This window comes from Setaria viridis, chromosome 1 (assembly GCF_005286985.2).
Source record: "Setaria viridis chromosome 1, Setaria_viridis_v4.0, whole genome shotgun sequence".
NCBI lineage: Eukaryota > Viridiplantae > Streptophyta > Magnoliopsida > Poales > Poaceae > Setaria > Setaria viridis.
In genome coordinates, this window is record NC_048263.2 from 38,412,474 (window position 1) to 38,547,077 (window position 134,604).

At 46.9% G+C, this 134,604-nt stretch overlaps 20 protein-coding genes and 2 pseudogenes across 30 annotated transcripts in view; 7 read left to right on the forward strand and 15 right to left on the reverse strand.

The window, feature by feature from the left end:
- Window positions 1-1,085: 1,085 nt before the first annotated feature.
- LOC117839311 (protein DCL, chloroplastic) lies at window positions 1,086-5,149 on the reverse strand. Its single transcript, XM_034719617.2, has 3 exons — window positions 4,440-5,149; window positions 1,840-1,954; window positions 1,086-1,403 (listed from the first exon to the last, which is right to left on the reverse strand). The coding sequence occupies exons 1-3, from the start codon at window positions 4,874-4,876 to the stop codon at window positions 1,230-1,232; spliced, it is 726 nt and encodes a 241-aa protein (XP_034575508.1). The 5' UTR covers window positions 4,877-5,149; the 3' UTR covers window positions 1,086-1,229.
- Window positions 5,150-12,443: 7,294 nt separating this feature from the next.
- On the forward strand, window positions 12,444-13,752 carry LOC117839331 (uncharacterized). Its single transcript, XM_034719637.2, has 2 exons — window positions 12,444-13,078; window positions 13,302-13,752. Exons 1-2 carry the CDS (start codon window positions 12,616-12,618, stop codon window positions 13,379-13,381), a joined length of 543 nt encoding a protein of 180 aa, XP_034575528.1. The 5' UTR covers window positions 12,444-12,615; the 3' UTR covers window positions 13,382-13,752.
- A 1,656-nt stretch (window positions 13,753-15,408) lies between these two features.
- On the reverse strand, window positions 15,409-19,757 carry LOC117839322 (bZIP transcription factor 23). Its single transcript, XM_034719627.2, has 4 exons — window positions 18,539-19,757; window positions 17,992-18,063; window positions 17,358-17,387; window positions 15,409-15,988 (listed from the first exon to the last, which is right to left on the reverse strand). Exons 1-4 carry the CDS (start codon window positions 19,418-19,420, stop codon window positions 15,908-15,910), a joined length of 1,065 nt encoding a protein of 354 aa, XP_034575518.1. The 5' UTR covers window positions 19,421-19,757; the 3' UTR covers window positions 15,409-15,907.
- Window positions 19,758-20,702: 945 nt separating this feature from the next.
- LOC117856697 (putative mannan endo-1,4-beta-mannosidase 9) lies at window positions 20,703-22,984 on the reverse strand. Its single transcript, XM_034739072.2, has 4 exons — window positions 22,316-22,984; window positions 21,817-22,011; window positions 21,400-21,731; window positions 20,703-21,317 (listed from the first exon to the last, which is right to left on the reverse strand). The coding sequence occupies exons 1-4, from the start codon at window positions 22,652-22,654 to the stop codon at window positions 20,951-20,953; spliced, it is 1,233 nt and encodes a 410-aa protein (XP_034594963.1). The 5' UTR covers window positions 22,655-22,984; the 3' UTR covers window positions 20,703-20,950.
- Window positions 22,985-23,413: 429 nt separating this feature from the next.
- Window positions 23,414-28,427, reverse strand: LOC117839341 (uncharacterized). 2 transcript variants are annotated; one of them, XM_072295470.1, is made up of 8 exons: window positions 28,245-28,427; window positions 27,641-27,755; window positions 27,468-27,551; window positions 26,593-27,375; window positions 25,149-25,506; window positions 24,299-24,380; window positions 23,926-24,177; window positions 23,414-23,788 (listed from the first exon to the last, which is right to left on the reverse strand). In XM_072295470.1, exons 1-7 carry the CDS (start codon window positions 28,365-28,367, stop codon window positions 23,977-23,979), a joined length of 1,746 nt encoding a protein of 581 aa, XP_072151571.1. In that variant the 5' UTR covers window positions 28,368-28,427; the 3' UTR covers window positions 23,414-23,788; window positions 23,926-23,976. The 2 variants fall into 2 exon arrangements, with proteins under 2 accessions (XP_072151571.1, XP_072151568.1); XM_072295467.1 differs by having other exon boundaries at window positions 27,641-27,758.
- Window positions 28,428-32,689: 4,262 nt separating this feature from the next.
- LOC117839355 (THO complex subunit 5A) lies at window positions 32,690-37,536 on the forward strand. 2 transcript variants are annotated; one of them, XM_034719669.2, is made up of 8 exons: window positions 32,690-32,989; window positions 33,081-33,371; window positions 34,082-34,418; window positions 35,006-35,343; window positions 35,615-35,862; window positions 36,164-36,749; window positions 36,833-36,946; window positions 37,028-37,536. In XM_034719669.2, exons 1-8 carry the CDS (start codon window positions 32,759-32,761, stop codon window positions 37,280-37,282), a joined length of 2,400 nt encoding a protein of 799 aa, XP_034575560.1. In that variant the 5' UTR covers window positions 32,690-32,758; the 3' UTR covers window positions 37,283-37,536. The 2 variants fall into 2 exon arrangements, with proteins under 2 accessions (XP_034575560.1, XP_034575568.1); XM_034719677.2 differs by having other exon boundaries at window positions 35,009-35,343.
- Window positions 37,537-38,234: 698 nt separating this feature from the next.
- On the reverse strand, window positions 38,235-41,742 carry LOC117839370 (triacylglycerol lipase OBL1). Of its 2 annotated transcripts, none has more exons than XM_072295479.1 (5): window positions 41,201-41,742; window positions 40,075-40,268; window positions 39,943-39,976; window positions 39,208-39,818; window positions 38,235-38,796 (listed from the first exon to the last, which is right to left on the reverse strand). In XM_072295479.1, the coding sequence occupies exons 1-5, from the start codon at window positions 41,697-41,699 to the stop codon at window positions 38,542-38,544; spliced, it is 1,593 nt and encodes a 530-aa protein (XP_072151580.1). In that variant the 5' UTR covers window positions 41,700-41,742; the 3' UTR covers window positions 38,235-38,541. The 2 variants fall into 2 exon arrangements, with proteins under 2 accessions (XP_072151580.1, XP_034575579.2); XM_034719688.2 differs by having other exon boundaries at window positions 38,235-38,793; window positions 41,201-41,733.
- A 1,763-nt stretch (window positions 41,743-43,505) lies between these two features.
- LOC117842212 (flavonol synthase 1) lies at window positions 43,506-45,278 on the reverse strand. The gene is made up of 2 exons (XM_034722584.2): window positions 44,323-45,278; window positions 43,506-44,216 (listed from the first exon to the last, which is right to left on the reverse strand). Exons 1-2 carry the CDS (start codon window positions 45,109-45,111, stop codon window positions 44,004-44,006), a joined length of 1,002 nt encoding a protein of 333 aa, XP_034578475.1. The 5' UTR covers window positions 45,112-45,278; the 3' UTR covers window positions 43,506-44,003.
- A 2,916-nt stretch (window positions 45,279-48,194) lies between these two features.
- LOC117839388 (G-type lectin S-receptor-like serine/threonine-protein kinase At5g35370) lies at window positions 48,195-51,374 on the reverse strand. Its single transcript, XM_034719712.2, has one exon. The coding sequence runs from the start codon at window positions 50,992-50,994 to the stop codon at window positions 48,352-48,354; it is 2,643 nt and encodes an 880-aa protein (XP_034575603.1). The 5' UTR covers window positions 50,995-51,374; the 3' UTR covers window positions 48,195-48,351.
- Window positions 51,375-53,588: 2,214 nt separating this feature from the next.
- On the reverse strand, window positions 53,589-57,418 carry LOC117839414 (mitochondrial phosphate carrier protein 3, mitochondrial). The gene is made up of 6 exons (XM_034719744.2): window positions 57,018-57,418; window positions 55,602-55,963; window positions 55,470-55,513; window positions 54,336-54,550; window positions 54,089-54,213; window positions 53,589-53,996 (listed from the first exon to the last, which is right to left on the reverse strand). The coding sequence occupies exons 1-6, from the start codon at window positions 57,312-57,314 to the stop codon at window positions 53,936-53,938; spliced, it is 1,104 nt and encodes a 367-aa protein (XP_034575635.1). The 5' UTR covers window positions 57,315-57,418; the 3' UTR covers window positions 53,589-53,935.
- A 573-nt stretch (window positions 57,419-57,991) lies between these two features.
- LOC117839420 (uncharacterized) lies at window positions 57,992-60,198 on the forward strand. Its single transcript, XM_034719756.2, has 3 exons — window positions 57,992-59,580; window positions 59,812-59,884; window positions 59,969-60,198. Exons 1-2 carry the CDS (start codon window positions 58,059-58,061, stop codon window positions 59,847-59,849), a joined length of 1,560 nt encoding a protein of 519 aa, XP_034575647.2. The 5' UTR covers window positions 57,992-58,058; the 3' UTR covers window positions 59,850-59,884; window positions 59,969-60,198.
- Window positions 60,199-60,507: 309 nt separating this feature from the next.
- Window positions 60,508-65,252, reverse strand: LOC117839398 (uncharacterized). 2 transcript variants are annotated; one of them, XM_034719732.2, is made up of 12 exons: window positions 65,092-65,252; window positions 64,669-64,728; window positions 64,524-64,577; window positions 64,378-64,438; window positions 64,213-64,289; window positions 63,827-63,876; window positions 63,387-63,469; window positions 63,111-63,181; window positions 62,894-63,035; window positions 61,252-61,388; window positions 61,083-61,175; window positions 60,508-60,788 (listed from the first exon to the last, which is right to left on the reverse strand). In XM_034719732.2, the coding sequence occupies exons 1-12, from the start codon at window positions 65,128-65,130 to the stop codon at window positions 60,693-60,695; spliced, it is 963 nt and encodes a 320-aa protein (XP_034575623.1). In that variant the 5' UTR covers window positions 65,131-65,252; the 3' UTR covers window positions 60,508-60,692. The 2 variants fall into 2 exon arrangements, with proteins under 2 accessions (XP_034575623.1, XP_034575615.1); XM_034719724.2 differs by having other exon boundaries at window positions 61,252-61,391.
- An 842-nt stretch (window positions 65,253-66,094) lies between these two features.
- LOC117839430 (uncharacterized) lies at window positions 66,095-67,420 on the reverse strand. The gene has a single exon (XM_034719768.2). It carries the CDS (start codon window positions 67,181-67,183, stop codon window positions 66,467-66,469), a length of 717 nt encoding a protein of 238 aa, XP_034575659.1. The 5' UTR covers window positions 67,184-67,420; the 3' UTR covers window positions 66,095-66,466.
- A 13,938-nt stretch (window positions 67,421-81,358) lies between these two features.
- LOC140221502 (uncharacterized) lies at window positions 81,359-82,251 on the forward strand (annotated as a pseudogene).
- A 5,153-nt stretch (window positions 82,252-87,404) lies between these two features.
- LOC117839468 (uncharacterized) lies at window positions 87,405-88,487 on the forward strand. The gene is made up of 3 exons (XM_034719806.2): window positions 87,405-87,818; window positions 87,943-88,032; window positions 88,194-88,487. Exons 1-3 carry the CDS (start codon window positions 87,582-87,584, stop codon window positions 88,269-88,271), a joined length of 405 nt encoding a protein of 134 aa, XP_034575697.1. The 5' UTR covers window positions 87,405-87,581; the 3' UTR covers window positions 88,272-88,487.
- Window positions 88,488-88,648: 161 nt separating this feature from the next.
- Window positions 88,649-91,107, reverse strand: LOC117839440 (uncharacterized). 2 transcript variants are annotated; one of them, XM_034719779.2, is made up of 5 exons: window positions 90,647-91,105; window positions 90,314-90,420; window positions 89,875-90,243; window positions 89,264-89,762; window positions 88,649-89,024 (listed from the first exon to the last, which is right to left on the reverse strand). In XM_034719779.2, exons 1-4 carry the CDS (start codon window positions 90,864-90,866, stop codon window positions 89,265-89,267), a joined length of 1,194 nt encoding a protein of 397 aa, XP_034575670.1. In that variant the 5' UTR covers window positions 90,867-91,105; the 3' UTR covers window positions 88,649-89,024; window position 89,264. The 2 variants fall into 2 exon arrangements, with proteins under 2 accessions (XP_034575670.1, XP_072151596.1); XM_072295495.1 differs by having other exon boundaries at window positions 88,649-89,762; window positions 90,647-91,107.
- A 541-nt stretch (window positions 91,108-91,648) lies between these two features.
- Window positions 91,649-94,292, reverse strand: LOC117839456 (transmembrane emp24 domain-containing protein p24delta3). The gene is made up of 4 exons (XM_034719796.2): window positions 93,987-94,292; window positions 92,507-92,716; window positions 92,318-92,394; window positions 91,649-91,983 (listed from the first exon to the last, which is right to left on the reverse strand). Exons 1-4 carry the CDS (start codon window positions 94,176-94,178, stop codon window positions 91,839-91,841), a joined length of 624 nt encoding a protein of 207 aa, XP_034575687.1. The 5' UTR covers window positions 94,179-94,292; the 3' UTR covers window positions 91,649-91,838.
- Window positions 94,293-97,993: 3,701 nt separating this feature from the next.
- Window positions 97,994-100,833, reverse strand: LOC117841013 (WAT1-related protein At1g44800). The gene is made up of 5 exons (XM_034721616.2): window positions 100,415-100,833; window positions 99,540-99,602; window positions 98,939-99,455; window positions 98,690-98,841; window positions 97,994-98,555 (listed from the first exon to the last, which is right to left on the reverse strand). The coding sequence occupies exons 1-5, from the start codon at window positions 100,603-100,605 to the stop codon at window positions 98,330-98,332; spliced, it is 1,149 nt and encodes a 382-aa protein (XP_034577507.1). The 5' UTR covers window positions 100,606-100,833; the 3' UTR covers window positions 97,994-98,329.
- Window positions 100,834-111,248: 10,415 nt separating this feature from the next.
- Window positions 111,249-114,049, forward strand: LOC117839486 (soluble inorganic pyrophosphatase 6, chloroplastic). Its single transcript, XM_034719829.2, has 5 exons — window positions 111,249-111,727; window positions 112,677-112,777; window positions 112,874-113,055; window positions 113,572-113,670; window positions 113,752-114,049. The coding sequence occupies exons 1-5, from the start codon at window positions 111,336-111,338 to the stop codon at window positions 113,842-113,844; spliced, it is 867 nt and encodes a 288-aa protein (XP_034575720.1). The 5' UTR covers window positions 111,249-111,335; the 3' UTR covers window positions 113,845-114,049.
- A 2,199-nt stretch (window positions 114,050-116,248) lies between these two features.
- LOC117861937 (uncharacterized) lies at window positions 116,249-118,132 on the reverse strand (annotated as a pseudogene).
- A 240-nt stretch (window positions 118,133-118,372) lies between these two features.
- Window positions 118,373-120,787, reverse strand: LOC117862039 (uncharacterized). Of its 2 annotated transcripts, none has more exons than XM_034745583.2 (2): window positions 119,619-120,787; window positions 118,373-119,090 (listed from the first exon to the last, which is right to left on the reverse strand). In XM_034745583.2, the coding sequence occupies exon 1, from the start codon at window positions 120,521-120,523 to the stop codon at window positions 119,624-119,626; it is 900 nt and encodes a 299-aa protein (XP_034601474.1). In that variant the 5' UTR covers window positions 120,524-120,787; the 3' UTR covers window positions 118,373-119,090; window positions 119,619-119,623. The 2 variants fall into 2 exon arrangements, with proteins under 2 accessions (XP_034601474.1, XP_072151610.1); XM_072295509.1 differs by lacking the exon at window positions 118,373-119,090 and adding an exon at window positions 119,300-119,512 and having other exon boundaries at window positions 119,619-120,786.
- Window positions 120,788-122,578: 1,791 nt separating this feature from the next.
- LOC117839496 (uncharacterized) overlaps window positions 122,579-134,604 on the forward strand; it is a 15,273-nt gene continuing 3,247 nt past the window's right edge. Inside the window, exons 1-17 of one of the 5 annotated variants that reach the window (XM_034719860.2) lie at window positions 122,579-124,110; window positions 125,888-125,973; window positions 126,059-126,427; window positions 126,523-126,606; window positions 126,683-127,135; window positions 127,711-127,777; window positions 129,046-129,241; window positions 129,371-129,474; window positions 129,605-129,817; window positions 130,070-130,323; window positions 130,400-130,606; window positions 130,674-130,904; window positions 130,982-131,035; window positions 131,196-131,261; window positions 131,351-131,488; window positions 131,658-131,711; window positions 134,211-134,270. In XM_034719860.2, coding sequence (XP_034575751.1) covers window positions 122,817-124,110; window positions 125,888-125,973; window positions 126,059-126,427; window positions 126,523-126,606; window positions 126,683-127,135; window positions 127,711-127,777; window positions 129,046-129,241; window positions 129,371-129,474; window positions 129,605-129,817; window positions 130,070-130,323; window positions 130,400-130,606; window positions 130,674-130,904; window positions 130,982-131,035; window positions 131,196-131,261; window positions 131,351-131,488; window positions 131,658-131,711; window positions 134,211-134,270 — 3,930 coding nt within the window. In that variant the 5' untranslated portion in view covers window positions 122,579-122,816. The remainder of the gene's footprint in view (window positions 124,111-125,887; window positions 125,974-126,058; window positions 126,428-126,522; window positions 126,607-126,682; window positions 127,136-127,710; window positions 127,778-129,045; window positions 129,242-129,370; window positions 129,475-129,604; window positions 129,818-130,069; window positions 130,324-130,399; window positions 130,607-130,673; window positions 130,905-130,981; window positions 131,036-131,195; window positions 131,262-131,350; window positions 131,489-131,657; window positions 131,712-134,210; window positions 134,271-134,604) is intronic. The other 4 variants (XM_034719838.2, XM_034719854.2, XM_034719845.2 and 1 more) reach the window with 4 other exon arrangements.

Consider the following 134,604-nt stretch of genomic DNA (forward strand, 5'->3'; position numbering starts at 1 on the left):
GGGAGGGGCTGACTAGAAAAGGCTCGTGTGCTAGCTACGGTAGCTAGCTAACGAACCAATCAGATCGAGGCCACATACACGAACCTGCGATAACTTAAAGAAGTCAGAGACCACCCGATACACCGGCGAGCAAAGCAAAGCGCCCCATGAGCCGCCTAAAGGGTCGGTGTCGCTCGCCGGCGAGACGCCCGCGCACGGGTGCGGCGACAGAGGCGTGTCCTCGCTTCCCTCTCTCCCTGCTCTGGTGTCTGGTCGGACCGAACGGCTTGGGTGTGAGGTCGGGTCGGTCCGTGATGGCTGCTCGCCGACGCCGAGCGGCCAGCAACGGCCGGGATGGCACCGTGGCTTGGGGGAGTCCAGCGGCCACACGCCGCGACCGGGCCTCTTGTCCCTTGATGCGCGTGCAAGGGCGACGACGTGCCCGTCCTTGGCGATGTGCCAGTGCGTGCCGGACAGCGCAGCGGGCGCCTCTTGGGCGACGCCAACCTCCCGAGTCCAGCCAGACCCGGGGGCGCGTCTCGGCCACGAGACCGCGAGAAGCAAACACGCTCGTTTTCGTTGGGATCCTACGGTTCCCTACTACCCTATCTGAAGTTTGGAAGCGCCCTGCTGCTTGTGTTCGGGCGAGAAGCTGCCAGCATGCAATCTGCTGCTGGCCTGCTGCCTTATCGTTCACAAGAGACAAGTTTCGGAACTCATCAGACAGCTTCGATTATATGCCACAAAAACTATGCTTGTCTTTCACAACCTTTTTATTGTTTTGGCTAGATTTTACATCCATCTTACATTTTCCGTAACAGAATATTCTGTCAATTTCATCACCAAAGCGATGGAACAAGCATCTTTTATCATGTTCTAGTTCATTTTGAGAGCCAAAGTTGGCCAAAACTTAGGTTGTCATGTCGGTGGCCTAGATTTCTGACATGGTGTATGCGTTCATTTGACGATTTAAACCAATTTGTGCTCAAACAAAACAACTGCTTCTTTTGTGATCTCATGCCATTCGTACATTAAGCAAACAGAAGCAATAATACAACACACTGCTAAGTGTAACAATAAGCTACGAACTGAATAGAGCGCCAAAATTTCATCTGCAAGTGATCTTTCCTCTTGGAACGGAACACTCCACATGGATTTCAACAAATGCAAAATCGCAGGATGTTAAAGCCATGCGGACAAAATCAATATCACAGAAATATTACACTGAAACAATCATGCGGCCATCTACTTCAGTAATCTTGTCTCCTGCGGAAATGCCTGAGAATGAAACTGTCGGCATACATGGGGTACTTTTGTCGGATGAGACCTTTGACGCACTTCCAGAACGAAAAATCAACTCGCTCACCATCCTTCCTAACTATGAATAAACACCTTGAGTTTTCGAATTCCGGATGCAATCCTACCTGCAAAATGATACTAAACATTAGTTCCCAAACAAGTGAGATGACCAAGAAGGCAACACTAGCCAATACCATTCCATAAAATCAAGCAAAAACTGTCATTTAAATTTCAGAGCTACACTTTATTCAGAGCTAATCAGTCACTAGTATACCATATAAAAGTCAACCAACAAACTCTTCGAATTCCCTCCATAAAAAGATCCCTCCATCTATAATAGAAAAACTCAGGTATTTGTTGCCATCATGTGACTATATTGCCTTAAGTCCTTGACATATCACACATAGTTGACATACGCTGATCGAGAGTGCATGCTCAAAAGTCAAAATTCAACAGCAATAAGGAACATTGAGACGGTTGCGGTTTTTAATTTCTTAACTCTCCATTTATTAAAGATAATATCTAGCCTGATTTACTCTGTTCATGTTTAAGATAACATACCGTGATGTAGTCAATACCGCATCCAATTTTCTTCTCATATTGTGGATGGTACGGAAGCAACCTTTCCAGAATCGCTTTTTCATGTTCAGGACTCAATCGATCACCGCTTTCATACCTGCAACAATTTCTCGAAGTGAATTTTAATAAAATAATAAAGAACAATACACGATTGTAGCACATACTGCAAGTCACAACAACTAGTTCAAGAAGAAAGTTATAATTCCTGACGTTAAAGAAATAAATATAAATGAAATATAATTCAGCCTAACAAAGGCTACACAAAATGTTTTATCCTAAAGCTTTTCTAGTTAGTGCTGTTATAAGATTGGATCTTGCTGATTGTTGGATGACTGGAACCATATGGCATGCCCACTTAGGCTGGTACTATATAGAACTATCATAAAACAAATCAAGTGCTCACTTTCTGTGGTCCATTAGTCAGGAGGAACCATAATAACAAACAACATATGTTTCAAGTAGCAATGTAAATTTCTTGCTTTAGATATAATGATCATAATATACTATATTCCACATGGCAAGGCCATGATAAATTAATTGCATAGTAGAATGGACCAAATTTAACAGAACAGTTTCATGTTCTACACAATGCATTGAGGCTCATTTTTTATGAGAAACTTTGATAGAGTGAAATTAACTGATTTTTGCGAAGTTGCATTTTGTGCAGGATGAAAAAGAAACTAGAAAGCACCCATATGGCACAACACAAGTGGCATGGTCTCTTAGCAATCATCATGACCTAATCAGTTGGCTAAATCATTCCATTAGATGCAGCAAGTGGCTTGATATAATGTAATTGAGTGTTTGTGGAGATGATTTATAGCTGTTACCTGTTAGTAACTAGGAAGATCTCATGGTTTTCAGATAAATGGCAAGGATGGAGAAGAGGAAATGGTGGACCAAAATTAATGTGTATTTTATAGTTCCGATGCTTCCATGACAATTTGTGTTTCAGAAATTATCAGCACATAGCCAGTCACTACAGCCAATTGCCCAAATAACAAAAGAAGGTAATCAAGTAAGACCAGGTGATAAGAAATAGGATGTGCTAAGCGTAGAGATTGTGCGCTTATGAAGAATGGGAGATTAAGAGCCTATTTGGGACTGCTCCACTCAAAAAAAAAATAGCTCCGCTCCACCAACTCCACCTTGTTACAGCTCCACCTCACCAGCTCCAGAAAAATATGGAGTTGCTCAACATGTTTGGCTAACAGCATGACTCCAGCTCTAGAAATTGTAGCATTTGATGGGAATAGTCTCTCTTGCCCCTTGTTGTTGTATGTTCATTATTTTCTTTGTTTAGGCTTTTTTTTATTTTTTCCCACGTTGCTACAGTTATATATGTAATGTTTTTTTCACCGCTTTTAGTGGAGCTTACACCTATACAAAATAAACTAGTTTTCAAAAATATGTATGTGACAAGCTACTCACCAACAATGAAACAAGATATTGTGTATTAGTACTTTTTTTTTTGACTCTCTACACTTATCTTGAAATTTTAGTAAGTAATGGATCCTTGGCATTTCGTGGAATAATCCTGACGGGTACCTCCATTGGCTTGAACCGGCCTGACGCAGCGCTGCCATCTTTGGGCGTCTGCAGAGTTGCTCTTCCTAGCGCATCTCACCTTCTACGCCACTGCTCAAACGTGGAGCTCCTGCACGTAATCACCGCGCTAGGGGTGGCCGCATTGGGTGCCAAACCATGGGGGAGCCAAGGAGTAAGCGTAGTGGCTCGCGGAGGTGTGGTAGCATGCGCTGGATGACAGTATCAAGGGGAATCCACTCTATCTCGGTTTGCACAGCTGGCGGAGGCACAAGTCGGCGAGGGCAACTGGGCAAGGGCGGCAGCGGCAGGATGAGATGCGGCACGAGGGAGGCGAGAGAGAGGGGAAGGGACGACACAGTCGTTCTATTTTTTACTCACAAACCGGTAAGTTGAATTGTGTAAAAAGTGGCATGGTGGGTAATTATCCTACAACTCCTTGTGGATGTTTGAAACGTGATTTTCTGGAGCACCCCTTGAGGAGCACCAAAAAATCTTTGGAGTTGGCCCCTAGGTCCATGTTTTTTTTCTGGAGCTAGTTTTTGGAGTTGGAGGTGTATGGCTTGAAGATTTGGGAGTGGAGCTGAAAAATGTGGAGCGGAGCAGTCCCAAACAGGCACTAAAACTACTACTCCCACCATTCCAAATTGTAGGTCGTTTTGACTTTTCTAGGTTCATAGATATTATACACTATATCTAGATGCATAATAATATCTATGAACCTGAAAAAGCTAAAACGACCTACAATACAATTAGGAACGGAGGGAGTAGTTGCCTTCATCAATAGGAAATAGTTGTTCCTTCAGCACTAAGTCCAATTGGTCCAGTTGTGCCTTCATTAATAGGTGATAATCATTTGCATTGCAGTGCCACGCACGATGGCCGTACGCCATCAATTCGATGAATTGCTTTTGGCTCCGGGAGTACGTGGCGTAAAAATAATCACTATACAGAATTTAGGCTGAATGTAAAGCTTCGTGATGAATTATCGGTGCAAGTCGTCAAAGCAGAGGGTGAGGAGAGGAAAAGTTGCGTACTTGCCGGAGTGGAGGATCATCCGGACGAATCCAACGAGCGGCACGGTGTCCTCGAGGATAAGGTCCTCCCAGTCGACCCACTCCCTCTCCGGCGCCTTCCTCCTGCCCTGAATTCCTTCCTCCTCGGGCGCCTCCTCGTCCTCCACCAGGCCATCCAACGAAGAGCCCGCGTCGCTCTCCCTCTCCCTCTCCTCCTCCTCCGCCGACGTCGTCGTCGCCACATCTGGCCGCCGCAGGATGGCCGCCGGGTCGGCCGGCGCCGCGCCTTGCTCGCGAGCCCTCACCGCCGCCACCGCGCGGCCGTGCCCGCGCCCGCGCCCCCGGCCCAGGAGGACCAGCACGCAGGAGGTCGAGGCGAGGTGAGCGCAGTGGAGGATACGGGGGCGGGCCACGGCCGGCGCGGCCATGGCGTGCGCGCGCGGCGAGGGGAAGTGCATGTGGGCCGAGGGCGGCTGCGGTTCCGTGGGGGGCGGGTCCTGGCGTCACGGCATGGTACGGGCGCCGCGCGCCGTGTCACGGGCCCCGGCCTCCCGCGGCGGGGCGGGCGGCGGAGGTGGAGGGGGAAGGGGGTCGCGTGGCGGTGGCTCGTGGGGGGGTTTTGGGTTGCGCGGCGGGTGGGTGTGGCGCAAGCAGTGGCTGGGAAGTTAGCCGCGGTGCTGCATGGAGGAGTGGATAGGTCTGTGGCTCTGCTCGGTTGCCCCTTGCCCGGGACGGGGACGGGAACGGGAGTGAGCGGTGGCGAGGTCGCAGCGGCGAATGGAGAAGAGAAGGCGGTGAATTTCGCGAGAGATGTGCAGTACATTTCGGCCCAAAGACATCGTGCGAAAAACCAGCCTGTACACCCTTTTTGGGCCAAACTAATCTTTTTGGGCACAGGCATTTGTCAATCGACCGGGAAAAAGGCCCAGGCAGGATTACGACTTTCATCGGCCGGACGCGCGTGTCCGTCTAAAAAAACTGCTGCTCCGGCAGACAGGCACAGCCTCGCATCTCATTAGCTCTGTCCGTCTAATCATGAAAGTTGGGCCCTCGATGACGCGTAGGTCTGGAGCCTTCATCGACGGTTCGACACAGACCGACAGACGCAGGGTACTGTACCACAACCTGAACTCGAAACCAATCCCATGAGAATCTCTCTGTTCACCCTGTGCGTGCAATGATCAGCCCAGGGATTAACAAACCCTACCAGTACTGACAAAACGAAGCATCACGGTACGAGACGATGGTTGGATCATGGATCGGTCTGCGTCGGCCGACCGACAGTCATCGCCACTTGAGACCATAAACCCTTTAAGCAATCAGGCACTAATGCGCAGCATTGTGGCCAATTGGCCATAACAGGAGAGCACTCTGGAACGGACGGGCCTCCAGCGCGGCCGCGCGGGCCATCCTTCCTGCCTGCCCCGTGCGCGGCGGGCAGCGTGCGACCCGTACCGTGGCCAGGTTTTCCGGCGTCCGCGCCGCCCCAACCGCCAGCAGCAGCCAGCTGATCCGGGATGAACACCAACCCGGCGGCCGCCGGCAACCACCGGGTCGTGCTGTGCTGTGGGTCCGACCAGTTTAAATCCATGGGCAGGTGATCGATCGACCGCCTACGTTCTACGGCAGATCGATGCTGTCTCCACAGTAACCTTCAGATTTTCAGATGATGTGCCGGCCGTCACCGTCGCCGTCGCGTTCACGTCGGTGACGACGATACACGTAGCAAAATTCGCATTCCCATCCCATCACCGGACCAAAGCTCCTGTGAATTGTGATGTCTGCATGCGAAATCTCTTGACGGGGAGAGCCCGATAGAAAGAACGAGCCGCCCATGAATCTTTCTCTTCTCCTCGCGTTGCGGCCCTTGACCCGCCGGCGATTGATTCCGTCCATCGAGCGTGCGCCAAACAAAGGTGACCTCAGACGGCAACGAATGGGGGGATATCATCTTTTGCCCGAAGGCACGCGCGCGGGAATGAGGAAGCTTTTGGCACGTCAGCGATCGATCAGCTAGCGCTGCAAAAGGTTGGGGTGGGCGGGGCCGGCCGCCGCCGCCGATTCTTTTTTCTGGCCTTCCACGTCGGAGACGGTGTGGAAGGGCCCCCGATCGTGGTGGCCGTCCACGCACTCACCTTCATGGCTGCATACGATACAATATACAACTGCATCAGATAGAGAGATCACTAGTGTGCTGCTGAAGTCATGTTTCTCCATTGCTACTGTCTTTAAAAAAATCCCATTGATAATCTCTCTCCGGGAGAGTCATGGTGGTGTGAGCGCAGGGAAGGCAACCTCTCGGTACCTTTCCCATTGGCATTGCTGCACGGCACTGGCATAAGAATTGACGATGCATTGCGTCCTGCATCATTGACATGTTCAAACATGCAGGTGGAGGTAGGCCGTAGGCGACTTGGGCTTTGGAGATTTTGACATGTTCAAGCGTTCAGGTCTTGATTGTCTATACGTTCGCCAAAGGAAAAAAAAAAGGGGGTCTTACTAAGATTGTGCCCGTTCCGGCTGGGCGCTGGAGAATTAGCGAGGTGCGTAGTGATAAATCCGGCCCTAATGCATTGACCATTGACGGGCAACGCATCCTTTTTCCGTGTCAGTTCCGCAACCTAGTCAAGTCTTCTGCATCCTGTTTCCGTAAGGCGATGTCGTTGTCCCGTTCCGTATATCTGTCAGAGTCTGCCTTCTTCCAGGAAGATCTGTTATCGTTTCAGGGGAGACGATGAAGACACCTGACGCATTCACTTGTAAAGAAAAAACAATTGCCTTTTTTTTTCGCAAGCTAATTTGCAACAGGTCATCTTGCCACTAGATGGAACTAATAACTAATCTATACTTTGTAAACAGAATAAGATTCTTCTAGAGGAGTTTGAATTAATAAACAGATAAAATCTAGAGCATCTCAGACTCATAATTCAACATATATCCCCAGTAACGGATTATTTAATTTCACAGGCAAAAGCAATCTTTTCTACTGGTTCAGACTGCTAAACCTTCAAGCAATCAGGAAAATACATGTGGACTTGACTGTATATATCTGCAGGGCAGATGGTAGTTCATCTAGACCTAACAACCTCCCAACAGGAAAATAATGATAAGAGCATATGCGTATCTTGGCCTGCCAATGCCATGGGATCGTATTGCTAATTAACACCCACCATTATATTAGACAACGCAATTATTGAAACGTGACGTTGTCGTTCTCATTATATCGCCTTTGATATCGAGCTGCTGGCTGCTTGCTTGGGCAAGGAAACGACGATCGAGCAACAAGACAAGTTGCTAATAGATTTTTATTCATATGTATTGCGCACCAATATACAATAATTTTTTTTATATAGCTTGTTGGAAGTCCATGATGTAAAGGAGTTGGAGACAGTCTTTCCCTGAAGTTAATCGTACAAAATCAAAATCACCATAGAAATTAATTGGTTCCGATCAGATTGTTTTTTGTTTTTTGTTTTTTTGGAGAGGCGATCAGATTGTATTGTATCACGACGGTCGACAGAATCTCGTAATTTGACATAAACATTTTGATCTACCTAGATTGCTGTGAGACACGGGATATTGCTCCTGGTCTGACTTTTTGAAGTATATGCTTATCTTTACCATGGGACTTGCATGGTACTTACAACTCTGATGGATTTCCATTGCTTTTCTGAAGAAGAATTCCTGGAGAGAGTTCCGTTGCTTAGTGCCCATGTTAACCGTCTGGAAGGCTGGGAACTCAAGCAAGCGAGCGAGGCAAGGCATGGCGTGCAATTGATGGCATGTCATTGTCCACGGCACGCTACACAGATCTGATTCACCGATCTACTTCAGGCAAGTTTCGCTTCAGCCTTCAACACTGCACAGCGACATGCCTTGTCTTTCGCAAGCTTTACTTCCAAATCTTGCTGATCGCTTCGTGCGTACTGCTCCAAATAAAAAGATTTTTTTTATTTACTAGGAACGACGCAGAAGTGAGAGAGCTTGAAATTAAGGAACGCATCATTAGCTGATGCGAATCATCGGCGGCGTCGATCAGTCGTAACCCGTGAACGATACTAACTGTGATTCGCAAGCCATGAATCTGGGCGTGTGCAGATACTTTGTCATGCGGTCTGAATCCAACTCCGATCATTTGCCCTCGATCGAAAATCTTCACCGGAAGCCATCACCATCCGCGTGTGTGTGTGTGGTGAATAATCTGGGGATCGACCCGCAGATATTTGTGTGTGATCTTGTCGAGAGATCGCGATTGATGGCGATGCGCGATAACAAGACGATTTAGGTAATCATCATGCGAAGCCTCGGTTGATTGATCGATCCACCTCCACTGAGAACAACTGCAAGCGAGAGAAGCCTCAGCGCGCCTCACATTTTTAGAAAATGGAAATACATCCGGCCTCTGTTAAAAACACACGCAGCCAAGTTCTTACATGTTCTTTAGCTCAACAGCTGATCGTTAAAAAACAAATAAAAAGATGAAGAGTACATAAAAAGAGAATAATTATAAGCAATGTCTAATATTGCTTATCCATCCAGGCTTGACGAAAATCCAAAGCCTCAATTGCTGTGCTTGTCAAACAAACGGTCTCACTTATATCCTCACGCCACGTTAATAAATCGCAGCCAATACATTTCCCTAAAGGTAACCTCAAAGCGACATAGGAAGATCACCCACGAGCAGCCGAGGAACAACAGAGAATGCCGAAACACCAGATGGAGCTCCACGACAACGTCTTCATGAAGAACATGGCGCCAATAGCGCCATATCGTCGGCCCAAGTATTTGGCTAAGTTTACACCCGAAGAATCAAAATATAACCATGTGAGGAGGTGCAAACAAGTCGCCCCTAAGGAGGTAGTGGTATCCGCAGACGTCACAGTGCTTTCACCTTGTCCTCCACCACGCCATGCCAGCAGCAGCCTAAGCAAAAAGTATGAAAAGTACCTCACCGAGCTACTAATGGTGTCGAGCACCCCTGCGACTGCAGACTATCATTATCGAGAGCCATCCGTTGCCGTCGCGACTCACACTCACCACGCAAGGGTAGGGGGTCGGTCACGGCAAGGCCTAGATTCGTGTCAAGGCCGACACTGTGCTATGTCTACCATGATGCCGCCCTGTCGCACATCTGATGATTGATGAGGATCCGGGCACAGAGTGCTCGAACCCATACACTAGCAGGATCGACATATCCATGTGTAGATCCGGAAGGAATCACAGGATCCGACATCGAATATACCAGATTAGATCGCCGGAGGCTTATCACCAAGAGCGCCGCCGCAAATCCACGGCAACAACTGAACTCAGGGATGCGAGGGGAGGGCGCTACGGCGCGGCTGCTTGGGCGCCGCCCAAGTCGCACATGACAAGGCACTGCCATGCGCCGCCAATGCCGCAGCGCCGTCAACGCAGCCCAAATCTGACCGGGACTCATCCCGAGCCGGGACGGAAATGCATCCCCATTGGGCCTCCGTGGCCATGCCCCCGCCACCGCTGGGCTGCTGCTCGCCCGCCGCCGCTGTAGCCACGTCACTCCGCTACAGCGCCACCATAACCGCTGCACCCATCCCCTGCGCAGATCCAGGTGCGAGCCATCAGATTCAGTTTATTTGCCTCGCCGCCGCCATCCTGGCGCTCTAACGGCGGCACGGCTGGGAAGACGCGGTGGGAGGGGGGAGGTGGCGGTGCGATTTGGTCGGTCGCCGCTCCGAGTCACCCGCGCAGGGAGCTCAGCGCGCCTCACGTGATCACGGAGCCTCCGGAAAAAAGCAAGCTGCACTTCACCTTCTCCACTGTCATGTAGTACCGGTAGCAGTTACGGCGCGTCGTTGTCGTCGCCTTTCCGCTCGCGAACTGCTCCATCAATTCCTGCTGCGCCCAATGGGCAAAATTTAAATTTGCTTGGAATTCATGCTCCCGTCGTGGCATATTGTCAATGGCACTGGACCACAAGTGAAACGTTACCATGAGGTTGTTGAATCTTGCATGTTTCTAATCGACGCATATCTCTTTTCACATTTCACAACCAAAAAGAGTCACTAGAGTCCTGTGAACCAAAAACTCAAGAACGTGCAGCTGATTCAAAAAAATGTGCCATTTATAACCGAAATAAGTGTGGAGTGCAAAATTCCTGGGCGTCCTTTTCTCGCTCTCGATCGCCAGCGTCCCCCGTGACCGAAATCAATGCCCCATAATTACCCTGCCTTACCTTCCAATTCGAAAAATCCACCGTTCGATCCCCATGTACCTGGCGTACAGGGCGCGGTTATACGTCGCCGTAGGTAATAAATTTGCGTTTGTCTCCCGCTTTACGATGCGTGCAATTATCATGCAAGAGTTTAGCGGAGAGAGCACGCATGCATGTAAAAAAGATAAAAATGATAACCTAACCCACATGCATGCAAATCTAACTCCTAAATCGAACACCCAAATTAAATTTTAGTTACATCGTTATGTTTATTACGACAAGATCTTCAAAATATGACCCCACTTAATTATGTTTGGATATATTTTTTAAAAAATATTTTTTTAACATATGGATTAATTAGTTCTAACTAATGCGAACAAAAATTGACACCACGAACAAATTACTATTTCCTGCGAATAAAAAATTAAATACGACGAAAAAAAGTACGATGCGAATAAAAATATTGAACATCACGAACATTTGATTGTGTGGGATAAAAAAGTTGAACCATCGTGAATAAATATTTCCACATCATCAAACAACTTAATCTACAAAATCAAACAAATAATTTAGAATAAATCAATCTAAAAATCTAATCACATGCAAACTAGTTATTATTACAAATGAATAATTAAGTTTATATGGTGACCAAATATTATAACATCATGAATAAATTATTTTTACTGTTTAACAATTCAGTACATAAAGCGACCAAATATTATAACATCACGAATAAATTATTTTTACCATCGAACAATTCAATGCATAAAGCGAACAAATATTATAACATTAAGAACAAATAAGTCTATAAATGTGAACAAAATGCATAAACATATGAATAAATAATTTTATATGGCAAACAGTTACATCCACATCACAAATAAATTATTTTGGTACAAGAATAAAAATAAAAATGAAATACAAAAAGAAAATATAAATATAAATTAATAAATAAGAAATATAAGGGTGAAAAATTAAAAATAAAATAAATATAATTTTGTATGTCACTTTTATTTGCATTATACTATTATTGGTACATCTCTTTTATTTGCATCATACAACCTTTCTATTTATAATAGTCACCCTTGTTTAATATTTTATTCGCTGCTTATAACCATTTGTTCACCATGCTATTTTTTGTGCATGAGACAATTATTTATTTTAGGTATTCAAGTATTTATTTGCTATAATCAAAATTAATATTGAGTATTATAAAAATATTTTTTAAAATATTTCATCGAAACATAATCAAGTGATGTTTTATTTTGAAGATCTTGATGTAAAAAACTCATTGGTAGAATCAAAATTTAATTTATAATTTGTTCAGGTTGAAATTTACTTTGCATAGGGATAATATCATCAATTTTTTTTAAAATTTTATATAAATATTTTTATTTTTTCAACACAAAAACTGCCGCATAGAGGTTTTAATTTGATGAGTGGCTACATCATGTAAGTTTTCACTAATCGTAACACTGCGCAAGACTGTTATCTCGGATCAATAATGTGTTTTTTTCTTATCATGAACAGAAACCCAATCTGTCGACCCATAGGACAAGATGGGAAGCATGTTGATGATGTGGGTTCTCTTGAGCTGTTTTCCTTCAGTTGTGCAGCTGTGGGAAGGGAGATCGAGAAATGGCAAGCCCGCTAAAGACAGATAATTGGCGCCGCCCGAAATTTAATTTGATGTAAAAAACTTTGCATGCATGCACTACCATAGTACCACCGTTGGGAAAACCTAAGCGACAGATGGAGAATGCGTCGCGTACGCGACTTATGGTCGCGGCGGACAGGGCAGGTACCGCCGCTATATATACGCGCTCCTTACGTCGGCAGACGTCACGCAGGTGACCGCGCCCGCCCGCCCGCATCCGCTAGCCGGCGCTCAGTCGCGAGGGAGGATAAAAATCCGCCGCGTCCGCCTCCACCCACCGCGAAGCTCGCTTCTCCGAATCCCCCCTTCGCCTTGCGAGGGGGCGGAGGGGGTGTACACAGCCACCGGCCATGGAGAAGGCGGGGCGCCACCACCAGATCATGGCCGGCGGCGGCGGCGGCGGGATGAAGAAGGTGGGGCCGGCCGCGGCGCCCGCGATGGGGCTGCAGAAGCAGAACTCGTGGTCGCCCGACATCGAGCGCGACGAGGCGTGGGAGCGGCGGCGCCGCGGGATGCGCCGCGGGGGATCGGCGCTGCGGCGCGTGCGGAGCGTCACGGACGACGACCTCGACGAGCTCCGCGGCTGCATCGATCTGGGGTTCGGCTTCGAGCCGCCCGCCGCCCGGACCGGTTGCCCGGCGTGCGGCGGAGCCGGGAGGAGCCGGCTCCTCGAGACGCTCCCCGCGCTCGACCTCTACTACGCCGTCCACGGCGGCGGTGGCGGCGGCGCGGAGGGGTGCTCGTGCGGCGCCGCGTCGGAGGTGTCTTCCGAGGAGTCGCCGCTCGGGAGCCCCATGTCCATACTCGCTCCAGGTAATGCCTCCATCCTCCTCCATCGTGCTCGCATCCAATCCGATAGCACAGTACTTTTCCTGTGCCATGTGAGGCTGTTGTAGGGTGGGTAATTTGGTGGCGCTACCGTACATCGATTCATGCGCGATCAGAATTTCGGTTCTCTAATTTCTAGTCCACGAGGCCCGACGTGATTGGATCATTAGAGTTTCGTTTCGATCTCTGACCCCGTTCGTTCATGCAGGCGACACGCCGGAGACGGTGAAGATGCGGCTGAAGCAGTGGGCGCAGGTGGTGGCGCTATCCATGCTGACCCGCCACTGAACAACTCATGGACGGCCATGCCGTCGCCGCCGCTAGCTTGCATTGGGAGGAGAGAGAGAGAAAAAAATCATTCGAGATGCAGAAGAAAGGAATCCCCGCCAGCCTCGGATCAGAAAAAGGAGGAGAAGAAAAGAATTTCTGTTACTAGGGTTTGGTGGGCCGCCGCCTTCCACCCTATCCTATCTTGGACGCCTTGCTAATCAACTTTCTTTCACCGTGATGATGATTCCGTTTCCGTTCATGCTAAGATAAAAATTACGCTTAATTACTTTGGTTAATCCCCCTGCTTCCCCTAATGCATAGTGTTTTCTCATCTGTATGTACATGATTTCTTTCAAGAGGTAGATTAATTTAATTTTCTTCTCGAATAAGTGCTCTTGCCGGCTTGGACCCTGATTATTATTGGTGAATAACTGAATACGCACCTGTCTGTGAAACCGAATGGCTCACAGATCCTTTGTCACTTCCTGTACTTCTGGCCATTTGATGGAATCTGTCAATCCAGTCTGCAGATCAAAAACAGCAGGGATGGAAAGAAATTCCGTGTGGTTGGATCGGTTGGGAAAACTGCCTGGTTGTTGATGCAGCTGCCGCGTCCCCGTGCTGCGCGTTGCAGAGAATTGTTTCTTACGGGTGGGAGGGCAAGGCTGTGCGTCTGGACGAGTGGGAAAAGAGGGAAGGGCGCCTGGAGTTTGGCTGTCCCTTTCCGTCGTTTCGGCTCGGCGAGCTGTCTCTAGCTGTTGCGGCCCTCGTTCCCTTCCAATCTGCGCCATGCCTGCGGCGGCCCATGCCACGTTGAGTCGCCGCCGGCTATCTATACAGGAGGGCAGCTGGGCAGGGGTGTGCCCATGGCAGCATCACGGTAACCACTCACTGGCTAGTAACACAGCTGATTCGTGCTTCGGGTCCGATAACCGCTTCAGCTCTTCTTGAGCCGCATCAGACGCTGTTCAGTGCCGTGCAGCTCGTGGCTCCTGTTAATGGCAGACGCGACGGCACTGATGCTACTTGCAACTGCAAGCAATGCTAATGCTGGGTCTGGGTGGAGTCGACTCTGTTTACGACATTACACTGTCTGGCCTCGGTCCAGCACTGGCCCAATCAGCTAATTAATCAAGGACAGCAAATGTGGTTCGAGCAGTTAAGCCAGCACTTGCTAACGCGGTCCTGAACCTTCGACCCGTTTCAGACGTTTCAGTCTTCGTGTTATTTCTTATTTGGGACTTGGGAGAGGCTGTGCAGCGAGCTTGCAGAGACTGGACGAACGGCAGTTCCCAAGCTTGTCTGTAGCCTGTACTCGACTCGTACGGCGTCCTGCTGCCTGCTTGGTCGTCTTGCCTTGCCGGAACGGAACGCAGCCGGCGTCTTCAGGACTGGATTCCATGAGCAGTCGAGCACCACTGTGAGACGACGCCTTGAGTTCAGGGTCCTGCGGCGCATGCGTTACACGCGGGCCTAGCTGGCGGGATGATCCCACAGATGACTCCGACAGTGCACGTGTCCAGACGGCGGGGTCCTGTTAATTGGATTAGGACGGCCACGACAGCGGAACATGGATGGCTGCGTGTTGCGCTGCTGGCCAGCCGAGCCACCACACGCGCTCCCGGCCAAGAAGACCTACACGAGCTCACAGAGACCATCCACTGATGCCATAGGTTTGTAGCGCCGTCTGATTGAAGGCACTGTGTGACTCGCTGATTCCCTTCTCCAATCGAGCACAACAAACTGACGCGACCGGCGAGCATCACCGACGGTGCCCGAATGGGACTTGCAGAGTTGCTGCAGTTGGGGGCTCCAGCTTTCGCAAGTCACAACACACATCAGAAGGTAACCTTTTCTCGTTGCAACCCCACGCATAGAGTAACATGCAAGGTGAAAGAAGCTTTCAGAAGATACCGTTCCAATTGTTTGGCAACGACCACTCGTTTCCAACCGGAAATTCGGCAGTTGTTAGTTGACAGCACCCATGCTAAGAAAATGTGCTTAATTACATAGTAGGAACCTGGGCCGCCTGTTACACACCTTGCTAACTTGGTCGCAAAATGTGCGCACCAAATCGAACATCTTTAACTGTAAGTACACAGCCGAATAGTTGTTTCAGCAGTGTCCTATAAGTTCTGCACAGCGGACATCTGCAGAAGTTTTACACCATATAAGCAACTTGGTTTTACAAAGCACAGCGCGATGGTTTATGAATACAAATTCGCCGGGTGTAACAGCTAACAAGCTGAAGTAATGATACATGGTGTGGCACCAAACCATAAGCCTAACTGGAGCATGAGCACGCGCTTCTCGGGTCAACAAACTGACCAGACTACATACACTGGAACTCTACACACTGGAACATGTTTTGCGAAGGGCCAAAACCTATGCAGTGAAATTCACAGGCAATCTATCCGCCTACGAGACTGGAGCTCTGAATTAACGGCTATGTCAACACCGGAAACTCTGGCGATTGTGAGTTCATGTGCACCTACTATATACACACCTCCAGATGAGAGTAACTGCTTTATACAGGTCTACAGCCTACCAAGGACCTGTCAGTGTCCTCCGCAGACAAATTCTCTTTGCCGTGGGTCCAACTTGCCGGCTCCTTCTCTCCAGGACCTGCAGAAACCATCAAACGATGGTTATGTTTGAGCAAACAGGACGGTACAGAAATAAAACTATAAGGACCGAGCAATTAATCAAAAAGGTTATAGCTCCATATGACAATATCCGTAGAGCCACAGAGCAGCAATTAGTTATTGCAAATTTGAAAGCAGAACACCAAAAGTTCAAAAGTATTATCCACAAATTCATTAACACCAACAAACAACTTCTCCGAGATAATGAGCTGGCCTAGAGTCCTGAGGTATACAAAAGAATTATAGAAGCTGTACAGAAAGTGAGATATGATGTTCTATTAAGAATTAGTGATTCGGTAATACAGCAAGAGTCTGAATATGTAGGTTCTGTTCAAAATTAATAAATAGTGGTTTAACACACATGAAAAAAGGGTGTTCCCCTAAACAGCCCCATTAAGCTAAAAAAGTTGCAAAGTCTTAGTTTAAGAACTAAAAGGTATCCAATCACCATTAACCTAACTTTTTCCTCCATGAGTTTACAATGATAGGCCAAGGACAAAAACAGCCCATAACAAAATAGAGAAAATAAAACGGGGCACAAATTACACAGGAAGTTAGATAGAGAGCCCTAAATGGCGAATAAGCCCACAATGAAATAAAGTAAATAAAACTAGTCCTCAATTTTCTAGGGTCAACATAAGACTACATACAAACACTTCTTCTGTTAAAATAGTTGGAAGCGCTTGAAGAAATCATTAACAAAACATAGGTAACCTTACAGTACAGCATTAGTTTCAACAGGCAAATTGTAGTATAAAAAAACTTAAACTACTTGGCGAACAACAGCGATAAGTAGTCCAATCAATTCAGAGAATTCTGAAATCATTTAAGCCGCTTAAATACTACTACATATCCCCAGTTGTACGAAAATACAATTAATCACATCCACATTGGCCTTATCATTTCTCCGTTTGCCAACAGCTTTATTTACATATAAGGTATTTCTTAAGTCAAACATATGAGCATGACAGACTGATTGTTTGAAGGCAGAACTCTCTGGAGATCATTAGCTGTCGATCGAAACAAGTCTCATTCCAACAAGTAACCAAAACCACAAGTTTAGAAAACTTTTATTTTTCCTACCAATAATTGTTGAAGTTTCAAACCATGTACTCCAAGTCAAGTAAAGAATCGAGGCAACTGATATAATCATAGAGCTATACTATATTCGTGACATTGATAGGGTTGACTCTAATACTTCATGACAATGAAATCCACATATTATAGAATTATTTTTGTAGAAAATAATTTCCTTCACATCAGCCAAGTTTGTTACTAGTAATACAAAAGATGGATCCATAGCATGTAACCAGAGCAATATTACTTCCTTCAAAATAGAAAGCAATTACCTCATCCTTTTGTTTCTCCAGCATTTCGACCTGCAAATTAGAAATGATGACCAGTTACTTGGAGCGGTATATATAAAGAATGTGATAGCACTATACAAAACAGTCACACAGGATGGTGCAGAGCTCATAAGTTCTAATTTAATAGAAATGCGATTGAAAATAAGCTAAAGCTATTACATACATAAGAATCAGAGAAAAATCATAGCAAGCAGGCAAGCAATTTGGTGGACATGGACTGTAGATGCAAAGATTCTGTTATCATTTCATTTGGTGGACTTTGGCTTTCTTTAGTCAAATTCTCTATCGTGATTACCATTACAAAGACCATCATAAAAAATGATCCATATCGCCTATTGCTAGAAACCAAGTGTGCAGATGGTGATTAACCTAAATAAAAAGAGGATAGGTTGACCTTTTCTTTGAAAACCCAAAGCAAATGATGTACAAGTTTTGATAAAAAGAGAGTGTGCCAATGTACAGAAGGTTTGCTGAAATCCAAGAAGCTTTCAAATTCAATATATAACCTAAAGATACAAATTAAACTGCTTGAGCTTCACTATTTCAGTAGACATATTTTCATAAGTAAAATATAAACGTGATCAACACAATAAGATGCAACAGCACAGGAGCATACCTGCTTTTTCTGTAACTCTTCATTAATCTCTTTAAGTTTTGCTATCTCAGCTTCCAACTCCATCATATATGCCTGATACATATAAGAAAGTACAAATAAATCTACTTAAAATCGCCACAAGTTTTTGAAGCCTCGCAGAAAGAACACTAGATTCACTCAGAAATAGCTTTCACTAGATTGCTACATCCTACATAGCTCTCCAAGATTTCAGCAATTCTTATTAGTATCTAAAAAGTGATGTGTGCAGACATATATATAATTAATAACTCAATATGCTTAGATCAGTATAGTGTAACTACACACACTACTAACGCATATATCCTAGTTTATTTTAAGTTTTTAACCAAATCTGATGCAAAGATCGACATGTTGGTATGGTATACCTTTGTTAACACTGTTCTTGCGAAATACATGACATGTTTAGCCAAAATAGTACTTCGTATATACGTGTTACGCGTGTGACATGTCACTGTGACAGTAAGTAAGCAGGAAACATAATGATTTGATACTGCCAGCACCAACAAGATGCTCACAGTCAGAACTTTACCTGCTTCCTCTGGCGCGACCTCGCGGCGGACTCCCGGTTCTTGATCATCCGCCGCTGCCTCCTCTCAACCACCTTCTCCATAGCTGGAGCTTTCCTTCCCCTCAGACCACCGTTGAAAACGTAAGGCACCGGTGATGGCGACAGAGAGGACAAGTCCCCTCCTTCCATCTTGCCGAACCCGTTGGACGTAACCGGTCTCACCGGCGATACCGCCGGGGGCGCGGCACCATCTCCCTGACCGACAGCCCCTGACACCAATCCAGTCCCGAAAGGCAGTGGAGGCATCAATGGAGCAAACACATTGCTATGGGGAAACAGCATTGGCGGCTGCGGCGGAGGTGGTCGGGGTGGCGCCGCCGCCACCGGCACAGGTGGTACCGGCGGTGGCGCCGTCATGTCCTCGCTCACCACGCCGGCGCGCACGAGGAACTCCTCCAGCGTGATCTCCCCGAGCGTCTGCTGCCGCTGTGCCGGCGAGGGCGGCGCCGCCTCCGCCGGCGCGGCGGAGGGCCCGCCGAAGCACATGATGTCGCGCCAGACCTCGTCGACGGTCTTCTGGCTGAGGGTGCGGGGGAGGGTGAGTGACCCCTGGCGCTGGATGGCCGCCCGCGCGGCGTGGTCCGCGGCGGCCGTGGACGCTGCCGACGCGCTGGCGGCCGCGACGGCGTGCGTCTCCTCCGCCGTCCAGATGCTGCGCAGGAGCTCGTCCATGTTCATGGACCCGAAGTCCTTGCCCGCTCCGCCGAGCGCGGTCTGGAACTCGTCGAACGTGAGCGAGTACACCGACCCCTGCCGCGCCAGCGGCAGCGGCGTCATCGGCGGCAGGTGCTCCGGCTCCGGCTGCTGCTGCTGCCGCCTCCCGCTCCCGCCCGGGAAATCCATCTCCGATCCGCCGTCGCACACCAAATCCACCAACCCCCTCGCAAGCACGCGCCAGGAGGCCGGAGCCGCCAATCGGGAGAGCTCAGAGCAGGGGTTTGGCAGAGCGGAGTGGCTTGGCGACAAGGGATACCCGAATTAGCAAAGGAAAATCCCGCGGATTAGGAGGAATTTGGTGGAGACCTGAGAGGCGAGGTGGAAGACGCGCGTTGGTGGGTGCGGGAAGGGGCGCTGCGCGACCGCGGCGGCGAGGCGAGAGAGGGGAATGGTGGACAGGTGTCGCCCCGGAGGAGCCGTGTGGGGGCGTTTAAAACGCTGCCGGGGACCGAGGCCGCGACGAAATCTCGACGAGTTGGGTGCGCACCGGGTAATAAAGTACTCCACCATCTTCCCCTTTCGCCTCCGCGCACGCCGCGCCCGTACACAGCCCAGCGGCCTCAGATCTCGCGCGCTCGATTCCATGTGCCAAGGAAATCGAATTCCCCGGAAGGGCCCGACATGTCAGTGGCTTGTAGATTTGCTGGGTGCAGCGCGCGGGTGGGATAAGGTTTTCTTATTCCCCGTTCCCGGTTCGTCCGTTGGACAGAAGGTGGGTGTGGTGGTGGGCTCCGCCGCTCCGGAGCGCGCAACGTGGCGGCCTCCGCACGACGCTGACGGCTGGCGACGCGACGGGCCACCCAATGGGGGCGCGCAAGGTGGGAGCATCTGGGCGCGCGCAGACGAAGTGATCGGACGGCCGGATCGGCGCCGGTGACCACCTAACCGGCCACCGGCCATGACGCGACGGCGACGCGAGCCGGGCGACTTCGGTCCACCCCGACCCCGCCGTCGTCTCACCCCCGGCCGGGCTGCTACCGCGTTTCTCTGACGAGCACCACCGCCGAGCACGTCCGGCCCGGCGGCGACTACTGCACAAATGGATCAGGGTCACGTCCACATCTGCGGTGATGTGATCAACCCGGCGCCTGAAGTTTCGTCTAGAACACGGACACACGCGTGTCGTCGCCTCGAGAAAACTGTACGCCCGGATCTGGAGGCTCTGTTCGACGTCGCTGCGTGCTGCCGGCTGCGCCTACATGTTTCTCTTGATGCAACATCTCGTCAAGGAACCATTTTTTAAGCTATCACAGCGCATCAGGCTTCCATCTTCTGCCAAGTGCCAACAAGTAATTTGTGGTTGTAAGCATTTAGGTGAAAAACTTTCTTTGTCGCTTCCCCCTTCTGGGTTTAAACGTCACTTTTATGAGTACTAATCACAAAGCCCAAGCTGCTTTTTTCTACTAAACAACAGAAACGTGTTGGGATTTAGTTAACACAAATTTAGTAGATTTTTAAGTTTCGTTATGTCAACTAAACTACTATCGTGAAAACTGATTGCTACGCTCGGTTGCCTTTCAAGTTTCGTATCATTGCGTTTTGTTTCTTCCTACCAAGATCTGGACCTTAACTAAATTATTGCTGTATATCAATAATTGGCCCTGGCGCGACTCTATGGTTCCCCGTGTACGTACAACGTGGTGGCATGATCAGCCGCTAGGACACCTGGTTGTTGAGGCTGGTGATCCGGGCGCACTCCCGGCTGACGACGGCGGCCGTGGACGGGCTGCGTCCGAGCACGACGTCGTAGCCGTCGGTCCAGCCCTCCATCCCGGCCTCCATCACCTGCCAGAAGAGGCCCCCCGCGAGCGGCCCTCCCCCCCTCGCCGACGCGTAGATCGCGTCGTACACAATGCCGAAGTAGGCGTCCCGCGCGGACACCGTGTAGGCGTTGGACCGCGCCGACCAGCCGAACTCCGCCACCAGCAGCGGCTTCCGCAGCGCCGCCGCGGAGTCGCCGGCGTGCGACGCCATCCACCGCCGCATGAACGCCACCTGATCCTCGTTGCTCGCGCCGGGCAACCTGCGAGCACTCACGGAAGCCGTTCAGCACACGGTTGCCATGCATTCGCGCGCGGGCCATGAGTCATGAGTGCTGAAGTTACCATTGGTCGGGGTAGGAGTGGATGGTGGCGAAGTCGATGCCGGCGATGAGGTTGTTGGAGATGAAATCGGTGCCGACGGAGTAGCCGCCGGGGTTGAACCGCCGCGTCCGGTCGGGCGTCGACTCGCCGTAGAACCCTTCGAGCCCGATCTCCACCATGTGGTTGGGATCCACGGACTTGACGTTGGCGACCATCTCCGCGATCCAGGACTGCAGGGTCTTCCCGGAGAGGTCGCTCCGGCAGCGAGGCTCGTTCATGAGCTCCCACGCGAAGATGGTCGGGTCATCCTTGTACGCCACCCGGGTGAACTTGTTCACTCTGGTGAGGACCGCCTGGTGTGCATATGCGTGCACGTGCACGCAGTTTAGACCGTGATGCAGATGATTACACAAGTGCAGTACGTGGTCGAAGACGGACCTTGACATGGTTCTTGTAGAAGCCCTTGGTCACACTGTTGGTGAAGAAGTCGTCGTCGGAGTTCAGGGAGTGACCCTGGTCCCTTGCCCACTGCACGTACTGCTTCTTTCCGCCGTACACGTCCCAGTTGTTCACCAGGCTCAGGATCAGATGGACACCGCGCTTCTTTGCTTCGGCTATCACGTAGTCCAGACCCTGAGTTTACAAAAAGACACTTCGACGTTATCATTATTGTTGGCAGCTGCTGAAAATGTTCAAACAAGGCCAGAACTGCAAAAACCATCCATCACCCATAGGCGAAAAGTTCAGAAAAAAAGTGCATCATGTCTTACAATGCAATTTTATTTTTTTGCTAGCTATAGGAGATTGGCTGGAGAGTATGCAATTAACTCTCGCGATTATGTTCAGCGATGAGATCATCATAATAAAATGCATCCAAAGGCCTAGATTTTAAGATCAACGAACGACTGAGCTCTTACGGCCGTCCGATACGACATACCCCGAACACCTCCTCATCGTACACGCCTGGCGACACCTGCAGCGCCCGGTAACCCCCGTCGCTGAACGCCCACGTCCGCACCAGCGTGGCGCCGAGGCGGGCCGCCTCCTCCAGCGCCGCCGCCGCCTTGCTCCGGTCGGCCGGGTCCGACGCCATGTACATGAGCCAGTACGCGTTGAAGCCGTTCGAGTAGAACGGCCGCCCGCCGAGCGTGAACCGCGTCCCGTTCGCCCTTGCAAAGGCGGTGCCGCCGGCGGCGGCTTCCACGGTCTCAACGAATGCGGCGGCAGCTAGGGCCAAGATGGCCAAACTCGACAAGATCACCTGTTTGCTCGCCATCTATAGTATGTGTACTACGAAAACTAACAAAACTTTGCAACGAGTAGATGCAATCTATGCAACGATCCCTATTGTTTTCTTGGTAGATGCGTGTGCTAGGTTTTGTGCATGTCAGTGTTTATATAGGGAGAGGCCATGCCGATGCACACATGATCGCAGGTCGCCTCTTCGGGTCCCGTCTTGATGGCGCTAGTACGATGCATGGCATGAAACTAACGGCATGCGTAGTGGACGATGCCTATGGAGAGAAATCGAGAGGCGGCCGGCCGTTTGGTTGGAGGAAGATGAAAGGATGCTCCAATGTCCCATGCACGCTGAATCGTCGTCACAAAGGGAGGTTTTGCAAGGATGTGTAATTGTGTATGCGTGACAAGTGGAGCTGCAGTTACCTGGCACAGGACGCGAACTGCAGGATTTTGGCTCTGAACGAATAAAGCTTTGTGACTCTGCATAAGCTACGAAACCTGAATCGCTTCGCTGTACAAAAGTTTCGCAGCAGCAGAAAACTTGGGTTCTGAACCCTTGAAGTCCCCAGCAATCCATAAATGTATCTTGCGTTCAGATGGTTCGCAGCACACGCCGTTGGTTCAATTGTAAACGCAACTTTGCATTGAAAAAATGAGAGAATTTTCTGAAGGATGAAGCTGTCGGCGCAAATGGACACTGCTTCGACTCTCTGCAGCGAGCCAAAGCCTTGCCTGCGCAGACTAGCTCCAAATCCTCACAAGGGCACAAGGCTCAGAACTAAACCAGACGAGGTAGAGAGCAAGCGCCAACAGCTAACACCTTTCAATACAGTGTCAATGTAAGAGCCCCCATGATTTTGCATTACATACTCAATTCCAGGAAAGATGTACATCAAGCGGAATGAATACCAGCTCAACCTGGCATTTAACTAGCATGAAGCTCAAGAATCGAGCTGCTTCTACTGGGTTTACAGAGGTTGGATTGATGCATGACAGCATGAGTGGTTTTCACTCAATGACTTCGACTTCTGCTGCCCCCACAACGGTGACCACATCCTGCAAATTCTCTTCAACAAATCCATTACCTCCACGGCACGAAGGCCAACTGCTTCTCCCAAATTTGTAGTCAAAAGTCCCATATCTGTTGGTTGACAAGAGCTGTAACGCTCTTGAGAAACACACACTTCTAGTGTTAGCAATTGTTTCAATAAAAAATAATTTCATATATAAAATTCATAAAATATTAAGACTAGGAAACTAGCGGAAGCTTAAATGTTACATTATATGAATGCTGAAGAAACTCACCAAACAGTTCTATATCCATTGCTTCACCCACAGACACAAACTACACCACAACTAGCAAGCACGGTAGGTAAAGCAGCAGCTGAAGGGCTTGCCAGTTTTCACAAAGGAAGATGCCTTCTTTTTTGCCCTCACACCACACTGGTCTTCATTGGAAGAAACTGCACTTCGCATGTCTTCTGCCTTTTTCTGAGCAGAGCGGAGTTTGCCTAAAATTTTGTCCATTGACGATGATCTTTTCTTTTCAAGCTTCATCTGAAGGACAGAGGATTAAATAAAAAACAAGTAAATTTATTATGTAACCTTCAGAAAAAATTAATAAACAGGCGAAAATTGAAACATTTAGCAATTGTATATGTAGGACCACAAACAATACCTCCAACTTCCTAATAGCTGCCTCGGCTTTTGCTTTCTGTAGATTTTCCCAAGCAGTGATCTTAGCTTCCTCCCTTTTGCACCTTAACACAAATAACTAGGTCTCAAAAATCAAAATAGAAGATGTAGCAGTTTTACATCCTTAATTCTGAGCTATATTTATTAATATATACTATCCAAACTAGCATCTTTTATGCAAGAGGACAAACAACCATATTGGAATCCCTATATTTTTTTATTAAAAAAATTCAAAAAGTGGATTTCTAATTTATACATGCTTTCCATTTTTGTGTTACCACATCACGATTCAAAAAAAGCTTAGCCCTTTATAGCCTTGTTCTTCTGATGGAAAGTGGAAAGGGAGTTAACAATTTGGTAGTGCCGGCGTGCCGCTAGCTGTAGAATGAAAATGAGCAACTAGCACTCAAGCAGGCAAGATATTTCAAGTGTCACCTCAGCCCACTATCTGCATTTTATTCCATCTGACCCTGACTTCAAGGTATGTAACTTTCTCTGGACCACTGTTTGCTATGTTTCTTGCTTATTTCACTAATGATACTAGCAGCATATTAGTAGGTCATTATAAGAGTCAAATTGCAGCAGCACTTTGTGTACGTAGTTCTCTCTGAGTTTGAACAGGTATTATAATTTACAGCCATATTAGCTTCACTTGAATATTCGACTGCCTTTCCTAACAACTATGAAAAGTTATAGGACATTGACGGCTTGCAGTATTAACGGTTACAAAATTGAGTATCGAAGCACTATATTCTTTTGCATTAGTCAAATTAAAAGCTAGGCGGTGGTGAAGATTGCTAGAAGAAACCATGGAAACATAAACAATATCTTACTTTGACATGCATCTTTCTCTTTCTTTTTCATCAAAAGATGGAGCTCGTGTCTCAATAGTCTTCTTCCTCCATTCAATAATATTTGTTGACCGCTTATCAGAGCCTCGTGTTACATGCCGCTTGGACCACCGGGTCACAGTTACTTGATCATCTACCTGCACGTCCCTGATTTCAGGTTTAGGTATATGAGTATTTGCTTCTTTTAGCAGATGTCCTGATGGCAGGCTAGAGCAGGAATGCCTCGCTTTTGGAGAAGATGATATGCTATCCTCAGGACTCATCTGTGTAGCAACATCTTTCTTTATGATTGGACTGGAAATCACAGAAGTTGCTTCCTGCTGGCCTTGCAGTTTATCATCTGTGTTCAGGGTGGAAAGAATTAAGATTGATTTTCCTCGATATGAAAAGAAGACTAATCAGTAAATGTGGGCAGAAAAGAACTTAAGCAAGCATAACTGTACTATTTTCATTTTAAACTTTTTCCAGCTAGCTCACCGCATGCAAGACAAAATAACATATATGTTGAATCCTATCAGTTAGTATATGAATAGATTGTTTTTTTTAAAAAAACATGGAAGGAATATTTCGGCTTCCTAGGTTGCAAGCAGTGTCATAAAAGGCGGAATCTGCTGGGTGGGGTGGTCTTATTTTTTTTGAAAAAGTGGCTAAACAACTCTATTAGTTTCATAGGCACAACTGATAGAGACATATCAAAACAGTAGATGATATAATGAAACAGATTTTGGAAACTAATTCTGTTATGTTCAAGATCTCAAGCTCAACTCCTCATAGCAACAACGAGCCAAAATTCCACACAGAGAACATTGAATGTTGAAGTACAATGGATGGACATGTCTGGCAGCTTCAAAGAAGCAGGATTAATAATATCTTGCGGACTAGAAGGTGGATGCTTTCCAGTTTTCCACTCTTGTGTTGCTTCTATTGATTGACAGTTTAATTGACCCACCATACAATACACATGCAATTAAATTATTTTCTTCATCAATGTCTGCGAATGGCCAGATAAAATAAAAAGTAGTAGAAATTTACACAGTGAAGGCTGTAGCAGCACTATATTGTCCATATTTATTTTGAGAAATCCTTAACTAGGTAATGTAAACTACTTTTAAAGTTTGAACTTATAGCTGACCTTTCAACTTTCAAGTTTAAACAAGTGAACTGGCATATCATGATGAACAGTTCCAGCTTCAGTACAAAATAAAACATGTGTAAAGCACATGACAACCAACAATGAATATTGGAATATAAGATTGTACTAGAGAAGCAACTTTACAAGTAGTCAAATCCAAATCAAGCATAGGTTCAATTGCTTGCAAATCCATGGAATGAACTAGAACGAACAAAACAGCAAAAGCAACAACAATCATGAAAAAGAAACAGCTTATAACGAAATGGTACAAGAGGGAAAAAGACTAAATCAAACCTCGTGTGGTTTCTTCTGAGATATTAGCAAAAGCAGAAGCCTCCATAAGTGTTTCTGTCCATGCATGTATGCTTGCAGACCTCAAGATATATGGCTCCTTCTCAGCAGAGTAGGATCTGCTGCTACCATCATCACCAGACCTGCCTCTTCCACTGCTGAAATCACCAATGCGGCCATGCTCAGGTATGAGAACCCCAGCAGAGAAAGGCGAGTGCGCTGCAAAATTAGCTGCTGCAAGAACACCATCAAAGCAGGGAACAAGTGGTGAAACAGCTGCGTAAGCTCCGGGAATGCCAGCTGGGTGGCCAAGTGGGCCGCTCTTCGACTTGGGCCGTCTATGATGTGGAGCTGGTGCAGACATCCTTCCAATCCCATCGCAGGAAACCGGACTCAGGATCCACTTCTCCGCATCCTCCCATTTCGATGGCAGCTTCCTCCCATTGTTAAAAGGAAGCACCACCCCGCTACCCCCATACCTTCTATTGCTACCTGCGCCCAGTGGCACACGCTCTGAACTCCAACCCTTGGAGTACTGCATGTTGCCTGCACAATGCCGATTGTAGTTCGGAGTCCCAGGGCTCGGGAACGTCCCTGTGCCTGTGCCTGATCTGCTCCGGGATGATGCTGTCGAGCTCTTGCTCATTCCTCCCGCATTACCCCCAATCAAACACCTGGGCGAGAGCACTAGAAGCTCAATACCTCCGCCACCATTGAGCTCATGTGAGGCTGGAGGCCGCACCAGCCCAGAACCCTCTGACTTAAGCCACCTCCGCTTCCGGCACTCTGCCAAACAAACAGATTCCACCATGCATCAATAAGCAATCACTTTCACAAGTTAACCTCAAGACAACCAACATTCTATCAAACGAGATTACCCCTTAACGAGTAGGAGAACGAATCATTAATTGCCTCCGCCTCTTCCTCCGACCTGGCCGAGCTCGCACCGTCCGTCCCCTCCTCTGCGCGAGAGAGCGGTTAGAACGCACGGCGACAAGACTGAGGCAACGTGCGAGGACTGGGATTTTTCAGAGGGATGAATGGCACGCACCTGGCGCAGCCGTGCCCCGCGTGGCGAAGCCGCTGCCGCTGCTGGGGAGTGGCAGCAGCGCGGAGGCGGGCGGCGGATCTGGATCGGCCGCGCCGCGTGGACCCACCGGCTGCTGCTGCTGCAGAAAGCGCCAACGGCAGAGTTGTCACGTCACCGCACGGCAGCAAAGACGAATTGAAACGGTGAGCAGTGAGCTAGCGCGGCCGCGGTGGCTTCGCCCCACGACGAGCGGGGCGCGCGATCCGCAGGCCGCCGGAACCGACCAAAAGAGCAATGATAGTAAAGCGACGAGGCGAGGCGAGCGAGGTGCGCGCAGGCAGCTCCGCTTTCGCTTCGCTCCGTTCGAATCCGCTCCGCCTTTTTGGCTTTATGCTTTGCTTAGCCGGGTGGTTTCGACGCCATCGCCAACCTCGGATCCCATGTGGTTTAGGAGAGGAGAGGAGGCGAGCGCGCGTCCGGGATTTTGGATTTGGATCTATTGACTTCTACTGCGCCATCATCTAGTTTAGCTAATAATTAATCCAGACGCGCCACGCCGAGACCATGTGGAGGTTAGTAAGTGTGAACTGGAAATAGGGGAGGGAGGGAGGGAGGGAGATTTTACTGCGGCGCCGGCCGGTCGCCTCCGCCTCGGCGGCGGCGGCTGCTTCTTGCGGCGGCGCTCGGGCGCGCGGTCGTGGCCGGCGGCGGCGGGGAAACCTAGCGCGGGCTCCGGGCGGTGGGGCATGGTCGCGCGCGCGGCCGCATTCCCCGAGGAAGGAGACGATGCCAGTGGGGGGGGGGGGGGGGGGGTGGCGGCAGTGGAGTGGAGCGCCGTGGGGGAGAGAGCGGGATTAAAAATGGCGCGTGGAGGTAGCAGTGAAGGGAAGGGATGCGGCCGCGGGCCTCGATTCCCTCGCAAGCTTTCGCGTGCCCCGTGCCGTGCCCTGCAGTGCGAGCTGCTCAGTTGTGTGTGAACTTGCCGCGGGGTTCGACGGTTACACGAGCTCGGCTGTGAACGCGCGCGCGAAGTCCAGCATGCGCCCGGGCACTGCCGCCTGCCGGTGTCAGCCGTCACGCGGCCTGGCCACCCGAGCCAACAGTTCTCTTCTTCCGCTTGGGATTAACGAACGAACGAACGAATCATGTTTCAACAGAGAACAAACGCTAGCACCTCGCATCCGCACAGAAGAATCGCAGGCACCGTGAGCTGCGACTGACCACCGCACAGGACGGTGTTTCTGGCTGCCGACGACGACGAGTGCCGCAAAGCTTCAACCGGTGCAGTGCAGGGCGATCGAATTTGCGACACAGGGGCCCTCGGCCCCTCTTCGTCGCTGCGGCGACCGCCTTGGGCCCGTCTGGGTGCGGGAACTCGTGGCTACGCCCCCGTAAATTGTCAGCGCTGCTGTTCACGGCACAGACGGAACGGGTCCCCCGGGCCGGGCGTCGAGGAGTTTTTGACTTGGCGCGAATCTTTTTGTCGGAGGTGCCCACCCACACTGACCAGCACCGCTCACACTGACCAGCACGTGGTCGCTGCCCGTTTTCGGGCCCGTTCGTCATCCCCTGCACGAACGGGGACGAGGTGAGCTGGGACTGGTAGCCGGCACCGGAACAGGGGGCCACGGGCTACAGTAGAGTGAGACGCTGTGACTCTGTCTGTGAGAGGCCGGCGTCGCCAGTATTTTCTTTCGTCCGCATGCTTCGAGGTGGCAGTGCCGGGCTCGCCAGGCCAGAGGCAGGTGCGTTGCCGCGCTCGCGTGCTGCCTGGTGCCTGCGATGCGTTGTGCACCATCATTTTTCACTGTGCGCGCGTGTGTCGTGTCTGCAGCTCCCTTTTCCTCTCTGCATCTCCTCGCACCCTTTTCAGTAACAACTTTTTCTTCGTGACCTAGGAGGTGGGAGTAACTTTTTGGTGACATGGACTTTGTACTGAAGCAATCTCAGTTCTCAACTTTTTCAATAACAATATGCTAGTACTACTCCAGGTTTCGCTCTGGTTGCATACTGTGTAGCTCCATCTGCATCATTGTCCTCAACTGTGGTTATCCCTGCATTCTTTTGATTGTATTTCAGTTCTTATACGGATGAGAGGCATCCAGGCGGAACAAGAAAAATGGAGCTCCAAAACTGTAGTAATGATGTATACGGACTAGTAGTTGCATGCGCATGTGGTAACATGGACGCATGATGGGATTAAAGAGGGCAGAAGGAGGTGGTAAACAGCGGAGCCTATGCAACTGAGCGATCATTGCTCCCGTATGGCCCCTGTTCCTTTCAGAGTGGCGAGAAAACAGGCTACACTTCAGCAGCATGTACGACTTTACGAGCGCGCGGTGATTCTTTTAAGAACAAAGTCGCGTAGCAACGCGGTGACCATCGCTACCAGCGTAGTGCTGTAGTGCTTGGTTACTGTATGGTAGGAAGCGAGTACAGTGCACTCGTCGAGCCTTGCTGGCACGTTTCTTTCAGGACCGTCCGTCCATCAGCACGGGCGTTGTACCTGTTCTTGTGTCACGCTGGATTGATGACGGATGGACGGAATGTGATTTGATGCGATAAAATGGGCTAGGCCCGTGCACCCCCAACTCCCAACTTTGATACTATATAAAAAGAAGATTCTCCATCACATCAAACTTGCGGTACATGCATGGAGTACTAAATGTAGATGAAATTAAAAACTAATTGCACAGTTTTGCATAGAGTACTAAATGTAGATGAAATTAAAAACTAATTGCACAGTTTTGTTGTACTTTGCGAGACGAATCTTTTGAGCCTAATTAGTCGATATTTGGACAATAATTCACAAATACAAACAAAACGCTACAGTGTGCTACAGTACTGTAACAGTAATTTGGCACCACCAAACTTTAGCAACTAAACAAGGCGTAGGTACTGAGAGCCTGAGAGCGTGAGAGTACCAAGGGCGTTGCAACCCCGCGCATCTATCTGGTAAAAAATCCCACAATGTTTAGACCCGCCTTCATCATTGCAGTGGAACCCGCCTTCTCTCCCCCAACCGTCTTCCTCGCAGCACCCGCGGCCGCACCACGCCGTTTCCTCTAGGTGCCGTATTTTGGAGAGGATGGTCGCCTGGTGAAGCGCCCCCTTCATGGCTGAGGTAAGGGCGCCCGCCCGCCGGTGTCGGCGGCGCGAGGCAAGCGGTACCGGAGACGGGAGCGAGGGTGAGCCAACGACGACGAGGCTGGGCTCCCAGTTCCGCCTCCTACACCCTGCATCTTCGACGGCGGGAGCGGCAACAACAGGGAAGAGAAGCAGGAGAGAGAAGAACGGAGCTTTTTTTATTCCGTAGGACTCGCTCCCTGGTATGGGAGCTCCTGCGCAATGTATAGGACCGGGGCCGAAGGTATAGGACCGGGTATGGAAGCTCCCGTTGGAGAGGCCCTAAGAGCACGCCGAATAAGGAGACCTCTGCGGGCGTATCGCCAAGCCACGTCTGCAGAAGCTGAGGTGTCGGAGAGAGAAATCTGAAGAGAGAGGGAACTTGTGCGTTGCAGCGCCGAGCTCTACGGTTCCCAACAGAGTGCATGTCCTACGACTTAAATGCTGAGAGGCAACTGCTTCAGTAGGAGAAAATGGGTGGGCAGGAGATAGAAAATAAATTAGTTTTCTAAAGATTGTATAGCCAACTGTTGTATAACTTGTTCGTAGAGTTGTCTATTGGCTGATGTAACTTGGCTAGCCAAGCTTATTATTAAGGGGGTGCGTGGGAATTAGGGGCTAAACTTTAGCCCCTGTCACATCGGATGTTTAGATAGTAATTAGGAGTATTAAATATAGGTTAATAATAAAACTAATTGCACAACTCCTAAGCTAAATCGCGAGACGAATCTATTAAGCCTAGTTAGTTCATGATTTGACAATGTGGTGCTACAGTAACCATTCGCTGACGATGGATTAATTAGGCTTAATAGATTCGTCTCGCGATTTATCCTAGGGGTTCTGCTATTAGTTTTGTAATTAGCTTATGTCTAGTCCTCCTAATTAGCATCCGAATATTCAATGTGACAGGGTTAAAGTTTAGCTCTGATATCCAAACGTCCCCTAACCTTGCTCTAATCACGCATGGACCCCCGTTAGGTACAAACAAGATAAGGATGGTACAGTGTCTTTTCCACATAGCTAGATATAGGATTATACCTTGCAGTGCCAAATCTCAGTCACGTCATTGGATTAAATTGGTACCGCAAATTATTTTCAAGATTTTTTTTGGCGGGTGCATATTTTCAAGATTTGGCGCTGCAAAGTAGCCAGCTTTTGGACGTACAAAGCCCTGGCTAGATTGACAGTTGAAACTGTACAAGAACCCCACGATTACAGTCACGATCTCAGAATAAAGTTATCACACTGAAGCTACACATGAGCACAACTGTTGCTGTAGTAGCATTTTTTTAGAGGAAGCTGCAGTAGTAGCGACCATACAGTTGCCTAGTACAATTGATCTGCAAGCAAATCACAACTTGTAACCAGCAATATTGTGTTTGCGCAAACTACAAATTGTAAGCAAACTCTAGCGCTTTTAAGTTGTAACCTTTGACCCGTTTGCGGTCTTCCTCTTCTTGTTTTAGGGGTGTTTGATACTAGGTGCTAAACTTTAGCAGTGTCATATTGAATGTTCGGATGCTAATTAGGAGAACTAAATATGAGCTAATTATAAAACTAATTGCAGAAACCCCTATGCTAATTCGCGAGACGTATGTATTAAGCCTAATTAATCCATCATTAGCAAAATGGTTACTGTAGCACCACATTGTCAAATTATGGACTTATTAGATTTAATAGATTCGTCTCGTCAATTAGACTCCATCTGTGCAATTAATTTTGTAATTAGCCTATGTTTAATGCTCTTAATTAGCATCAAACTTTCGATGTGACACGTGCTACACTGCAGCAGGGTATCTCTTAAAAATATACGAAAAGAAAACAATGGACCTTGTGGGCTGATATCTTCTCCTTTACGGGCCAAATGCAATACTTCTTCTGATTGCAAACAAGTTGGGCCCAACTGAACGACGTTTGGAGACCTCGAGGGTCACACAAGCCCACAATCCGACTCACTTCCGCTTCTCCCACTTCAGGCCACGGGCGTCGTCTCTCCCCGCGCCGGCCGAATCGATGGCGGCGGCGCCGACGGCGGAAGCCATGGACGTCGAGGCACCGGCTAAGCCGCCGTCCACCGCCTCGGCCACCAAGTCCCGCTCCCCGCACGACCTCCTGGCCGAGACCCGCGCTTCCATCGAGAAGGTCGCCGCCCGGATGCTCGCCATCAAGAGGGACGGCGTCCCCAAGTCAGAGCTCCGGGAGCTCGTCACCCAGATGTCGCTCCTCCTCGTCACGCTCCGCCAAGTACGTAACGTCACGCTCAAAAACCCTAACCCGCATCCCCCCGAACCCTACCTCTAGATCTACGGTGTTAATTTGAGTTTGATCTGCGCAGGTTAACAGGGAGATACTGATGGAGGAGGACAAGGTGAAGGCGGAGACGGAGGCCGCGAAGGCGCCGGTGGACTCCACGACGCTGCAGCTGCACAACCTGTTGTACGAGAAGAACCACTACGTGAAGGCCATTAGGACGTGCCTAGACTTCCAGACGAAGTACCCGGGGATAGAGCTCGTGCCAGAGGAGGAGTTCCAGCGTGCGGCACCGGCGGACATTCGCGACAAGACACTCGCTGCTGACGCGTCACATGACCTCATGCTCAAGCGCCTCAACTTTGAGCTCGTCCAGGTTGTGTATTCTTACTCGTTGCGACCCTTTGGGAACTCTACTTAATACTAAGTTAGTAAGTTATTTTGCTCTGTTCGGTTCAATGTTTGAGGAGCTTACATGTGAACATATTGAAGCAACCCTGATTTGTTGAGCTTTTCGGAAGGCTCTTGGCAATGATTGAAAGAAATAGCTGCATTTCAAGCTAATGGATATTAGTAATTTTTACTCGACTTTGAGCCTAGCACACTTAAATGCTTTTGGAACATTTCAAGCTTATATGGTGATGATGAGTGAGGTTCCACCACCGCTTGGTTTTACTATCATCTGCCAGATTTATTATTGTTTTGGCAGGCTGATTGTATCACATATTTTTTTGAAGAACTGGATTGTACTGCCTTTGAACTTCGTTTAATTTTAAAATCCTAGGAGACCAGGTTACTTCATTCACCTGCTAAGTTTGTATTGGATTTTCACACAACTTCAAAATATCACTCGTAGGATCATAATCATATTTCATATAACCTGTTTCATGAAGTCTTTACATATATTCTTCGTGATTCATATCATCTCCTGTGTATGTTTTCCACTTTTGCTTATCTGCTTGCCCCCATGATTTTAACTCCAGGAGGGTACTCTAATGTCCCGGACATGGTTCTAGCCTGCTATCATTTATGCTGTTTTCAGGATTTTATTTCTGGCTTCTAAAATAAATTTTAACTGTGAACCAGCGGAAAGAGTTGTGCAAGCTACATGAGAAATTGGCACTCCAAAGGAGCAGCTTGCTGGAGACAATTGCTAATCAGAAAAAGTTTCTTTCAAGCCTTCCATCACATTTGAAATCACTGAAGAAAGCATCATTGCCAGTGCAGCAGCAGCTAGGCATGCAACATACCAAGAAACTAAAGCAGCACCATGCTGCTGAGTTGCTTCCAACCCCACTTTATATAGCATACACTCAGTTGTTAGGGCAGAAAGAAGCATTTGGAGAGAATATTGAAGTTGAGATCATGGGAAGCACAAAGGATGCCCAGATATTTGCTCAACAGCAAGCCAAGAAGGAAAATGGTGCGTATGCATTTTCTTGATATATGTTACATCTATGCCTCCTTGTGAAGTTGCAATAAGTCTTTCGTTGCATGTAATTCCATCCCTATTTTTAAATACTGAATCGCTGATGTCCTCGAGAACAAATGGTCTCTGTCGATGTCTCCTGCAAGGCTGCATTCTGTACAAATTCGTTTTTTGAGCTTTTCACAACAGCAAAGAGGCCGGTGTTTTCAGGCATTCAATGAGGCAATGTGCATTTTTTTATTGAAAAATGTAGAGTAAGCAGTTTGTGTTCAGAACCGCCGCATAGCAACCTTTAGCAAGATTTTCTGTAAGGGCACGCTCTTTTAATTATAACACCATACTTGTAGTGCACAATGCTTATTTATTCATCTAAATTTGAGACTAGGCATTGCTGGATTCTCTGTTAGTTTTGAATATAGTATTTTTCACTGTGACAGAGGATTGTTAAAGTTGGTATGCCTTCTCAATGTACAGTATCAAATGTCTGTTCGTTTTGCATATAATCTCTTTTCCCTGTATGGGTAAGGATTGCCAAATTTAGAGATGTTCCTCATGCAGCATGTCTTGTATCTATGTAACAGCAGGCACCTTATCAAATGGTGACAACAACAGAATGGACGATGATGTAATTGATGATGATGAAGTTGCTCAGAGAAGAAGATCAAGATCCAAAAAAAATGTCATGAAGGAAGCTAATAATCCTGCAGTGGCATATCAACTTCATCCACTCAAAATTATTGTCCATGTATATGATACTGAAGATTCTGGTACCAAACGTCGTAAACTCATCACCTTGCGGTTTGAATACTTGGCAAAGCTGAATGTTGTTTGTGTTGGAATTGAAGAGTCTGAGGGCCTGGATAATAATGTCTTGTGCAACCTATTTCCAGATGACACTGGTTTAGAGCTGCCTCACCAGGTATGTAGTTTAAAATTCAAGGCTGGTGATTTTAATTGATATTCACACCTTTCTTATTGGAAGTTTTGATATCCGTTTATGTAGCAACAACAATTGTTTGAGTTGGATGGTCTTGGTCTTTAGTTTATCTGTGGTTGTTAGTTGTAGGAAGGATGAGTAATGTGGGTTTTTTTCCCCATGTTGGCAGTGAAATCTTTTATTACTATGTTTTTACCTTGGTGGCTCTCGTTAATGTTACTGAAAGAGTAACTGTATAATCGATTTTGTTCAGATGGCTAAGATATATGCTGGGGAGCCTCCAAACTTCACTGACAAGAATTCAAGACCATACAAGTGGGCACAGCATCTAGCTGGTATCGATTTTTTGCCAGAAGTCCCTCCATCTGCTGGGGATGATTCTATCAGAGCATTGAGCAGCTCTGATTTGTCATCTGGGCTTGCTCTATACCGTCAGCAGAACCGTGCACAGACTATTTTGCAGAGAATCCGCTCGCGGAAAGTTACACAGATGGCTCTTATGTGAGTCACTGCTCTACAATATTTGCCGCTTGGGACATCAATGACAAAAATCTGGATGTTAGTTCAGGATAGAATGTAATTATTGACAATTTTGGGATAAGGATGCTTTTGCTTCTTGAGACATGGCAATACTTTAATAATCATTGAACGGGCTGAGTTTGTGAAACGTCCCTCTACAGCTTATGTTTTCAATTCATTCTAGTTCTTAGCAACCATCTTTCTGAAATTACTTACGACTGCTAAGCTTTACTTGTTTGATTGGTAGCATCCCTTTGAAGTTTTTGAGTCTATTTGATTACAGGTGGCAACTTGATTATTTGACAAAGCTGAAGTGGCCTCGAATAGACCATAAAAATACACCATGGGCATCGCGCACCCCATTGTGTAGTTTGCATAGTTGGACAATGACAGGTTCTTTTCCTGAGCCATTGTCTCGTTCTAGTTTGATGGTAAGTGGGGCTGCAAGCAGTGTTGACAGTGATCTAGAGAGAAGATCTGTGACAAACTGGGAAGAAACTGAGAGTATCAGGGAGGATGGGGAGCTCCCGGTTGTTGTTCATGCTGAGAACGAGCCAAGAGGTTCTGCAATTTTGCCCTCTGAGATGTCACCTGAGGTTCGGAGCCATTCTAGAGGCTTATCCCTGATATCAAAGAGTGCAACACCATCTAAGCTAAGCATCTCACACAGTTTTGGTAGAAATGAGGATGATCTAGATCTCTTGATGTATAGTGACAGTGAGTTGGAGGACCCGCCCTTCATTCATGAAGAAACTGAAAAAGGTAACCTAGTTATAGATAACTCCTGGGAGGATTATGCTTCCAAGGAGTTCACCATGGTCTTGAGTAAAGCTATGAAGAATGGTCCAAAAGTTATGCTGGAAGCTAAGGTAAACTATGCCATGACTATTTGTTCCAGCCTTAACGCATCTCTCCATACTCTTGATTTCTGATAGTGTAACTTCTATCACAGGTTAAGATAAGCATAGAATATCCTCTTAGGCCTCCCCTTTTCGAATTACGTTTGCTCTCAGAAAAGTCTGAAACTTTAAAGTGGCACAATGACCTCCGTGCAATGGAAACTGAGGTTTGTGCTAATAGATTTTCTAGCATGTCTTATTCAGTGCACTTCTCAGAGTAGAGCTAAGCTTGCTATTATGGCCTGCAGGTAAATCTTCACATCCTTAGAAGCCTACCTTCATCTTGTGAGGATTATATATTGACTCACCAAGTTATGTGCCTCGCTATGCTGTTTGATATGCATTTTGATGAGGATTACGAGAAAAGAAAAGTTACTTCAGTGATTGATGTTGGCCTCTGCAAACCTGTTAGTGGAACCATGCTTACTAGATCAGTTAGGGGAAGAGACCGTAGGCAGACTATTTATTGGAGAGGTGCTGATTGCTCTTCAAGTTATTTGTAGAGTATGGGTAATCTTGGTCTCAGTTGAGCTCAGTTGAGTTGAGCTTTGATTGTCATTGGAGGAAACAGAGTTGGTGATACTGCCCTCTCTGTCCTTTTTTTATTGTTTTGACAGAACTGAGCTTACACAGGTCCCTGGTTATGACTGCTTTCTTGACAACAATAGTTGATATGATTGCCTTCTGCCCATGTAGACTGTCCTTTATGTTACTTATTTTACTATGATATGCGGCTATATGTTATGAATTACCACAAGGATGACTGCATTGGTTTTGTGATATTGAGCTTATCGACATGCTAGAGGCCTTTACAGAATTTTTGCAGTCTTGTTGATACTGGCAACCGTTCAGTCTCCATAACTCATCTTGAACTGTGAACCATACTATATCCTGAATTTTACCCTGAACATTTACAACTACCATCTTGTTGGAAGCTCGCAGCATTTTCTAGCAACAAACAGCTTGGTTAGACCTGTCCATGCAAGCAACCTCAGTTATTGGAATTGCCAGTGCTTGACTGACAGCTGAGGTAATGGCTTACGATATCTATCTGGTCATTCAATCATTCCATTTGGGTAATGCTGCGGGTGTGATAACTTCTTGTTCTGTTAGAAACACTGTAATAGAAAGATAACGTTTGTGGCCTACAAGGATGTAAACGTTTGACTGCATTTTGTGCCCCGGCTGTGGGAACATGTTAGATCTGAATCTTGGTGTAGAATAGGATCTCATATGCAATAACAAGATCATGAAGGTGCACGAGAACGCCATATTTGAAGTGCATTAGAGAATCTGCATGTGCCAGTTATTTGTTCCAACCTTTGGCACGATAGTATACGGCTTCCGGTTGACCGGTTCTTCACATCTGAATTAAGATTCAATATTTTGTCCCTATGCAAATTTTATGGACCAAATTTTGATGAAGCCATAATGTGCGAACCAGGCATGGAAGTATAACCGAGCACCCGGACAACCAAGGCAGTCTGAATTATACTGCTGCATTTCTCCCTTTGCATTCCTGTCCTGTTTTGTTGGCCCATGCTAGCGGCCAGCCCATGTACAACACAAATTGGGCCCAATCAACAGCAAAGAGCTGGCGGCCAGCCTCTGTGCAACACAAATTGGGTCCAATCAACAGCAAGAGCCCAATTTAAAGAGTGTTTTCAGTTTCTTTTTCTTTTATGAAAAGTGTTCAGTTTCTTTTTTTATATTATATGAAAAGTGTGCAGTTTCTATCGAGGGGCAAACAAACCTAGGCACTTTAGCTAAGCGGCCCAAGCGAATGCGCTCCGAGCCTGGTTGAGTTGACGTAATCCCGCGGTGAGTGCGGGGGCAGCCCCGGCAGCAGGAGGCCGGCGACCCTGGCGAGCCGCATCAGCCACCCCTCGGCGTAGTCCGGCCCGGCGACGTAGCCGATGAGGAAGCTCCGGACGAGCTCCCACGCCGCGTTCACCACCTTGGGCGCCACCGTCAGCAGCGAGAAGTAGTTCTTGTTTGGCTCCTCTCGCGTCACCTGCTTTCCATTGGATCCACGGCATAAAGAAGCATAGTCAGTTCAGTGGCCGTAGAATAATATCGCCTGGCCGGTTTTGGAAGCTTGGGAGGCTCTCTAGGGTTAGTCTAGTTTCTACTATTTGGATCATGGATGCATGGTGCCCACAAGGAGCTTCTCTTGGGATCAAATTCTTGCTTCCAAGTCTTGCTTTGCTTGCCTTGAAAGTTTAACCTACTGCCAATCATATGATTTTTTCTCTATGGATATATATATTCTTCCTTTTTTAAGAAATTAATGGAAAAATTGCTGTAAAAAATCCTTCTTTTCCAAAATGTTTTTAAAACCAATTCAGCTTTTAAGTCCGAGCCTATAAACTAGAAACAGTAGGTTAAGGAAGAACAAAAAAAAACTAATCCAAAGTGTTAGACCGACCCGTCCTTGGTAGAGGCTGTCGAAGTAGAGGCAGGTCCCGAAGTGCCTGAACTGAAGCGCGGAGTCGTCGTACGGCACCCTCGGCACGATGTCGTTGCAGTACACGAACCTGAAGTACCTGCTGGGCTGGTCCAGGTACCTGGCCATGAACCTCCCGAGACTCTCGTCCCCGACGCGAGGCTGCCCGAACGTGTACACCCCCTCCAGCCGGGCCAGCACGCCCTCCTCCCGGTGCAGCGCCAGGACGGCCGGGAACAGCACGGCGAGCGCGCCGCCGAGGCTGTGCCCGGCCACGGCGAACCTGGCGCCGGCGTTCTCGGACAGGAAGCTCCGCAGCGTCTCGCGGATCGCGTAGTAGGCGAACGGCTTCTGGGCGTCTTGGTTGTCGAGGTGCTCCGGCCACCCGCCGTGCCTCTGCAGGCCGAGCGCCTTCATGAAGCCGCCGTGGACCTTGCCGACGCCGGGGATCTCGTACCACGAGAAGTCCACGTCCGCGCACCACTGCTCCGTGTCGAACGGCCTCGTGCCGCTGAACGCCACCACGGCGAGGCTCGCGTCGGCCGCCCTGTCGGCGAACACGAACGCCTGGGTGGTGTAGTCCCCTCGGAAATCTGCAGAAAAAAAAAAAGAAGCACACATGCATGGAGATTAAGAAGAAACAGCCATGCATTCATGCGAAGCTACTATACAATCAGCAACTGACGATGTGCACGAGTGCTGATCCATGGTTCTTACCATTCCAGCAGTTGTAGAACGCCGAGAATTTCATCTGAAGAAATACAAAAGATAAAGGAATTGGTCAGAAAACCTTTTGTGATCTGTGCATACGCAAGATTTATTAGGACTTAGCTGAAACTAAAGTTTCACCTTCCAATGTTTCTCAACAACATTTTTTATGACGACCTCACTCTCGTAGGCTAGCTTGGCAGCCATGATCGACAGAGCAGCGTGGTAGTTGCTATCCCCATGCTTAATCTCCTTGTCTAATTCTATTCTTGTGTCGAGTAGTCCTACGCAGGAGCGGTAGTTGGGGGATGATCTGTCCGGAAATTTCAACTTTCCTGCCAAAAAGTTGGAAATAGCAATTAGCATCTGTTCGACTTTAATTCTAGTAGTAGAATCAGTTTAGTATAGTACATTCTGCTTTAAGAACAGAAGAAAAGGACAAAGAGGATAAGATGGGCAGCATATTTCAGAGTAAACTATGACAAGTCTTTCATGTCTCAATCTAAAAATAGACATGGATAATGACATGACAGGCCTATATTTGACCACTTATTTTATAACACTCAACTTATCTGATTTTTGGGAAATTGTCAATTCATTATCTCAGATAGTGAATTGATTAGTGCTTGTCCCTAGCAGCAAGCAAATGACAACATTATTCAGCTTAGTTACTTAACACATTGGGGAAGAGAAACTTATAGTATGATTTAGCGCTAAGTACGGAAAAAAGTATTTGAATTTGTCTATAAAACGCAATACGCGTAAGCTTTGAGCTTGGGTCGATTGGCTTCCCTTCGTAAGCCCCAAAATTATCAGAACTAAAAAACTTAAAGTATTCAGCAATGAGATAAAATTGACATCATGGCGTACTATTTGATCAGAAACAAATCGAAGAATTCAGCTAAAGGGCCACAAATGCAGTATTGTTAATCCGACGTCGATATAGCACTTTGGTAGCACGACATTCATATCTTGTCTAGGTCAACAAAACTGGTGAGTCCATGAATAATTGGAAGTGGAAATGCTTCACATATCTGTACAACAGCATCATGTATAACTAATTTCGATTACTTAATAATAAGGCTATTATCAAGTGTTTTACATTATGTAATCTCACCGTTGTAACGCGGTTGAATTGAAAATATATGCAACTGATCGAATTCTAGTTCTAGTGTTCCTCGCGAAAAAAAGGAATGAAAATACGATGAAACTTGAGAGCTTTCGATCGATTCATCCTCGGTTGGAACTGGACACAAAGTGCAAGTACCTTGCAGAGCTCTGACGACGAGCACGAGGAGGCCGCCGCCATTCTCGTCGAGGAGGTTCATCCAGTACTCCGTCACGCGCCCGAGCAGGGCCACCGGCTTCTTCGCCCACAGCAGCAGCACCTGCGCTGCCAGCGAGACGAACACCGCCCACCGCCGCCGCCAGTCGTCGATCTCGGTGCCGGCGGGGCAGTCGACGGCCGCGTTCTCGGACACCTTGCACGACCAGACGAGGTGGGCGAGGTCGTAGAACCCGCCTCTGTCCGGCCGCAGCACCATGAAGTCGCTGTAGAAGCCGCCATCGGCGGCGGCGGCCATGCTTGAGATCGACCAAGAGCCAAGAAGCAAGATAGAGCAACGGCAATGGCAGGTATACGTTGTGACACCTAACAGCAGGTCAACAGCGAATTGAGCATCGAAGCATAGGAACGACCGGACGAGCATATATAGATGGGTAGATGGCTGATGACGTGTCATTTCATCAGGAGAAAGACTGGCCATCGCCAACTAGCAGGTAGGCGAGAAATGAATACTACGGACGGAGTACTAAGTACTAACCCTGTCAAATGTAAAAATGGCCGCTTTAAAAAAACACCTAAAAGAATGTGGATCAGTGCACTAGCACAGAGATCAGAGGTAACTCTATCTAAGTCTGAAGATGGAAGCACAAATGTAGACCAATTTTCAGCGTACAAGTTACTCACTCACTTATTGGTGGTCTGACACTCTGGACCTACATATGCATTGCCATGACGCTTTCAGAATCCCATGCATCGAACATTTAACTGCACAATTGGGTTATCTGTTTAGTGCGTAATACGAACAATTTGTGTCTACTATGTAACAGGACCTTTGGTGCACTGTCCGTGCAGACGACCAGTGACCGAACAAAACTTTTTAACCTCCTTCTTAACACAACGATGCGCAGCTCCCGTGTATATTTGAGAGAGAGAGAAAAAAGACGAAGGAGAAAACGTGTTCTCGGTATGGCTGTGTTCACCTGATCAATCAAAGTTCCTCGTGTAGTGCTTGTTAAGCTCGCGAGGTGATGGCGAGAGGCTGCACTGCGAATTTAATGAGCTTGCAAAGTCAGATGTTTAAGCTTTTGTTTATTGAAAAAAAATCATGAAAGCTGATTATTATGATATGAGAAATAAGATGGAAGGATCTATGCATGTATATTGCGCCACAAGCCCACAAGCAAGCCGGCAATGGCGTGGAAAGGGTTATGCGTCGAAGCTATCCCTGCATCCATATACGTAGCACTGCAGCAGTAGGACCTCCAGCTCGCTTCATCGGGGCGGTTTCTTCCGTCTCCGTCGCTCCATCGGAATAGTGGGTGGTGACGACCGGTGGTTGTTCCCTGACAGTTACGTAGGGGATTGAGTGGGGGATCGATGCAGTGCAAGTGGTGGTGGGGCTTTGGACGCAGGCGTATATGGATGGCATTCTTTCTTTTCGCGTCGAGAGGCAGCCGCCGGAAGCAACACAAACGGGCAGTGTGGTCGAACCCGAGACGCAGGGCCTGAATGGGAAAAACACTGAGTGGATCCATGGTCGATGATAGATCTTCATATGGTGCGTGATCGCAACGGCGCTCTAATGGGCAACCAGCTGGCGACCATGGACACATTGGCATGTCGTCCTCCAGCAAGCGCACATTCTTGGTCCTCGACTGAAATCGTCAGGAACCTAACTAAAATAGTACAGATAGTGATCCACTTTAGGCTCCCCGAATGTGCCGTTGAACCTTCAACGGCAGCATGCTGATGTTGTGCTCATCCAATCACTAGCTGCCGTGGGTGCATTGCTGCAGCCCGTCCCTCCCAGGTGCAGCTAATACATGAAGGAATCACAACCGTTGACTTGCGTGTGTTTATTTGGAGGGGGAAAAAGCTCACAAATGACAATGGGAAAAAAGAAAGACGGAAGTAGTATGCAAGATCGGCCCGGTCAAATTCCAAACGACCAAAACCCCATCTGCATTCCAACACACAAATGTAGTAAAGGGGCCCATGCATTACAATTACTGAAGCCAAACCAGGCCGGCCCATATACCACAGTTTACTTCAGCTGCTAACAAGGCCGGGCCACATTATTACAAGATAGTAGAGCAGCCCACAATTGGTGGCCCAATCCAAAGCAAAAGGATAATTGTGCGTGGCCATGTGATTGAAATGACGACAGCTAGTACAACGACAGAGAAACGTGCACCGTGGCGTACCAAGGTAATAAATAGCTAATAGCGGGTTGGTAGCGGATTAACATCGAGGTAGCGGATTGCGAATAGCGGGCGATAAGTTCCAATAGCGGCACCTAATAATCTCACATAATTTTAATTATATATATATCATGAATAATAAGTATAAATAGATATTTAATTGCATACAAACAACTGATGTTTCACCTGCTTAAATTAAGAGTGTAAGAAGGCAAAGGTCTATGAGGATTAGGAGGAGCTCGAGTCGAGTATGTGAATCGGTGGCACCGGCAAACAGTGGTGGCGGTGGGCAACCAACACGGGTGGTGACGGCATGTTCTGGATGGCGAGGCCGAATGGCCGATGGGGGTCCATTGGTGGGCTGGGCTATTAGGGGTTTTTTTCCACGCTATTGCGGCCTGCTACCACCGCTATTACGGCCCGCTATAGCGCAATTATGGCCGCAAAGTTCCAAACCGCAACAGCCCGACCGCTACCTAGTAGCGATAGCGGCAATAGGCCGCTACCGCTATTGCGGCCGCTATTTAGTACTTTGGGCGCACGCCACAACACCCGCGTCAACGAGCATGTCGTGACCCCGTCAGTTACATGGGGAGCTTGTTGATCTTGCAGTGCTGGTACTCCTTGAACTTCTTCGCCTTGTACCTGGCCGGGTTCTCGCCGGTGACCAGCCGCGGGTGCGGCCCGACGGCGAGCTCCCCCGGCGGCTCCACGAACACCGGCCACGACATCCGCGTCTTCTCCTTGTTCACCGTCGTACGGTGCAGCACCGCCTTGTACGCTCCATTGCTGAAAATCTGTTGGGTGCATAGTCGACGAGACATAAAGATAAGGCAAGGACGATAATGTTCCTTATCAGTTTGTAAGAATGAATTTCTGCACACCAAGGCGTGGAAAACGTGCCTCGATCTGGTCGCCGATGTGGACGATGAGCGCGTCCGGCACGTACTCGACGTCGTACCAGTGGCCGTTCCGGAAGACCTGGAGCCCCTGCACGTCGTTGGGCACGAGCACGGTGAGCGTGGACATGTCGGTGTGCGGCGCGACGCCGAGCGTGAGCTCCGGCTGCGGGCACGGCGGGTAGTAGTTGATCTTCTGGAGGAACACGGTGCCGCCGCCGCCGAACGCCTCGGCCATGGCGCCCTCCTCGAGCCCCAGCCCCAGGGAGAGGTGCCCGAACAGCTCGCGCGCCAGCCGCTGCATGTGGAGGCAGTACGCCTCGTTTGCCTCCCTGTACCCGGCAAGGCTCCGGGGCCAGGCGCCGTGATCGACCTTCTCCGGCGGCGCGACGACGTGGAAGAAGAAGTCGTTCCAGGTCTTCTTGCCCTCGAGGTCCCTCTGTAGCTTGGTGCCGTAGCCCTCGATCTTCCCCGAGGCCGGGTCCATGGCGTAGCGCTCCTTCTCCTCCCGCGGGAGCGCGAAGAAGGCCCGCCCGACGCGCTGCAGCTCGGCGACCACCGGAGGGGGAACGCCGTGGTTCACCACCTGGAAGAGGCCCCACTCCCGCGCCGCGCCCGCGATGCGCGCGCCGCACCCGGGCTCCGACATGTCGATCACCGGCGCGTGCGGTGCGGGGCCGCCGCGGAACGTGGTGGCGGCCGGATGCTCGTGCTCCGACCGCACGAACTCCGGCGGCAGCGCGCCTACTAGCGACGCCGCCAGCTCCTGCACGCTCTGATGCGTTTCTCCCATCGATCTCAGGAAGCAGCAGGCTTGGGTCCCCTGCTCCTGCACGCACGCTGGTGGCTGAGAGCACCGAGCAGCAGAAATACATGCATGGTCACGGGCAGTGCGTGTGGTTGTGTGAGTGCCACGCGCGGTGGCTCTGTTGAGTGTGAGTACGGATGGCACGGAAGCTTGGGAACCGGAAAAATCTGAGCTACCCCCAATTCCAACTTTAGTACTATGCAAAAAGAAAATTTCCCATCACATCAAACTTGTGATACATGTATGAAGTACTAAATGTAGATGAAATTAAAAACTAATTGCACAGTTTTGTTGTACTTTACGAGACGAATCGCTACAATGTACTACAGTATTATAACAGTAATTTGGCACCTCCAAAACTTTAGCAACAAGGCCCGAGAAGAATGGGCACCGGCGCGTCGCGGATCGCGTGTTTTTTACCTACCTACCAGAAACTCGTTTTTCTGTTTCGTATACTGCGCGCATTTCGAGCTAGCCAGCTTGGTCTGAATTCGCCGTGATCTGTTCGTGTTTCCGACTTGTGCGTGGGAGTCTCCCGAACAAGCCACAAGCCTCTGTGCTCCCTCGCGTACTGTGTGGCTGCGAAAGGGACTTGATCACTAGTTATGCAGTTGGCCGGGGCCGTCTGGAGCAGAGGAATTGAGTGCTGAGTGTGCGCGGTTCGCGTGGTAGGACGGGCAGCCAGCAGCTGATCACATCGGTGGGTGCCCTATCGAGGTTCCGATGTTCCGTCCCATAAAAAAAGTAACTATTCCATCCGCCCCGACAAGACTCCTTTACAACTTTGTCTTCGAGTCCGAGGGACTATTGCTGTCGAATTTATAAATTTAGATTAGACTGCATAACTCTGTTCCGTCCCATAAAAAACGTAACTATTCCATCCGCCCCGACAAGACTATCCTTTACAACTTTGTCACTGCATAACTCGGAGCAGGACTGCAGGAGGCAGAAATAAAAAATCAGCCCATCACAACAAAATTGTTTTGGTACTTATTTTAAATACCTATAGCAATCCCTACCATTTTTTTAGCCTCATTTTATATTTATTATAGGATCAAATAGTACGGAGAAATTTTGATATTTGACATCCAATCCGCGCGTCTCACTTCTTCTAACTCTTAATTCGTATGACTTTAGAAATATAACCCTAGGTCTACGAAGTCACCTAGGAATCCTAGGTGGACACTCTAAACAAAGAGAAATCCAAAAAATTCTCTCAAAAAAGTAAAACATCTACCATTAATTCGGTGCTCAAATAATCATAGTCATTGGATCTATTATATTTTTAAAAATTACCCACCTCTGCCATTATAAAAATAGCCTAAAATAACCTCTTAAATTTATATCTAAATTATCCACCTCTGTCATTATATAAAATAAACTAAAGTAACCCTAACCTTTATCTAAATTACCCACTTATGCTATTATAAAAAATAATTTAAAATAACCATCTAAATTTGCATCAAAATTGCCCACCACTACTATTATAAAAAATACTTTAAATACCCCTTAGATTAGCTTTCTAATTAGCAGTAGATGCTATTATTAAAATTTAAATCCAAATCACCTTCATAAAAAATATACCCAGAGGTACATGAATATATAATTTTAAATTATCTATTGCTTACACTGTTAGTATACAAAATAATAACTAATGTATATACACATGTTGGTCACCATTTACAAATATATAGAGAAAGTGATGATAATATAGATTTCTATGTTAAGATATAGTTTAAAATTAGGATCCATTAAATAAATTTAAGCATGTCCGTGCAATAAAAAGTGAAAAAAAAAGATTATAAATATGGATGTAAACATTCTAGAGTAATTAGAAACTAAAGTCTATCACCGCCGCCGCCAACGCCTTCTGCTGTCGATGCTGCTTACCACGACTTCGTCCATCCCCTTCCCCCTCTCAGCTCTGCCAATTTTGCCCACCCCGCCGTTGATTCTGCTCACCCCGCCGTCGATTTCGCCCACCCTACCACCGATTCGGTTGCTGTTGGACGCCTGGATCTCTTCTTTCCCACAGTCCCCATGCCTCAACCCTCACCTACAGCCGACGACAGTGGCGGGGATGACGCGCACAAAGTGCTCGACGTCATGCTCTAATGCTCAGGCCGGTGCTCGGAAACCGGTACTTGTGGACGACACTGGTTCGATGCGGTGCCAGAGGAGGTGGTCGCAAGGGCCCCTCTCGCCCTCGCCAGAGCAAAGCTCGCCGGCAACAAAGACCTCACGGACCATCTAGAATTCGCAGAGGCAAGGATGTCTATTCACTAGGTCTGGAAAAAGATAAGGAAAAAGAAATGAAATGAAATAGAGAAAATGGGAAGAAATCCCCAAATAGAAAGAATTTGTAGGCAGAAGGTTACATTTTGAAAGGCGTGCAGATTAAGGGTTATAAGAAGTGATGTGTGCGGATTCGATGTCAAATATCAAAATTTCTTAATAGTACGTGCCTGCGCTATGTAAGATTAGACGTCCAATCTTATTTAGACATATGCCGGAATACATCACATGGGTATTTGAGTATGTGTGTAAGTATGTGTATACATTCAATCTTGTAATTAGAGGATAGAGGAAAAAATAACTGATGGAGCAGGAGGAAAAAAAAGTTTATTACGAACCTTCTCTTTGTGGATCCTACCTCTGTCTCACAAAAAGATAATCCCTACAATTTACCAAATGACAGGTGCACATGGGTATGCTCAAAGGGTCGTGTGTGTGCATTTGCACAATTGCGCTATTATTATGTGCGTTCTAAAAAAGATTTTTATTGTAGGCATTGGTCAGGGCCCAGGGCATAAGAAATTAATACTCACTTCGTTCCAAATTATAAGTCACTTCAATTCGTTAAATATATTTTAACAATATATCTATTCGGTTTCTTAAATTTTTATGATCTTCTCTATAATTTTGATTAAATATAAAATAATTTAACTCTCAAAGTGTATATGAGGACGATTCTGACAGACAATGGAAGGAGGAGGAACCTTCGAGGCTTGAGCGTACAACATAGCCTGATTTGGACCAGTGAAGAAACCACCACCAAACGCAATGCAAATGCAACAAAATCGCGTCATATGGACCGGCAGGGTACCTCGTAGATACACAGATAAATTCCTCTGTTCTTCTCTACCAAGGAACAAAATCATAAGTACTCGTAATGGATTGTACACTCTAACTCTAGAATCAAACAATTTCGCGCCCGTTCTTTCGCTATCTCGGCCCGGAGAGCTGAGTCGACGACATGTACGATGGCCACCCGCTCATCGTCGTCAACGTCGTCGTCCCCGATCGGTCCCCGGGGGACGCCCCCATATGCTTGAGGTTCATGTCGCTGCCTCCGCCGTCCACCGGCCCAGAGAACCCTCGGCCGTAGAACCGGAGGAACCCGAGCAAGTCCACCCGCGGCTCCCGCAGCTCCATGGTGCCCTCGAGCATCCCGGCCACGACGGCCATGCTCGGCCGCAGGGTCGGGTCCTCGTGGAGGCAGCACAGCGCCACCCTGACCACCCTCTCCACCTCCTTGGCCACCACCCGCCCCTGCAGCCGCGGGTCGGCCAGCTCCGCGTACTCCCCGGCCTCGTGCCCCTCCAGCGCCGCCAGCGGGAAGTAGTCGCTCCTCGCGCCGCGCGACGAGCTGCCCGACGAGTCGTTGGAGGCCTCGCCGCCGCTGACGTGCTCGCTGCGGTTCTTGCGGCCGCGCACCAGCTCCAGGAGCACCATCCCGAAGCTGTACACGTCGGTGCGGTCGGTGATGGCGGCGTTGCTGAGCCACTCCGGCGCGAGGTACCCGCGGGTGCCCCGCATCGTCGTGAAGAGCCCCGACTGCTCCGGCGTGAGGAGCTTCGCGAGCCCGAAGTCGGCGATCTTCACCTGGCCGCCTTCCGCGAGCAGGATGTTCTCCGGCTTCACGTCGCAGTGGATGATCCTCTGGTCGCAGCCGAAGTGGAGGTACGCGAGCCCCCTCGCCGCCCCGACGGCGACGTCCATCCTCTCCTTCCACTCCAGCAGAGGGCCGGCAGGCCGGAACAGCGATCGGTCGAGGGAGCCCCGGTTCATGTACTCGTAGACCAGGAGGCGGCGCTGGCCCTCGGTGCAGAAGCCCCGGAGGCGCACGAGGTTGATGTGGTGGATGTTACCGATGACGGCGATCTCGGTGCAGAACTCGCGCTTGCCCTGCATCCCGACGCCCTCGATCTTCTTCACGGCCACCTGCGAGCCGTCTGGGAGCTCGCCTTTGTACACGGAGCCGAACCCGCCGGCGCCGATCTTGATGCGGAAGCCGTTGGTCATGTCCTCGATCTCGTCGTGCGTGAACCTGGTCGGGAGGCCGGGGATGACGATGTCGTCGCTGTCGTCGTCGATGTCCCGCACGAGGTGCGCCGAATCCGACGGCGAGCGCTGCCGCCGGAGCTGCAGGTCCCTGGAACGCGACGAGCGCCGCCGCCCTTCTTTACGCCACAACGTGATTACGATGGCGCAAATGACGACGATGAGCACGAACGCGACGATTGTTGGGAGGAGTATGGCGATGAGGTTGCTGTTTGAAGAGCTGTCCGATGACCTCGATTGCTGCAAGCTCTGGACCTTGATGTACCCGAGCTTGTCGGAGTCGGAGCCATTGATGGAGTTTGCGCTCATGAAGGACCCGAGCTGGTGCGTCACCAGGTAGCAGGACAAGGAGGAGTCGTCGTAGAAGTAACCGAGGCAAGAGCAGTTGCTGGTGCAGAGAGCCTGGCACGAAGAAATGTTGTCGCCGGCCAAGGTCGGCGGCGCGAGCTTGTTGGCGTAGTACGCGACGCCATTGCCAAGGCTGAGATACGAGACCGGCAGGCTGCTAGCGTCGCCAGCGCCGCCGCACGAGGCGACGGAGAGCGGAGCGGAGCCGTCGGACGGCGCGCAGCCGCCGTCGTGCGACGCCGCGAACATGGGTGGGCACGTGCAGCCCTTGGGCGTGCAGAGCCCGAGCGGGCCACAGGAGAGTGGCAGAGCACACCCGTCGCTCGGCGCCGCGAACCCGCCGTCCATCGGCGCCGTCGACGAGTTCGCCGACGCGAAGCTTGAGATCTGCAGCTTCCCATCGTACCCAAGCTTAACAATTCGCAGCTCGGCCGCCGGCAACGAAACCTGGATGATGACCCCGCCGTCCGCCGCGAGGAGGTACAGCCCGGTGCCGTTCACGGCCATGTACGCGACGGTGCCACCTCGGTCCATGGTGGAGCTGCCGTCATTGGAGAGCCGCCAGTACATGGATCCCATCCACGTTAGCACCACGTCGGCCGCCGTCACGTTGAGCTGGTAGGCCCCCTCCGACAGGTCGGACTCCGACGCGGCGGACGCCAGGAACGCCCCGGCGGGGAGCCTCTGCGACGACACGATGGTGTCCGTGGGGCGGTCGAACGACTGCCAGAGCGTGGCGTTCCTGGCGTCGAGCAGCGCGAGGTTGCCGCGGTCGTCGAGCCGGAGCGCGGCGACGGGCGCCCCGAGCGGCGGCGTGGACCAGATGGCGGTGCCGTTGGGGTCCTCGACGGAGAGCCCGGCCGCCGTGAGCTGCAGCGGCGCGGCGCGGTCGGTGATGGGCGCGGCGCGGTTGGCGACCCAGACGCAGGTCTTGGACGGCGCGTGGAGCACGGCGAGGTAGAACCGATCCTGCTGGCCCCCCGGGTTGTGCACCACGGCGTGGAACGCGCCGCTCCGGGACGCGAGGAACACGCCGAAGGTGTCGATGAAGAGCAGGTACGACGCCGAGAAGTCCGGCGCGAGCACCTCCGTGGCGACCTTGCCGCCTCGCCCCCGGAGCGGGGCGACGCCGAGGATGAGCAGGACGGCGACGAGGAGGGGGAGACGCGTCGGCATCGGGGGTGCGCCCGCGGAGCGGCGGGGTCATGGCATTGGGGCCGAGCGCGCGGCGGTGGGGGAGGCGTGCGTGACGATGGCATGGCGGGCTGGGGGAGGCTGGGTTTGTGGCCCGGGAGTTGACTCGACCGCCATTGGCCGCGGTGGGATCTGGGTGTGCTGGACATAAAAAATAATGCAAGGCGACGACGACTTGCGGCAATGCGGCTGGTGCTGGCGTGCCGCGTCGTCGGCGTGCGGGCGCAGATGCAGCTGCCGCCGCCTGTTTCGTCTCCGCGGAATAAATTTGGAGGGAGCCCGCGGGTTTGAACGTCGTGCGCGAATCGGCGGCAGATGAGATTGTTTATGGTGTTTGAGCTTGGTGTCCTACCAGGAGCCAGCAGCACAGCAAGGCTTCTTCATCTAAGGAAACCGTCCTGGAAACGGCGGAAGGGCTCATCAACGGCTAGTCCATTGATCGAGCGCCTTTTCAGGGATCGAAACAACAGAACGCTGTCTTGGTATATTCTGAATGAATCTGACCCTCTGTACACTAATTTTTTTTCCCATCCAGGAAACCAAAATGATGAACATCGAGAGTGTAGTTAGCCTTGCTGCTTTAGCAAAGGAATGGATCGCTAAACATTGTCCGTTGGAAATGAAGTAAAATGACAGCAGCCGTGCTAATCGTGTTTGATTTACTATTCGCTTTAAACTTTTCTAATATATATTATGTCTAGATACGTAGCAAATGCTATGTATCTAGAAAAGCTAAAACGAATTGTAATTTAGGACTGAGGGAGCAGTATCATTTGAGGACATGTGCTGGATCTTTGGTTGGCGCATTGCCCAGCTCCACGCGTTTACAACCTTGCAGAGGCAACCAGCAAATCTGAAAATGCTAGTGCTCGCGCGGAGGGAGCCATGATGCCTTCCTGATTCATGCGGCCTCTCCTGGCGCGCCGGCCGGCCGACCGCCCACGGCTATTTGTTTACCCAGCACGCCCGATTCCGCGCGCCCACCCCTCCCAGATCTCGCGGAGATGATGCGGAGCTCACATGACGAGCCGCGCCCCCGCCGGTCGGCGATTGGCGTGCGTGCAAGTGGGCGTAAAACTAAACCCGGGCTCACTGACTGAACCTGTACTTTGCTGATGTTTCGGGTGTCAATGCACATCAAGCATGGAGAGTTGGAGACAAGTACAGCCAGGAAAGAGCAGGCAATAGGAAACGCACTGCCGGGCTCGCTCCCAGAGCTTCTCATGTCAATTTTCTCAAGCATATGTTTGTGGCTTGGAGCCCAAAGATGTAGGCCACTGTGGCACTGCCCAGTTCGTACCGTCGCCTCATCACAAACATGAACTCGTAGACTAGTTAAACAATGACCACTTCTGGAACGCTGATGCACTCGCCGGGGACACGGCGATGCCTCCTTTTTTTTTTTTTTGTTTGGCTTCTGAGTTCTGAGACTTGTTTTTGTTATCTCCTTGCAAAGTTGCAGTATTGTATTTTAGAAGCATCTTGATGCATTTAAATTTTAGGAATAAATTATGCAACATATATATTGTGCGATAATCGGGATGCTTGATGAGTTGAGCTGGTTATTCCGTCTCCACGCGGTTAGATGCGTGCATCTGGAGCGGAGCGGCAGATGCTTGCACGGGCAGCGGAGTGAGCTGGGCGGTGGCGTGTGCAGCTCCGGCGGCAGGTTCAAGTCGGTGGAAGCCTGTCAGCATCGCTTCTGAGCATGCTTCGGGCCAACAGCAAGTAACCGGGCCTCGCAAGTCGTCACGGCTCAGGAAGGAGAATCCACGTTTCCTCAGCCCAAATTGGGAGTAGGCGTGCGTGAGTTTGACGGTGTCTTTGGTGATAATGTTCGCTTCAGGTTATAAGCCGGCTGAAAAGTTGAAACAGCTGATTTGTTGTGAGAGGAAAACACCGTTTGGTAGCTGATAAGCCAACTGAATAAGCTGAAGCGAACAGGCTCATGACTTTTTACTACAATTATACAAGTTGCAGAAAACTAATGTAGCTTCTGATTTGACCTTCCCGATCGCCGGCTTCATGCTGGCAAGAAAGCCAACCAAACCATGCCAGGATGTCAGCATCAAGTCTGGAGTTGCAAAAGGAGCAGTGGTCAGACGTTAGGGGCTTGCACATGATGAAAAGGTAACATCACTACATCAGCTTGCCACAAACCCCAGAGGTAAATAATTCAGATTTGGATGGCTGCTCCAAAACTAGACTTCGGGACAGAACAAACAAATTGAGGAATCATTACGAGCAAATCACGAACCGCTTGTGGACGAGAGACACAACGTTCCATCGCAAAATATTTGAAATAGTTCAGGCAAACACTCAAGACAACCTGAACCCGCTGTACACCAGGCAGGCCACAGCTGACGAATAGTTCGAGCAGAGGCAACAATGCGCATAACCGAACCCAAACACTCTTTGACAACGGGTGCATGTAAAGTGCAGTGATCTGTTTGATAGAATGTTGAGAGATGAAAGTCGTACAAGGAGACGAGGCAGAATGTTCAATTCGGGAAAAAATGTAAATCTTGAACCAATGATGCAAAGTCGAAAAAAGAGGAGCAAACGAAGAGTTGTAGTTGAAAACAAGGGTAACCGATTACTCTACCATGATATGGCAGAATGAGCATCAAATTAGGTGCATGCTTCCAGAAAACTCCATGATGCGACTTGTGAGCATTCCTCGGTACAGGAGGTAAACAAAATCTTCGCTCTAACAGCCTTGCTGTCCTACAAATTATTATGCATCGAGCATAAACTTTTCCCGGGGCAAAAAAGACCTATTTCACCTGTTTAATGAGTTCCTCTCATCAAAAGGATGACGGACAAATCATCCGTTAAGAAAAAAACAAAAGATTTGGGACTAGCTCTTGAGTGACTGATACAATTCCATCCACCAAATACGATCTCAGGGAGTACTGAAAAATCAAGCGCTGGCTTTCGATTCAGCCTCTGCTGGGGCAGGAGTAACACCACCAGTTGTTGGGCTGAAAGAGGAAACAAAATAAACCATTAATTGGTGATCTATCAAAAGAATTTGGCTGCTGCAGCGTTCATCGGGAAAGCAGAAGATACTCACAGTCCAACCATGACTTTGAAAGCATCATAAATTCCCCACTGAGCACCAGTAAGGGTACCGATCATGACAATACGAAGAGGAAGTCCTCTGGTGAAAAGACCCCAGAGACCAATCTTCTTAACAGCCTGCAAGAATACAGCAACAACATATAGTCAAACAGCAGCTAGCAACTACATACAGTCAACCAACAACTAGTAAGTGCAACAAGAAGATAAAAGGTTAGAGGCAAAAGCTTGAATATGCTTACATCACCCACTGTAGCACCCTTGGCATTGTTTAGGAAAGACACAAGGTTGTCAGCCGGGTGAGAAACAATAGCACAGAAGACACCAGCAATGTAGCCACCAGCAAAGCTGATACCCAACTGGGTCGTCTTGCTGCACTCAGACTTGGGAACAGGCACGGCATGCTTGTAGATAAGCTCAACAATGGTCTCAAAGGAAGCAAACTTCATCATGGTATCTGCATGCATCATATAAGAATTCAACTTTCGAATACAGCTTATAAGTGGAAATGACAGCTTATATAAGAACAAAGCATGTAACACAACTGAGAATGAAGACAATCATTAACAAGAAACAGGGCATTAGAGTTCCACACCGCGCAGTAAAGGTTTAAAGTTACACTGATTTCTACTAAGATGAAATTCCTGGACAGTCCAAGATATGGTGAGATGATGAGATTCCTGGTGTAAAATATCGACAGACGTCCAATGCTTTTTTTAATTGGTGTCCTGAAATTCTGAATCCCTAAATAAAATGTATGGAGCAATTTAGGAAGCACCTGACATGAGTGTAGAAAACACCCCCACTAAAGCTCATAGAACATGATAGACAACAACAGCATCCAAAGCTTTTTAATAAATCGACATCATGCTTTCTAAATCAAAATGGAAATCCCAACAAATTTTTGCAAACAATTTTACAGCTGAAACTTAAAGATTCAAAACTGGAACAGACAGTATGGGTTGACTTCTTATTGGGCCACGTTCAACAGATAAATTGACTATTCAACTTATTGGGCCACGTTCAACAGATAAATTGACTATTCAATATATTTTAGTTCCAATATACAGTACAATACATGCATTTTTGACAAAATATGTTTTGATGTCACTGATTTTAGAGAAAGGGGAACTCTAGTGAGAATCACTAAAATGATGGAGAAACTCTATAAAGTGCTACAGAATACATAATGGTAGGGAATTATTATAAAGCTGAAACGTTTGGTGTAACCACAGAGACATTAAAAAAAAGGCTCCCACGCAAACGAATAGTTCTTGAGCATTTCCAAGTGATCCACAACTTTGCAACAGCCATTTACTACAAATGAAGTAAAAAAATGGACCTATGTACCAAGATGATAACAGATATGAACTTACAAGGAATCTGACGACCCCAGAGAGGAACAATTCCCTTGTAGAGCCTAAAATTATTAAGCAGTAAGAGCTGTTAACATGAAAGACCAGAAAACGAGCGTAAAATCATGATGATGAGTCAGCACGTTTTCTTACCCGAGAGCACCCTCAGACCGGACAAATTTGGGGAGCCCATCACTCAACCCACGAGCAAATCCAGGCTGTGTCTGCACACGTACCTTCACAGCTTCGAAGGGGCAGAGAGCCACATCAGCAATTACCTCAGCAGAAGCAGAACCTGCGAGGTAGATTAGAGTCTTGTACTTGTGGGCATACTCAGGCCCTGCAATATCTGAGTAGTACTTCTTGAAGAACTCATAGAAGCCAAACTTGCAAGCCCCCTGAGCACTGTAACCAAGCAAGGTAGGCACCCATCCCCTGAAAAAGCCCCTAGCCCCTTGCTCCTTTAACAGGATACCAAATCCAGATGAGATGCTCTTGTATTTCGCTGGATCGATCTGCAAAATAAAACCAAAACTTGTTATGTTGAAAATCCAGTTCAAGCATGACATCAATTGCTGCTCCCACAATCAGTCGGTCAATGACTCACTGTACTGATAATCTAACTAACTATCTCCAGCTATTCATTAAATGTCATAGTAGAGAAACATAGAAAATCAAACCCCACTAAACAGAGAGCAAAGTTTCACGGTAGCAAAACCAGATAGTTAGCTAGGCATGGTTGTTTCTCCAGATGTCAGTGTCATTGCTATTTGAATTGCTTACCCTACTGGACAAAAATTACAAAAAAAACACAAATGAAAAGTGTTCGCAAGTTTAGACTGATATAATTGAAATAAACCTATTGAATAAAACAAGCCAATTAGCCAACTGCCACAATTCACAACTAGGGTTCATTTGGTTCCAAACCTGATCTTGCATAAACCAAATTGATAACCATTGAACAACAAATTCATTGATAACTGCAATTAAATGAATTCAGTGGAGAGACATGTATAAAATTACAAATTTATTAGTAACAGAAATGCTGAAAGCTGTGCTCTTAGAGAACTAGCATATACTAGTCACCAATTCCAGCACAGAGTAAACAAAGAGCACCTTGTGTTGGAACAAACAAAGAGCATGTCAAGACAAAACAAAGCAAAAGGTGTGGATGTTAATAACACCAGCTGTTCACAGGGGTAAAGCACAGTGATCAAACTCACAGGGCTAGCCACAACTTCACAAATCGGCCTGAAGCAACTAATAAATTGAAACGGGAGCCTACTGTAACCGTCATACACTCAACAGCTACTCATCTAGCAAGCAGCACTATTCATAAGTTCCTACACGACCTAAACAAAGCGCAATGCAAAGCTTCATAGGTATGGTGACTTAGGAAGTGGCAGATTTACGCATCGACCATGAAGCGCGTAAAAATGGAGATCAGAAGCCCACAACTACCAAGTCCCGCACTAAGCCGACCAAACACCGCCAGATCCGCGCGAGATTCCCCCGAAATGGCGCCCCGGAAGCACCGAGCCCACAGATCTAGATCGCTGCCCCGCTCACCTGCATGTTGCACTTGACGAGGTCGAGCGGCGTGACGGCCATGTGGGTGAGCCCGCAACTGGCGATCCCTCCGGCGGTGCAGGCGGCGTAGAACGCCGGCGAGTAGAGCTCGATCTTCTCGTTGGGCGCCTGGATCGAGAACGGCGCGCCGCCGCCGCCAGCTCCAGCAGCCGCGGCCGGCGCCGGGGCGGAGGCGGCGAAGGAGCGCGCGGGGGAGGAGGCGGCGAAGGAGCGCGCCGAGGAGGCGTAGAGGAAGCTCGGGAGGAGCGACTCGCGGGAGCGGTCGGAGAGCGCCATCGCCGCCGAGAGATTCGGAAGATTCGTCCCTCTCGTGGGGCTTGGAGGGGGGGCGGGGGCTGGTGGTGCTTTCCGAGAGCTCTCGCGGTCGCGTGGATTCGACGAGGAGGCGAATATGAAGGGGGGATTTCCAACTTGCTAGGGCATCGACATCTTCGATCGTCCTCTGAGAGTGGGCCCACGGACTGGGAGAGGTCCTAGCTTTTCGGTTGGTGGCGCCGTTTGTGCCTGGAGTGGGCTAGTTTTGCGCCTAAAACGTGTTAAACACTTCTTGCTCTATTGCGTAGTACCGTTCAAAAGGAGGCATAAACACTTTGGAGCATGTTAAATTTTCGTTTCATAGCGTAAACTTCGTTTCCTTTTGATTTTTTTATGAAGATCGAATGTTGGAAGTGCCTTTTCTCATTGGCTTTCTGTCGTTGTAAATGCATTTCATCGTTCTATGTGCACTAGCATGTAACCGTTTAAAGTTTTAATTTAAACCCATTCCCACATTTATATGTTGGTGGTGAAACGGTCGGTGCCTACTCATCTCGTGCCCGTGAGCTGTGACGACTTCCTTCCGGGAAGGAGACTGGTGGCTAGAATATGCAGATGAATATTCTGCCGGGGGCACTCTTGTCCCGCCCGCCCATTTGACCTTGTACTCCGTAGAATTGTATCGCGGCCGAGTGGAAGAAGGAAGGGGGCGGGGCCAGATGTGCCCCTGCGGCCCTGTGGCCTTCCCAGAGACGGGGCCGCCCGATGTTATGGTCAGATCCCCGGCCAATTTCTAAACACGACGAGGAGGCGCCGAGCGAGGATTTGGTCAGAAAAATTCACAAAAAAAGCTTTTGGGTGACGAATTGGCGGCAACCACCAACTGGCGGCGCACGTTTGGGCCCAGACTGGGCTGACCAGTGCGCGTGTCTGCTTATCTGGCCAGGCCCATCACACGCTCCTGGCAGCTGTTTTTTGCTTCCCTCCCACGCGCGCCCAAGTACACCCAAGCCAACCGTCCACAGTTTACTTCCGCCCTCGCGCCATCTCCATCGCCTCCTGGCCGGCAAGCAACTCGCGCTTTGGCACCACGCACAAGTCACCGTCGCCGAACACCACACGCCCCCCCTCTACGAGCTCACCTCCCCTACCCTCACTTCACCTCTCTGCAGAATCGCTTTCACCCCCCCGCAAAGCCATCCTTTCCCACCCGTGCCTCAATTTCCAAGTCCCAATCCCAATCAATCAAAAACCCCCCGCGCGCGTTGCCTTAAAACCAGCGCCGTCTCATGCAAAACTCCGAAGCGATCTTCCGAGAGCTACAGCTACCTGATCGATCAGGCGTTCAATCGACCCCCGACGCAAGGAAACCACGCCATGTCGACGACGGCGCCCGCGCACTACGGCGGCGCGCGGCACCGGACGTGCCGCATGTACTGGTGCTACCAGTGCGGCCGCGCGCTCCGCATCATCTCCTACCCGTCCACCGACGTCTTCTGCCCGCGATGCTTCGGCCGCTTCCTCCACGAGATCGACGCGCCGCCGCGCCCCGCTTTCCCGCCGCCGCCGCCGCACTTCCTCCCGAACCCGTTCCACCCGCAGCACCAGTACGACGGCCGCCCGCGACGCTGGGTCATATACGGCGGGGAGCCGACAACAACTGTACCAGGCCGCGCGTTCCGGCAGCCTGCGCTGTCGCCTGCACCGGTGCCGCCTCGGCGGCGCGTGCCCTCCCCTCCGCCGCCGCCGCCGGTGCCGCGGCGGCCGTCCACGCCCCCGGCCATCGACCCGGGGAACTACTTCACGGGTCCCAACCTGAACAACCTCATCGAGGAGATCACCCAGAACGACCGCCCGGGCCCTGCGCCGGCGCCGTCATCGGCCATCGACTCGCTCCCGACGGTGCGGATCACAGCGGCGCACCTGTCGGACGGCCCGCAGTGCCCCGTGTGCAAGGAGGACTTCGAGCTCGGGGAGGCCGCGCGGCAGCTGCCGTGCAAGCACGCGTACCACTCCGACTGCATCGTGCCGTGGCTCCGCCTCCACAACTCCTGCCCGGTCTGCAGGTACCAGCTGCCCGGCGCAGGCGGGGGGTCCAACGGCGGCGGCCAGGCCGCGCCTCGCGGCGGCAACAGGAACAGGGAGCAGCGGGACAGAGAGCCCCCGACGATGGTGAGGTGGGGCCCGTTCTCGTGGCTGTGGCCGCCGCGCGGGCTGGACGACCCCGACGACGACGCGTGGGAGCACGGGCGCCGCCGCAGGCAGCACGACGTGGCCGACGCCGGTGGTAATGATATGACGGCCCTCCAGTCTTTCGTTCTCGTCGCAACCTGTGTTTTCCTCTTCTCCTTCTTCGCCTGAGCCAAATCAAAAGCTCAAAACGTCTTCCATGGACGTTGTACTACGAAGGCATAACATAACGGAGGAACACGCAAAGCTAATTGTGTGAAAAAATCTATTTGTGTTAATCAACTTTGCCATGTTCTAAGCTGTTTTCTCATCTCGCATTTGCTTTCAGCATTCTACGCTTGGTGGCGCTCTCTGTTTCTCATCTAACTGCTACCGTGGCGTGGAGACGCTATCGTATCCCAGTTAAGTGATCTGATCAGGTTCTTATCCTACTTCAGAAATGCGGCCGTGCTATGCTAGCAACCTAATAGCAATTTGAATTGCAGGTTAACCCTGGAGCTGTTCTGCCAGTTCAATGTGAATTGTGGAAGTCTGCTGTGGAGATGTAGACAGAAAGGAGCCCGCTGTAAAAGGCTTGTAATTTACGCATAGTTAAAGGAGCATGCCAAATTCAAGGCAGGCTCAGTGAATGGTGTGTCATGGTAACTTTAAGGTGTTTGGTTGGCAAAATGTAATGCAATCGGATTACGGATGCTAATGAATTACATTATAGCTATTTGTTTACATCCATCAGTAATTGGTTAACACTGCAATCAAATCCCATCCCACCACTATACAAGCCTGTTACCACCCCTTCCCCTCTGTAATCAGAAAACATATTATCTGATTGCGTTACCACAGTTGAACCAAACAAAGAATGTAATCGTCCATTCCGTAGTTTAAAACTGCAATCCCCTTCCATTTACGTTCACGTACCAAACACCATCTAATTTCTAAAAATGCAGCAGACATTCTATGTGATGTGATTGATGCTGGCAAAGTTGCAGAACTTGTAAACTCATGTTCCATGTAACATTGCACGGTATGGTGAAATTTTTTTCTCATTGATCTCTCAATTTCTCATAAAGAAATTGAGCAGATAATAAAAAAAATACATGGGAGTTTGGATGTCATAAGGAGCATCATACATAACAGGTTGATTTCATTCAATAGTCAATAGCATATAAAAATGTAAATCAGATTCCCGTCTCTTGTATCAAACTATCAAATTTAGTTTCGAGAGGGTCGGGCGTTTAAAACATGGTTCAACATGCTTTCGGAACCAGCGTGAAACCCTGAGGTGTATGATGCATTCTTCAGACTCGTCTGCAAGGAAAACATCCAGGTTAGTTATGCTTAGCAACATTTAATGCAAAGGGGCTGCATGTTAGAAAAAAATGTCCTCTTCTGTTATTACTAGTGGATCTAGAAGTAAACCTAAAATAAAACTGCACATATATCACCAAACGTCAGCTTTATATTATTGTATCGGACCAAAATTGTTCACAATTATGTGTTGAAATGGATAATGATGCTTAATTTTACATTTCCCCTCTTGCCATGGGCCAGTCATGTACGGAAAATTGAGGTCTTCCAAAAAACAGCAGTAGAGAAACTAACCGTTATACTCTCCAAATCTGGGGCAGCCCGTCCCCTAATGCCATCTATGATCGAGGAAAGCTCTTCCTTCTTAACATCCAATTTCTTCAATGCCTGTGCAGCACTACTATCAACAAAACGTGCAGACTACTACAAATGAAGGCTATCATAGATAAGCTCACTGGCTTACCTCAGACAACAACAATGGGGAGATGATGTCAAACACATCATTTACAAATTTGTCAACACTGGTAGCGTTGGTAGGTTTATCTACTTTGTTCTGCGATGTTTCTGGGCCCTTGCTCTGAACTTTAGGCTTAACCTTCACTTCTGATCATGGACAAATTGTCATGCTTGACTATTGAAATTTAAGAGATCATATAAGCTAAGTAAAAGTTACAAATGAAATTCATATGTATATAAGCATACACCGAACAATAAGCAACAAACTGTTGCAAACTCCTTGCAATATGATGGTTATGAGCCAAGGACAAAGAATAGAAACTAATATATTCTTTCTTCAGAAGCAAAAATCATTCCAGAAAGTATCCTCACATGTAATTAAACAATTCGTAACAACATTCCCAGTAAATAACGTACATCAAGTACTACAAGAGATACGCACATTCCCCCATGATCACAACTGGTCACTTCAATGGCTTACTAGTGGATAGTAAATTGTTGGTGGGGTTTGGATTGTATAGAGGTGGGTATGGGTCTGCTATGAGGTCTTTTCCAAATCTCCTGTTTGGCATGTATGGGTTTTGGAATCTGATCCATAGCACCCTTCCTAAAATGACAAGCATTTCTATGCTTGCTAACTGCTAACGGACATTTTTTGCAGTTCTGCAGTAGCCCATTCGTAAGTCATAACCCACCCATTCCACCAGGAATGGATCAGTCAGAAAAGAAGCTCTCATTTGTTATTCCCAAAGCCTCCTCTATTACCCAAACCCCATTCCCAAACAGTGGATTGAATCTAACCCCGTTTCTCCTAATCCAAATGGCACCTTATGTGAATGGGAATCACTAAAATTATCTCATGACAGCAGCTACATGATTCATTATGGGGGCGTTTGGTTCCCTTTGCTTATTTTTAGCACGTGTCACATCGAATGTTGAGATACTAATTAGAAGTATTAAACGTAGACTATTTACAAAACCCATTATATAAGTGGAGGCTAAACGGCGAGATGAATCTATTAAGCCTAATTAATCTATCATTAGCAAATGTTTACTGTAGCAACACATTGTCAAATCATGAACTAATTAGGCTTAATAGATTCGTCTCGCCGTTTAGCCTCCACTTATGTAATAGGTTTCGTAAATATTCTACGTTTAATACTCCTAATTAGTATCTAAACATTCGATGTGATGGGTGCTAAAAATAAGCACACGTAACCAAACCAGGCCTATTTTTGCTGGCAGACAGTGTGTGGACCAAAGATAACAAACTTACTCATATTAGTTTGCTCTAATAGCAGTGATAAACATATAGTGCAGATTCCCCAACAAGATATGTTAGCACTACCATGAATTTTACGGGGTGTTAGCGGACATCATAACATATGTTACATCATGAATTTTCATCATTATTTAGGTAGATTAGCACATCTAACCATAAATTAGTCCATGAAACACAAAATTGTATGAAAACAATGATGACAAATTCAGAATATATTTTTTTACATTATGATGTTCACTATCACCCTACAAAACTTTGACTTAAAACTCCACTTGTGCATGGAGAAAAAAAATCTTGTTTAGGGGTAAATTGGGCCGATTGATATAGTTGTGGGAGTAAATAAGTACGGCATGCATGGATAACTGACCTGTCTCTTTGGGCACATTATTTTGATGAGGAACATTAGTAGGTGTAGTGTTCTCAACTGGTTGTTCTGAGGAATTTGGGATACCAGATGGAATCAGATGTGCTAAATCAGGAGGACTATCCTTACCCACAGCTGGTGTATCCTGCATCACAGCAGTGGTATCAATATATCTCTCCAATTAAAAAATGAAAGCATACCTAGGCAATCTAACTGTTACCTCTAAGTTCACATATGCCGGTTGTTTCCCAATGGAGATGAGAAACTTGTCCAGATTGCTTGAGCTAAGAGCTGATATGAAGTAAATTAGAAATTAAAGATCAAACTTAAGGATATATAACATTATCCAGGTCAGGGTATATCGTTTGTGCAACTACACAGAAGCATCATGGGTGGCTAACATACAGTTTGCATTGATATCAGTAGCTACGAATTATCAGTAGTTAAAGTAATGGAATACCATAAGCAAAAGAAGCATTGATATTCTGAACCATACCAATTGTCACATCATTTGTCAGTGGATGGAAGTAGCAGCTCTGTTTAGACTTGAAACCTTGATCAAGTAATAGTGAAACGGTACTGCCCACAAAAACACAATTGTATGACTCAGTAAAATGGATTACTTAAAAAGGCAACAGGAAAAAAAACAAGACACTACTTCAGAGTACATGATTATAGAGTGCTATGAAGCAGAAGTAATTTAGATGCGGAAAAAAAACATTTTGGAAAGAAACACTCAAACAGTCCATCTTTCAACAGTAATAGATTTTATCAGGCTGTCAGAAATATGACTCAAATAGATGGGCCAGACTTCCACAACTATCATATCACAGTTGGAACAACATTATGGTTGGTAACAGCTTTCCATCAATCAAGGGTATCATGATTGATAAAGATAAGAGACAGACAATCACACACTCAAAGCAAGACTCGTACCTTGCAGACTCATTTATTAATGCAAAGGGGGTAACACACCCTAAGGGCACCTGGACATAATAAAAAAACAGATTAGCAAGTCGTTTAAGGAAACAGTAAAAAACTGAGCTATTCAATTAAATTCCTAGCGGAGCCTGGATGCAACATTAAGAGTACAACATTGGTAAAGATGGAGATCCCTACAGAAAAACAGAAGAGGTCCTGACCCAACAAATCGATAGCAGCAAACTTATTGGAATGATTTTCAGTGAACCTGGTAAACTGAAGGACACTACTTATGCCCCGTTATGCTCATGAATTATCAAACCTAAAGATGCACCATGTTGTTTTGGCTTTGTTGCTCGTATGATTAACTGAAAGTTCTAAACAGCATATAAGTGGCTGACCTGAAGTACTTGTAGAAGATTTTCCTCAGGAGCCATTCGCAGACCGCCTTTTCCCAAACCAAGACGTTGGGAAAGAACTAGAAGTTGAAGGGAAACAAAACTAATTAGTACAACAAATGACCAAATAAGCAACAGTAATATGTAATCATCGGCGAAGCTACCTACTTTTCATGTCGACTTTGGTGCCAGCGAGGGCAGAAACAACATATAACCGATGCTTCTTGTCCTGCAACTCATAATTCAGAAAACATTAATGCATGGCGACATGTGCATCAGTTAGAACTGTATGCCATCAGTTGCAACAAGCATACCTTCAAGAGCAAATTTTTACTCAGAGCACCTCCTAAATGGCCAACATGTTTCGCCTGGCAAAACCAAATAAGAAGTCGATTAGCACTCACGATGGTTTATCGGAAACCATAGTAGAACAAAGTATGGACTCCTTGGTTCACTGACCTGTTCCTCCACTGTCAACACAACAGGGTGATCATAGCATGTGAAGTCAATCTTGAGCTCCTGCAGAAGGCAATGGCAACAGATCAAAACCTATGCTAGGAAGCAAAGTGTTTTCAGGTTGCAGCATCAGGAGGCAGTCATTTGGTATAACTGCACTATTCCCACTTCGATTTATGCATATTTGGGGATAAACCCTTGTATAACACCGCACAACTAAATTAAATTTTGATGTAACCACACCTTTTAGCGTTGGTTTTATGGTTAAGCTAATTCCCAACAAAATCAAGCTCGACGGAAGTATCTCGATGATGGTAGAGCCAGGGGCACTGGCCAAAAGTGCCGATTTGATAGATCTCCGTGGCCAGGGCCCTACGCGAGAAAACAATCCGAGAAGGCTGTGAGCAATAGAAGGATGGTACCGACCTGGAGGCGCGCGAGGAGCTGGTCCTTCGTGTACCCCATGGCTGGCGACGGCGACGGCGGCGGCGGGCGGGTAGGGGGAGGCCGACTGCTAGTGCTCTGCTTACTGCTCGAGATGCGGATGCGGCGGATGCGCGAGACAGGCCTGTCAACGAGCCGAGACTCTGGGCCTCTTGGGCCATGGAGCCTTGGGCTTAGGCTTGGGATTTGGTGGGTGTGTTGGGTTTGATGATCACGAATTGGACCAGGATATGACGTGCTTTTCAACGTCATCGAGCCTTGCCGAGAAGTTCGAGCTCGGCTCGCGAGCCAAGAGTTAGGCTTCAGCTCGGCTCGAATTTCAATCGAGGTGATGTCGAATCGGGTGTATGACGAAGAGTCGAGTTCGAGCAGCTCGTGTTCGCTAACCGGCCCGATTCAAACTGTTGGTTTTGCCTTTCCTTGAAAGCCACGTTTTTCTTCTTTCAAATCTTGTGATAGTTAGCAGTACAAAGTGAATTCTATGTCCCTTTTGTTTTTGTACTGGAATTCGCTCTTGCTTGCTTGCTGGATCTCACTGTTTTGACATGAGTATGTGTAGTCGCACTTCACAGCAACAGTTACTCCCTTTGTTGATTTCCTCATCATTTAAATCTAGTGACAGCGGTTGTAATTGCAATTTGCAAACGCATGTTGAAATTTCAAAGCACTGCAGAAGCAACGCAGCCTGGATTTTCATAGCACAGCAGAAGCCTGATCTTGATTTCTTCCTTTTTTAAATCAGAATTCTAGCTAGTAACAAATCCTGCTCCTTTCCTTTCTTTACCTCAGGGGACAAATCTCTTTTAACTGTGGCAGTAGCTTAATAGCATCCAAGGTTCGGTTTAAGAGAATGAGGTACTGTCACTGTATGTTAGTATAAGCACAAAATAAGGGCCCATAAGTCATATGGCCCACACAAAATTTTCAGTCGCAAGGATCCCAGAAATCCTGCATCTACTGGATAACAATGCTTTGGACACAAGTATGAGGACATCATCATAATTCATTACTTGCACTTGCAGAAACACAGATTCTACACATAGCATGGCATGCAACTGAGAGGAGGTTTGACTGCATGGAAAGCTGCCTTAAAACATGTAGCTCCATGAGAGCCCCCCAACATTGCACAATTAGCCTAGCACTAGTAGTACAATAATTTACTTCTAGTAGTAGTAGTATATATGAATCAAATAATCCTTAATCGTATATATATAGTGCTTATTGTACCGTGACCAATTCTTGATCACCGTAGGTTGCGGTAGTGATTAATCAGTCAGTTTTGAGTTGATAATAAATGATGATGATCACTTGAGGCGACTCGACCGCCGAGCGGACGTTTGGTGGAGGAGCTGATTGATCAGTTGACGGAGGAGAAGCTCCAGAGGTTGATCTCACCTTCCTCCTCCCACTCGTTGGCCGCGTCCGTCGCCATGGGCGCTGGCGCGAAGAAGGAGCTGCATGGGTCCATCATGGCGTACTCCATGCACTTGGGCGACTGGAAGAAGGCCTCGATGTCCGCGAGCGCGGCGAGGTCCGCGTCCCCGGTCATGTCGATGTCGTCGTGCGCCATCTCGTAGTACTGGCCGGTGTTCCCGGTCTCCGGGGAGCTCGCGCCCGACGACGCGTCGCCGTAGCTGCACGGCGGGGTGGTAGCGTTGATGGCCGCGGCGCCAGAGTAGTAGGGGGCGCCGGCGCCGGGCTGCAGCGGACTGCAGCCGGCATTGGCGGCCGCGGCGGCGGCGACGCGCTGGATGGACTTGGGCGACATGGCGGCGGCGGGGATGTGGAAGGGGAGTGGCACGGGGAAGTTGAGGTCGGCAGCGGAGCCCTTGAGGCAGAGCAGCGCGGCGTCGTAGGCGCGCGCGGCGGCCTCGGCGGTGGAGTAGGAGCCGAGCCATATCCGCGTCTTCTGGTTGGGCGCCCGGATCTCCGACACCCACGAGCCCCAGCTCCGCATCCGCACGCCCTTGTACTGCCGCTTCCCGGCGCCCTGCTGCCTCGCCGCCGCCGCCGCCGCATTGCCGGCGGCGCCGTCGACCGCCGCGTCCTGCAGCTGCGCGCCGCCCTTCACCATGTCGTAGCGAACCTGACCCCCTGTCTTCTGATGCTCTGGCTGCTAGCAAAGTTTGATGCGTGATGTCGACGGTTGGGAGTGCAAGAGCTCGATCGAGGAATGCAACAAGAGAGCAAGCGTCGGAGTGGGCTAGCTGGGGTAGTAGGTGTGTGTGTGGCTACCGGCTGGTGCGGAGCGCAGCGTCCGATGGCTTATTTATAGGACGCGGCCGCATCAGACTGTGCGTAGATTATTTGTCTCGCCTCATTTAGCTGTGCGTGTGATGAACATTTTTATAGCGATTTTGTTCACATCACGCTTGATATTTCCCGTGTTTCTTTTTTGGCCCAATACAGCATCGATATTCGATCGTACTTCGTCAGTACCACCAATCCACCGGTCTGCAATAATTCAGAGAGGAAAATACTAGGATATGGAGGGGAGGAGCGAAGGATCCTACACACTGAAACGGATCATTCCGACGTACGCAGCATGTCAGCGGCTCGCGAGGACAGGTTGTACGCTTCAAGTTTACTCAAGTGTGGATAAGCCATTGAGCAGCAGCCGCCATCAGCATGCATGCCGCATACATGATATACATGATAAGTATGATTAGTGTGTTGGCGTGCCGTGCAGTGGCTTGCATGCTCGATCGATCGTCACCAGGGAGAATAACAATCGATCGGTCATCATTATGTGCTGCACAGACGTACAAACTAGACTGGCCTGGTCATTTTACCGGTTTTTTTGCGGTTGGTGTAATGGTGCTAGACCAACGTTCGTGCATACAGATAGATGAGCTCGAGCCTTCGTCTTCTGTCTGCGTTTACCATGTCTTTTTCTGAAGCTTGTATACACTGCTGCCTTGACAACAATTTACCGCTCGACACATAGAGTCACTTATACCTACCACTACTAGTCAAACACTAAGTAGGTCACATCTCGTCACGCTAATCATGTATTCGTAACCTGTTCACATCAACAAGCACGCTCGATTGGCTAGCCACGCCACATTGTCGCCGTCCGTGTACACGGCCAGGCCAGCTAGCGATACCCAAGACAACAGGAGGAAAAAGTCTTAACACACTTTAGATTTTAGCTAGGTAACACACACATCTACCAGTCCAATCACCCAGCAAAGTCCTACTTAACCATGTGCTAAATTACTTTCCCACTGTGAACAGCCGACGGGTTGACCACGCACAGGGACGCACTGTGCACCGCCCATCCCACCACCCCCCTTCGTCCCACACGAAGGCACGTATGCGTTGCGCCCCCACCAGTATTCAACAAAACAATGGCACGCCAGGCAGAGGTCCCACCGATCTCGAGCGTACGTCGGTGTCCCCGGCCGTACGGCACTAGCGCGATCGCCAGGCCGCAGGAGCACCGGCTGGCAGTCTCTGGCACGCGCCCGGACCAGTGTCCCCGTCCCCGACCCGAAATTCTGGCAGCCATGGCCCGCGCGGCCGCGAACGAGCCGAGCTGCGTGTGCGCCGCTGCGCGCGTGCACAGTAGTGAGAAACCACGCGCGCGCCTCGAACACGTTGCCAGGTGGAGAGCGTACCAGGGTGCCGCTGCTACCGGCCACTAACATGCGCGGCGCCTTCGCGCGCAGCTTCGTCGCACGGTGGGGGGACGCGACGGCGACCCGATCGCTCCGTTGGATATAGCGGGAGCCGGAGCCGGGAGCCGCCGTGCCGAGGCGGATGGCGTTGCGTCGCGTGCGGCGTCAGCAGAGTGGGGAGTCCTGGCCTGGCGCAACAACCAACCAGCCAAACGGCGCGTACGGAGGTGGGGGTGGGTTCCGCTAGCGTTTTGGCTTTGGTCAGTGGCGCGCGGCAGGGGAAGGGCGGGGAGCTGCAGCTGCTAGCTGGAGCCGCACTGGCCTCCGACCGCAAACCGCGTGGAGGTGATGCGGAGGGGGTGACCGCCTGACGGGGACAGGTGATGGATGAGAGGGATATGGCCTCGGGATCGATCAGCTACCATGTCCTGCCTCCTGTGGCGGGCGGGCGCGACCGGGCATGGAAACGAAATGATGGGTGGATGCTGTGGTGGGGGATTCCGCTCCGGGATAGCGATGGGTGCTTCCTTTCCATGCTTTGGTCGCGCTGACGTAGCTCGGCGTAGGACTCTACTCGATCTGCTCGGGCAATCCATCTGTACTTGATCGGCTGGCACTGGCAAGCCGTGCGATCGATTGTACGACGTGACACTGATCGGGGCATCGGGCACATGTTTACCGTACTGTCTGAGCTACAAATACTTAAGCGTATGCGTTGTGGACTTGGGCCAGTGTACCCACGGAAGAAGGAATGACAAAAATGTGCCGGAGCCCGGAGACAAGTGACGGTGGGCGGGGGCATCGTGCCAGCGCAAGCCTTGGTTCATGGTAGCTGCTTCAAAAGTTCAGCCTGTATGAACGCAAAGCCATCCCTCGTCGTTCGACGCCACGCATGGTTTGAGCGCATGTACACGTGGGCACTCAGCGAGCGTATATTTGGTAGCAACTAGCAAGCAAGCTTCGCTAAGTAGCGTTCTCACATTCACAAACGCCATGCTTTCTCACCTTGGGATTCAAACACATCAATCGTTAAAATTGTCCGGCTCCTGTTGATGAACACAGACAGGTAGCTTTCATGATCAGTTTTCACGTACTGATGCAATGCAGGGAACAACGAACAATGAATTATCTGAGCTCCCAGTCCCGCATTGAACATCACTGCATCAGCTAGGCGACTGAACGATCGACACCCATTAGCTGCATGCCTGCAGCATCGCAATGCGAAATAATGCTATCCTAACCAAGGCCCTGACGGTCCAGATGGATTAGCAGTCTGTATTGTTCCACGCGGTGATGCCAGGCATTCAGCCAGTGCTACAGACACCCGTACACTAAACATGGAGTACTATAAACAAGTGGCCATTTTAGTCCAGATCGAAAAGCGTGGTTAATTGGCCGGCCAGTCCAACTCCGGGTCCCCGGCATGCCGCCGCCGCCGCCGCCGCCCGGTTCCAGGCCACAGGCCGCCAGCTGCTGCCCTCCGGATCCGAGCCCCACCGCGTGCTCGATCTTGACTTGGGGCGTCCTCTCCTCTGTCCTCTCCATGCCCTCCCTCCCTTTCCGTTCCTCCGTACACAAACACACACACTCCACGGACCACGGCCATGCACTCCATGCCATCATACCCTCGGCCCTGCTCGGTCCGACCGCCATGCTGCTGCGGTCGTCGCCACTGAAACTGAACCGAACCTAGCTAGGAGGCTTGGCTAGCAGCAGCAGCCACACAGAGCACACAGAAAATCTCTGCGTGCTCAGGCCCCATCTAGCTGGTGGTCTCCGTGTGCCCATGTCATGTGATTGGTCTAAGAAGGAAGCTACCACTGCTACTAGTAGTAAAACAAAATGGATTCCCCATGACCTGTTCAGGATGAGCTTGTTTATGCGACGCAAACGGCCGGTGAGAAGACGATCGATCCTCCCAGGAAGGAAGATACCTTGCGGCTCGGCTCTGTGTACTTGTTTAATCGGGGGCGATGTTCTGGTGCAATGCATTCATTGGGCTGGCTGGGGTTCTGTTGGCCCAGGGGGCAGGATGCCGGAGTATACGAGTATCTAATTACCGACCAGGACATTAATCGGTCAAAGTAGGATGCATAGGGCTGTGGCCTTTTTCTTTCTTGGCTTGCATGATGATGGAGTGAAGAAAAGGATGGGTAAAATGGCGTCCAGACGTGATGCGAGTAGTGCAGTCTCCCAGTCAAGTCGTCAGTGAATGGTGGTGCTTGTTTATAGAGCTAGCTTTTCGCATGATGCGATGTTTGATAAAGGTTTACAACTAGAAATGTGGTTAGAAAGCTAAACATTACGATTAGATGAGTGTTTAGCATTGCTACTGATCTTCGTTTTGGCTTGCAAATTTTTCCTTTATGGCAGCCAATGATAAACAGCCTTGTGCCCTTTTTCGATGCAGCAGTTGGTGAAATTTCCTTCTTTATTACAATTGGCAAGAATTCTTTATTTTCTGCAATTCACAATCTACTCCTACTCTACAACAGGTATGCCTTCTGAAAGGAATCCCAACTATGAGAGCACATGGTAATGTGGTAAACGAACCAACCTGCACTCATCACTTTCTAGATGACTATCCTCGTGTCAATAAAAGGACGAGTTGTCATGTATCGGTGTTACCCTGGGATCGAGCACATTGTGTGAAAGGCACAACCTGCCGACGAGTATCCCTCGGCATATCAAACTGAGTGCTACAGCTTTCAACTATCAAGGAAAAGGTGCAGTGAACATGCTGTTTATGATGACCTCATGATCCAGCCTGACCATGACTATTCCCTAGTAGTTTAGTGCCGGTAATGTTCGACTACCTGTTTGCCACGATACACACATAAAAGAAAGATGACATATATATATGCTAACAAGAGAGATTGAGAGAGAGAGAGAGAAGACGGTCTTCTGTAAGTGCGATGGAGAACCTGAAATCCAGGAGGGTCAAAAGGCCAGGAAGGCAAGCTAGCGACCAAAACCCCGCCCCATTTTTCAAACAGAATTAACATCATATCCCGATCAGATTCAGATACTATACTCGATCGCTAGCACCACATTAAATTTGACAACATTGCTTTCAGATCTTTTCCCTTATCTCGCTACATGCAGCGGCAGACGTCCGCCTCAGACAGGTGTCCCGCGACGAAGAGCGAGGGAGGAACAGGTCTCCGAGAGGTCATCGATCGATCAGCAAACTACTCATAAATAAGCGCGCGCAAGCCAACGGATCAGCTGCCGTCAGAGGCCCACGCGCGACGCGGTTTAACAGCCTAGCCCGCAGAAGAAAAATTCCCTCCGATGTGATGCGATCGCTTCACGATCGAGCCATCCATCCATCCATCCATCAGCTCGTGTTTTTCTTTTCCGGGGGCTCGTCGGATGGATCGTCAAAGTGGATGGAAATGGACAGCGGGAGTGGTTAACCCCTTGCAGCAGCCGTATCTTTCAGGCCTCGCCGGCAAGGAGCTGGCCTGCATTAGGAGCAGGGGACAGCGGATGGGCGAGGGAAGCTTCCGGTTACGTGCAAGCCTGCGAGATGATTCGCGTCTTGCCTTTTGGGCGATTGGTTTTTCTATTGTGCATGTGAGGGGGAGGGTGTTAACCTGGCTAGCTGAAGGGCAGAGAATTCTGCCGGCTGGAGAACTTGCAGGGTATCGGTTACCTACTTGCTTGCCTAACAGTTGGGATTCCGGGAGCGTGGTGTTGCGTTTTTGTAGCTCGGTTTTAGGTTTTCAGATCTCCTGCCCAACTTTGTGCAGTTACTGTTTTCTGCTGTAGATGGGTTAGTACTTGATGTCAGGATGCTTTGAAAGTTCTATTCAGTTCTTCAGAAAAAGATGGCAACTCTTCTTGCACCAGAAAAGGAGGGCCATCTTATAACTGTCTTGCACCAGATTTCTTCTACTTGTTTGTGCGTGCTGTCTGGCCAATGGTCAGGGGTAACTTTTGCCAAAGAGGACCAGATGTTTTGCCGGAGTCAAGACTCACTTGATCATGGTTTACGACATCCATCTAGATCCAGAATCTGGGACATAAGAATTTCGGTTATTTTGTACTTTTAAACCTAAGATCCACATCAACCGACAACAGCATGCGAGACCATTTCAAAAGTTTTAGACTTGAACCAGGCTACGTTGCAAGGAGAATTGAGAATAAAGAAGGAATGTGCTGCAAAGTTATAGGAATTAGCGACAGCTATACTGCAAAAACTTCTTACATAATAATGAGATTCCAACTACTACATACTTTATATGATAGTGTTCACAACAATCACACGAGTGATCTGCCTTTTACAGTCACTGATAGTGTTTACTAATAACGTGGTCATGACAGTAAGTGAAAAAAGACGATACATTTTTCCTCTAAAATATCTTGTTTACTAATATCTTTTCTTAAATATCTTGCTTAGAGGTTAAGTCAGCCTATCTATACAAAGAGAGTAGATATATATCAATCAAACAAGCAAATAAGATAAATCAATATATTATCACATTCTCTTTCTTTCATCTTTGCTCTTGTGATGTGGCTGCCACCATCCAGCGAGGTCGTGTTGCTTCAGTTTAGGTCATCTAAATTCATGTTCGTAACAGTTACTCGTCGTGTATATATATATATATCAAAATTTTATCCCAAAAATGGTAGAAAGACTTTACTAAAATGTTTGTTTTGCTTGTTCCAAAATTTTGGTAGAAAGTGGTATAATAGGCCCATTAGAGTTATAGGTGGAGATAAGATTAAATATGTTGCTTAGAGGTTAAGTCAGTCTGTCTATTTATATAAATAGAGTGTATAGATTATGAGTGATCTTTGTATAAGCAAACATGAAACAAAAACATGAAACAAAAGAAATAAAAGAAACGGCAACCTGATGTATATGTGTTTAAGGTGCTAAAACTGCATGCCAAACTGCTGCATGGCTGCTCCTGCCAGGGTGCTTGCCTGTTTCAATGCCTTTAAATAGAATGCATTAACAGAAAACGCATCACCAAATTTACAGAAACATATCATCATCACAACTAAAGAGTTTTTTGAAAGTAGATAAACTATAACTTGGATCGTTCATCAGATGCGGTTCTCAGACCAATTGTTCATCATGCCTGACAATAAGTGCCATAAAAACCATTGCATGCCCATCCATACACCTATTACACACATGGTCATGGATGATGATATCTCAGGTTGATGTAGAACTGATGATACCCTCAGGTAGTGAATTACGTGATCCATTCAACTTGTGATTGATTAAGTATCAGAGAATCTTACACCTAAGATTCCTAAGATTTTTCTTGTTCAACTCACAAAACGCCATCTTACGAGTATCTGGATTATAATGCTTCAAGAACATCATCGCAAAGAACCTGCTGTCATTACTGTCTTGACGAGGGAGACCAGTTATAATTGGCATGCTCCAACTTGAGAAGTCGAACTTGCTCTGTGTGATCTTCAAAATAGCTTCACCCAGCCTCGTCCTTATTTTAGAGGCTACTGGTGTGTGCCATTTTTGCTTATCTTTCAGCACTGTCGACCCGGAGTCCAACACATCGATTTGTCCATAACTTTTGTTGACAATGTATACTGTCCAGTATGAATTATGGCAGACGGGCAAGAGAATCTATGCAAAAAAATAACCATGATACTGTGTAAGAATTCAACTACATGTCTATCTTTCAAAAGTATATGTCTGGCTTTCGAAATATGCAACAACAATATAAGCAAAATACTTAGATGTCTGGCTTTCAAAATTTGCTCAGCATTGTATTGTTGTTTCAGTTCTTCAACAATTGAATTAATATTGTAATCTTCCTTCTTAAGCAACAGCAATTCCTATGATGAGAAGATAAAAGCAATATTATAAGTGCACAGAAAAAAAGATCAATGAGGATAAAAACACATTATAAGTGCACACAAAATTTTCACTTACAGAAATTTTAGGATACAGGAAGATCCTGTAACCCACAATATCTGGTCCATGATAACTTTCATCATCAATGAGACAGCTTACATACATCGACATCACCGTGTCTTCACAGAAACATCTCGTTCCAAGAATCGGTCACTACTTTGTTATGAAGACTCATGAAAACAACACTTGTGTTGGAAATGGAAATAAATTATTATCAGTGCAAGTTTCAAGAACTACTGAACTAAAAGCAACATCTACAAGTAAAGAATGTACCTCGTGTATTCTTCATTGTCAATTATCTTTTCCCAAAGTTGCAATTCCAATTGTTCATCAACCAGATTTTGGGTCCAAGTATCTTCTTTATGGAAAGGGGAGACCAATAAGCGGTCTCTTTGGACTACCAACTCTTTCCTTGCGTTAGCTTTCAATGCCTCTTTGACATTTCTTCCGTCCAATGAACTCTTTTTCTTGGTTCGTAGATCATTTCTCTTTAATTCTTTCTCGTTGAACTCATCCCCATCATCTGAATTTTCCCCACCTAATGTCCCCCCATCCTTGTCATCTTCTTTCTTGTTGCCCTCATCCCCATCATTTGATTTTTCCCCCACCTGATGTCCCCCCATCCTTGTCATCCTTCTCATGTTCAATTCAAACAATGAAACTAGGCAGGCAAAACCCAGGTTAGGTAGGTAACAGCCCAGGTTCTAGATAGGTAGAATCCTACGCTGGTAAACTCCTACCTTTTGTTTCTTTTTCTTTCTTGCATCTTTATCTTCCAACATCCTTTTTGAATGCATGTATGTAAATGCGCCGCTCAACACGTTATCTTTGTGCTCAAGGAGGAACCATGCAGTGTGTTGGCGGCAAATGAGGATTTCGTCCTGCATTTTTATCAACAATGAGCACAATCAACAGAATCTAATCTACAAGAGAAATATGATAAGAGTTGCCCAGTTACCAAAGCTTGTGACTTGCTACAGAAAAGGCAGGACTAACCTCACCAATGTTCTTGTAGTTTCCATCCTTATATCTCATTATGTACAGAAGCGTATGAAAACCACAATCATCACTGCAGAAATAAGAACATGAGCACGAATTGAGGTATGAAATTAGCAAATAACTTGATAAAGTATGACATTAGGAAATAGCTGAAAATTTACAGGTTCTTTTGCTTCCAAACACTTGGTGTTGAAGATAAGAAGTTAGTACAATTTAGGCCTATTGAACAAAGAAAGCGTCTCAGTGCGATTATCTGCAAGAGTGCAATGGATCAGTTGCGACAGCTTAGGGTGTAACGAAACAGTATCATATATTTTCTTTGCAAGGCATTTGATGTTGAAAATATCTAACTAGTCCTTCATGACGTTTTGTGGATCCCTCCAAGTCACTCAAGGAATCAAGTACACTTATAAGAGTTAAATCCGGTTCCACCACAACCAAGGACCAGTGATCTGATGAAAGGAATGGGACAAAAATCTGCAAAAAAAGAATCAATCAAATTATTGATGGTTATGGCATAACAGGCCAATTGGGTCCAACTAGCCCACATCATAAGATCCATATACAATTCCTAAAAAGCTACTGCCATATCTACAATTCCTAAACAGCTACTGCCATATCATGCAGGTAAAAGCCCAGGTTCTAGACAAGAAAAATCCTAGGTTATAGGCAGGTAAAATGAAAGGTTCAAGGCAGGTAAAAGCTAAGCTTTCGCTGGTAAACTCCTAGGTTTCAGCCTCAAGGTGTGGGTGTGTGTGACATAGTCTGGAACCTAGATTTTACCACCCCTAACTTGACATTTTACCAGCCTGGGACCTGCCTGCCTGCCTCAAGGTGTGGGTGTGTGTGACACAGAGAGAGAGAGAGAGAGAGAGAGAGAGAGAGAGTTGAGAGTTCAATGAATCCTAAGCTAACAACTATTACATCAAAGAGATATATTTAAGAATACAAATAGAACTAAATAGAATTGGAAAAGGTACAAACCATTTTTATTTCCGATATGTCATAGTCTTTGAATTCTCTTTCAAGAAAACCAGATCTTTATCCACCCCTAACAATTGGTCCTAGAAAAAAAGCATGGTGAAAGTTGATCACTAAACAACATATATAGGAAGCAGTAGTAATATTGCTAATTGGCACTTACCACAGCACCCCTAGAAAGCATAATCATGTCATTCCTTGGCTTCCATGATTCCTTCAATATTAACCTGAAAATTTCCATGACATCATCGCACAAGTGACCACCTGGTTTGAAACTCTCCACAAACTTTAACTCCGTCATCTGAATGTCATGTATTTGCACTACAACAGTTTTAGCCATCTCTTTTTTTTATTTTTCTGTCTTCAATTTGGACCTTGTATTTGATCTCATTATACAGCCGAGATTTTTCTGTCTTCAATTTGGGCCTTGTATTTGATCTCATTATACAGCCGAGATCATTTTGAATGGTCTGCAACAATGACCTTTAAATCTTCATTAGTGTTGTCCCTTATTTTTTCAAGATTTTCCTTTAGCATGGCTTCACCATACTTAATCCTCCTATTTAATTCTCTCAAAAGAACACCCTTATCACCCTCATCAACCTCACATTACTTGAGCAGATTTTCCACAGATAGAAATCCAATTTGTTGTCCTGTCACCTGAAAGGCCAAGGGAATAAAAAAATGACAGATAACATTGATTTTAATGGATCTATAAACGATCCAAATTAGGGATTTGTCCTAACCTGTTGGTTTTTGGAAGCTGGTTGCTTTCCTTTGTGTCGTGGCACCTGAAAGCCAAGGGAATTAAAAAATGACTAATAGCATTGATCTATATGGATTTATAAATGCTAAAGTAGGAATTTGTCCTAACCTGTTGCTTTTTGGAAGCTGGCCTGGGCTGGTACTTGGCAACCTGAAATGCCACCAATGTAAAGACAATATTTTTTAATATTCTGTAGTAGAAGAATGGCACTTTTTGTTGGCAACAGCAACAGCTCAGCTGCTGCCCAGGTGAGCTCTCAGCTCACTCCCAGGTGACCAGAGGTAGGAGAAAGGGGAGAGGAAGAGAGAGCACATCACACACATACGCTAACTCTGTGCACAATTGCTTTTGGTGCTGCTGAACTACTGAGAGCTACTGCTGCTCTCTACTTTATACATAGCAAAGTCAACGTACTGCTACCTAATATGGCTGAGCAGCAAGGCATGCTTTGCCCTTCTACGTACAATACAGCAGGGCATGCTTTGCCCTTCTACTCATTGCCCTGCAACCCTATATGGCTGAGCAGTAGGCACTTGAGGAGTTCTAGCCCTATATGGCTTAAGAGGAATTCAGGGAGGAGCTTAGCAATTACTTAACACACTTACCTCTTTTCTGATCTCATGTATATCCTTAAGATTTCCTAGCAGCTTCTCAACTTTTTTGTTACCATAGAGTTTGATGAGTGGTTCAACCGACGGTTGTTCTGGCCCAGGTTGCGGCTCAAGAGTTTTGATGAAACACATCTGTCAAGCAGCACAATCGATCAAAGCATAATTTTTATCAAGTTCGTAAAAGAAATTGTTTTAGAGATCCTCACTTACCAAGAGCAAAAGCGAGCTCCCCTCGACCTTTGATTTGGTTTTCTTCTTTTGCCAGCTAGCGATTTTATTTTTCAAATCTTGACAAACAAATTTGCACCAGTTAAAATTTTTCATCCAACCAAAGTCTGAGCACATCCCCACGTGCTGCTTTAAGATGTAATTGCTATGAGTGGGTATAAGAAGCTTGGATACCACAATGTATAAGAAAGCATGGGCTTGCTCATACTTATTATCTTTGACAGATTTTATGTACCCGCTTACAGCCTCGACAGGGATCTCTTTAGTTTCTTTAAATGTAGTTTTTACCTTTTTATTAACCTTACTCATACGCACTACCTTTAACCCTTTACTTTTCAGAACCTGCCAAAAGTCCTCCCACTTCGTGCTCAAAGCATAACAAGTCAAACAATCATTATGGACATAAAGCTTCTACCACAATTTGTATACTAATGCAGTAATCTTCGACAATGCCAAGGCCAACCTATCTCTTTGGATCGTGAGATTCAAAGACCAAAGTCCTTCTTCATTTAGTTCATTTTAAGGAGGATAGTAAATCACTTTTCATTCAATGGCTAAACTCTGTAACGTAATTTAGTATCCCTGTCCCTCTCTCCTCCCTCCCTTCTACCTCCTTGTAAGTATCCCGCCTAGCTCAGTTCTACTTTTATTTATAAATAAAAATTGAAGTGTTGTGGGGAACTTTCCCCACAATTGGCCCTTCCAAAAAAAAAGTTACGGAGGCAGATAAATGGTTAAAAGAGAAAAGGTAGGGACTAGAATCATGATGATGATAAGGCATGCTGAAAAAGCCTGAAGATGTAGCTATTCTCTTTTCTTTCGGTTAATCTGGAGAGGAGAAGAAGTGGGATGAACCTATTGGTCCCCGTCGCCGTACAAGTTGATTACACACAGAAAGAAGCGGAGCCTTCGATTGCTGCGACAAGCAGAACCGCAAAAATCGCTATTAGTATGACCTTGAAGACGGTAGAGGGGGAGGAGGTAGATTAGTACGTTAGAGGGGAAAGGGGTAGGACCTTAAGAGGAGGAACCTGCTTGCCGCCGCCGCCGTAGTCGATCCGCGAGTGGAAAGAAGCGATGCCCTAGTTTTTTTTGAACTTTGGTGTTTCTGCCCCTATTATGAAGTCTAATTGTAATTTTACCCTCGTTTTTTGAACTTTGCGATTTTGCCCCTTCCTTTTCAAATTGAAGGTGCCATTTACCCTCACTTTTAACTCTGTTAGTTGGAGCTACATTAAAAAAATAGTGAAAATAGAAAAACCATTCAGAGCAACGTGAAAAGACACAAGTACCCGTAATCTTATCCCTAATTTTATCCTCTCCCACCCGTGGGTTGCCCGACCCCATTCGATCTCGTCTTCCTCCCAAGAAACCCTAGGACATCCTCGTCTTCCTTCCTGGCGGCAGCGGCTGGGTGATGAGTTTCCCAACGCTCAGCGGTTGGATTCGTGGGCGGGCGAGTGACATCTTCGAGCACGCGGGCAGCCCCAGCTTGTGGGGGCCTAGGGGGCAGGTGCATGGTGGCCCCAGGCGTGGGGGTGCATGGTGGGCCCAGACACGTGCTAGCCCCAAGGTGCGGCCCCAGGCGCACGGCCAGGCCCCGGTGCGGGCTCTGCTCGGCTCGGCGCGGGCACTGTGACATGCAGCAAGGTAGCAAGTAGGTAGCACAGCCAAGTTAGGTAAATTCTCCACTTCCTCTGATCTTGACTGTCTTTAGGTGCTTAGGTTAGGAGATTTCACCGATTTGTAGGACGAATTAGATATGGTCTTTAGGGTGATTTAGCTAACTGTATGGTGTGATTTGTAGGGCGAATCACATGGATATGCAACTTGTTGTTAGAGTTCGGTCATTTTTTAGCATGCCATATGGGGGAGGGTCAAAGATGTGGATGCAGGGTAAAACACTTCCAACACAATTGGTTCACCCACATAACTATGGGCTGTTGTGGTTAGTTAATTTCATAGTTGATCACTTCATGTGGGGTTCTAAGCAGTACATAACATTGTGGTGTGAGTTGGACAATTGTTCTATTGAGATAAAGTCTGATGAGCAGTTGCTTGATTGGATTCAAATGAATGTAGAGAAGGGGGTAGTGCGCATCAATGCCCAGATAAATGATTTCAAGGGTCTATTGCAGTTTTCACCAACCAAATGTAGGTGTCACCCTACTTTAAGGAATAGAGCCACAAATGTACACCCACAACCACAACCACAAATGAGACAGCCACAAAAGTGAGGGCCACCAATGAGAGTGTAGGAGTTAATAAGGAGGGCATGTACTCTGATACGGATTCATTAAAGGCACTAAGTGATAGTTGCTATGACACGGATTTGGCTGCATCATCCGACTCTAACTTTGATCCTGAGTTTGACCCTGATGGTGAAATAGTTGATGAGGATGATGAGTATGATCCTCCCCCTTTTCTTATGATGTTGATGCTCCATGTATTGATGTCAATGTGGTGTTCCCAGATGTGGACCAATGCAAATCAGCCGTTACCCATCATGCTACCTTGAATGATCATGCATTTGAAATTGTGAAAAAAGATCATAGCTGGATAGGCTAAAGAAGAAGTACTCAATGGAAGTTCCATATGATAGAGTTGTCAGAGGCAAACCGAGAGCATTGGACATGATATATAGGAAGTGGGCTGACAACTATGACTTGCTACCCACCTATCAAGCTGAGCTTCTGAAATCTGTACCTGGAAGCATTGTTGAGCTTGAGATCGAAGAGCACAATGTTGATGTGTGTTTCATGAGGTTCTTTGTTGCACTTACACCATGCATTGATGGGTTTTTGCAAGGGTGTAGGCCATATATTGCCATAGATGCAATCACCTGACAGGGAGGTCCAGAGGTTAGTTGGCATTAGCTGTTATAGTGGATGGTCATAATTGGTTATTTCTAGTGGCTTATGGAGTGATTGAAATAGAGTCTAAGGAAAGTTGAACTTGGTTTGTCAATAACTTGAAGAGGGCTATTAGTACTCCTACCGGGTTGGTCATTAGTACGGATGCAGGCAAAGGAATAGAGGTTGCTGTTGATGAGGTGCAACCAGGAGTGGAACATAGAGAATGCATAAGACACCTGTGGAAGAACATGAAGAAGAACAGGTTCAACGGTGAGCTATATGGTAAGAATATGTGGTCAGCCGCCAAGAGCTTCGCAACTAACAGGTTCAACTACTTCATGGGGAAGATAGAGGAGAAGGATCCTAGTGCACTTGCTTGGTTGGATGACAATCATCCATATGTGTGGAGTAGAAGCAAATTCTTCGAAGATTGCAAGATAGATTACATTAACAACAATCTCTCTGAATATTTTAACAGTTGGGTGCCAAGAACCAAAGATTACCAAATTGTAGACATGCATGATAGGATAAGGCAAATGATAGTTGAGAAATTTGTTTTGAGATACAAGATTGGTAGCAAAATGTTCGGAATAATCATCCCAGATATTATCAATGCTCTAAATGCTAAATCCAAAATTATCAAAGACCATGAAGCACTAATATGTGGGGCTGGGATAGCTGAAGTAACTGTGAATAGATTCAAGCATGCAGTCAACTTGGAGCAAAAGACTTGTACATGTAAAGCTTGGCAAGTGACTGGAAAGCCTTGCAGCCATGCTTTAGCTTTCATAGCCATGCTTTAGCTTTCATTGCTAAGCTTAATAGGAATGTACAGATGGATGACTTTGTCTATGAGTACTTCTCTGTTGATAGGTTCAAAATGGCTTATGCATGCACTTTCAATCCAATGACATTCAAGGACAGCTGGCCGCGTGTTGATTTGGGGTACAAAATTTAGAAGACCAAGCTGAGAAGGAAACCTGGAAGGCCAAGGAAAAGTAGAATCAGATCATATGATGAGTTTGTTCAGAATGCCATGAACTATGTCATATAGCCAAGTATTGCCAAGGAGGTCCCACCGCTAGTAAAAAGAGGAAACTGTCATTTTCACAAAATGCATCAGGAGAGGGGATCAATGACCCAAGTGTTGCACAAACATCAATGTGAATCATGATTGGTCCAATTTTCTTTCTTATTTTGCTTACTTAGTCATTGCTAATTTTTCATTACTTACCATCAACTTGTTCACGACACATTTTACTCCTTGTATATGAAGTGCAAGTACAAGTGGGAGTGGGATTGAAAGGGGAAGGGGAAGGGGAAGGGGACAAGGAGGAGGAGGAGGAGGAGGAACAGGGAGCTTGGTTGCATTGTTAGGTTTAGGTTCTTAAATGTGAAGTTTGCTACTGGACATGTAATAGCTCTAAACTATTTGGTGCTTTTGTTGGACATGTAGTGTTTCTTTTGTTGGACTTGTATGATGGTGTGTGTTCTGGACCTTATGTGATGTGGACATGTTTATGTGATTTGGGACATATATCTCCTGGATATTTGTGTGATTTGGATATCTGCATGTGGTCTGGACATGTTTATAATGATGTCAGACTTTTGTCAAATTTGTAACATGATGGTGGAAACAAATGCAAATATGTGTAATTTTTAAATCTGTCAATTTGCTGCAAAATATTGTACAACTGTTGTAAAAAATCTATGAAAATGCTGCCCAAAAATCTATTTAAATGCTGTCAAAAATAGGGCAAAATCACAATCTCCTCAGTAAAGTAGGGGCAAATTTGCATGGGCAAACTTGTCATTTTGTCGTTGTTTTAACACCGTTAACAGCGCTTCATAGAATAGAGGCAAACACTATTTTCAGTTTGAAGAAGCAGGGGTAAAATCGTAGAGTTAAAAAAATGAGGGGGGAATTGGGTGGCATACCGGCCCATCTTAACCAGTTAGCATCCGATCCCAAACTGGGCCCTCATCCTCCTCGCATACCGGCTCATCTTAACCGGTTAGCATCCCAAAATGAGGCATAAGGGATACGTGAGCTTTGTTTTGATCATTTGAATTTTGAAAAGTGAATTTATTAAAATATTGCTACTCCATCATTTTAAATGAGTTATTTAGTTTTTCCTAAATCCAACTTATCTAATTTTGATGAAATTTCTATATATATATATATATCTTTAATATCTTTAATATCACACAGGAGTGTGTAAAAAAATATGAGTGTAGATTTTCTTGGACCGGTCCCACACGCCACCACTGCTCCACACTCCTCGATAAAGTAGTGAGCTGCCGGTGCCAGCGGTGCTCTTCATCAGCGTTATCGTCGTTCGCCCTCTCATTTTTTTTTTTGCATTTTAGATTTTTCCTAGAAAGCATTTGCCTCTGGCGCCATGCAGAGTTGCAAACCAACTAGAACCTGGCAGAGTGATCAAATTACAGGTCGCTTAGCCCCTTCTTTATTTATGTTTCAATTCTCTCAAGAGCTCAAAAAAATTCAAACTCTCCTATTGTGTTCTATGATGTATATGTGTTCCATTTTAAGCATTTGGAGCCTAATATTATGTTTCAGTATTCAGTTTATTCGTTTCTACATTGACTAAGCGTTACTTGGGCATGCTGACACTTAGCTGAAGCAACAAAAACATATGGAAGTCATCTGACCTCTTCTTTCTTGTCGTTTTAATTATCTAAACTCTAAAGAGCTCCAAAACATGCAGACTACTCCTATATCTTGTCTAGAACGTCGAAACATGCAGCATTTGAGTGAGGGATTTCACTAAACTTGGATTTTAAGAAAAACATGCGTAAAGAAAACTAATCCACTGAGAAACAGGTAGGAGTAGTCTGCACCTCTGCATGCTTGGTTGATGTTTCATAAAGTGCCACTTAACTTAATTTTCCTTCTCATTTTAATTATCTAAAGACCTCCAAACTTCTTCAAACTCGGCAAATGTGCTTTATGATGTATATACTTTCCATTTTGAGCATCTGGGTAGTAACATATGTTGTAGTATTAAATGTATTTAATTATAGAAATGACTAAATTTTCTTGATTATAAGATGGTCTGAAGATTCTCAATTTTATCATGCTCGCTTAGGAACACAGATCGCTTTGAGTGAGGTGGCTAAGGGTAAAACATGAGAAACTAGTTAACCTTTCATTTTACGAGAGGATCCATTCACTTCACTTTATTTCCAGATGTCAGGTAGCCAAGCGCATGTATTGCATTGCAACACTCGCCCCTCTCCCTCCAGTTCTTCTTCAATTGGCCCTGTCCTGGCCACCATTCGTCGTCCTTCGTTTCGCTAGCTTCGTCTCCAGTCGGCTGCGTGCTGTGGTAGGCTCTAGGCAAGACTCAAGAAGACAAGGAGAGGAGCATCTTCGGCGGCGCGGCGGCACCGCAGCAACATCAGCTGATCTCCTCATACGCAAAGTCACTTTCAGTATTGATTAATTGAATAAACTGAATATTACAATATATATTAGTGTCCAAATGCTCAAAATGGAACATATACACATCGTACGACACATATGGTGAGTTTGAAGAATTTTGGAGGCCCGTAGCTAAATAAAACAGGAAGGAAAAATATGCTAAGTGACATGAATTTATGATCAACTAACAACTTTTTGTACTCAGCTGGCCACGTATTCTCCAGCGTGGAAAATCACGGCGCCAAATGATATGGTGTGGTGCCATCTACCAATGGCGCCGTGTACAAGATCCATTTCTGAGATTCTTTCTCCAAGAGGTTCAAATGTAATTTTTTTTTGAAAAAGGACTAAAATACAAAAATATACCCCTCTCAGCGTGTCTATTCTCGGCGGCGTTGCTTGCAACTTTTACTACAGCTCCCTCACCGCCGCTCCACGGTAAAAGTCATGAGCTGTCGGACGGGTACCATGCTCATTTGTTGCTTGAACGCAGGGGAATCGTTCTTTTTTTTTCTTGAACGAACGGAAGGGGAATCGTTCTCGCACGCTAGCTCTAGGCTCTACCAAACGCTCCCTATCTCATCCATGAGGGTGATGCTCTTCATCGGTGTTATTTATTGCCCGCGTGTGGAGTCGTCCTACCGCGACAAGTCCCCGCTGTTGCGACACCCTCGTCGCCGACGGCAGCCTCTGAACGACTCCGCGCCGTCCGTGGTGGGAGGCGTGGCTCCACATGTGGCTCTGGATGCGGCGGCATGCGCGTTGCCTGCATTGCTACGTAGTACGCGTCCCGTGTCACCCATTGTCCACCGGATATGAATTGAAGCCATCCAACATCCCAAGCATGCAGTTGAGTGCTGAGGGGCACCAAACGAGGCAACGATTGCCTACTCTCAGGCTCCGGCTGCGACATGCACCGCTCTGCGCCGGGCGCTCAATAAGATGCTCTACTCAAGGTCTGCCGCCGCCAAGCAGGCGAGCACACCGTACCGCGCAGACCCTGTCTACGCCAACTTCAAGCATCAGGATCATGCCGAGTTCGATGGGCTGTCATCTGCATGGAGCTGTGGCCGGGGTGATGACCTCCATGGATGCCGATGTGGGTTTTGTATAGAGGCTCCAATCGAAGTTGGCATGGCAAATTGGGACAGTAGCGGGAAACCAGATTGCTAGTAAGCCTTTTTTCTGAAAGCAACTCCAGCGCCCCTACTTTCCCCTCCAGAGCGGTAGAGCAACTTCTCCAACGGTCACGACTCACGAGAATGCCGCTGCTTCCATGCCGCGCCGGTGGCTATCCTCGCATCCCCAGCCCCGTGCAAAGCCGAGCCGCCACTCGCCGGCTCGCCGCCCCTTCTTCGCCGCTAGGCCGCCATTCATCTCCCGCGTAGCCCCTTCCCCGGTCAAATCATGCCGTGCCCGTCAACGCAGCTGTTTTCACAAAGTCAAATCAGGGGTATTTGTATCTTTAGTCCTAACTAAAATTCATGTCACATCGAATATTCGGAGACTAATTAGGAGGATTAAACATGAGTTAATTATAAAATTAATTACATATATGGAGGCTAATTCACGAGACGAATCTATTAAGCCTAATTAATCCATCATCAGCACATGTTTACTGTAGCATCACATTGTCAAATCATGGACTAATTAGACTTAATAGATTCGTCTCGCAAATTAGCCTCCATTTGTGCAATTGGTTTTGTAATTAATCTATATTTAATACTCTTAATTAGCATCTAAACATTCGATGTGACAGGATTTTAGAACTCCTAAAGAACCAAATACCCCTCAATCTGATAACAAAGATTGAATAAATTTGAGGTCTGTCCTAGTAGAACCTAAAACACCTCACTTCATTTTGGCTCCGGTGTTGGCGCGGCGCTGCCAGTCTTCCACTGCAATGCTGTTTGTCTCTTGCCTTCATAATTTCATATGCGTATTTCCTGTGAAACTGTGCTGACAGTTGCAGAGAAATCACTATGGAAGATACATGCATTAACCTGCGATGTGGAGTGGCTCCGTTTTGTTTTTTTCACCGGGCATGATATTGGAGGCTATGGAAGATACATGCATTAACATGCATTGGTTTTTGGGTGCTCTGATATTGGAGGCCCAGCAAGCTAGGAGCACAGGATGGACGGAAAGGTTTAGGGGTGGAGACAACTTCAAATCCCTAATTCTGCCAAAAATTAAGGTATCGGGGATTTTTCTGCCTTAAAAAAAGTTTATTCCTTCACCTGGTCCGACGGACGCGGGGCCAGCAGACATGACGATGATGATCACGGGGATCGGCCTAATGAAGCCCGCAAATGACTGGGCTGCACGAAGCCCATATGCAGCCCAAATACTGACGAGAGCGTTCGGATCGCACTGCTCGCGGAAATCCTATCCATATTGCGGAAGAAACGTTCAACCTTTGAGATTTGTGCGAGGAAATAAGGTCCGTTAGATGCATTAGATCCAAACCCTAACTCCCACACCTCTCCGGGAGGATCGCCCTCCCAATTCGAAGTTTTTTCCCCTGCCTGCGCCGTCGAGACCCCACCTGCACTGCCTCTCCTCCCTCCCCTACCTACACCGCCGCCCACCCCTCCCTCCCCTGCCGCCAGCACCAGCGCCACTGCGCACGGCACGGGCTCCGTGCGGGCTCGCCGGCTGGAGCCGGAGAAGAAGCTGAAAAAATGTTGGATCAGTTTTTTTTGAAAAATGTTGGTGCAACTTTTTCGAAGAAATGTTGATCCAACTTTTTTTGAAAAATGTTGGTCCAATTTTTTTTAAATGTTGATAATATTTTCAAAATGTTGATAATATTTTTCAGTTAAATAAACTTTTGATTGCAGCATACTATAATGAGTTTGCTGACTCGCTGAATTTTACAGTTTCGTCCCCATCTGCCGGTAGAGAAGCCCCCACCGCTCGCGGACGAGCAATCTTCCCACAATCTCCCTGACCCGCGGCGCCGTGCGTCGCGCCGTCACCGCTTCTGCGGCCAACGCTTCTGCCTCGTCGGCAACAACCAACAATCCGCCGCCGAGCGAAGCAAGTAAAGCAACCGAGCCGAGTCGATGGTGGCGGCGGCGCTATCCGCGCTCCCGCGCGCCGCTTCCCGCCTTGCGCCGTGTGTCCGCCAGCCTGATTTCCGCGCCCTCTGCGCCGCTGCTGCGGCCGGCGAGGCCTCGAAGCGGAGGCTAGTACTGTACACCAAGCCGGGGTGCTGCCTCTGTGACGGGCTCAAGGAGAAGCTTCACGCCGCCTCCCTGCTCGCCGGCACGCCCTACTCCCTCGCGTCCCTCGAGCTCCAGGCAAGACAATTTTCTGGTCCTACTGCTATGCAATAACTAGTTCCTTCCCCGATTTCTATCTATGCATTAATTAGTTCGTTCCGAGATGGATATTTGCTTGACTTGGATTTCGGATGCCAACTAGGAGAGGGACATCACGATGAATCCGGAGTGGGAGCGGCTGTACCAGTACGAGATCCCAGTGCTGGCTAAGGTGCTCCACGACGGGACCGAGGTATCATTGCATTCCTCTCTGATTCAACTTTACTCGCCTCTATTCCCTTTGAGTTTCAACCTTGCCCTCCTTATGTACCAACTATGAAGCTTTTCAAGCATGTTTCGGTATTGTGCTTTGTTTCGTGGAGCACCTCCCTAAGCCTTTCGTCGTTGTTGCAGGAAATACTTCCCAGATTATCACCCCGTCTAAGTGTGGAGCTCGTACAGAAGAAAATTTATTCTGCCTTCGATCAGTAAGGAGGCATTTTTGGTGAAAAGAATCTGAGTTTATTTTATGAATCAATAGCTCCAGCTGTAAGATTATCAGTTGATACCATCATGTGTGATGTAAACTTTCTTGATTGCGATACATGATTTTCATTTTCCTTGACTTGCGCTCTGTAAGGATTTCTTTTGGGTTTGTGCATCATCGCATTGCTTTGAGAAAAGAATTCATATATGGTGACATCCAAATACTTATGTTGGGTCTTCAGAAATATACACCATGAATCATGATACTTTTAAGAAAAAGAAATATGCATCATGATGGTCAACGATGTCACAAGGAAATACAGATTATTGAACTGACCACCACATGGAATCATAAAGGAGTGAAATGTACACAGACAGAAGTAGAAGGGCATAAAACCAGAAGTACAGAGAAATTTTTCAGTGCTGAAACAAGATTCATTAGTAAACCAACATGGATGAGTATCGTCTTCATGCGATGCTTGGGGCAATGGGTAAGTTATTTTAACTGACAGATGGGCAAGCAATTTAATCACTGTTGCCCCTCTATCATTCTTGGAGGTTGGGAGTTATCCAGCTTTCTGGTAAATAACTTCCCATTTTCTATTTACACTTGACCGAGATTTTTTACAATGTTAGCCTAGGCACAACTACTTCATACCCACCTTGGTGTTACAAGAAAATTGCATCCGAAGGATCATACTGTAGTATAAACTGCATGGACACGCCAGATCTTTGAAATTTACTTGACTGCTGAAGTACCTAAAGACCATTCAGTGCAGAAACAGTATTCAGAGTTTCAGACAAGCAACCAAAATGCATATATCCATAGTCCTGTATCCATGTAGTTCAGTGCACTCTAATTTGAGTCAGTTTGAAGCTTAGTAGTTGCAATGATGTTAAGATATGCTATGATTTTTTCATTAACAAGATGCAAATCAATATTGTAAAAAAATTGAATAAATTTGAGGGCTGTCTTTATAAAACCTAAAATAACTTACTTCATTTTGATTCCGTTACTGGTGCAATGAATGTCGGTGCTACCAGTGCAATGCTGTTTTTCTTGCCTTCAGATGCGTATTTCCTGTGAAGCCATGTTGACAGTTGCGGAGATACACGCATTAACCTGCGATGTGGAGTGGCTTCATTTTGTTTTTTCACCAAAGCAGGGCATGAAAATCCCCGGTATGCATTGGTTTTTGGTCGCTCTGATATTGGAGGCCAGGAAGGGAATGGTGTTGGCATTGGAGGCAAGCTAGGAGCACAGGATGGAATGAAAGCTTCTAGGAGTGGGGACAACTTCAAATCCCTAATTCTGCCAAAAATTAAGGTATTGAGGCCAAGGTTCCTTGAACTCCATTCTGTGATGATTTGGGCTAGCTGTTTGAGCCTATAAGGTTGTAGAAAATTGCTGCGATCTATTGGGGCAATGGAAACTTGGACCGTAACTGGTGCTGCAACCGTTGAACCATTTGTATTTGTTAACTTGACAAATAATTCCTGCATTTCCAATTTTGTATAAATATTCTGACCTCATGTCAAGATCTTTAAAGAAAAAAAATATTCAAGGTACATGTTATTTAAGTGTACGAGAGGGATAGACTGGGATGACCTCATCTGGTGTCTGCTGCAATCTTATTGCAAGCTCATTCTTCATCTCCTTAAGAAATTCCCTTACTTCATGAATTGTCGAGTCAAATGTGATGTTGAAGATAGGCTGAATTGAGTCTGCATGGGAAGCATTATGTGGAAGCAACACTGTAATCCCTCCTGGGAATCCCAGGATCTCTAAGCAAAGTGGGTCTCCGAAAACAGATGGTGTCAAAGATAAATTCAGCTGCTGAAGTGTAAGTCTTATCAAAGATGTTCTCAGTGTGTTGATGGATTTTACGCTCATGGAGGCATTTCTTGGGTCTGGAAGAACACCGAATTTCACATAAGTGGTGTTCGTGTAATTGTATGGACGCATAGAAACTGAAACCTGCAGGATTGTCAGCCAATATTCAGTGAGTACTTGGCAAAGTTTTCTTGTACTGAAAGAAACTCCATACCTTACTATTGGGCACTCCTATTTGGTCATATATCTCTTTTTCGAGTGTTCCGCCTTGTGAAGCTATCTGTGAGTGTGGCACTAACAAAATGAAGCCTGCCTCGATTTCTGCTTGAGAAACGAATGTAACTGTGTTAAAACAAGGTAGACGAGTGGGGAAAATCTGGACGAACTCCTAACGTTATCTGTTCTGCTATACACTAGTAATGTTTTCATATTCTACTTTATTGAATATTTTGCCTCCTTTGTTTCATTTTGAGGGAAACTGTGACCATGAAGCTTTTGTCCCTGCTTTTGAGTTAGTTGTTCAGCACGCGTGAAGTCCTGGACTTACCGGCGAGTATGTCAGGGTCATCAGGGACGCCGCCTCCTGATGCCCGGAGATGAAGCATCATGAAGGCGGCGGAGAGGAAGCCGCCGACGGCCAGGAGCAGCACGGAGGCGCACTTTGCGCTGACCACCTTGCCGACGACTGCACCACACCGGCAGCGGCTGAACCTGGTCGCCGGCGCACCGTTGGGGAAGGCCTGCTCAGCGCGACCGGCCTTGCCCATGGTGAGCGCATCTGGCACTAGTTTCTCTCTCGGCTCGTCAGTGTGGAGAGGTCATCAAAGCTGGAGGCGGCGGCTGCGTTGCGTTGGGGGAGAAAGCTGGATGGAGAGCTGGCGCTGGTGCTCGCCGTTGCCGCAACGGCGACGCGAATGGGGATGGATTTGGGTGTGTTTAGGAGCGGTAGATGGGAATGTTCGCAACGATACGACATAGGCCGGCTGTCAATGGTTGTTGGTTTAGTTTTGAACGGAGGAAAAGGCTTTGTAGCTCCGGTTGTTTTGACTTTTATCAGAAGGCCTTCTGTATTATTTCGCGTTCATCTCAATTTCGATCTTCGCATCGCATCCACGATGGTCAATTCAGTTGTGGTGAAGTGATGTCACAAAAGCAAGGTCAGTGCGAGCGTGCATCACACTTGCGATGAGCAAAACAAAACAAAAACTAGATGTCCCGTTGATGCTTACAATGCTCCTGATAACATTTCTTTACACCAGTGCTCGGCAGATCACGGGGCTGTACAATTTCCCAAGAGGCACTAAGAAATGTGCCCCTTCGCTAGTTCACACCTGCGCTTTGTACTCGTAGAACCTACTTCGCCATCTCATAGGCAGCCTATTACAAAGATTGCGATTCGTTTCTGCCGTCATTTCCAAGAGCTAGCATCGGTAATAACAATGGTAAGGCAACAAGAACCCATGTAGCCACAATTTTTGCAGCTGATATGGGTTCACTTTTCTGATTCTACAACATGCCAGGATGGAATATCCTGGCCATATCCATGTGCTGAAGCCTGAAGGTATGCAGACCTTCCCAGAAACATAGATATTCCATTCAATCGTAGTTAAATTACATACAGTACAACTTGCTCATCAGTCATCACTGGTGTGAAACGTTCTAAACAAGACAAAATTGTCCCATCCAAGGTGAACAACATTTTACATTTGAGCCACAGTGCAACATCAAATGAGTAAAATCTAGATGAGCTTCTTCTTTCTGAAGAACCCTTGAAGATGCCACAATTGCAAGATTGATACCGCAATGCAGACACCTAGCGACAGAATACTGAACCAGGCAACCCTTGCGTTTGTTTTCTCGCTCACAATTCGCATCTCTGCTTCCCTGCATGTACAGATGAAAGCAATCATCAGCCATGCCACTAATCCTGTAGGGCAAGAAATCTATGGACTTCATATCTCAGACATCATCACACATATTCATTTGTCATAGAAAGAACATTGAAGGTAGTGAATTCATTAGCAAAAGATCTTCTAAACAAAAGTAAAACAAATCCTCTGCTGTATGACAGATTGGAAGTTGAAATCCATAGAACTGATATATCCAACCCCCTTTCGGTGCCAATATGCTAAATTTTATTTTTGAAGCAGAAGACTCGATTGGCAGAAGACATATAGCTAAAAAAATGTTTCCACAGAAGGTGGACGAGATGACTTGCCTTGTTTTGAGGTATATCAAGTTCTGATGAATGGCCTGGACTGCCACTTCAAGTTTCTGAAGCTCGAGTTCTACACCCTGCAGAAAAAAAAGAGGTCGCATTCAATTGACAACACCAAATAGTGCATTGAATATGAGTTCATGACAATTGGATAGAACTGTGGCTTGGTACTACAGTTCATATTCCAACCTCAATTTTTTCTTTCTTAGCAATAGCATCCCAGTCCTTTGTTGCAAACCCAATCTTCCAGTCAAGATTCACAGATACTCCTGATCCTTTCTCTGCACTATCTATCCAGAAGCATGCAAGGTAGTTTCCAGCTTCTGCAGTTGTGAATGCAAATTGACCAACTGTAGCATTCTCATTGTGATGTAAGGTGTTCCCGTATGGTGAAGTAACCTGCAAAAAGCATCAGATTTATATAAAAATGACAGTAAGAGTTTACAGTATGCTGGTAATTCATACATCAGATTTTCAACTCCAGACAAGTCTCAATACTGTCAACAACAGAAGAATCAAAAACTCAATCAGAATGAACTAACGTTTCTCAACTGCTTACTGAGACCTTTCTGAACTTGAAATTTTGACCCTGAAATATATTTATAGTTGAAATCATGCCATTCAAAAAACCTCAAAATGACTATATGCACTCTCAACATAACAGAACATATGCTCAGTACCTAGATGTTGCATCAGGGATGTTCGGTGCACATTAAATCTGAGGTAAAAAACAAAGACGATTCTTTACCATGTATGATGGGGGTGATGCAGACAAGATAAATCTTAGTAACTGCTAATTTACAACATCTGAAAGTCAGTTAAGCTATCCTATCATGCCTGTTACCTTAGCTTTCCTCAGACAAAGGCACAAAGCCTAGAACAGTAGACATAAATGGAGTTTTGAATATAAAAAAATATTTAAAAAGCTGAGCACAGCTCTCTCTGCTCACTTCAGTGCTCTAACTTACTCGATTTGTCCCCTTTTTGCCATTCCTTCTTATTCCATAGCACTAGTACGATTCTTATCGATTACAGTTTTACTGTCTACTTCTTAACCTCATGGAATTTTTACGTAGTTCGCTGGAAAAGAAATCACCAGATCCCCTAAAATGAATCACCTAGTATTCTGTCCTGACTCATGAATGACATCCTAGGTGGAAAGCACCATTACTTAGACAGAAGGAACCAGCATGGTTTGAGAATCAACGCTGCATCATCAACATGAATCGTGCAATTGAATCTAGTTAAAGCAGCAGGCCTACGGCCACTGATTTATGACTAATGCTCTGGTGTAGACAAATCACACAAGCGAAACAAGTTTGGATACAGACATAGAGTGCTAAAAGTAGTAGATGCCAACAGATTCCTTGCTTTTCAGCCGGGAAACATGTTACATGACATGAAGAATTTACTCATACACTCTAAGGCACGGTTTCTGGCTATCTGCAGCACAAATTCAGGCAGTTCAATTCCCGATAAATTCATGGTATCCGGCAACTACAGGCCCAAGCAAATTCAAATGTTTAAACACTGCTCAGCTCCATTTAATGCATAAAATCATCATAGAATGAAACTCTACCATTCCAGACTAATCGGCATCGACATCAAGGCTCGCTACACTGAATCAGGGAAAGGAGAAGAACATAATCGCGGGAAGAGAACGGATTACCTTGACGGCTATGGTGGGGTGAGAGTCGGGGTGGGACTCGTACATGATGGAGTAGTCGGCGAGCACGACGACGTTGGACTGGATCTCCTCCGACACGCACTTGGTCCCCGACTGCGGCACCTCCAGCCACACCGCCTCCGCGCGGAGCGACGCGACGGCAAGCACCACCGCGAGGGCCAGAGCCGCCGCCATCTCGGCCGCCGGCCTAGGGATCTCCGCCTCCCGGGGTCGGGTCGGGGAGGAAGGGAAGGGAGAGCCTGTCAGCTGGAGACTAGTAGTAGTGGCGTCGGCAGATGAGACGACGACGGCTGAAGAAGTCGGGGAGCAGTTTTGAAGGAGAGGGGCGCACGTGACGTGGTCACGTGATGCCGTCTTCACGCGATGGATGTATGACAAGTGGGACCCGTTATGACGTGTCTGTGCTTGTTGTTTGCAGTCTGAAGACAAAAAAAAAAAATCTCGAAACTCCTTCTGTGTCACAGACAGGACAGAGCAATTCGAAGCAGATCTAAACTGAATCCTTCACAGGTGATCAGGCCAGAATGGGGCAATATTTTCTTTTTTCTTTTTTTAAAAAAATATTCTCTAGGAAACTCTTCAGGAGCGATCCTTTTGATCCGGAAAGATGCAAAATATTGCGCATACGAACAAATGATAAATTTAAGATGAATTTGATGTATGGTTAATAATAAAGATGAATTTTGATGGCGAATGCTCCAGTGATCAGGAGGATTGATTCTGGCTGTCACTTTCTGATTGGCTGATCGCCGTATGGAATTTGCTTTTCAGCCATAGAATGGAGTGTGGAAGTGGAACCATCTCATTTTCGCCGATGTCGTCACGTAAGGCCCCAAAAGAAGACACTCGCCAATTCAAAAAAAAAAACTGTTTCTTGCTTTTGTAGTCAGATTTCACAAAGCGTAGTGTTTCTGAAATTTGGATTACAGCAGTCACGTTTCTCAGGCCATTCTCTGGGCAGGAAGACTAATGGTGAAGGACGCTCGAGACACCTGCCGCACAGGTGATTGCTTCCACTGGGAGGTTATCGGCAACGGCGCCTGACCTCGCCTCCAGCGTTATCTCCAAGCAGAGGGAGGCAGCAGTGCACCATGTCGATTGTCGAAGGCGCAGACCGGCCAGGAGAGAAGCCCCCTGTTGGCCATGACCCCGAGCATGGCCGGCCGGAGCATGCACCGTCCTTGGGCGAGACGGATCAAACAAACGCGGCGAGCCTCCGGTGATCGCCGGAGCGCCAATGGCGGTGGTGACTGGCGAGGCCGGAGAAGCAGCGCGACGGAATGGCGCGAGGGCGGGGAAGCGCTCGGAACGCGTTTGCATTGGGGTTCCCTTCTTTAATCTCGTCCGCTAGAAATGTATCGGGTGGCTTTGCGTACCCCAGGGGTGGACGGTAAATGAAATACCGTCCACCCCTGAGATACAGTCCGCCCCGGATCGCCGCGGCGAGCTGGGAGGCAGCGAGGGAACACAGCATGAGGACCCGGGAGCCTTGGAACTCTGTAGGCTGGCCGAGCTGCCATGGGCGCTCGCGCCGCGGGAGCAGGATCGCTCGCGGTAGGCCAAGCGCGCCGCGGGTGGCCGAGTAGCGCTAGTGCGGGCCGGCTTGGCGGCGATGGCGCTGCGACCGCCATGTCCGTGTCTGCGACTGGATAGAACGAAAGATGATCAATTGACATTGTCCGAGCTGGTTTTTTTTCCCGGCAACAAAGTGACAGCAAGCAGAGTTTCAGGCAATCGAGGCCCTGATCTGTTTTTCCCCTAAAAAGATTGTGCATCTGTATAAGTAGCAAAAAGCTGATTGCCTGATCTTATGATAATGTGTTGTGAAGTCCAGGCACGAGAAACCTGGAAAAAGGAAGAAAAGAATTGCAGCTAGTCTGATACAACATGGCGCAGAAGTTCAGAGCAAGATGAAACCATTGAACTTGGCACAACGCTAGGTTGCTAGCGCAAGCGAAACGGAGTGAGATAATTGCCAGTTTTGCCACGGCCGTCTCCCCTCTGGGCTCTGGCCACTTATGTTCATGCGATTCAGCGTTCGCAATTGCAATGCATACTTGCACGTTGCATCTGTATTAACTGATGAGCATTGGAATGGATGGAAACAAACGTGCAAATGACTTGCTCCAAACTGAAATAATTTTCACGAACTGCAAGGCAGCAGAAAACGTAACAGTAAGCAGAGCTGTAAGAGTTCCACTGCCCAATTAGACGCTGTTCGGGGTGTGAAGATAACAGGCCTGAACATTTCTTTCAGTAAATGCAGAAAAGAACTCTAAGATTGTTCACATGTCCTGATGTCCAGCCTTGCACTTCATTAACCAAATCTCAGTGACACAACTAGCTCAGTTAATTATCGATACTGCAGATCGTGATACAATTATACAAATATCAACACTTCGCATCTAATTTTATGGTCCAATTAGGTGAACTGGTGAAGTGGAGCGCAGCAGTCGGTGGCTTCAGTTTTTGTCAGATATCCATCATCATGCGGTCATGCATGCCTACCCGGCTGCCAATGGCCGGGGTTTCTAGTCGACGCTTGACGGCGCCATCAGTCTCTCTGACCACCTCTTGGCCTCCTCACCGTCAAGGCGTCAACATCTCCTGCCTGCGCGCACGGAAGCATCATGTCAGGCAGTAAGCTGGGCACCATGTCTTGAAGGCGTGGATCTCAACCAAGGATTTAAGCTGCCTGGTCGCCATGATCCATGTTCGGCATACCCGCACGCTCGATGGCGCGCAAGCAGTTGAGGATGATAAGGATTCTTGACAAATCTAAGAAACTCCTGCACCGGTTCGCAAGACCCGAGAGCTCACCGGAGGCCGGCGAAGAGCGCGGCGGGACGACGAGAGGGCGCAGAAGCTCTCAGTTCTTGCGGAGCGAATACGAGCGCAGCCACCGCCATACGCGGGCGTCGCATCGCCAAGCTGCATGCTTAGCCGCCACCTGTGGGGCTAGCTGAGGTCGGCGGCAGCGGGGCGAACTCGTGCCATGTCGCCGGCAGGAATATTTACAATAGCACCCTCAGTATCTTACAAATACCCCCCCTGGTGTGGATCGCGATTAATAGTCGCGATCCGATTGTATGCAAATATACCCCTAATAATTTTTTACATATGCCCCACTAATTTGGATCGCGATCCGATTATATGCAAATAGCTCCCTAATCTGAATATTTGTTTTGCAAAGACCCCCCGGTTCGGCCGTCGGTCTCCCTCATCCTCCTGCCCTGCGCAGTCGACCGCCGCTGCCTTCCGTCCCTGCCAGAAGCCCTACCCATAGGCAGCTGTTCTGCTCTGCCAACCGCGCCCCCTCCTATGTATGGCTGGAGAAGAAGACGACGTGAGAAGGAAGAAGAAAGCATCCGCAGTCCGCACCGCGAGCAATTGGGCCTTGGGCCCTTACACGCATCGTGCTCTACCTGGGCCTTCCTTTTGGGCCTCCGATGCCTTGCTTTTGCCTGTCAGTCAAGTCTGCCTACTCGCACTTGACTATTCAATGATAGGGACAGATGGGTTTGGAAGAGAAGTCGCTTGTTCCGTTGTTCCTCTTCAGTCCTCTCTCTGCACATTCCATTCTCCCGGCCATCGTCAGGCAGAATACAGAACAGCGCCGACTGTCCTGTCCATGCATGAGCCACAAAGTCCCCAGATGATAAGAGTGTCAGCAGATACGCATCTCCTCTCGCATTTTTAAACCAAATCTTCGACACTGTTATCCTGCACTACTAACCATAGAAAATTAAAGCAGAGGATGGCAGGAATCAACGTGTGACATCCTCAAAAGCGGGCACCCATTTGGGTTTCCTTGTCGATTTCAGGGCGTCAATTAACAAGCAAAAGCTTGCAATTAGTGGGTGCACCAAGGGAGAATGCAGATCAAATCAAAGGTGAGCAGGCATAGCAAATGCGAAGCTGATCGATCATCGCCTCGGACGATCGCATTAAGCAGATTAAAGGGAGGGCATTAATAGGCACTGATGGAGTTAATTAATTCCAGCTCTACGTAAGCAGAAGAGCTGATCTTTTTTTGCTGATTGATTAAGCAACCCGGTGCCTTATCCATTACATCAGGTAAGGGGTCCTTCTCTCTGTCTCTCTTGCTTGCACTCTCTCTCTCTCTCTCTCACAAGAATTTCAGGAGGAAGTAAACAGAACGGGATTAAGAAGGAAAAAATCGCACCAGTTTTGTATGCTCCAACTCGATCGATCTATGGACCGACTGGACGACAGCCATGACACGTGTCTAGCTAGAACACTGACTGCCAACGATGTGGAGCCCGCTGATGCTGCTTCTTTAAGAGTAGGTAGGAGGACAAGGACTAGTAGTGGCCGTTGGTCGCCGGCGTCTCGACGTCGAAGACGAGGCCGCGGGTGTTGCCGAGCTCGTGCTTGCCGTTGCCGTTGGTCTGCGCCAAGGTGATGGGGAGCTCGCCGCCGGCCGCGGCGGCGCCCTTGGAGACGTCGGCGACCTGATTCTCGTGGTCCTTGCTCTTGCCCCAGATGAGCGCGTACAGGCCTAGCACGATGATCACCGCGCCGATCACACTGGAACAGCAAAAGAAGGGTTGCGTGACGATGGCATTAGCACTAGTACTATATACATGTATATCTTCAGAAATATCTGGATATGATGTAAAGCATATAGAATCGTATACGTGGACTGCACGTCAATTTTGTACCTTCCAAGTGTGATCTCTTCCTTGAGTATGATGGAACCCATCACGGAGGTTACGATCATGCACAGAGGGCTGAAGGCTGTCACGAACACCGGGCCTCGTTGCCTCGACACGACACCTTGCACGTAGTAGGCCACGCCGGAGCACACTACGCCCTGGAATCATCAGAATCCATGGGCCATGGCTGCTGTCAGCGGACACGTAGTTCGTTGGATGTAAGAACGCATGCAAGGAGGCGGCCGGCTAGCTTACGGCGTAGACGGCGGTGAAGAGGCGGGTGTCGAAGCCGATGACCCAGGCCTGGGTGTTGCGGCGCTCGGCGACGAGCGCGACGGCGCCGCTCATCAGGGAGCCCATGAGGCAGATGAGCGCCGTCAGCGACAGCTCCGCGGGGTAGCTCTGCAGCGTGTTGGACTGGAGGACGAAGAAGCCCGACCACGCGACGCAGGCGACGATGACGCACAGGGTGCCCTGGAGGAAGCCACCGCCGCCGACCTGGGCGCCGCCGCCGTCGTGGTGCTGCCCCTTGGTCCACGGGAACGGCACCACGGGGCCGTGGTACAGGATCATGAGCACCGCGCCGACGACGGTGAGCGCCGTGCCGGCAATCTTGGCCTTGCTGTGCAAGCTCCGCAGCCGCACCTTCTCTATCCGCAGGAAGAGGGCCATGACAAATGTGATGGCCGGGAGGACGTTCACCAGCGCCGACGCGAAGCCGGCGGAGGTCAGGTTCGCCCCCATGTAGTACAGGTTCTGATCGAGCACAGGCCTGCAAGTTCACATGTACGTGAGATCTCCATCGAGCTCTGTATAGTGTGTTGTCATACGAGTATATATGATGATTTGTACGTACTCGAGTATGGCGAGCCCCATGATCTTGAGGAAGATGGTAAAGGTCATCTTTGGCCTCACGCTCCTGCACCAATGGAGATCACAATTAAGCAAAGAGCTAGTTGTGTGTGGATTTATCATGGTGCAGAGTAAGATGCAAATAGTAAAATAAACAGAGCATGATGCATCCAGTCAATCCCAAAGACAAAACTACTGCTTCATTTTTTTTTAAAAAAAAAGACAAAACTACTGCATGGTCAACTGTCCAGTCATGCAGGTCATGCACCATCATATCACCCTGATGGTGATGGACTATTGTCTACTGACATTTTTGGACATGGTGGTTCTACTTCTACAGCGTGTGTGATTTAGGTCACCAGAACAAATATTTACAGTGTGTGTATTCTGATTTAACAACACATTATGACAACGAAAGCCGCGAAAGAATATACTTTTTGTTCAGGATGCGGGTACGGAATAGAATAGGCGTGCTACTTTCGCCGACTAGGATCTGCAAGCGCTGGTCGTGGACCATGCACCATCTGAAAGCGACCACTGAAGTGCTACGTCGGCTAAGCCTTTGCAGTTGCAGACAAAATGGATGAACTAACTACTCTTAGATCCGATGCGTGACTAACAAGTTTGACACCTCCTATGTGATGGATGAACATCAGAACACATGAACGCAAGTAGTGCATATGCCACAACAACTCTTTTCTCCTGATGTATGCACTTGCATGACATGCATGCGTTGGCAGCATACGAAGTGTTGAAGCTAGCAGACAACGATGGAGACGAGATCGAATCCATCGTGTCCACAGAGAGTGCGAGAGAGAGACGCCTAGAGGGAACTGAATGGTGGTGGTGGAGCGACCGACATGATGAATTGATGATTACCTCTCGAACCAGAGCGCGAAGGGCGCCATGACGGCGGTGGCGACGACGTTCCGGTACACGACGAGGACGAAGTGGCTCATCCCGCGCTTGAGGGAGGCGACGGCGACGACGTACATCCCGGCGAACCCTACCTGCAGCAGGATCATGGCCAGGTACGGCTTCACATCGTTCAGAACCTTTCCCACACCCATTCTGCCCCCGCCCGATCAAATCAAACAGTAATCTCTCTCTGCTCTCTCTCTCTCTCTCTCTCTCTCTCTCTCTCTCTCTCTCTCTCTCTCTCTCTCTCTCTCTCTCTCTCTCTCTCAGAACTCCAAGCCTTCTTCCTCTCACTCGCACTTGCTGCTTCTAGCTGTGGCTACTACCTCGAGCTCCTCTCAAGACAAGCAAGCTATGGCAGTGAGGAGGCAGCGAGCTCACCGAACCATTTATATAGGCGCGCCCTCGTCACACTGTGGCTGTGGGCGCGCACGGCGCAGTGCATCAGGCGTAGCTATCGAAGTTGGATGAGCCGAGATGCCAAGTGCAGCCATTGATGGATCCGAGTCACGGGCACGGGGCACCCCCCCCCCCCCCCCCCCCCCCCCGGCTGTCCGTTGCAGTGCTGGCTTAGCTAATTGTTCCTTGTTTAATATTCCACTTCCGGCGAAAGGAGAAGCCCATCGGCCTCCCCCCTCCGCCCTAGCTATTCCTGCTTTTCGCCCCGGGCCTTTTCCCCCGGAAAAAATGCAGGGCGCACGTAGACGCTACGGGAGTTAGGCATCTTTTTCAGCTGCTGCTGCTGCCCCGGTCGAAGGGGAGGTCGATCCGATCGAATACTTGCGGCAGGGAGGAGGAACCATCAGAGCCGTCAGGTCAAGAGTTGTGGGAGTTAGCTGGACCTGCTTGGGCAGAGGTCTCACGGCCCCGATTGGCTAGTGCTTGCATTTTCTTTTCTTTCTTTCTTTTCTGATGAAAAAGAAGTGCTTGCATTGTCGACAGCATATATCGTGATCGATTAGGGAGAGAGCAGTGTGGATTATGGAACATGCTGTTATTAGTCAGCTGATAAGATGTGGCATCGATACTCGCCTGCCGCCAGACAAATGTTATATTCTCTTCGGTCATCAGGCTAATTGGCTAATTCGAAAAGAAGATAGGTTCTGTGAAGAGTTTATAGCTAGGTTGTCACACAAGACATGAAAACAGCTACAACGACTGCTGCAAACTAGGCGTGAGGGCTGGCATTATCGTCGTCGTCGTTCTTGTGTTGTTTCTGTTTTCTTCCAGATCGTCTGATACTCTGACAGAATGAAGTAGAGACGACTACCATTCCCGACCCCAGTGCTTTCCTGAAAGAAAAAAAATGAAGTAGAGACATTCCTTTTTAGTTGGCTCCACTAGTAAGGCTTTTGCTCCAACCCACCTCATCCTTGAGATCCACTAAACTATGCCTCGTCGACTCCAGCAGCCAAACACATCAGGCTCCTTCCCGAAGCAGCCGGCACACGCTCGCCAAGTCGCCATTGTTACTATACTACCATGCATGTGTTGTCGCCGTCTAGTATATCACATCTGCCACCGCACTAACTCCAAATTGAAATTATTGCTTCCCAGTGTCAACAGTTCACCATCCTTCTGCACATCTCACCTCGTCACCGTACCGCAGGTTTGGTGTACCAGCGGTATGGTTCAGTTGGTTCTGCATGTGTTGCTTTCTACTCGATGACACTCGTGGTCACCGTCACCGTTCTACTCATGATAATCATGGTTCCATACTTACCACCTTGGTGGTTCCTGTCCTAGTGGCCGCTGTCAATTCTGTAACCAGCTCTTGAACATACTCCCTTCAATCATAAATATAAGCACCATCATAACATCTACTAGTATGAGACTTTTGACTTGTAATATATATCCTTTAAAACTTGTGTCTCAAAGTAGAGTTCATATTCCGGAACTATTCTTCATCAGGGCATTGTCAGTGTGAGGTTTTGTTGCGCAGTTTATAAGAGGACAATGCTATCTAAAGATATTTGAGTTGATGGATGAAACTAAGTCTCATAAAATTTCATTTCACTATTTCATAGGCTAGTATATCATCTAAATGTTGCATTTAAGTTATCAATGGGAGTAGATGAAACATGTGGAGATTAAACACAAACCCTCTCAATGGAGTTTCGCATGTTTCCAACGTGTTGAAAACAATGAGCACCAATTTCTATCTCTCCACATAAATGTTTTGTCATGTCACCATATTACCTGAGGTGGAGAATGAAACAAATACGAAACTTCCACTGAGAATAACCTAACGAGCATATTGATAAGATTGAACTACCTCGGCCTAGGTCCACGAGTACGACGCGACTAGGATCTTCTAGAGCTTTCAACTAGGTATCTTGGGAAGGTTACTAGTAAATACGTGGGGATTCAGTCAAGTACATCATAAAGTTTTCTAATTTTATCTCTAAGGTTCAAGTCGGTTATGACTAGGCCTATTTCCAAAGGATTTGGTGAGAACTACTCATATACACCTAGATTTTAGGAGGATATGGTGGACAAATAATTGTACATCAAGCACGAGCCTAAACTTGTCGAGATCGAACCATCATGTTCTTGCCAAGCCATAGTATACCCTAGGTCATATCTCCACACCCATATAAGTACGTTAAGACACAAGCCTCATATTATACTCTATTCATCACCAATGCAAATAAGGACATAGGATGTAGGTTTATTATCCGGCCTTGGAGAGCGACACTAGCATCCTGTAGGTACCATTATTTTGTGCAAATAAATATTATTATCGATTTTGGTACTTCCAAGTACTTTTTTCTTTAATTTTTATCCTTAGAGAGCGATACTCGGATCCTACAAGATCGGAGTAATATAATTAAAAAATAAATTAAATTACTACTTTTTGTACTTGGTCCCACCTATTTGATACTTCTTGGTACTTTTCTCTAGATACCTTTAAATACTTCGTATTTTTCCACCGCACAATTTCTCTGAATGGACAGCTCACATTTTTTTTGACTACTACAGAACTGACTTTAGATGCCACCCCCTTTAGTCTCGGTTTAATGTCGACCCGGGAGAAAAGGGGGTGTGCTACAATTTACTCCCGGTTGGTATTTGCAATCGGGACTAAAGGGGACCTTTTAGTCCCGGTTCAAAAATCAACCACCCGTGGCGATCCTTTAGTCCCGGTTGAAAAATTCAGGCACACGTGGGGGACCCTTTAGTCCTGGTTGGTAAGATCAACCGGGACTAAAACGTCACCCTTTAGTCCCGGTTAGTATTACCACCCAGGACTAAAGCAACCGGGATAAAAGGGGGTCCTTTAGTCCTGGTTGGAAACTCCAACCGGGATAAAAGGGTCCCCACGGATGGCTGAAAAAAGAATAAAGCCCTCGGACCCTCTCCTATGTGTGGCTGGGAAAGGACTAAATCCCTCGAACCTTTTTATCCCGGTTGGTATTACCAACCGGGATTAAATGAGGTCTTTAATCCTGTTTGGTGTTACCAACCCGGATCAAAGGGTCCTCCATGAGTTAATACAAAAGGATAGCATCCCCCAATATAAACATATGCGGTGTATAGGTGGGATGGCAAGGAAGCTACGCGTGAGGCTTGAGGTCATGGGTTCGAATCTCACGGACCGCGCACGCGCATATTTTGCGTGAAAAATCGCGTGACTTGTGACTTGCGTGCACGTTCATTTAGTCCCGGTTGGTATTACCAACCGAGATAAAAGGGGCGGGAGGCAGCCCCTGGCATGGCGATAGACTAAAAGAGGGTCTTATATCCCGATTTTGGGACCCGTGATAAAAGATCCTCCCTTTTATCTCGACAGATTAATCCCGGATGTATTTTCGGGAGATATGCATCCTACAAACCGGTACTAATATCGAGTTTTCTAGTAGTGTTCCAATCATTATGAAAATCCTTTGTCAACAATAGTGCACTGTTAAAGACGAAGACTCTTATTCCAATACTAGATCTAGGTGTGCCATTTTGTCTTGGTTTCGTGATACCAACGTCACTTGGGCATTTCCAACAAGGTACAATCACCTTTTTTCTCCTGAAATGGAAAGTTTTATTGATTTCAATTTTGTTACATCAAGATGGTATAAAGAGGTTGAAATACCCCGGGCCTCTTCTTAGAAGCACACAACCTTACAAAAGAGTTAAAGGAAGAGAGAGCGTAGATTGTTAGCTACTAATCCAAGTTAGTTGCACTCTCTCCCTTCCTTGATGGTCACGTTTGAACTTGCCACGGAATCGGAAGAGATGGCGGAGATGAACCACGTGCTGCAAGGTGACGGGGATGCCTTACGACTTAATATTTACAGTTTAGATCAGATTTTTTTCGTTAATAAGGTCCTACGACCCTGTTACATCTCTCGAGCAGTCGATCTTAACCGTTGAGCCACGCACACACCCCCTGACTCCCTGAGTTGCATTGAGCAAGTGCAGCATAACCTGAGTTGCATTGATCAACAAATGCAGCATAACCATGGGTCAGCGAGAAAAAGACATTAGTCGCGGACACGCAACTCCGACACTCGTCGGAATGCGCTCAGACATCATCGTCGCGCCCCCCTCCTCCTCCGTCCATCCAATGAGCGAAGAAGGAAGCCACGAGATCGAGCAGTTAGGGCGGGAGGAGGAGAGCACACATCGGCATCGCTGTGCTGCGCCTTTTTCACAATTAAGTGACCACGCGCGAGAGGAGAGAGATATCGAGAGGGAGGAGGGCGCGGCGGGTCCGGCATCTCCACCACCTCGCTAGCTAATGGAGGCAATCAGGGCATGGTGCCCGTCCTGCTCGCCAGCTGCTGGCTGGCTAAGCTAGTACTACCACCAGCTAGTGCTTGCTGATGCATTCGCCTGCAGGTGCTCCCGTGCCCGGCAGGCCGTGGTGCGCTCCTGTTAGGATCCGCATCGCCTCCGTCGTCGTCGTCCTCTCTCCCCCTCTCTCCTCCAACCCTGTCCCGGGCACTGCAAAGAAAGTAACTCCCCCAATTACCTCGCCTCCGGTTTGGTATATAGAAGTGTACGTCAAACAACTACTCCCCGATGAGGGATGCGTCAGTGGCGTACACGGGATAGGAGCGTGTATCCCTGGGTGCCGATCGGGTTGACGAGCTAGTGCTGGCCTGGCCACTACGACGCGGAGTAGTAGATGTCTAGCTATCGTCTATCTGCACGCACGCGCGTACGAAATAAAGGCAGTGCAGTGCAAAAGAGATGAAAAGGGGGGCGTCAGATAAGACTGGGATCGGAGCATGTCCCGGGCGAATCGATGATCGGCAGTGTTGCGCACTTCCGCGTCGCCGCGCGCGGCCGCGGCCGGCTCCGGTTCCTCCCTTCTGCCGTCCAGTTCAGCCGCAGGTCAGCTAGGGCAAGTTGCAGGGCTGGCCGGCACAAGTCAAGAGGGATTTGGGCACCCACCCATTATAGAATGCGTGCCGCGGGCAGAAAGGCCGGCCGCGAGCCGCGACATTGCTGGTAATACCGTAGCATATGCAGTGGCTTACACATTGGACACTGTCCTTTGGTCCGGAGATCGACCACTTGGGTAGCTAGCTAGATGCCCCCTAGATCACTTACCTGAAAGATAAGGTAATAGCTGATAACAGCCTGATACTGCACAGAGTTTGCTATTTACATTGCACATTTGCACGTGAAAAATATTACTACTCGGGACATGACCAGGGTGATCAGGCAATTAAGCTGCAAAAATCGTTCTCTATCCGTGGTGGTGTGGCTTTGAAACCCCCTGGACGACCCTGGTCGTTTCACTGACTAACGGAAGTCTGACTCTTAACCACGTCGGACAGTGGTGTCCGATTCAATCATGAGTTTAATTTGTCTTCGCCGGCACGCCGTATCCGCCTTTTGGCTCCTGTCGCCGTCACCGCATCTTGAAAAGGAGCTCCAACTCCAAGGCAAAAATACATGCACTTGCCCGCATCACTCGCACACCGCCAGCGCCGGCAGTCCGGTGTTGGGAGCCAGCAGGAGGGCCGGAGGAAGGAAGCATCATGAGCACACGCTCCACAACGCCGCGCCGGCCGGCTGAATCTCACGCACTGCAGCCACTCGCCTTTCCCTTTCCTCAGGTCAATATCTGTGACAGCGGAAAGGAAATTACGTGCGCCACGGCCAGTTGGTGCTGCCGACGACGACGCCATGGGTGATGCCGTGATGGTGCGCTGCGCATCCATCCATGCAGAGCACAGCAATAACGCCAAACGATGGGCTCGTCACACAGCTGATCGCGATCGATCTTGATTAGGAATTTCCACTGCCAAGTTGCTCCCCGGCCGGCCTGTGCTGCACCTGCACTCCACACTGTTCCCTGGGCGACGGCACAACTGCCTGCCTCATCAGCGATTAATAATCTGCATGACTACCACTAGTATATATTCTACCTTATTAGTTACTATTCCATATGTATATATAATATATGTATAAGGACAGCACAGAATCAACAGAGACGCATTTGATATCAGTCGTGCTCAGAGAATCGAATGATTTCAGCATCAGCTTCTTATTAAAGATCGGATCCATCAGCTAATGGAGGCTGCTGGGTAATGCTAACCTTGTCACATGGGGCTAACGGAGAACCAACGAATATTCAGCTGAAAGCTGATGCTTACGTGAATCGCGTGACGCCATTAGCATCAATGATTTGCGACTTTTGCGACACCCGACTCGCCTAAACTTTTGCTTAAATGCTTAATTTGGTGCTTAATTAAGATATGGAGTTCCTGCCACTTCAATCACGGCTAGAAATATGATCATTCGTCCTTAACTTTTCATCCGGTACTAATACCCTAAATTAGTACCGGGTAGAAATTTTCAGTCCTCGAAGACCTTTTAGTACTGAGCAACAACACCAGTATCCCGTAGAGTACTATTTAGTACCGGTCAATAACACTGACCGGTATTAAATGGTGACATTTAGTACCGGTTGGTGTTATTGACTGTTACTAAAGGTCTCTCCACGGGTTATTTGAAAAAGAAAGCATATCTAACTCAATCACATGTATTGTGTAGGTGAGATGGTAAGGAAGATTCGCGCGAGGCTTAAAGGTCATGGGTTTGAATCCCACGGACCGTGTACGCGCATATTACGTGTGACTTGTGACTTGAGACGATGCGCGTATGCGGCGCAAAACCATTTAGTACCGGGCATTTTGACCGGTACTAAATGGCGTGGTATTTAGTACGAACAAACGATACCGGTGGTACGAAAGCTAAAGTTCCCCAGTGGATATTGCGATATTCTGGAAATGCTCCCCGCTTTGTTCGAAAGAAGAATAGTCCTCTTTTTGGTGATCTTATCCGTTGGAGTACATTCCGCATTCTCATCACCCAATTTGAAACTGTTTAATTCAAGAATATTAATATTAGACTTGCTAACAAATTCCAGTTAAAAAGTCAAATATATAACTTTCTCTAATAATTTATCTACTGGGCCTGGAAGTTCTATTCCTACTTTATTACTTAGTATTCAGTAAAACTGACGCTGTCCTATGCCGCTAATCCAAAAGAAAATTAGGTTGGAAGTTCTCTCTCGCTTAACACTAGTATTTTGCAACTCCCTCTGCTTGCTTTAAATACATGACTACGTTTATGACGAGCTAATCAATTAAGAATAAACTAATTAACTTATCCTTAACGTTATACTACTCTATCAACTCGTGCTCCCGCACGGATTAATATTTTAAAACTATTGTATTTGAAAATTATTTAAAAAATAAATTCCTACCTAATGATCAAAATTGTTACCTACTACTCCGTCGTATTTTCAATACTCCAACATAATACTTATATAGCATGTGTACTTATCTTTGTTCAATTATGATTGATTTTTAATTATTAATTACTCTATACATATTTTCATCTACATACTTTTTTCATTTTGTATCGCACCTTGAAAGAAGGTGTTTAGCATAAAATTAATGTTTTTCATCACTTCCTCACATACATATATAAATGGTCTACATGGTGACATCCATCATGCGTATATACCTTAACTTAGTATTTCTATATTAACAATGACATAAATAGGTAATTTAGCAATTTTGGATATTTACGTATGATGCGCATGAAGATAATTAGATTATGATTTAGGTGTTTACTTTAGATTATTTTTAATGATGGCATAAGTGGGTAACTTATATACAAATTTAGAATGACATTTGAAGTAATGCTTTATAATGATATGCATGAGTAAATTGGATGAAGATTATGGTGTTACTTTAGATTATTTTTTCTAATGGTAGAGCTCGATAATTTAGATATTAGTTTACAATTTATTTTAGAATATTTTCATAATGATAATGGTGGGTAAAATTTTTGAAAATATAACAGACCAATGACTATAATTATTAGAGTTTACAAGAATGATAATTGATGAATATGATTTTTTTGAGAATTTATAATTTATATTTTTTTCTAGCGTGTCTCATGAGAACTAATGCGGAGCCTCCCAAGAAAAAAAATAAGACCACATTGATTAAAAAAACTATTACCTTGAGTTACCTCTCATTTGTCAAATATTCGAAGTCAATACTTATATAGATATAATGATATATACTTATTATCTTCATCCGATTGTGATAGATTTTAGTTAGTAATTGTAATCTTTAAATTTTCACTTTATGTTGCAGATATGTGCTTGGATTTGTCTACGACATGTGTTTGAATTTGTTTAATAGTTCAAAGTTTGAGCTACAATTTTAATATAGAAATCTATATTCTCATCATTTTATCTATATCTTTATAAATAGTGAGACACATCATGCATATATACCGTAATATCAATAGTGTAAGAATTAGACAATGTTGAATCACATACTTATGTGTATTTTTAATTAAGGTGATTTGGATTTAAATTAAGGATATCTTATGTTATTTTTAATAATAGCATATGTGGGTAATATAGATGCGAATTTAAGGAGCTACTTTAAATTATTTTTAAGTATTAGTGGTGGGAAATTTAGTTGCATTTTAGGTTATTTAATAAAAAAATATAATGGCATAAGTGGGTAATTTTGACGAAGATTAGGGGGTTAATGGAAATTTAAGGAGCTACTTTAAATTATTTTTTAAGTATTAGTGGTGGGCAATTTAGTTGCATTTTGGGTTATTTAATAAAAAATGTAATGGCATAAGTGGGTAATTTTGACGAAGATTAGGGGGTTACTTTAGTTTATTTTATATAATGACAGAGGTGAGCAATTTAAATATAGGTTTAGAGGGTTAGTTTAGGCTATTTCCATAATGGCATAGGTGGGTAATAGATCTAATGGCTATGATGATTTGAGTCTACCGATTGATAGCTAGATGTTTTGCTTTTTTTTTTAGAATTTCTAGTATTTCTCTCTTTTTCTAAAGTGACCACTTAGAATCCTAGGTGGCTTTCACTCGAAAGCTTCAAAAGGAATCTCCAATTAATAATATCAATAATAGTAAGATACTTAACAACGAATGGGGCACTGATTAGGCGCTGCGATATTTAAAAGACGTGCTTATCTCTGAATTGTCGTCTCGGCCATCTTTTAGAATCAAACACATCCCTCCTGACTGCAGAGCCAACCAGCACTGAGGCTAATGCACTTCGCCAAACATTATTCCATAACCTTCTGGAACGAATGTTGCGTACGGTGGCAGCAACCAAATGGTGTTTTCAGCATTCTTACATTGGACATTTCTGAACACAGTCATGGCGCAGCTTCTGCAAGTTGAAATTGGCATCGAAATAAAGCCACGCGGAAGATAATCACTAATAAGTTACTACTAGCTAGTAGTAGTGCTGCCCTCATCTCATCAAAATTCGTAACTGAACCGGCCTTGACGCAATATTAACAAAAACTTCTGTGTGCAAACCTTGCAGAGTTGCGTGTTACTTCCTTCTTAAGGCGCCTTCACAATTCAGCACTTTTTTTTCTTTTTTGATTTTTTGACCCGAAATTCAGCAATCATCATGTTTTTGCCAATTTAAAGAACAACTTGTCCTCGATTCACATGTGGAATACTCCACAAAATCGCGTCCGTCATGTTATTAATGGTTGGGATTACAATCCATGGTTAAGTAGAACAATGAAGGCACATGACATGTTGCCAATTTGTCATGGGAAAAGATCAAGGGGATATGTGTATTTGCAAACACACAAATTCCCAGGGACCACGACATCTTGGGCAAAGGGCACCAATCATGTCATATCCCATTCCCATAGGTGAACCCTTCTTGTGTCCTGCTTTTCCATCGTCGTGGAGTCATTCGGCATTTCGGCCCCGTATTGAGGCATCGAACGGACTGCCATCGCCATGGATCGCCGGCGGCCGGCCAATGCAAGACCTACACACTGATCATGCTGCAGCAATGAGCCGGCTAGCAGGGTTTGGAAATTTCACAGTGAGGATTTCAGACAATTTCTGTAAAAGTGGTCAGGCGAACCCTGAGATCCTATCCTGCAGTGCCCGGCCAAGGCGGCATTAGCAGACACTATCCGTCCAAATCTCCAATCCAATTGGATTCGCTCGGTGACGCTGATATCCGCGAAGCAAGCCAGGGATGTAGTGCCAACCCACCTTCATTCTGGGCCGGGCTTTCCCAAATCTTGATGACTCTTGATGACTCGGCTGGCCCTTACTAGCCCAGCAGCCCACGAAACATTCCTCGAATCTCCGGATATCCGTGCCGGCAACACAAGACAGCAGGTCGGGCCCACCTGGTCAGCTAAGCCTGCTGCTAGCCACCACCCGTCCACCCCGTGCAAATCCTTTTTTTGATAAAGCCCCGAGCTAATCCTTGGCCTCGTCATCCGCAGCCCCCACTCCTCAGTGGCCACCGCCGCCGCCTCCTTTTTCCAACTCCTCCTTCCTCCACCACCACCGTACCCGGCGGCCCCCGGAGCCCGCGCAGATGGCGACCGCGGCCACGGCGTCCGCGACCGCGGCGACCCGCTTCACGCTCCTAGCGGGCGCCGGCCTCCGCAGCCGCGCCGCCCGCCTCCCCACTGCCGTGCGGTTCCAGCGCCAGCGGGGGCTCACCACCACCGCGCTTCTCAAGACCGCCGACCTCCGCCCCAAGGAGCAGGGCCAGCCCGAGACGCTCGACTACCGCGTGTTCCTCGTCGACGGCGGGGGCCGGAAGGTGTCGCCGTGGCACGACGTGCCGCTGCGCGCCGGGGACGGGGTGTTCCACTTCATCGTTGAGATCCCCAAGGAGAGCAGCGCCAAGATGGAGGTCGCCACCGACGAGGCCTTCACGCCCATCAAGCAGGACACCAAGAAGGGCAACCTCCGATACTACCCGTAAGGACTTTTGAACCGGGAAAATTGGATAAGAAATTTGCAGTTCTTGACTTACGGTTTATTTTGTCCTTTTAGAAAAAAAAATATCGCCTCTTTTGTTCTAATTGGAACTAAAACATGAAAATCGAGGGCGTGATGGTATTCAATTAAATGATAACGTATAGTAGAAAAGTTGACATTTTAAAAGGTTTTCGCTCTCTTGATCCAATCTGATGGATTCTCGTTGTTTCTACCTTTTGGGTTGGCTATGCAACAGCACCTGTGGTCTATATTGTAGTGGGAAAGTTCTGTAGCCTGTAGGTTACTAAAATTGTTTTGATGGGAACTGAAATTGCTAGTCTGGCTTCTTAGTTTGGTGCAATTCAGCAATTCAGATTTGATGTTGGTCTTTATGTGAAGTAATCCTAATCTTTTCAGTTTGGCATGTAAGGTCATGGAAACAATGGAGTGGCTAAATAGTTCATTCAAACTGCTCTGGTCGAATGCTTGTGGCTGTCACTGCTGTCAATATACCCATTACAGTATATCCTATAAAGGATGAAAAGGGGTATTTAGCTTGGTGTTTGTATTTCAAGTGACAAGGTTTCCATCATCTTTGGTTCTTTTGTTAATGAGTAGATTGAGAAGAAAAAACTTTTACAGAGATATCCTCAAGGAGAATGGTAGTTGTAATCATGCTAGAAACTTATGATTCAGTAAGGTACATTGATGAAATGAACAAGGGGAATTTGTTCTCGATTAAAAGTCTGACGCTGCTCTGTTATGCTTTGACTTGATTTCTTTATTTTTGGGATAATACAATATTCAATGAAGTTTCTTTTTTTTATGTTGTTATCAGGCTTCAACTGTGAAACATACATGCTTGTTGGAGATGCAATTGAGTTTACACTGTTATTGGCCTCACAGCGCATTTTTGCACAGCTTTCTTTGACATTACTTGTTACATCAGGTACAATATTAATTGGAACTATGGATTATTGCCTCAAACATGGGAGGACCCGACTTCTGCAAATTCTGATGTGGAAGGAGCATTCGGAGATAATGATCCTGGTAATGGACATTTTTATTTGTTATCTTTGAAAAATGTGGTTTCCATATTAACTTCGGGTTATCTAAATCTTTCTTTCCTGTGGCTTTATTTTCCAGTTGATGTTGTTGAGATAGGTGAAAGACGTGCCAATATTGGGGATGTTCTTAAGGTTAAACCATTGGCAGCTCTAGCAATGATAGATGAGGGGGAGCTTGACTGGAAAATTGTGGCCATTTCTTTGGACGACCCCAAAGCATCTCTTGTGAATGATGTGGATGATGTTGAGAAGCATTTTCCGGTATGATTGTGGTCCCTGTCCTTCTCTTTTAGTGCTTGTCCTTGTTCTCCTTCAGTATCTAGTGCCAATGTCTCTGGTGGCAAGTGGGGGCATTTCTCCATGTTATGTCACTCTTATTACTATTTTTTTTCTTGAGAAAAAAGTGTCACTGTTTTTATTTTGCCTTTTAAAAAAACAGTTGAAGCAAATATTGCATAAAATACTCACTCGCTGTTCATGTATTGGAAAGTGGGATGCCTTCATATCATGCCACTTTTCACTACTGATTTCTGTTTTTAGTTTTTGAGGTTCAGCTGAAGAGTCTGAAAGTAAATCATTGGTAGCAAACTTTGGCATTGACAAGGGATAAATGTTACCCCTATGATGATCTTACCCGAATTAGTTTGTCCTTGTTTTTTGTGTTGTTGTTAGGTTTGTGCGTTGAGTTCAATCACACTGTCCATACTGCAACGTTGCCTGCGCAGCCAATGTCCACTTTCTCTTACATTTGTTTTGGCCATTTTGTAATTTGATCAGGGGACACTGACTGCCATCAGAGACTGGTTCAGAGACTACAAGATACCAGATGGAAAGCCTGCCAATAGATTTGGTCTCGGCAACAAGCCCGCAAGCAAGGTAAGTCTTAACTTCTTTGTTTAGCCTGAAGCACGGAGATTATTCTTGCAATCTTATGGTATCCTTGTTCGTGTCAACTAGGAATATGCTCTGAAGGTCATTCAGGAAACCAACGAATCATGGGAGAAATTGGTGAAGAGGAATGTCCCTGCTGGAGAGCTCTCACTAGCCTAATCTTCTTTGGTCCATGGGAAGCCACAACATTCTTTGAACTGCATTCTTCTTAAGCATGTCGTTTTGTATGCTGTAAGCATGCTTCTTCATTTGCAGACCTTTTTGCGAACCGTTTAACAGGAATAATCTTGTCGAGTGAATAATGATTCTGGAGCGAGTTCTCCATAATGCAACGCTGGAGAGGAATTATTCTTGAGCGACTGAATATTATTGCGTGTATCACTCTCTCCCTCAAAAAAGGAAAAATAAATATTGTGTGTATCACTCTCTCCCTCAAAAACTGAAAAATAAATAAAGATAAGCAGCATGTTTTCCAAAATGGAAACTCATTCAGGGGTGTTTAGATACCTCCTGCTAAACTATTTAGGGGTCCGGCTAAACTTTAGCACCTGTCATATTGGATGTTTGGATACTAATTAGGAGTATTAAATATAGTCTAATTACAAAATTAATTGCACAGATGGAGTCTAACTCGCGAGATGAATCTATTAAGCCTAATTAGTCCATGATTTGACAATGTGGTGCTTACATTTGCTAATGATGGATTAATTAGCTTTAATAGATTCGTCTCGCGAATTAGACTCCATATGTGCAATTAGAAACATAGTCTAATTACAAAATTAATTGCACATATGGAGTCTAATTCGCGAGATAAATCTATTAAGCCTAATTAGTTCATGATTTGACAATGTGGTGCTTACATTTGCTAATGATGGATTAATTAGCTTTAATAGATTCGTCTCGCGAATTAGACTCCATACGTGCAATTAGTTTTGTAATTAGCTCATATTTAATATTAATTAACATCCGAACATCCGATGTGACCCTGCTAAAGTTTAGCACTTCGTATCCAAACACCCCCTCAGGAAGTCGGAACACTAGTAAACTGAGCCAAAGTAGTTTCAGGCCGTTAAGCAAGTCTTTTACAGCACGATTAAACATCGTTTTTGGTGTTGGATTGTTACATCTCAGAAGTCAATATAGATAAAATATATCGCATGCGCAGAAGTTGCAAACCCAACTACCAGAGGCCTGGGAGCTCAAGGATTTCATTCGAGTTTTGCAGGAAAAAATTTCGATTCCTGCAAGGACATCATCGCCCCTGCACGAACCTAAGAGAGAATTCCCCTGCGCAAAAATAAGGCCTAAAACTGTAGCAAAAGCAACCACTTTGATGATTAGATCCTACAGAAACTGGTGCGATCAGGGAATAAAAAAAACTTCGACTTGATTACGATGCAGAGAGCAATCCTGGAGGTTGTTCACCTTCTAGAGGTCCTCAGCACTTAAAGTTGTGCCTTGCCAAGAGTTACCAACTAACAATCCATTTGTGCCTTACCTGCAGAGTGTTCGTGTTTAGCACCAGGTACCAACTCCGTTGTATGAACAGTATAAGTGATTTACCCGGAAAAAAAAACAGTACAAGTGATTGAACAATTGCAGACATTGAATTCCCTCGCACGTATCTAGTTATGGCATGCCAAAAAACAGGATGAACGGTGAACTGCTGACCGCATCGCCATCTTTCGGTGGACAGAAAACCGCGCTCCTTAAGATTGACAGAGTCAACGGTGAGGTTCCAAATTGGGGTTTATGTGTTATAATAGTAGTGTACAAGCTCCCAACCAAGGAATGAGAAGAGCTGGTCTAATCAAGTGGTGCTCAGTAGCTCAAATACCTCAAAAAGAAAACCCATCAGGATGCTGACAGTTTGCTCAAGTGATTATACAGGCTGAAGCCACACAAATATCACAGTGTAGCTGCTATTCATCATAGAACTTAAGTGAGAGTGGGGACGAGATGGATTCCGTTGCTCCCAAGAGGCCACCCCTCCCCCCCCCCCCCCCCCCCCCAAAAAAAAAAAAAAGAGCACCAACACTGGCAATGCATATGAGACGGATTGAACTTTTTTTTGGACTAAGTCAACAACTTCCAGACAACACTACAATAGACTATTGCAGAGATCGATTGAGCTAGGTTCAAACAAATTTCTCAGTCCGGATCCAGAGAATGTCCGCATTGAAGAATTGCATATGATCAAAATTGTGCATACTTAATCATCCATATATAAAGGGGTTGCTTTTCTAATAAAAGTCCCTTTTCACAGTGCTGTTCAATCTTGAAATTGTCCAATCCTATATCTAAATCAGAAACTAAGAGTGCATGAAAACTAAGGTGGTACCATCCATTCAGGATCAGCATGGTCGATTTCTGAATTCACTGAAGGATGGCATTTTTTCGAAACCCACTCAAGGATGGCATGACAAATTGCCAACTTCAACCTAGTGATCTGAGCCATGCAATTATATATAGGCTTGATGAACTAAACATACAGAAATATAGTTAATTTACTTGGCTGAAGTTCAGCTCTTTTGCAGTCCAGCTTAGCTGATTTTCCAGTATGTGATGCACTGCATTAAGAAACGCTTGCTGTGCTATTTTGCGAACAGAAGTCAGACAAATGCAGAACATTGCAACAATCAGGCAGCACACTCAGTTTCCATCTCTGAACAACTTCTAAGGTAATTTTCCTGACACTAAATTAAACTACAGAACGAGCAACAAGTTCAAAATAGCTAAGAACAAGTAGTTAGGCTAGGGAAGGAAATTTCCTACAAATTACATGCAGCATGGCATTCGTACCAGAGTCAAGAACTGAGACCCTTGACGGTGTCATTGAGCAAGACACAAATTTCCTTAGCCAGATCATGGCGCTGCATCTGTGTTTGCATCTCTTCATCAAGCTGCTTCCTCCACCTGGTTTCCATCAATCTGCCCTCCTTTTTGCTTAGTAGTGAAAGACCCTTCTCCAGGGGAAACCCCGCCAATGCCCGCTCATTCATTTTCCAGTACTCAGCAAGCACCTCGGTGACCACCGGCATCACGGTTGATGCATCTCGGGCCACAGTGTTGCCAAAGCCCCGAACTTTGGCACAAAGATCATGCACGAGGCGGTCGTGCCCAGTGGCGGATTTCCCCGGCGCCTCGTGCCGGAACTTGCTCTTGAAGCGACGAAGCTTGTGGTACACCTTGGCCTCGTCGATGTGCGGGGAGATGGAGCCCCTGATGGAGCGGAGCAGCACCCCTGCGTCCCGTACTCCCGTTTCTGCGGTATTTGGCCAGTGCGCTCCCGGAAGGCAGCGGCTGCCTCGAGGAGCGTGACCTCATCGGCGTCGCTCCATGTCCTGGGATAATTAGGGGCGGCGCCGTGGCCTCCGTCGTCCGCGGGTTCGAGCCTCTGGCCTACGTCGACAGCGACGCCCCCAGGTTCGAGACTCTGGACGTCTCCATGCCCTCCGTCGACGTTCGACCCGCGCGCGGCCGCCACGGTACTCTCCGCCGACGTGCGGAGCCTGCGATTGGGCTCGCTCCTGCGGGAGGGAGAGCCGCGGGGGCTAGAGTTGGGGTCCTGGCGGTCGCCGTCCATGCCGCGCTGAGGGCTGGGCGGGTGCTTCTTTGCAATGGGAGGGGAAGGAGGCGCGGGTGCCGCGTCGGCGTCCAAGGTCGCCGCGTCGGGTGGCATCAGCGCGTCGACGGGTGGCGCGCGCTCTATGATCAGGCGTCGCTCGTCACTGCAGCTCTCTTCAGCGTCTTGGCCGTCCGAGTCGTCCTCGGGAGGGGACACGACGTTGGCGAGGCCCCATACTTTGGTGGACAAGTCATGGACGCGGCGGTCGTGCGTGCCGGCGGGACTCCCCGACGCACCGTGCAGGAACTTGCTCTCGAGGCGGCTCAGCTTGTCGTACGCCTTGACCTCGTCGATGTGCGGCGAGATGGAGTCCCCGATGGAGCCGAACAGCGCCGCCGCGTCCGGGAGGCGCGGGACACGGCCGGTGCGCTCGCGGAAGGCGGCGGCGGCGGCGAGGAGCGTGACCTCGTCCGCGTCGCTCCAGAGACTCTGGACGGCGCCGTGGCCTACGCCGACAGTGACGCCCGCAAGCCCGAGCCTTTGTCTGCCTCCGTCGCCGGACCCGCGCGCGGCCTCCGCGGACTCGCGGAGCCTGCGCTTGAGCTCGCTCCTGCACGAAGGGGCGCCGAGGGGGCTAGGGTTGGGGCCCCGGTCGCAGTCGCCCGTGCGGGGATGGGGACCGGACGAGGGCTTCTTCCATCTGGGAGAGGAGAGGGACGCGGGCGCCGCGTCGGCGTCCACGGTGGACGCGGACAGCTGATCCGATGGCATCGCGGCGGCGTGGCAGGTGGCGCGCGCTCTTTGGAGTGGGCCGGCGGGTCCGATGCTCAGCTGCTCACCAATCTGAGAAGTCGAGGCGGGGAAGCCAGGGGGCTACCACTGGTCGGCCTCAGTGCGCTGTATCCGCTACTCCACTGTGTTGTCCGGGATGCGCCCTTTGTTTCGAGGCTGCGTGTGCTGTAGGTGCAACCGTGCAAGCCTTCCCTCAAAATTCTCCGAAATCCTTTATCTATTCCGATTCATGGACTGAAACATTTCAGTAATAACCTGTTGCGTTATATTCTACTAGAATCAATGCTATAAAAGCTCTAGATTTCATTGTCAGCATACATAGAAGGCAAAGGGGAAAAAAAAAGATAGAAGCTAGTCAGAGTCATCAAGTCATCTGAAAAAGACTCATATTTCTGACGATGAGTTATGTCCTATAGTGATGATCCAAATGCTATCATCGTTTCAACATCCTGACAGCAACTCGATCTAACAGACCACGTCGCGTGTCCAGAGTCCAGAGAAGATGCTCTCTTCTTTCTTCCCGGACGCCGGCGACCGGAGGCAAAGAAAGAAGAGGGCATCGTCTGAAAAGAACAGAACGCCATTTTTCAGGACTGAAGTTCAGGAAGCGTGGAAAGGAAAGAGTGATTACAGTCGAAAGAACATGTGTTCTCTTTCTCTAGATATCGGCAAAAGGTTTTCACTCACTTCAGTAACATTTCTAAAGTTCGAATTAAGCTGTGAGAGTTTCTACTGTTCTGTTGTTTCCTGCAGTGACAAACTTGCAAGCAAACGCAGAGAAATTGATGCGAAGGCAGCTTTTGAACCAAATATGATAGTTCGGACGAGATGGATTCAACTGCTCCAAGGAACATCAAAACCCACTATTTGCGGATGGAAATTACATTTCGATGTACATAGCTTGAACAACTTCGGGATAGAATAGCACTGCATTATTGGACGGATTGAGATAAGTTACAGCAAATTCATCAGAACATGGTTTCAGAGAATGCACAGTATCTGAAAACTAGTTATGTGCGCAAATGTGCGTTCTTCCACAATCCATCTGAAATAAAAAAAAGTTGCATTTCTTATCAAAATTCCCTTTCGCAACACTGTTCCCTGGCCACCATTCATTCAGGATCAGAATAGCAATTTCTGGATTTGCACAAGGATGACTCAAGGAATACTATAGCAAATTTCAGTCTGCGGATCTGAGCAAAGCAGTCATATAGGCTTGATGATACTAAATAAAATCAAATCAACATGGTTAAGTTTGCTGAAGCTCAGCTCTTTTGCAGGCCAGCTGAATAGAACATAACTGATTCACTAACCAAAGCAGGCATTCTTGCCGTGCTGTTTTGTTACAGAAGTCGGACAATGCAACTGTGTCATCATTTTAGAGAAGATGCTACAACAAATCGGGAAGAATGTTTGACCTCCAGCTTTCTCTAAACAACTTCTACTATAATTGACCCAACACCAAGTCTGAAATGAGCAACAAGTTTGAGCTAATCACACAACACACAGTCAAACTGAGGAAGGAGAAGGAAATCTCCTACAGATCTAATGCAGCATGGCATGGCATTCATACCCGAGCTAAGGGCCGAGGCCCTTGATGGCATCAGTGAGCAAGCCGCAGACTTCCTTGGCCAGATCATGCTGCCGCATCTGCGATTGCATCTCTTCATCAAGCTGCTGCCTCCACTTGGTTTCAAGCAATCTGCCCTCTTTTTTCCCCAATAGTGACAGGCCCTTCTCAAGGGGCACCCCCGCCATGACTCGCTCATTGGTTTTCCAGTACTCACCGAGCACCTCGGCGACCACCGGCATCATGGCTGCTGCATCCGGTACACCACTTCTCTCGCCGGCGTCCGAGTCGTCCTCGGAAGAGGGAACGACGCCGACGCCCCACAGGACGGAGCACATGTTGCGCAGGCGACGGTCGCGCGGGCCATCAGAGTGCTGGAACTTGCTCTTCAACCGCTTCATCTTGTAGTACACCATGAACTGGTCGATGTGCGGGGAGATGGAGTCGCAGATGGAGTCGAACAGCTCGGCCATGTCCGGGAGGCGCGGGGCATGGCCGTTGCGCTCGCGGAAGGCGACGGCGGCGGCGAGGAGCGTGAACTCGTCGGCGTCGCTCCACTTGTGCTTCTGGACGCCGACGCGGGCGGCCGCGGCCCCGAGCATCTGGATGGCCCCGTCGCCCCCGTCAGCGCGTGCCGTGCGCCGGCGCGGGCGTTGGCTCCTCCGGGCGCCGCCGCGGCCCGCGTCGGAGCCGGCCGCGGACGCGCGCGCGGCCACCGCGGTGAGCGCGAGCGCGGCGGACTCCGCGGACGTGCGGCGCCTGCGCTTGTGCTCGGTCGGGGAGCCGCGGGGGCTAGGGTTTGGGCTCCAGTCGCTGTCGCTCCTGCGGGACGGGCGCTTCTTCGATCTGGGAGGGGAGGGGGGCGCGTCGGCGTCCATGGCGGATGCGGACGGGCGCCTGGATGACATCGTTGCGGCGCGGTGGGGCGGAGCGGGGCGGGGCTCGCGGCGCGGCGCGGCGTGGCGAGGGCGTGCGTTGCGTTCTATGGGGCGCGGCGTGGGCGCGGCGAGGGCGTGCGCTCTATGGGGGCGTGGACTCGGGGGAGGCCTGGGTGAGGAAGTCGCCGGGGATCGGACATCGCGTGAATTGCCGCTGCGCCGGATGCTTGTGTTCCGTCATCCGTGATGTGCCCGCTTGCTTGTTCTGCTTCACCATCTCTGTCTTTGGAACGCGACCGAGCCATGCGCCATTTTTCTGAACCAAACAAACAGTAAACCACTTTCGGCTTGAAGTTCTGTCACACGCGCCATTTCTGAACCAAACAAGCAATCTTGTTCCTTTTTTGACGTAATGGATCAATTGGTGTCATTTTTTGTTATTTGGGTGTCAGATTTTAAAAAAATTGCTATATGAAAATCACATTGCTAGATTTGGAATAATATCTTAGAATGCAGTGTTTTCCATAGATAGATGTCTAGAATAGCTTAATGTATTGCTACATGCGATTATCGAAATTTAATATCTATTGATGACCTTGCTACCACGATGAACTACCTCGACGTAGTTCATCGCTTGTGCCGTTGCTTGAGCCAGAGCAACTTCAACGTTGGCGTGAGAGGAAAGTGTAGTGCCGTAGTGAAAGAAAAATAAAGGTAAAACAAAAATAATAGCGATAGTCTAAAAAGGATCTGAGAGCTGATTGTGGCGACGCACAAGGTTCTCCTCCAAATGGATTTTTGTTGAGAGCATGCTTGGTTTACTATCGCATTCTACCAAACCGCACTTGCAGCGACGCCTAAACCGCGACCTTAAAATTCACACTCCGCATTCTGCCAAACCCGACGCCTAAACCGCGGCCTTAAAATCCACGCCGTACTTGTAGCGACAGACTCTACTGCAAACCAATCAACTGAAAAGCTATATCAAGCCTAAACTTTCTAACCAACCAAGCATCAACTTTAAACGATGCAATGTGCCACACGTCCGGCATGGTTTGTAGTGGAGTGCAACCAAACACGTCTTGAGTTTCTTTCTCTACTGCAAACCAACTGAAAAGTCATGGTAGTCTAAACATTCTAACCAACCAAACAACACTTTTAAAAAGTGCGCGGTGAAGTTTGGTATGACTTGTGATAGCGTGCAACCAAGTACACCTTGAGCTACGTGTGCATATATGTTCATTTTTCATCTTCCTTTTGTGTTGTTGCTCAATTTGTGGGGGTGATGCACTGTGCAATACTAGTATTATAAACCTCCTCCATCCTATTTTCTCCCATTTCCTCCATGCCTGCATTGACTTCCTCCCAGTTACTTAGTTCGGATGACTAGGTAGATTGAACTACGCTGATAAACTTGTAGATCGAAACTTAGTTTGACCCTAAATTTCACTACGGACTTATAGCCCTTTAAAAGTTAGAGAGAACGGCAATTGCTGCTGGAGTTGCTCTTGGCTAAAAATTAGCCAACCCACAAACTAAAAGTTTAGTTCATTATCCCAAAAAACAGCTAATGGAGACTATGGATGCTAAAAGAGCAAAGTACCATCCCACCAAAAGAATGAGCAGCGCGGGAATGCATCGTAGTAGGCTCACCGATGGTAGGATGAGCTTTAATCAATACATTTGGCTAAAAATTAGCTCTTGATCTAAACATGATATGACTAGTTTTAGCCACCTAAAATTTAGACAGAGCCAAACTTTAATTTTATTTCATCCGGACAGACCTTTAATACTCACTTTCTTAAAATAATCTGCTTTATTTCATACTGTTTCATAAACCTGGGCCAGCCCGGCCCAATGGTATTCTTCGAACCCAAAAACACAGCCCGGCACCGACCCGAAAATTTGTACCAAGAGCAGAGCCCATGCTACTGGCGTCAGCGTGAAGCATGAAACGGACGGTGCAATAAAGTTGCCGGGAACTGCAACCAGCCAGGCGAGTGAGCATATGCTACGTGCTAGCACCACCTCACTTTACAAAACCAAACCCGTGTCCGGACGCTGAGCTCCCCCGCCCCCCTCCGGCCCTCCCCCTCTCCCACCGTCCTCCTCCCCCTCTCCCATCGCCCACCGGATCCGAGACCCCACGCGAAAAACCCGGGCCGGGAAAAATCGCGAGCAAAGAGGACGCCCGGAAGGGAAAACACAAGCTCGGGCTCGAGACGAAACCCTAACCCTAACTCCGCCGCGCCCCCCCTCCCCCGACGACCCCGCCGCCGCCGGGGGCTCCGGCGGCCATGCGCCCCTTCCTGGACGAGGCGGTATGAGCGGGGAAATGGCCCGCGCCGAGGTCTCGCCCGAGGGGGCGGCCCCTGGCTTCGGGGCCGACCTGTACGCCCAGGCAACCAAGGCTCTGGCCCTGCGGACGCCGTTCGAGGGCGAGGAGGCGGCGTCCAGGGTTCCCACGCTGCCCGCGCGGCTCGTGAGCTGGGCGGGGCCGGGTGACGCGCGGAAGAAGCACAAGAAGATTCAGCTCCCACCGCCGGACGATGCTGCTGTCGAGCCTCCACCGCCGGCAGCTGCAAAGGTTGGCTTGTGGGAGCAGTTTGAGGCGTATTTCCGTCCAGTGACATTGGCTGATGTCGAAATGTTAAAACCAAAGCTCCCATTCGGGTACAGCAAGCTCGACTCATGTATGCTAATACCATTTCTGGGCACTGGTGAGGAATTGATGAACCAAGGCGAGACGTATGACGTGGCTGTCTTTGAAACAAGCTCGTATTTGGGTGTGGGCGGTGCAGAGGTGGTCAGTAACAGAGAGCGTGGTGACCAAAGTGGTCATCTCCTTAGCCAGAAAGAGAAGAGGGATCAAAATGTGGATCCAGACATACATGATGTGGTTGTGCAACAGATGGTCAGTGACAAAGACATTAGTAGGCGAAGCAGGGTCTCCATACAACCGGGAGGACGGCCATTTGAAGTGGATCAAGCTGTGAGCAATGGCATTGTGTCAGCACAATGTGCTGAAGAGGAAGGGAGTTCACTTAATTGGTTGTTAGGAGCAACAGGCCGATTTGTCCTCACTTCGGAGCGACCCAACAAGAAGAGAAAGCTTTTGGGTGTGGCTGCTGGGTTAGAACAGCTTGTTCTGCTTCCACGCTTGGGAGCTGAGAAGTCTTCAACCTGTGATGTTTGTTGTCTTGGAGAGAGTTCCATGGACTCCAATAGGATAGTTAACTGCAGCAACTGCAAGGTATCGGTGCACCAGAAGTGCTATGGTTTGCGTGTTGTGCCTGATGGGCAATGGTTGTGTGCTTGGTGTACATATTTGGAGTCGAATAAAGATTCTGGCAGCACCCAGCCTACGCCTTGTGTTTTATGTCCAAAGGAGAAAGGGGCTCTTAAACCTGTCAAAGTGGAGCCTACTCAATCTGCAGATGTTAGCCACCTAAAATTTGCGCACTTGTTTTGTAGTCTCTGGGCGCCAGAGGTTTTTGTGGAGGACATGGAATCAATGGAACCTGTAACTAATCTCGATAATGTCCAAGAGAATCGGATGAAGTTGACATGCAGTATTTGCAAGATCAAGCATGGTGCATGTGTCCGATGTAGTCATGGTATGTATTTGCACCCATGTCTCTGACTCTCCTTAAAAAGCTCGTGAATAATTGACATATGTCATTCCTATGTTTATGTGCTATTGTTATTTAGGAAAATGTACTCTATTGCAATTTAGGAAACATAAAATTTCTGTAGACACATTAGTTTACTTCAGCCCTGGTATTAGGCTCTGGATATTTTTGGTGCTTATCAACAGTATTTCTTCAATCATGATTTCAAATTTGACTTACCAATCACATGATACCTAACAACTTGAGCCTGCTAACTGCTAAGCTTTTTTGATTAAAAATCATGCAATCCATTCTGGCATGCTGCACAGACAAGGGGCAATTTCTCAAAATTAGGTTTGTTATGCTGTGTGGATCACGGCATTCTGCCATCAATACCAGGCGTCCAGGCAATAGCACAAAAATGGTTGCTGAAATAGGTTTTCTGTATAGCTGCTTCTATATACTTCCTCCGTCGCAAATTGTAGGTAGTTTTGGTATTTCTAGGTTCATAGGTTTTGCTATGCACCTAGATATGTATTATATCTAGATACATAACAAAAGTTATGAATCTAAATATGCTAAAACGACCTACAATTTGGGACGGAGGGAGTAGAAGCTGTCGCATGGGACATCTTCTGAATTGCTGGCCTTGAAAACTATTCTTTGATATTTGCTAGGGGCATGTGATGTGAGATGATTAGTTGATTGCTTGTTCTCTTTCTCATGTGACGGAACTAATTAAAGGAAGTTCCATATATGTAAACCCTATGCAAGTTTGATATAATTGAATTTTGTTTTGGAAGGTAAAACTGGCACACACCAATGAACTCTTGACAGTAGTAACATGATAAATTTGAATTATGGGCTATATTTGGGGTGAATCTATGATATGCCTTTCTCAACCAGCAAGTTTTTATCACCCACATGACATATCTTATATTTGAGTTTCGGCACACCTTCACATGCATCAGTTTACTACGCTTTATTCATCCTCCCAAGAATAGCACAATAATTGATATTGTGTTACCAGCCGTTCATTTCAAATCTCAGTCAACTACTATAGAATCTATATTTGCATGTATATACTTCAATAGATATGGTAGAATCTGCTGGTATTTTGTTTTATGTTGATTGTCTCTGTTTCATGAATCATGACTATCTGGAACACACTACATGAAAATGCTTGCTTCTATGTTGCTTATGTAGCTGCTAATTGCTATAGTGGTGTTTGTCCTTCTATGATTATCTAATTGAGCAAATTGGTTATACCCTTTAGTCAGCTGAGTAGACCACACAGTATTCTTAGTATTTAAAAGTTTTCTGATGAAAACAGAAGAGTTATGATGTTATGTTTGTGCTGAGTATTTTATTTCCCTGCTAAATACTGTGCTCCATTGCTCTCTGAGGAAATGCCTCCTACATGGCATTTGTTGTCAGAAAACTAGTTCATGGAGCATGCTGTTAGTATCTAGCTGGCCAACTTAATTATTTGTGTGCTCTTCCAATGCTCTATCCTGGATCTTCAAACAAATAGTTTTCAACCTGATAGCACAAATTTTTGTATTAAGCATTCCTTAACCTGAGAAAGAAGCTCTATTGGATATTTGGCACAAGCCATTTTCCGAAGAGCTACTGAAGATGGAATAACCAGTGGGTTATATCTCAGCAGTATATATTTTAGGACGGAAGCATGTCCAGTTTCAAGCTCTTTCACAATCTTCCCCTGGTTCATCTTCTTAATACTAGCACTCAATACCTTTTACTAAGTTTCGTTTTCTTACAGGAACATGCCGGGCAGCTTTTCATCCTATATGCGCAAGAGAGTCAAAGCATCAAATGGAGATATGGGGGAAATCTAGGCACTCTAATGTTAGACCTTTTGTTCTGATGGTTGCCATTAACCTTAGTGACGTAACTGTGGCTCACTTCTCTTGTTTCTTGCTTCCTTTTGCAGGTTGAATTGAGAGCATTTTGCTCAAAGCATTCTTCAGTTGGATACACCAGCTCAGTAGAGAACAGTAACCATGCTTCTGAACAGAGTCCTACAGAATCTGGCCCAAATAATACGAATCTCATCACTGGAAAAATTCCAAAACTAAGATTCACACGCAAAAACAAGGACAAATTCATGAATTGTGAAACCAGTGCCTCTAGCTCTGGTAACCTGATCAGAGTCGAGACCACAGAGCAAGATGCTTTGGCTAATACAGTTAGAAATGCAAATGCTCAACCAATTCGAAGCCGGGAAACAGGTACTGGGCATCCCTCTGTTGGTGGGGATCGTATGAGAAGTCCTGGTGATATTGCTGTAGTGCTTAGAAAGGTAACTGTTACTGACGTAATGCCGAGTTAGAGCACATGAATTTACTTCCTAACCATTGCGAAACAAAAACATTAATCCCCACACTGGTTTTGCAGCTAATTGACAGTGGAAAGGTTAGTGTTGGTGATATAGCATCGGAAGTGGGTATTTCTTCGGAATCCTTGGAAGCTGCTCTCGTGGTACTTCAGATACCTTATATATTTGCTATCTTAACTTATTTATTACAAGCTATTTTGCTAATTTTCTGATTGCCAGGGTGAAACTACCACCTTTTCCCATGGTTTGATGCTAAAAATTATCAATTGGCTTCAAAATTCTGTACATATGCATGCTGTTCAAGGAAATGCTTGCAAAAGGAACTCAGTGGTGCTGCAAGATGACAATTCAGATGGGTTTGATACCACAGATACCATTGATATGAAAATTTCATCCGTCCCAGATGATGACAAAGATGTATTTGTTGACGTGTCAGATTCCGCTGTAACTGAGCCCACGCTGAGAAGAACTAAAAGCAACAGTAAGATTCTGGAAGAAGATAACGCAACATGTGCAACTGGTGTGACCATTTTACAAAATGGAAACAAGAATATGGTTAAAGATGGGGCTGATCTTGAGTGTTCCCCTGCTAAAGAATTTGCAAAAGAATCTACTCGAGAGTTCTCCCCAATTGGCAGCAAGGGTGTTTCGAAGGAAGAGAAGGGAAAATTGGTAAGAAATATGACTTATGAGCATTATGTAAAACTTTGTTTCTTGCCTCTGAACTGGTTTTGAGCATGAAGTTTCTCTGCACGGGTGACATTTTCCTTATTTTTTTGTCGTACATGGAGATTAGTTAGACTTGTCTGGTAGAGATTTTCAAGGGGGAAGACATATTTCTTTTGTTGCCCCCATTAGGATTACTATAAATTCTACTAGCCAGGTACCTTAAATGGCATTAGAATGACCAGTGTATTGCAATGGAAAGCTTCAGCCGCTTGTGATGGAAGGGGCCCCCCTTCGCCTACTTACCCAAACCACCCACCCCAACCACTCACTCTGAAAGGTGTCATATTTCTCTCTCTCTGAAAGGTGTTATATTTCTTTCCATGGCAAATAGTTGAGCTGACCATATAATGAACCGATGCCTACAAGGGCTCTTCACCATTAGCATGTCTCCCAATTTTCTGAAAGTTGTGGCCTCCAATTTACCTTGTCTGCGGAGGGGTGCTGTGTTGTCATTGTTTTATGGTCTAGTGAAGTAATCTTTCATCATGGATGCAATTTGATTCACATCCTTGTGACAGATACTGAACAACACATCTGGAAATAACGAATTTGGTACTTCCATGGAGATACCAAATGAAAATCGAGGTAAAATCTTTTGTGAACTATTACTTATGATTTTTTGTTCCATTGATTTATCAACAATCTCTAGGTTTCTTTTGGGCTATCCTGCTTTCTCTAGGTTTTGGGTTTTCTTATTTGGAATAACAAATAAAACAAATGGATCACTGCACAGTGATTTTAATAGCAAAAAAGACTACCTTAGACCTGTTCATTCAAAAAGGAAATATCAAGCAACCTTTGTAGATTGTGTTGTCCTTAAGGGGTTAACCAACACCCCTGGTGCATGCACACACCTCTGTGCACGTTTGAGTGTCGATTCTGAACTACAGGATGTATAGTAGCGACTGGTTGAAAAGGTTACAATATAATCTAGCTGTCAACAATTTTTGGCTGTGCTGAAATACAAGCGCTCTGTGGCAACTCATTTCTCTTTCCTGTTGAGGAGGAATCTTGTTCTGTGGCTAACAATATTTCATGATGTAAGATAGAGTTGCATGCAAGTTTCTCCTTGTGAACTGTAGCGTGCCTTATTTGTTGGGTTAACTCACCTCAAGGTTTAGAGCCATGGAATTACTGAACTTGTAATCTTTCAGTTGAAGCCAAATTAAATACCGAATAAAAAATAGGAGAAATTGAAGACATTACATTTGCTCACGGTGTTTTACTTGGTTGACCAATCCACTTAGCTACTTAAGGGCCTTATGAATTGTTGATTTTGATCATGCTGCTTCAGCAGCCTCTCTACTTGCCCATTGCTGTGTTTTGAATATTAAGATAGCTCTGATATTGTAGGTATAATGACCATCGTTTCATTGCCCCTATATCTTTCATGATTTTGTTCTTTTCTGTGGGCTCCCTCAAATGATCAAATACACAAGCGATTGGTGTAATTGAAGTATCAGTACATTACTGATCAAACTTTGTTCTGCAAACTAGAATGAAGTCCCCAAAGCATTACCTCAAGTGATTAAAGCAATTGTGTATTAAACTTACCTCAAACTTACTAATCAAAGGTAGTTTCATTGCTGTGCATGTGCTGCTGCTTGCCTGGTAGTGTACTGCCGTTCAGGTGTAAGGCCCATAACAGATATATAACTTTCCACATTGTGATTAATCTTTAGGAATTATTCTTCAACTCTTTTATGAACCTGGATCACATTGTTCTAACTCCTGGTCTTGTGAAGCGGAAGTCATGTGCATTATGTTCAATATTTGTTCTTACATACTATTCTTCATTCATTTTCTGGTAGTTATTTACACAGTTTTGTGGGTCTTAATATATTTTTGAGCAGGTGTATTACTTGGAAGGAAAAATGATAATTTAACTGAGGCTGGACTTGGCTCAGGCTTGAAGGAAGGAGTATCTTCACCTGATCATTGTTTTTCTCAGGGTGATCATGCTAGAGATGGTGAAAATTCAATTGAAAACGGCTTTCGCACCCCTCGTCACTGTGATTCAAATTGCTCCCATGGACAGCCTTTTTTCAAGTAAGCTACGTGCACAAGTATAACTGATCAAATACTGCTGTTGTTTTCATCAATTTGCTTCAATTTTTGTTTTTGAACCTAAAAGGCACTGCTGGAATCAGTTGTTCACCCCTCTCTTGCTGTATGCAGCTTTGATGATTCACATTCTTATATTCATCCTTTCATTAAGAAAAAGATATCTCATCACTGGGACATTACTTTCAATCAGAATAAGGAAGCTCTGAATCATCATGGTAAGTTCTTATCAGTTTCTCTAAGCTAATTTCTTGGTAGCATTTTTCAATTTTTGCATGTTAATGTTGCAAACAGTATTTTTTTGCATGTCAAGCTTTAACTGATCTTACCTTTTATGTCCAATGTTAGTAGAAGAACCTTCGTGTCCTTCTCATGAGAAAATACCTGTTGATTCCTCGGAAGAACATGAGGATGCAACAGATACAGCTGCATCAGATCAAGTTTTGAAAGCAAGTTCCTTGGAAATTCTTGAGCATGCACCTGATGATGAAGTAGAAGGAGAGATAGTATACCTACAAGCTAGGCTGCTTGACAATGCTGTTGTTCTGAAGCACAGATACGGTAAGAATATTTGTCATTGTTTTCTGTTTTCTGCATCCTGTGTGCTTCAGTATACATGTATAAAGAATGATAAATCTCTTGACTTCTTCATTGATCTTATTCCAAGCTTCTCTCACGTCAATACTGTGCATGAAACTGTACCATAAATGAAGTGGTTGATTCCTCAGTTTCTTCAATACTTTGTATTAAACTCTCCATGAATGCAGTTGTAGTTTCATTAGTTTCCTGAAATTGCTTTCTACTTTTTTGCAGAAAAGCTGATAGCAAAGGTTGTACAGAATATTTCTCGCGAGCTGGATGCTTTCAGTAGAAGAAAATGGGACCTTATTTTTGTGAATCAGTTTCTTCGTGATGTTAGAGAAGCTAAGAAACGTGGGAGAAAAGAAAAGAGACATAAGGAAGCCCAAGCTGTACTAGCTGCAGCAGCTGCTGCTGCTGCATCCTCTTCACGGAATTCAACCATGAGAAAAGATGCAAAGGAAGATGCGGCACCTGCTAATCAAGAGGTTTTTATTGTTTTTGGTTGGTCAATTGAGAAATTAGTATGTGCTGCTATGGATCTCACCTTGTTCTTGCGTGTAGAGTTCTCCAAAACTTGTTGCTGGATCTTCAAGAGTTGGGCAACGGACAAAGGATTCATCAAAGTCATCCAACAGCAAACTACCACCAGATAACAAATTTGGCAGTTTTCATATGCCAATCTCCTCAAATGAAAATGCACTCCACTGTGATGTTTGCATGCGAACTGAGACTCTGTTGAACCGAATATTTATCTGTTCCAGATGCAAGGTGATTTGGATTTTGTTTGAATTCTCATGTATTTTACTATATTCCATTATTAAGTCGGACTTTTTAGCAGGCTGCTGTGCACATAGATTGCTACAGAAATCTGGAGAATTCTATTGGCCCCTGGAAATGTGAACTTTGTGAAGATCAAGATATTTCTTTAGAAACCCCAACCACTAGTGATAAATTAGATTGTAATGGCAAAAAATCACCCTTTGCACGGTGTGGTATGTGTCATGGCACATCAGGTGCTTTTAGAAAGACTGCTGATGGGCAGTGGGTTCATGCTTTCTGTGCTGAGGTAATTATAGATGATAACCTCCTTTTATTTGAATGCCTTTCCTGTTTTGAGTCCTATACCTTTTCAAATATTTTCAGTGGTTGTTGGACACCAAGTATGTAAGGGGACAAGAAAATCCTGTAGAAGGAATGGTACGCAACTCTATCCACGATTGTGGTTTTCTTCTAGTTTTGATTTATTAGTTGCAACAGTTTTTGCTGTTCACTTGAGAAATTATATTTGATTCCGAGTATTGTTGTAACATGTCATTTTGTACCATCTCAATTTTTGACTGTTGAATGCTTCTATCAGGAAAGCCTTGTAGAGGGAAAAGATACTTGTTGTCTGTGCCTTCGCAAAGTTGGCATGTGCCTAAGGGTACACATCATACATCTGCTTATCTAATCTAGACGGAGAAAACCAAAACACTGAGAATCTTGCTAATTTTTGTCTCTTCCAATATGCAGTGTAGTAGTGGGGACTGCCACATTACTTTTCATCCTACTTGTGCTAGAAACTCTGGTTTCTACATGAACACAAAAGGGTTTGGTACTACATCACAGCACAAAGCATACTGTGGCAAACACAGTGCACAGCAGAAAGAGGTAAATCTGAGTATTTTTTAGTAATATATCTCTTGATCTGTATGATGCTTGTTTTTTGCTCCTGGCATGGACCAGAAGGTGCATCGTAATGTACATGCTAGTCTTATGTTGGTATAAATGTGTAATGACTTATCTATCTCTTACCATCTTTCTGGATGTTTTCACGCAGGAGGATGCACAGCGATACGGACTTGAGGAGCTCAGGAGCATGAAACGGATGAGGGTTAGTATTTCTGATTTACTTTATATTGTTTTCCTGTGTTTAGTAACTTAGCATTTGCTCAATTACTAAAAAATATAATGGAAATGTTACTGTGGAATGTTTTGGATACTCCAAGTCCATGTGTTTGCATCTATATTTTGCTGATTTCTGCTTTATTTAAATTACTAAACAACATGGTCATTCCTCTCCTCCAACTGTTTATACTGTTTAATATTAGCTCCAAACAAGGGCTTTGTTATGCTGTGTTTGAAGTATCAATCCGCTGGTGATACAAGAGCTCATGAATCATGGTCAGTTATGTGGAGATCAGTCTGGCCAGGGTTCGGGGGTTTTCTTGGCTGGTTTGGCTGGGGTTTCTTCTCAGTGCATATCTGTGGGGCGGTCTTCTACCCACCAGTCCAGTTTTTATGTGGAGATCAGTCTGAAACAAATAAATTATCCTTAGCTACTTTGTAAAACTACGTGGTTTGGTTGTATCTTGTTGAATTAACTACATACATTTTTGGCTACATTATACCTCAGCAGTTGTTACCCGTACACATAGGATTATTTCCCCTTACAAAACCTCCAGGAATTGATGCACTCCTGTGACATGCAGTTCTCTGTTTTATTTGTTCAGTCATTCTCAAGCACCGAGTTAAGATGCATAAGGATCCTTTTAGATTCTGTCCTCCCATGATTTCCAAGGAGCCAAACTCATGGGAGGCTTGGCATTTGTATGCCTTATGCGGAAAAGATTTCACACATATACCAGCGCTTTTCTTGGAGATGCTTTTAATGTGTCCTGATCAGAAGTTGCAACATGTTGCTGAACTTTAAGGAACGTGTAAAAGTTTTTGTGCATTGGCTAGCTAGTTTGTGCAGAGTGGTTCATGTCTCCAGTTTGTTGTTTTCTTGCCAATTGCCATCATGATTTACTACTGTTTATTTGTTGACTCCCATTACTGTACTCCCAAATAACTGTGGATCGTCCATTTGATTAGATCAGATTGAATAAGGTGACCGATTATAGGAGATAATAGGTCACCCATAATTATTTTTTAGAAAATAGGATAAATTGGCAAATTTAGATCTATAATTGGAATTTGGAAATAATCTTATAGGTGCATCCAAATGTTAACCTTTTTTTACATGTGTGCTGTAACATGGTGCAAATAAACGAAATGTGACATGCACATTAGATTTTGGAATGCAAATAAAGAAACATGCCTACGAGATTAGGTTTAATTGGAACAAGAAACGTATTCTAATGTGACAAAAGGTGCTATCCCACGATTTGAGAAGCGGCTTGAGAAGGAATTTGTAAAGATCACTGATAAAAACTGAAAGCGTGATAACACACACAATGAATTCGTTGATTTGCCAGGTCCAGCATATGTAGCAGTACAGGTTGGATGGTTGCCTGATCTAAACTGAAAGCGTGATAACATACACAATGAATTCGTTGATTTGCCAGGTCCAGCATATGTAGCAGTACAGGTTGGATGGTTGCCTAATCAACCGGATTACATAACGAATTAGTTACTAGAGAAGATAGGAATGAATCTTCTTCTGTTGGACTGCAGCTGCTACGTACCCCAGTTGCTGCCCTGGTGCTGTTGCTGGACATGGCACAGTCATGTGTGCCGTGATGCACAACAGCTGACGGGAATGCGTGGTACAGTAGACATTGTAGCGCTAGCCAGGCAACGAAATGTCATGGACATGAACAAAATTGTAATATGGTGAAGATTAATAAACCAATCAGCTCAAGCCAACCTGAGCTCTGAACTCGGAACAAACCAACAGCATACCGGCGAGCCTGACTAAATCACGCAAAGGAGCAGAGCATGTTAGTCGTCCAATCGCTGGAGCCCTTGGAGGAAGAAGCCGAGTTGCTCAGTGGTGGCCGACACTTTGTGGCGTTGGATGTGCGTGTATAGACAGAAACCGGGATAGTCCGTTATTACCCTTTAGCTAATTGTTTTATGCGGCGTTGGATGTGCGTGTATAGATGGAAACAGGGAAACTCCGTTATTTCCGTTTTTAACTTTAGCTAATTGTTTTAACTCTTCTAAAACTCAAGGGCTCAGATTTATTTGACCCATTAGCTCCTAGTAGGTAATCAGAGTTCGTAACATGACCTTGTTTGTTACTTATTACTTATTTTAGTTGTAAATTGATATAAATGAACTCTATTACCAAATGGGCAGCCAAAGGGGTTATACGTACAAGGTAGCATTTACACAAAGCCCCCTGCACTAGCTGGAGAACACAGCACAGAATATAATCAAACAATATTTTTATGAATAATAGATCCAGGAGCAGGATCAATCCTGTTGTCATCATACTCAACTTCATTTCTATTTTTCTATCCGCATTATTTATTCATATCGATACACTTTGCAACTTGTGGGACATCTATGTTACGTGTCATTACTCACTACTTGAAGTTTTGTTTTTCAGAGGATGCCCCCTTTTATTTTAGTTCTTATGAGTACACATATCATTCTTTTGCAGGTTGAATTGGAAAAATTGCGCCTCTTATGTGAGAGGGTAATTAAGAGAGAGAAGGTGAAGGTATGTATACCTGGAAATTTTACTACTTATGTGGTGCTGAAAGTTGAGCTATATGAGTATATGACAGTCATGCTTGAATTAGAAATGCTCCATGGGACCATGGGACATAGTGTATTCACCTTTTCCCCCACTGATTTATTTTACTCCAACTGTTGCAACCTTCTCCATGTATGGTGGTTTGATATATATCATATATTTAATTCATGTTAAGACCAGAAGAATGGAATAACTGTTGCAACCACCCTTTGAATAATTAGAGTTGCTTAGGCTAATAGTGGAAGTTAAGGAGTAAGGGCATGGCATGGATGGAGGTTTGGGACACTTCTTGGCCTTG

Coding starts and splice junctions, on each gene's coding strand:
- LOC117839311 (XM_034719617.2), bottom strand. CDS start 4,876: ATGCACTTCCCCTCGCCGCGCGCGCACGCCATGGCCGCGCCGGCCGTG. Junction 1,955..4,439: donor ATGATCCTCCACTCCGGCAA/GTACGCAACTTT, acceptor AAATTGTTGCAG/GTATGAAAGCGGTGATCGAT. Junction 1,404..1,839: donor GCGGTATTGACTACATCACG/GTATGTTATCTT, acceptor ATCATTTTGCAG/GTAGGATTGCATCCGGAATT.
- LOC117839331 (XM_034719637.2), top strand. CDS start 12,616: ATGGAGAAGGCGGGGCGCCACCACCAGATCATGGCCGGCGGCGGCGGC. Junction 13,079..13,301: donor CATGTCCATACTCGCTCCAG/GTAATGCCTCCA, acceptor TCGTTCATGCAG/GCGACACGCCGGAGACGGTG.
- LOC117839322 (XM_034719627.2), bottom strand. CDS start 19,420: ATGGATTTCCCGGGCGGGAGCGGGAGGCGGCAGCAGCAGCAGCCGGAG. Junction 17,388..17,991: donor AAGAGTTACAGAAAAAGCAG/GTATGCTCCTGT, acceptor TCTAATTTGCAG/GTCGAAATGCTGGAGAAACA. Junction 15,989..17,357: donor TGGAGAAACAAAAGGATGAG/GTAATTGCTTTC, acceptor TGGTTTCTGCAG/GTCCTGGAGAGAAGGAGCCG.
- LOC117856697 (XM_034739072.2), bottom strand. CDS start 22,654: ATGGCGAGCAAACAGGTGATCTTGTCGAGTTTGGCCATCTTGGCCCTA. Junction 21,732..21,816: donor TCTACAAGAACCATGTCAAG/GTCCGTCTTCGA, acceptor TATGCACACCAG/GCGGTCCTCACCAGAGTGAA. Junction 21,318..21,399: donor CACTCCTACCCCGACCAATG/GTAACTTCAGCA, acceptor GAGTGCTCGCAG/GTTGCCCGGCGCGAGCAACG.
- LOC117839341 (XM_072295467.1), bottom strand. CDS start 28,367: ATGCCCCACCGCCCGGAGCCCGCGCTAGGTTTCCCCGCCGCCGCCGGC. Junction 25,507..26,592: donor CTCAGAAGAAACCACACGAG/GTTTGATTTAGT, acceptor CCCTGAACACAG/ATGATAAACTGCAAGGCCAG. Junction 24,178..24,298: donor CAGCTATTAGGAAGTTGGAG/GTATTGTTTGTG, acceptor TCTGTCCTTCAG/ATGAAGCTTGAAAAGAAAAG.
- LOC117839355 (XM_034719669.2), top strand. CDS start 32,759: ATGGCGGCGGCGCCGACGGCGGAAGCCATGGACGTCGAGGCACCGGCT. Junction 32,990..33,080: donor TCCTCGTCACGCTCCGCCAA/GTACGTAACGTC, acceptor TGATCTGCGCAG/GTTAACAGGGAGATACTGAT. Junction 34,419..35,005: donor GCAAGCCAAGAAGGAAAATG/GTGCGTATGCAT, acceptor TCTATGTAACAG/CAGGCACCTTATCAAATGGT.
- LOC117839370 (XM_072295479.1), bottom strand. CDS start 41,699: ATGGCCAGTCTTTCTCCTGATGAAATGACACGTCATCAGCCATCTACC. Junction 39,977..40,074: donor TTGTTGAGAAACATTGGAAG/GTGAAACTTTAG, acceptor GTATTTCTTCAG/ATGAAATTCTCGGCGTTCTA. Junction 39,819..39,942: donor GTTCTACAACTGCTGGAATG/GTAAGAACCATG, acceptor TTTTTTCTGCAG/ATTTCCGAGGGGACTACACC.
- LOC117842212 (XM_034722584.2), bottom strand. CDS start 45,111: ATGGGAGAAACGCATCAGAGCGTGCAGGAGCTGGCGGCGTCGCTAGTA. Junction 44,217..44,322: donor ACATCGGCGACCAGATCGAG/GCACGTTTTCCA, acceptor TGCACCCAACAG/ATTTTCAGCAATGGAGCGTA.
- LOC117839388 (XM_034719712.2), bottom strand. CDS start 50,994: ATGCCGACGCGTCTCCCCCTCCTCGTCGCCGTCCTGCTCATCCTCGGC.
- LOC117839414 (XM_034719744.2), bottom strand. CDS start 57,314: ATGGCGCTCTCCGACCGCTCCCGCGAGTCGCTCCTCCCGAGCTTCCTC. Junction 55,964..57,017: donor TCGTCAAGTGCAACATGCAG/GTGAGCGGGGCA, acceptor TTTATTTTGCAG/ATCGATCCAGCGAAATACAA. Junction 55,514..55,601: donor CGGTCTGAGGGTGCTCTCGG/GTAAGAAAACGT, acceptor TAATAATTTTAG/GCTCTACAAGGGAATTGTTC.
- LOC117839420 (XM_034719756.2), top strand. CDS start 58,059: ATGTTATGGTCAGATCCCCGGCCAATTTCTAAACACGACGAGGAGGCG. Junction 59,581..59,811: donor CGACGTGGCCGACGCCGGTG/GTAATGATATGA, acceptor ATTTGCTTTCAG/CATTCTACGCTTGGTGGCGC.
- LOC117839398 (XM_034719724.2), bottom strand. CDS start 65,130: ATGGGGTACACGAAGGACCAGCTCCTCGCGCGCCTCCAG. Junction 64,290..64,377: donor CACCAAAGTCGACATGAAAA/GTAGGTAGCTTC, acceptor TTCAACTTCTAG/TTCTTTCCCAACGTCTTGGT. Junction 63,036..63,110: donor CGGCATATGTGAACTTAGAG/GTAACAGTTAGA, acceptor GCTGTGATGCAG/GATACACCAGCTGTGGGTAA.
- LOC117839430 (XM_034719768.2), bottom strand. CDS start 67,183: ATGGTGAAGGGCGGCGCGCAGCTGCAGGACGCGGCGGTCGACGGCGCC.
- LOC117839468 (XM_034719806.2), top strand. CDS start 87,582: ATGGTGGCGGCGGCGCTATCCGCGCTCCCGCGCGCCGCTTCCCGCCTT. Junction 87,819..87,942: donor TCGCGTCCCTCGAGCTCCAG/GCAAGACAATTT, acceptor GATGCCAACTAG/GAGAGGGACATCACGATGAA. Junction 88,033..88,193: donor TGCTCCACGACGGGACCGAG/GTATCATTGCAT, acceptor TCGTTGTTGCAG/GAAATACTTCCCAGATTATC.
- LOC117839440 (XM_072295495.1), bottom strand. CDS start 90,866: ATGGGCAAGGCCGGTCGCGCTGAGCAGGCCTTCCCCAACGGTGCGCCG. Junction 90,244..90,313: donor TAGGAGTGCCCAATAGTAAG/GTATGGAGTTTC, acceptor ACAATCCTGCAG/GTTTCAGTTTCTATGCGTCC. Junction 89,763..89,874: donor TGCAGCAGACACCAGATGAG/GTCATCCCAGTC, acceptor TTGGAAATGCAG/GAATTATTTGTCAAGTTAAC.
- LOC117839456 (XM_034719796.2), bottom strand. CDS start 94,178: ATGGCGGCGGCTCTGGCCCTCGCGGTGGTGCTTGCCGTCGCGTCGCTC. Junction 92,717..93,986: donor ACCCCACCATAGCCGTCAAG/GTAATCCGTTCT, acceptor TGCTTTTTGCAG/GTTACTTCACCATACGGGAA. Junction 92,395..92,506: donor CTAAGAAAGAAAAAATTGAG/GTTGGAATATGA, acceptor TTTTTTCTGCAG/GGTGTAGAACTCGAGCTTCA.
- LOC117841013 (XM_034721616.2), bottom strand. CDS start 100,605: ATGGGTGTGGGAAAGGTTCTGAACGATGTGAAGCCGTACCTGGCCATG. Junction 99,603..100,414: donor TTCGCGCTCTGGTTCGAGAG/GTAATCATCAAT, acceptor CCATTGGTGCAG/GAGCGTGAGGCCAAAGATGA. Junction 99,456..99,539: donor ATGGGGCTCGCCATACTCGA/GTACGTACAAAT, acceptor GTGAACTTGCAG/GCCTGTGCTCGATCAGAACC.
- LOC117839486 (XM_034719829.2), top strand. CDS start 111,336: ATGGCGACCGCGGCCACGGCGTCCGCGACCGCGGCGACCCGCTTCACG. Junction 111,728..112,676: donor GGCAACCTCCGATACTACCC/GTAAGGACTTTT, acceptor TTGTTACATCAG/GTACAATATTAATTGGAACT. Junction 113,056..113,571: donor ATGTTGAGAAGCATTTTCCG/GTATGATTGTGG, acceptor TAATTTGATCAG/GGGACACTGACTGCCATCAG.
- LOC117862039 (XM_034745583.2), bottom strand. CDS start 120,523: ATGTCATCCAGGCGCCCGTCCGCATCCGCCATGGACGCCGACGCGCCC.